Here is a 142,814-nt window from a genome sequence, read left to right on the forward strand (position 1 = left end):
AGGGGGCGGGGCCCGCGCTGCTCCCGCCGCCGCCGCTGCCTCCTGGGGCTGCTCCTCTTGCTCCTCGCCGCCGGCTCCTGAGGGAAAAGGCGAGCGGGATCTGACGGGCGCCGCCGCCGCCGCTTCCTCACTCGCAGGGCCCCGCCGCCGTAGTCGCCGCTGCCGCCGTAGCCACAGCGCTCGTCGCGCAGGCGCACAGCGCCCTCCCCGACGCCCCGGGAGCATGCGCGCGGAGGAGGGTGCTGTCTGCGCAGACGCAGGGAATGGTGGTTGGGGGGGGGGCGAACGACACTTTGGAGGCCCTTATTTATTTATTTATCCCCCCTCTTTTCAGGCGTTCGACAGCCCGTCCTTTGCGCACGCGCAGTTCCCCCCTTCTTTTCTCGCACACGCGCAGTTCTCGCTCCTTTTTTTTTTACGTATAGGCAATCGGTTCTCCATTTCTAAACACGCACTGTCCCCGCTCCCTTTCTTACGCATGCGTAGTCCTCGCTCCATAACCCCCCGTGCGCGTGTGCAACCTTATTCCGTGTTTCCTTTTTGTACGCATGTCTAGTGCTAAATACGTTTGCTTTCAACGCATGCGCAATCCGGTTCTTGTGTTGCCCTTTCTACGCGTGCGTACTCAGTCGTGGGTGGCTTTTGCACGCTGCTTTCTGCGCATGCTCAATAACCGCTTTCTTCCCTCTGTTTACAGTGTTGAACTTCACGAAATCAAATGAAGCAACATTTTTCTAACAGTTATGAAACAGATTGTACACAGCGGTTTCTAGAAAAGGCATACAGCAGTCGTTCTTTTCTACGCAGCCGCAGTTCCGCCTCTCTTTTTTCCTCCCCCCCCTCCCCGCCCTTTGCTTCGACGCAGCGGCGGTCAAGCTCAGACGACCGCTCTCGCGCATGCGCACAGCATGGACTGCCTGACTGGAGCGACCGCCGCCACTTCTAGCGCGTGCGCGCAAAGGGCCGAAAGCGGCGGGCTGAGATTGCGCGTGCGCGTTGGAAGGGGAGCTCTGCAAGTGGGCGGGGTCCTGCCTCCTTTGCCAAGCGGCAGGTACAGCGAGGCTCAGTTCTTTTGTCCGCAGCCCGGATTCGCGGTTCTTTTTGAAGCTTTGTTTAAGCCCTCTCGCGGGAGTTGCAAAAGATCCTCACTAAGAGACAATAGAAAGTTATGGCTTGATTGACCCGGGAATCCTAGTATAGCTGGTAGGCATGTAGGAGGCCTTTCCCAGTAGTGATGTATGGAAGTGAGAGCTGGACCATAAAGAAGGCTGATCACCAAAGAATGGATGCTTTTGAATTCTGGTGCTGGAGGAGACTCTTGAGAGTCCCCTGGACTGCAAGAAGATCAGACCTCTCCATTCTGAAGGAAATCAACCCTGAGTGCTCACTGGAAGGACAGATCCTGAAGCTGAGGCTCCCAGACTTTGGCCACCTCATGAGAAGAGAAGACTCCCTGGAAAAGACCCTGATGTTGGGAAAGATGGAGGGCACAAGGAGAAGGGGACGACAGAGGACGAGATGGTTGGACAGTGTTCTCGAAGCTACCAGCATGAGTTTGACCAAACTGCGAGAGGCAGTGGAAGACAGGGGTCAGAAAGAGTCGGACACAACTAAACGACTAAACAACAACATGTAGGAGGCCATCCCAGGTGGCGTGTGCGTGGTTCTCTGCCTCTCCTCATTTAATCCCCACAACAACCCTGTGAGGTTGCCTAAGAGACCCAAGGTCACCTAGTGAGTTTCATGACCAAGTAGGGATTTGAACCCAGGACCTAGTCCTCCAGCACGCGAATTCCCCCAACCCCATGCATGGGCTCCCCTGCCCCCTCTCGCCTGGCCCTGCTCCTTGGCCACCTGCCAAGCACACATGGGCGAAGGGATAGGAACATCAGGAGCTGTCTTACATGCCCTTGGTCCATCCAACTCAGTAGTGCTCGCACTGACTGGCAGCAGAACGAGGACCTTTCCTACACCTGGAGATGCCCCTGGAAATTGAACTTGAGACCTTCTGCCTGCAAAGGAGATGCTCTGCCCCAGAGCTACAGCCCTTCCTCTAAAAAGAAACTTAAGATTCTAGTCCTCATGTTTTTGAATCAAGGGCCAGTCACTGCCTCTCAGCTTAACCTACCTCACAGGGTTGTTGTGGGGACTGATTGGAGAGGGAGAGAACTCTGTACGCCAGCTTGAGCTCCTTGGAGAAGAAAGGTGGGATATAAATGCCATAGATAAATATCTTACACGGCAGTGTTCAGAACTGCAAAGGGTTGCTTCTGGATAGTCACACACACACCCTCTCACAAACACACCCCTATGATTTTACAACCTTCCTAGATTATAGAATAATCTCATAGCTGTACAATGTTCTCATAATTATACAATAGTAATAATTAGGGCTGCAGTGCACCAGTCAGTGCAGATCTGATCTTTATTTTGGCGGTTGAATAGGAGACAATCAACTGAATGGCACCTTTTATTATTGTGATTATTGTTATTCTCGTTTTTTCCTTAATTTGTTCACATAAGCAAAATGGCTTTTACACAAGCCTTTTTTACACCAGGGTAAGTAAACACGCTGGTGGCCAATGGTGTTTATTGTAATGAGGATGTTTGAAAGATGATGGGTTGTTCTTGTTTTGATTATTATGATGTATTTTGTGTTTTTATATTGTGCTTTTATGCTGCGAACTGCCGGGAGACCTGCGGGTATAGGGTGGTATACAAATTTAATTAATAATAATAATAATAATAATAATAATAATAATAATCTGTTGTGTGTTGCCTTTCAGCTAAATCTATCCTTCTCTGCGCACCTAAGTTGTGTTTTCCTTGAAGTTCCAGTGCATGTGTGCCCCATTCTTTTGAACCCAAAGCACCTTGTGTTTTCCATGTTCCTAAATGCTTAGGTTTGGTGCATTTGAGAGCCCGCTTGGGGTAGTGGCTTGGGTGTCAGACCAGGCCTGGGAAAAAGGCCAGGGTTCAAATCTGCCACTCGGCCACGAGTCTCTCACCTTGGGCCAGTCACTGCCTCTGCCAGCCTCACCTACCTCACAAGGTTGTTGTGGGGCTAGAACTGGGTGTGCCACATTGGGCTCCTTGGAGGGAAAATGTGGGGTAGCAATGCAATGCAATGAATAAATAAATAGTACAGAATTCCGCCCCTCCTCCTTTTTCCTGCATGCCTTCTCCAGAGTGACCCTAGGAGCCTATCCTCACCTTTCACACAGATGAGCTCCCATCAGCACAAAGGGCAAGAAGACTTCATTTTACTGTATTGGCTAAAAAGCCCCCCTTTCATGCCAACTGGGCAGTTCCAGGATGCTGGAGACAACAGCCCTGCTGCAGAAAGTCTTGTGGGTCGCCGAAATATAACCCCAAACCATTGCACCTCTGATCCTGTACCATTTACCTGTTTTAGCATTTCAAAACGGAAAACTGCTTTGGGGTGCCTTGGCCGAAAGGCTGTGTATTGGCACGCTAAAGAAATAAACAGCAAGGAGGATGAATAGCAGGACATGGGCTTCCCTCTTGGCGGGGGGGGGGGGGCTTCTGCAGGGGTCCAGTCCCCAGATTGCTCCTGCCAGTCAGTGTAGACAGTACTGAGCAAGATGGACCAATGGTCAGAGTCGGTAGAAAACAGCTCTCTATTTTTCTGCTTTAAGAATAATGAGGACTAAGATCTTTTTTTCCGAGGGGAAGGGGCGTAGCCTGGTGGCAGAACACCTGCTGTGCTTGCAGGGGGTCCCAGATTTCAATCCCCAACGGTGCATCCAGGTAGGACAGGGGTAATTCCCCCATCTGAAACACCCCCTCACAGAACTACAGTTTCCAGAGTGGTTTGAAAGCCAAGCCCTCTTCCCAGGGAACTCTGGGAATGGTAGTTCGGGGTGGGGGCAGGTCTCCTTACAGCTCTCAGCACCCTGAACAGACTACAGCTCCCAGAATTCTTTGGGGGAAGTGCTATCATAGTGCTTTGTGTAGACATGGCTATAGATTCCATGTGGAAGGATCCCATAGGAAAACACTTTGTTTTTATGGAAAGCACACTGCCTTGGCCCATATGCACCCACTTGGATGCTTTGATCTGCGGAACCCGTTCCTCATCTGTATACGCTCAATTTTGTGTGTGGAACTTTGGAACTCCCTGCCTATTGAAACCAGGCAGGTTCCTTCACTGCACTTTTTTCAGCACCTGCTAAAAACATCTTTCCTTAGGCAGGCCGACCCAGAGGTTTGGAAAGCGGATGGGAGTTTTCACCTGTTTTTAGTCTGTTGTTTTAACTTTCCAAAAGTCTCAAATTATTGCGTTTTATGTTTCTTAGTGATAGCTTTGTTTTCTGTAAGCCGTTTTTGTTTTGTTTTTGCCATTCAGCGGTGTATACATTTTTTATGAAATAAATAGTAAACAAACAAACAAGCTGGGAATTATAAGATGAAGATATTTTATCTGGAACCCTCCGCTTAATCTGGAACCAGGGCTGCCCCACCTCAACAACTGCAGGCAGCACCTCTTATTTTTTCAGCACTGGGGTACATTTTAGCAGGGTGTGTGTGTGAACAGCAACACCTCAGTCCTCTCGTAATCTTCATTTACCCCAATTGCAACACTTGAGATGGCCGGCTGCTGCCTGTAGGACGCAATTCAATCACAGCACACCAGATTCTTCCAAAACACCAGTTTTATTCATTAAACAATCCAAAAGGTTGGTTCTTTCCCCCCAGCCCCCCAGCCCTGTTTCCCCTCCCCACCCCCAAAAAACAGGCTGAACAACTGAGAATTTTTACTCTATTTTACACTCTACAGGTAAAAATCTTCCCGCATGGCTAGGGCGAGGGCAGCGAGACAAGACCCCTCTTCCCCAAACAGATGCCTAGTCCACCCTCCCACCCCCAAGAGCCCAGCTGGAAAGGCCCCTTCTCATAGAGAAGGGGTCCAGACATACCTGGTTGGCTAAGCAGACAAGGGGAGGCGAGGAGGGGCTCTGGGAGGGGGCCTTTCCCCCGAAACCCACCACCTAGGCTTGCCTTGGAGGGTAGTTGCTGCAGACAGAAGCCAAGGGGCTGCCCCATATCCCAGAGATCTAACGCTGGCCCAGAATCCAAGGTTGACGTAAGATCCCCCCTCCCCGCCAGTTTCCAGAAGAATTTTGAGCCAGCTTTGCAGAAAATGCATCAGGGATGTGGGGTGGAGACCGGCAGCTCCCTGCTATTGCTCCCCACACTCTCCCCAGGTAAGAGGTAGGAAGGGAAGGGCCAGCTGGCTGTGCAAACGGAAGGTGCGTTAGCCACATTCAAAGCGTTTGTGCCCAGGTCATTTCCCTTTCCTCATCCTTCCCCGTCCCTCTTTCCTTTTATGCTGCATCCATATATGTTGCACATAGACTCAAAGAGTTGTGTGGGGTCCCAAGGATCATCTAGTTCAACCCCCTGCAATGTAGGTATCACGGCTATCATTAAATTAAAAAAAATTCTAATTAAATACATAAAAGCGCCATGCCAGCAGCAGAACTCAATGAGGACTGGTGCGTTGTGCTGTGAAATAAGTGTGAGTGCGTGTGCGCAATATCCAGGCTTCCCATGCAGAAGGGGGAAATAACTGGACTCTGGGCTTACGCGGTGCTCTGTTTGGTGGGGAAACGGAATGAGCACAAACTCTCCTGCAGGAAGGAATACCGTGGCAGCCGAGGGATACTTTGTGCTGACCTGTTGGACTTGGCAAGGGGCTAGTAGCCTTCAAGAGCCCTCTCCTCCTCCATGAATTCGTCCAATCCTCTCTTAAAGCCATAAAGGTTGGTGGCCATCACTACTTCCAGTGGGAGGGAGTTCCACAGTTTAACCTGGTCCTGAATGTTCCAACGTATATAATGTGTAATGAAGCTTCTGTTCTGTTTGTTGTGATCACATGTGATGCAGGTGTAAGGAAGAGTAGGAGTCAGGGCCTGCGGGACCCTGGCAGCGCTGTGATAGAGGCTTTTGATAGATGGGTGGGGCAACCCACCTGTCAATCACCTGCACCATAGGACTGACAGGTGGGCTCCCTGCCTGTCAAAGTTCACCCATTGGGACAGGTAAAGATCTGCCCCCTTGGGCCAAAAAAAAGGGTATCTTTCTTCCGGATTTATGCGACACAGGAGAACAGTTTCCCAGCCAGAGGGCAACCATTCTTTTAAAACATCTGCACTGGTTGGCAGTTCATTTCTGGGCCCAATTCACAGTTCTCATGTTGGTCAGCCCTAAATGACTCCTGCCCCATGTAGCTGAAAGTCTGCCTCCTTAGCCGACAGACCCTCTTGAGTGCTGAGATCAGTGGAGGAGACCCTCTGGGTGGCTCCTTGGCCCTCAGAGGCTTGTGGGTGGTGGTGGTGGCTCAGGCCAAGAGGGCCTTCTCTGTGGTGGCCCCTCAGTCATGCAAGGAATTCCCTCCCCGCAGAAGTGCACCTGCAGCTGTCGGCGACTGCTGAAGACGCACCTCTTTACCCTGGCTTTTGACACCTGACGCCTCTGTCTTTAGGACCCAGTTCTCCAAATTTCTTGCGGATTCCACTTTGAAAGTCCTCATGAAAATTCACCAGCCTTTCAGCACAGCTGCCTCCCGGTAGCTACATTTGGATGTGCCGTTTTGCCTCACACAAACAGCTCAACAAAGCATCCGCCCCACTCAACTCGAAACAATGCCCATTTGCATGTTATATGCCCTGGCTGCTGGCATGCGGACTTTGCCCATGTGTGTATATATGCATTTCTTGCACCCATTACCCATCTGATGGAACCATCTTGCAAAATTCCGAGACGTTTGAATTTTCAAAGAACTGTTGTTTTCGGTTCAAAAAGCGTGGATTGTGTAGGCGCATCCAGAGTCGAATCTCAGCCCTATCTGGAATAAACTGACTTTTTTCCTTGTGCAGTCAGACACCTTTGTCACCTGCCTATGCTCTGTTCCAGCCTTCTAGGGCTGCCTCCTCCTGGGTCACAATTGGCCCACACGCCTCCCCAATGACCCATAACCCTCCCACAACCAGGCTTCTAAGGTGGGTCTGGGAAACCTTTGCTTCCCGTTCCCAGAGCGCTGCCAAACTATAACTCCCATTTGCCCCCAGCAAGCATGGCTGATGGCCAGGGATTAAGGGAGTTGTAGTTCAGCAAAATATGGGAGACTAAGGTCCCCACACTTCCTGTAGGGCCTCCTTAGAGGGCAGCGTGGGAGGCAGAGTCTATGCCCCACTTGTTCCATCTCCCCCTCTGCCCCCCAAAAGGGAAGACTCACAAGAGGGGTTGGTGGGTGTTAAACATCTCCCTCCCCTATTCATGTTACCTTCTCAATTTTATTTTATTTTTTAAAAGTCCTTGTAAAATTCCTGTGTGATGTTTTGAACCTTGAGTTGCCGGTCCTACTATTTGGGGGCTTTTCATTTTTCACTTCTGGTAATCTCAGGGCCTGGGGCCAAAAGGGTGGGCTAGCACCAGAGGCAAGAGGTTGGACCTGCTGTTCCTGCAAGGAGGGGGCAGGGAAATGCCCGTTCAATGGTGCAAACATCAGCCTGTGGAGATGGAAGTGAAGAGGAGGCAGGAGATGCATCTGGAGCCCAGGCTTAGAATTTTCGGCATCCGAACAAAGTGAGGGCTTCAATGGCCATGGAGCCACCTCCAGTAAACCAAGGATGTGATACCATCTCCAATAAACTACGGCAGTGGAGCCGCCTCCAGTAAACCGTGGCTGTGGAGCCGCCTCCAGAAAACTATGGCAGTGGAAAAAAACCACAAAAAACCATGGTAGTGGAGCCACTTCCAGTAAACCATGGCTGTGGAGCAACCTCCAGTAAACCGTGGCTGTGGAGCCCCCTCTAGTAAACCATGGTTGTGGAGCCGCTTCCAGTAAATTATGGTAGTGGAGCCGCCTCCAGAAAACTGTGGCTGTGGACCCACCTCCCGTAAACCGTGGCTGTGGACCCACCTCCTGTAAACCGTGGCTGTGGAGCCGCGTCCAGTAAACCATGGCTGTGGACCCACCTCCAGTAAACCGTGGCTGTGGACCCACCTCCAGTAAACCATGGCTGTGGACCCACCTCCCGTAAACCATGGCTGTGGAGCTGCGTCCAGTAAACCGTGGCTGTGGAGCCGCGTCCAGTAAACCATGGCTGTGGACCCACCTCCCGTAAACCATGGCTGTGGAACCACCTCCCGTAAACCATGGTTGTAGCTAAGAATGAGGCAGGGAGGTTCGAGAACGTGGTGTTGAGGAAGGGATGGCATCCAACGCAGGCGAGTTGGTGACAGGATGTTTGGGGGTGCAGCATGCTGCAGGGAGATTTTGCCCCTGTTCCAGCGCTAGGCTCTGAGGGTCGGGAAGCCTTGGAATCGGGGAAGGGGGAAGGACACAGAGAGAAAGTATGCCGGCCGCCAGCTCACACAGGACCCTGATGTTCCTCTCCCTGGGGGTCCGTCTGTAGGGCAGGGTGGGAGGTATTTACAAGTCCTTCTGGGTGTGGGTCAGCCAGCCATGGAGTCGGTCAGTCGTCGAAGGGAGGGCGGGTCGTCGTAGGGCGGCCGTGGTGGTGGTTCGGGGAGCAGGGCCCGCCCCTCCGGCTCCCCCCTCGAGAGTGGCGCCTGCCCTAGATGGAGACTTCATACTCCCGGACCTCCTGGAGAGAAAAAAGCCTGCAAAGGGTTGGGCACTTGGATTGATGGGACCAAGGCAGGTGACCCACCCACCCTGCCCCACACCCTCCCCTCGGCTGAGGCTTAAGGAAGTGGGGGGCAGAAAATCAGTCCTGCAGAATCAGGCCAACGCACTGTTCTCATAGTGGCCAACCAGGTGCCTCAATGGGAAGGCCAGCAAACGGGATTTGAGCCCCAGAGCCCTCTCCCTTCCCGGGGTTTCCAAAAACTGTCGTTTCTGCCTCCAGAGTATATCTACCCTTGTGGCTTGTAGTCCTCCCCTCCTCCTCCTCCTCTATGAATTTGCCTGGCCCTCTTCCGGAGCCACACAATTTGGTGGCCATCCCTGCCTCTTGTGGGAGGGAGTTCCGCAGGTTAACCCTGCCCCGCCTGAAGAAGGGATTCCGAATTTCTCTGCGCTCATAAAGGGGAGGGATTTGGCACTTACTCCGGTCTCGTAGGTGGGATTGTCGAAGGCCGAGTCCACCGTGATGTGATCGTAGGGGTGGGAGCCTGAGAGGGGCAGCTGCAGCGATGGCTTCCCTTGGTGTCTGGGGTGGCAGGGAAAAAGAGGCGTTAATAATAATAATAATAATAATAATAATAATAATAATAATAATAATAACAATTTATTATTTATACCCTGCCCATCTGGCTTGGCCTCCCCAGCCACTCTGGGCGGCTTCCAACAAAATATTAAAATACAGTAATGCATCAAACATTAAAAGCTGCCCTAAACAGGGCTGCCTACAGATGTCTTCTAAAAGTCTGGTAGTTGTTGTTTGACATCTGATGGGAGGGTGTTCCACAGGGCGGGTGCCACCACCGAAAAGGCCCTCTGCCTGGTTCCCTGTAACTTGGCTTCTCTGTCTGGGCAGAACGATGGAGGTGGAGACGCTCCTTCAGAACAAGAAAGGAGCCCCCCCCCCCCGTGAAGCAGTGTGTCCACACAGCCACGAGAGCTCACCTGGAGATGTACAGGTAGACAGCGCCAAGGAGGAGTCCCACAGCGGCCACTGGCAGGAAGATGGCGAAAGCCACGTTGCTGCCCTGCAGGGGGTCTGCAGCGGGGGCCACTTTGGCCACGGCTGGGGAGGGAAAGAGAGGGAGGTGGTCAGTGGGAGGGAATGGGGACCAGCCGAGACTCTGTTCCCAGAGGGGGAAAGGAACGTTGGTAGGTAGGGCCCTGATGGGACAGGTAAGGCAAAGAACCCAATGGTGGGCGGAACCAGAGCCAATAATAATAATAATAATAATAATAATAATAATAATAATAATAATAATAAATTTATTATTTATACCCCACCCATCTGACTGGGTCTCTCCAGCCACTCGGGGCGGCTTCCAACCAAATATCAAAAACAATACAGCGTCAGACATTAAAAACTTCCCTAAACAGGGCCTCCTTCAGGTGTCTTTTAAAAGTAAAATAGTTGTTTATTGCCTTGATATCTGCTGGGAGGGCGTTCCACAGGGTGGGTGCCACCACTGAGAAGGCCCTCTGCCTGGTTCCCTGTAACCTCACTTCTCGCAGCGAGGGAACCGCCAGAAGGCCCTCGATGCTGGACCTCAGTGTCTGGGCTGCATGATGGGGGTGGAGACGCTCCTTCAGGTATACAGAACCGAGGCCGTTTAGGGCTTTAAAGGTCAGCCCCAACACCTTGAATTGTGTTCGGAAACGTACTGGGAGCCAATGCAGATATCTCAGAACCGGTGTTATGTGGTCCCGGCGGCTGCCCCCAGTCACCAGTCTAGCTGCCGCATTCGGGATTGCAGTTTCCAAGTCACCTTCAAAGGTAGCCCCATGTAGAGCGCGTTGCAGTAGTCCAAGCGGGAGATAACTAGAGCATGCACCACTCTGGCGAGGCAGTCTGTGGGCAGGGAGGGTCTCATCCTGCGTATCAGATGGAGCTGGAAGACAGCTGCCCTGGACACAGAATTAACCTGCGCCTCCATGGACAGCTGTGAGTCCAAAATGACTCCCAGGCTGCACACCTGCTCCTAGTTTTGTCCCCACCCTCCTCCTGCTCCTGGCTTAGTTCTACAAGAGGCAACACTGAGACTGCAGAGGAAGATCAGGAAGCTGTCAGCCCCAGAGACTGGCAGGCAGCAAGAAGCCAGTTAGGTGGGAGATGCCTAGGGGCGGATATTGGATTGATTAATTAATTTATTTCTTTTCATTTTTCTTCTGTGTTCATACCGCAGCAGGTTAGGCTGAGACAGTGACTGGCCCAGGGTCACCCCCAGTGAACTTCATGGAAGAGTTGGGGGATTTAAAGCTTGCTGTGGGTTAAACTACAGAGCCTAGGGCTTGCCGCTCAGAAGTACGGCAGTTTGAATCCCCACGACAGGGTGAGCTCCCGTTGCTCAGTCCCTGCTCCTGCCAACCTAGCAGTTCGAAAGCACGTCAAAGTGCAAGTAGATAAATAGGTACCACTCCGTCGGGAAAGTAAACAGTGTTTCCGTGCGCTGCTCTGGTTCGCCAGGAGCAGCTTAGTCATGCTGGCCACACGACCCGGAAGCTGTACACCGGCTCCCTCAGCCAGTAAAGCGAGATGAGCGCCGCAACCCCAGAGTCGGCCACGACTGGACCTAATGGTCAGGGGTCTCTTTACCTTTACTCCCCCAGGTCCTCCTTTGACACTTCACTTTCTCTTGGTGGGTTTTGCTCAAAGGGGCCATCCTCTGTTGGCAAAGGAGCTACGTAGGACCTGGGTGTAGGGGTAGGGGCGCAGGGGGGGCAGCAAAGAGGTCTGTGGGTCGCTAAGAATACTGCCCTCTCTCTGGGGTGCAACGGTCTCCCTCCTTTCCCTTTGCAAAAAGAAGCCAACTCACCGTCCAGGTTGCGATTGGTATAAAACTCATCGTAGGAGGCTGCAGAAGGAAGGCGGAGAGAGGGAGAGGGTAAAGGGCAGAGTTAGGGTGCCATAACTGACTACTGGACTACTGCAGGGGAGGGCAGCCCCAGCGACACCCCCCCGCTCAGCTGCGCCACCCAGAGGGACTCACCCGCTTTGCAGAGTGGAGGGGAGCCGCTCCATTGGGAAGGGTGGCCGGGCACGCAGCGGAGGGTGGCGTCGCCCAGGAGCACGTAACCCTTGGCGCAGGAGAAGCGCAGGCTCGCCCCGGCCTGGTAGAGCCTTTTCTCGGGGTTCTGTGCCCCGTGGTCGGGGCTGCCTGGGTTGTGGCAGGGCTCGTAGACCTCCGCTGAAAAGTGCAAAACTCCTGTTTATTTCTTACCATTTATATCTCGCCTCCACGCCAGAAGAGCTCAAAGCAGCTCTTCCCCTTCCCTCCCCTCTCCCGGCCTTCCTGATTTTATCTTCCCAGCAACCCTGCAAGGTAGGCCAGGCTGAGAGATGAGCTTTTGTGTGGCTGAGCAGGGATTCGAACCCTGGTGAGGGGAGAGACTCCATCAGGCAAGGCCTCCTTCCCATAGCTGTCAACTTACAGATTTGAAAATAAGGGACCAGCAGCCTCAAAAATAAGGGATCAGCAGCCAAAATAAGGGATTTTCCGAACACAGGTATGTTCAACTTCTGAGCCCCTCCCAGCCAAAGGCAGAAAGCCCAGCCAGCAGCCAAACGAAGCCTCAAGCGGTGGTTCCCACAGCGCAGCAACCCGGCAAAGGAGATGCAGCAAGGAAAACCACCGTCACCTCTCCGCTGGGAAGCGCTGAGCAAAGGCGAGTCCCCAGGCAACACGGCCGATTTGATCGGCACAAGGCATGCAAGCTCCACCCCCCAGTCGTTCTCAGTCTCCTTATTGGGTGAGCAATGCAGCCAGGCAACACAGTTGGAGCCTCCCTGGCCGGCAGGGAGGGAGGGAGAGGAGCTGCTTCCTTTGAAACCCGGGAAATTTAAGGGACATCATCAATAAGGGACAGCAGCGAGACACAGCGATGGGATAAGGGACTTTCCCGCCAAATAAGGGACGGTTGACAGCTATGCTCCTTCCACCTGCCTTGTCCCACCCTGTAGTCTCTGCTTCTCAATTTGTATCGTATTATTTTATGTACTGTGGCTTGCCGTTGTTTAGAAATTATTTATTGTAACTGCTGAGTGGATTTCTGTTTAACTTTTATATATTATTATTATTATTTAATAATAATCTAATGATTGTTGAATGTTACTTTTTGATGTAGGCTGCCTGTTTTAAAGTTATGTTTTATTATCACATTTTTGTATTGCATTAGATTGTTATAAGATGCACATTTTTTTGTTTCTTCAGCTTATAAACTGCCTTGAGTATTGTAAGATAGAAAGACGGTATACAAATTAAAAATGATGATGATGGTCTCCCAGGTCCTAGTGTGACATGAAACTATTACACCACATAACTGTAGCATTGGAAGGGAGCCAAAGGGTCATCTAGTCCAACCCCCTACAATGCAGGAATTGCAGCCGAAGAACTGAACCACCACTGGCTTTTGGTGTGGGGACTTAAGAGTTTGTACTGGGCTCTAGATGTTTTGAATTGGGGGGAAAAAACGAATCTTCAAAGCTGGTTGCAAGGCGCCTATCCCCCTAGAAGCCAGATTAAAATGACAGAAATTTGCATATTATTATTTGCATAAATTAGCACGCCGGTCTATTCTCTTCCTTCCTTTCATTACGCAGGAGAGAAAGAGAAAAGGAAGGCGGAAATGGCACAGCGGAGGGAGATAACACATACCACAGGTGCAGCGTCGATGCAAAATTATTCGCAAAATTATATCCGGCGCTAGATACTCGAGGCTGCTTTGTGGGTGAGCCTGTCTTTGCAACCAGATTAAAATGCACCCAGTGATATCTTCTGCACAGCAGAGGAAAGTTTCGTTAACAACAGCTGGTCCCAAATCTTAACGAGCCCTTGGGTCGTATCCCCACCGTGTCTTTAGAGCACTGTGATGCCTCTTTAAACAACCATGGCTTCTTCCCCCAGAGCATCCTGGGAATGGTAGTTTCTTCAGGGTGCTGAGAGTTGTTAGGAGGCCCCTATTCCTCTCGCAGAACTACGATTCCCAGAGTTCCCTGCGAACAGGGATTGGTTGTTTAACCACTCGGGGAGGAGAACAGGGGAAACCAACTCTCCGCACCTTTAGTTCCCAGGATTCTTTGGGAGAAGCCAGGACTCATTTTGCCCAAGCCATTGAAATTAAGGGAGGTGGTTTGCTGCTGGCCCAGAGATGGAAGGAAGAAACAACCCAGGCCAGAGAAGAACGGCAAACCAAGTTGACGGACTGTGCCCAAATGGCAAAATTACCTGGGAAGCTCAGAAATCAAGAGGACAACAAGAACTTTAAAAAAGAATGGGGGAAAGTTTACGATCTCTTTACGAGAACGTTGTAGGCAGGCTAAAATATTAGCAGGATGTTTTAACCACACTTGTAAACTACCAGAAAGTGTGGATAATTTGGAAGGATAAAACTTGGACAGTGTTGATATGCCGCTGTAAAGATTATCATTATGACCCATAGAAGGGATGGGGAGAAGTCAGGAGATTCAGAGTAATCTTGAAATTTGGATTTTGTATTTGTTGTTGTTGTATGTTTACATTTTTTTTAAAAAAAAAATGAATAAAATTTTAGAGAGAGAGAGAAATTAATGGAGATGGCTGTTCTTGGCAGCTGTCTGTCCCGAGAGACAATGGAGTATACCTCCAGGGTCTTTTAAGAGCCTATGAACATAAGAAGATCCTATTGGATAAGGCAAAAGAGGGTCCATTTAGTCCAGCATCCTGGTCTCAAAGGGCCCAACCAGATGCCTCTTCTGGTAAACCCACAAGCAGGATTCGAACGCAAGAGCAACTCTCCCCTCCTGTGGTTTCCAGAAATGGGGATTCAGAAGCAGAGACATCCTGACTAGTAGCCATCAATAGCCCTCTCTCCCTCCACGAATTTGTCCAATCCTCACTTAAACTCATCTCATTGGTGGCTATTGCTGTCTCCTGTGGCAGGGAGTTCCACAGTTTGCACTTAGAATCATAGAATTGTAGAGTTGGAAGGGGCCGTGAAGGTCCTCTAGTCCAGCCTCCTGCAATGCAGGAATCTTTCACCCCATGTGGCGAAATTAATGGACCTTAAGTGAGTGATGCCTGTGAATTTCGGCGGCTCTAATTTTTTGCACGGTAGGGGAACCAAACTGGGGAAGCCACGGAGACCTTGCGCAGCTTACGAATGCACTTGGGAAGACGGTCGCTCCACTTCGGACCCCCAGCCTGCCGGTCGTGGCAGGTGATCTCGCCGCTGCCCGCCAGGGCGTATCCCTTGTCGCAGATGAACTGGACGGTGGAGCCCACGGGGAACTTGTTCTCGGAAACCATGCGCCGGCTGTGGTCCACATCTCCTGGGTCCCGGCAGGTGGTCACTGGAGAGGGAGAGAATGGGGCAGCGTGGTGGGTGGCGAAGGGGCAGCGTAGCTCGGTGGAGAGCTGCTGCTGGTCTGTGTCAGCACTGCTGAGCTCGAAGGACCCATCTGATATAAGAGAATTCCCAGTGCTTCTGTTTAAATCAGCCTTTGAACTGGAATCTTGGGAGCGATTTGGGAGGGAGAACCGTAGTTCAGGGCCAGAAGTTCCCAGGTTTGATTTCCGACAGCAGCATCTCAAGGTAGGACTTGGGGGGGAAAGGCTCCCTGCCCGAAACCCTCTTGGAGAGCTGTTGCTGCCGGTCCGTGCGGACACTACTGGGCTTGATGGAGCCGCAATCTGATGCTGTACGAGGCAGGAAGCAGCAGCAGCATCACAAACGCCAGCAGGGGGAGCTCTTGCCTCAGCCAATTGCAAATTCCAATTTGGATACTTAAGAAGTCTTGTGTGCTCGTCCGGAGAATAATTATGAAGAGCGATTTGAGAAATTAAAGCCGTCGTGTTGGACACTAGATGGGAAAGAGCATTCCTTCCAAGGAGAGTGGAAGAATGTAACTGGGATCCTCCTGCTCAGGTAAAGCTACCAGTGACCTGATCTTGCAGATATGTTCCCCTGTTGCCCAGACAGCAGGGTCTTTCCACTCCCTGACAGATGAGGCCAATGGGGGTACATATTTTCATTTCATTTCATTTCATCTATACCCCACTTGATTGCAGAAAAAAACCCCAAAACCTCAAAGTGCTTTACAAAACAATAAAACTATCAGTAAGAAAAATTACCAACAGCAGTTGTAGTGTTTCCAAAAGTTAGAATATCAATAGACTGAAAACACGTTAAAATTTGCATCAGTTTTCTTCAGACCTGAAAACAAGAACGTTTTTATCAGTTGCCGAAAAGAGGACAGTGAAAGTGCTTGCCTGATATCAATAGGCAGGGAGTTCCAAAGTTGTAGGCGCTGCCACCCTATAACATTGAGTTCTTGCAAATTTGGAACAGGGATTATGTGGCAGCTGGAACAGAGCCAGTTCCACCGATTGAGGCATGTCGAGTGGGTAAGGCTAGTCCCAAGTTGTTAAAGGCTTTCTGTCCTCATAGTAAGACCTTGAACTTGGCCCGGCAGCAAATCGGCAGACAGTACAGATCTCTGAGCAGAGCTGTGGTGTGCTGACAAGGCCTTCTTCCTGTCAGCAATCATGCTGCAGCATCCCACACCGACTGCAGCTTCCACATCAAGAGGAGGGAAGCCCCACATAGAGCGCATTGCGGTAATCCAGTCTTGAAGGTAATCCAGTCTTCCAGAAGTGGCTCCCTCTCCCCCTCACAAGGTAGGGTTAGGCTGAGAGAGACAGCGCCTGGGCCGACACCACCCAGCTGTGAGAATGTTCAGGGTGGCAGGAGAGGATATATTGTTTATTAATATCCTTCCTAACTTGCGCTAGCAAGTTCCTTTACTTGGCAGAGCTAACATTCCCCTTTACATAACACAGCAGATAGTTGGTTGCAGGCTCATGTGAGCCTCTCACTATTATACAATTCAGTCTGTCTCAGATTGAATTGTATGTTCCTGGTAAGTTTCCCTGAATCCATCTTAAAAAGAATAAAGATGCCCAATATTTGTTGTTGTTGTTGTTGTTGTTGTTGTTGTTGTTGAGTCGTTTAGTCGTGTCCGCCTCTTCGTGACCCCCTGGACCAGAGCACACCAGGCCCTCCTGTCTTCCACTGCCTCCCGCAGTTTGGTCAAACTCATGCTGGTAGCTTCGAGAACACTGTCCAACCATCTCGTCCTCTGTCGTCCCCTTCTCCTTGTGCCCTCCATCTTTCCCGGGTCTTTTCCAGGGAGTCTTCTCTTCTCATGAGGTGGCCAAAGTCTTGGAGCCTCAGCTTCAGGATCTGTCCTTCCAGTGAGCACTCAGGGCTGATTTCCTTCAGAATGGAGAGGTTTGATCTTCTTGCAGTCCATGGGACTCTCAAGAGTCTCCTCCAGCACCAGAATTCAAAAGCATCCATTCTTCGGCGATCAGCCTTCTTTATGGTCCAGCTCTCACTTCCATACATCACTACTGGGAAAACCATAGCTTTAACTATGCGGACCTTTGTCGGCCTCAATCTTATTTAAAGTCAATAAAGAAGTAAAGTAAAAGAAGTTTACTTACATCAGTCCACAGTTGGATCCCTGAAGGCAGACTTAATTACAAATATGTACATGTGGATCTACCCCATATGGGGAATAATCCCAGTGCCTCTGCTAGCTGAAAGCAGAGCAGAGCCTTTCTAGCTAAAAAGCTGGTCCAATGAAGAAGGAAGTGAAAAAGAGAGAGAGAGTGCTGCGTGGCTCGTTCTTTTGTTACCTGGACAGGTAAGGTCACGCCCACTTTCTATCCCATGCAAAAGGAAGGATGCTCCAGCCAGGAGGACCAGGAAGTTTCAACTGGCTGGACCAAGCATTCCCTCGCATGTCTTCTCTAGGAAAACAAGGAATGTTGTACTTGACTGCTCTCATGGGTCACATCCCACAACAGCAAGCTTTGTGGCTGAGCAGGGATTTGAACCCTGGTGTCTGGGGTCTTAGGCCAGCCCTCTAAATCCCGCAGTTGCAGGATCTGGCTGGCCACCTCCTCCGCACCCCCCTGGCTCACCTTGCTGGCAGGAGGGCAGGTCCCCGCTCCACATCAGGTCCCAGTGGCACATCAGGAGTTCGGTGCCCACCAGCTCGTAGCCAGGGTAGCAGTGGTACGTGACCACAGTGCCGTGGACCAGCTCCGGGTGCGACATGGTCTTCCAGCCGTTGGGGATCTCGGGGAGCTCAGGGCAGGTGTCGTTCCGGGGAACCTCTGCAGGGAAAGAGGCCGGGAGCAGAGGTCAGGGGAAGACCCCGGAGAGGTGGGCAGAGGGAGGGGGCGAGGCCAGGCACTCTCCAGCCCTCTCGGACCAGAGACAAGTACAAGATGTATGTATGTATTTGCAGCAATTGTTTGTGTTCCTGTTGACCGTAAAATATTTCCTTAACAAAAATGGAAATTTAGATACGATACTTACAGATTGTAAATGTATATACTTTCAACATGTTTTTTTTTATTTAGTTTTTGATCCGAGGTGCATAATTTTGGTTTTGAGATTATTTCAGGAAAAAGATCTGCTGTTTATTTCTAGGTACTTCCTGCACCGCTAATTTAATTGCATTTGATAATCTTTTAGCCAGAGGTGTCTTAGTTACAGAAGATTGTATGCTATACTCTCTGACGTTTAGAAGACATCTGATGGCAGCCCTATTTAGGGAAGTTTTTAATGACTGATGTTTTAATGTATTTTTAATCTTTTGTTGGAAGCCGCTCAGAGTGGCTGGGGAAACCCAGCCAGACGGGCGGGGTATAAATAATAATAATAATAATAATAATAATAATAATAATAATAATAATAATTTCTTATTATTATGTTGGACGGGACCCTGAGGATCATCTCTAGTCCAACCCCGTGCAATGCAGGAGTACGCAGCTGTCCCTTACGGGAATCGAACCTGCAACCTGGGCGTTATCAGCACCATCCTCTAACCAGGTGAACTACATGCACCTCAACACATTCAGATTTAATATTATTAATATTATTTTATATTTATTTATATCATTAAGAAACAAATAAATAGCAATTAAGACTATCATCTATGTATCTATCTATTAAAAACATATTAGGAAGAACTTTCTGACAGTAGTAGCTATTTGACCAGGGGTAGGTAACCTAAGGCCCGTGGGCTGGATCCGGCCCAATTGCCTTCTCAATCCAGCCCACAGACGGACCGGGAATCAGCGTGTTTTTACATGAGTAGAATGTGTGCTTTTATTTAACATGCATCTCTGGGTTATTTGTGGGGCATAGGAATTCATTCATTTTTTTTTTCCAAAAAATAGTCCGGCCCCCCACATGGTCTGAGGGATGGTGGACCACCCCACAGCTGGAAAAGGTTGCTGACCCCTGTATTTGACAGTGCGCCAAACTCCCTCGGGACGTTGTGGAGGTTTTTAAGCAGAGGTTAGATGGACATCTGCTGGGGATTTTTTAGCTGTGATTCCTGCATTACAAGGGGGTTGGGCTAGATGACCTTTGAAGGTCCCTCCCAACTCTACAAATCTATGATTCTGTGAGACCAAAGGCCTATCTCATGGGGGTGGCAAGGAGGAAGAACTTTGCCCGCCTTGCTTCGTGGTCCACCTTCTGGGGAAAGGTGGGCGGGGTGAACACATGGTAGGCGTGGCCAGGTGTAAAAGTGGGTGGAGCAACTGACGGGACTCCTCCCTTTAGAGTCACAGAATTGAGAGTTGGAGGGGTACACCGAGGGTCATCTAGTCCAACCCCCTGCAATGCAGGAACCACAGCTAAGGTCCGTTTGATCTAGCTAAATTTCCTGGGAAGGCTCTTCAACTTAGACAAGGTCTTGCAGCCTCCCTCATGACTTAAGCTTTTGTGTTTTGTAATGTGCACCTTGGTATATGCCAAGTTTTTATCCTTCTGCATGATTCTGGTGCGCATTTCATGCTTCTATGATTCTGCATTTGGCTGCCTTGTTAACAAATTTGAGTTTCTTAAATTGAGCGGCACACACAAGCCGAAGCAAATTGTATTTTCTCAATTTCTGAGGGTCATATCCGGAACAGACCAACTGGAATGAACGCACCTGGGAGACTCAGGTCCATTGATTTCTGTGGGTCTACTCTGAGTAGGACACAGTTGGATGCAATCCTGATTTCCATCTCCTGAATATGCCCCATTCCCCAAGAAGGAAACCAAGAGAGAAACACAGAGAGAAATAGAAACCTGTTTTTTCCCCCTTTCCACACCAGGGCAGTGCCTTCCAAAATTTCAGGGGCTTCTGCACGTACCTGCAAAGTGGATGATGAAGCCTTGCTGATAGCCCAAGATGCTGCTCCCTGGATCCGACTGAAACTGGATGGTGACGTCAGCCATGGAGGTGTACAGCTTGAACCGCCGGTGGGGGCCGGAATATTGGCCCAGGATCCGGGCCGTCAAGTCGTCCCCGTCATAGAAAGTCAGCGCGTCTCCTTTGCCAAGGCGTAACCTGAAACGAATTGAAACAATTGTAGGTTGGGAAGGGACCCTACAGGTCATCTAGTCCAACCCCCTACGATGCAGGAAGATGGCGGGGGCAGCAGGGAGGTGCCGATTAAGAAAAGCCTGACGGCTGCTCACTGACGGCACAATCAGAGTGCCAGATCTGCTGGAATGGGATCCAGTGGGCCTTATTTATTTATTTATTTTCATAAAAATTATATACTGCCTGATTGTGGAAAACTTCAACAATGACCAATACATTCCAAAAAATCAAAACCAACAATTAACCAAGAGGCATACCAGCAAATTTCTGGGTAGGATTGCCTAGGATTGCTTTGTGCTTGAGGTAGACTGCTTTGGATGGTGAAGGTAGAATTTAACCATCAGGCAGGGGCAAAACTAGGCTTTATTTCACCTGGGTCAAAGACCAAGTTTGGCAATCCCGACCAAAGAACTGTGGCAAGAGAAACTGATGGACTAGGCGGAATTGGCGGAATTGACACACAAACTACGTGACAAGGACTTTAAAGAAGAATGGGGACCTTTTACAAAGTACTTAAGGAAACAACAAAATGAACTGAACACCTTGGCAGGTTTTGAATAAACATACACAATTTTTTTATTGGCAACATACTGATAGATTAATTAAGGATCTTTACAATTTTATAATATGCAGAGAATAATATGTGCTGAGAAACCAGAGAGAGGAGCTGAGGGAAGTCTGGGTTGGGTTTTTCTTTTTGGGGGAGGGGGAAATTGGGGGGGGATGAGGATGATGTATTTTTGATAAACTGATATGTTGAAATTCCTAATAATTTTATATACTGGTATATATATACAAAAAGACCAAGTTTGGCAAGCAGTGAGCCTCAAGGATGCCCCCTGGAGGCTTCACCCTGAGCAAAAATCTCGGCTAGCCCCCCCCCCCCCCCCGTAGCTACAGCTCTGCATTAGGGTATGTAGCTAGGGTGAGCCGCCTCCTCCTCCTTGAATCTGTCCCATCCTCTTTTAAAGCCACCCTGTTGTGTGAGCCTATCAAAAAATTCTGGGACTCTATTTACAATGAATTAAAAAAAATCCTCAAATATACCTTTATAAAAAAACCCGAAGCCTTTCTGCTGGGGATAATTGGGGAGGAAATCAAAAAGGAAGACCAAACACTCTTTCAGTATGCGACAGTGGCTGCCAGAACTCTAATAGCGCAGAATTGGAAGACATCAAAAATCCCAACTATAAACGAATGGCAAACCAAACTATTTGACTATTTAGAACTGGCAAAAATGACACAGAAAATAAGAAATCAAAAAGACATAAAGTTTAATAAAGAATGGAATAAATTTATGACATACATGGAAAAAGAGGTAAAAAATCTAAAAATCACAGTAGGTGTGACGTAACACTTGTGACGTAAAGAGTCTTTTGAGGAAAAGAAACTGCAGATAAAAAATCATATAATATATTCTGAAACCGAGATGAAGGGAAGTCAATTAATGTTGTGTGTTATTTAGTTATTTAGTTAATGTAAGTTAGTTAGTTGGTGTTTTATGTTAGGTGATGTTTTTTCTTTTGTTCTTTTTATTATTATTATTTCTTTTATTTATGTACTCCTTATTTGTATGTATGTGTTATGTATGTTTATTTCTTCACTTGTTTTAATGTTGGATGTAGCAAAATGAATTAAAACCAATAAAAAATAAAATAAAAATAAAGCCACCCTGTTGCCTTGTGGCAGGGAGTTCCACAGCTGAACAATGCTATGTGTCAATCTGAAGCCAATTCCCGTGGCTGAAACTTGTACAACTGAACTGACAAAATATTCTTTCACGGGGCTGCAGCTGTGCAGCTTACAAAAAACCCTGCAAGCCGTTTTGAGTTCCTGCTGCAGTAGGAGAGCCTGGTGCGAATCCTGCATTTCAGGAGGCTTCGACTTTGGCTCCCCTGGGCTCCCTTCCAGCTCGACAGTTCTAGGATTCTGTGAAATAACGATCCAAACAGGGGCACAACTCACACTTGGATGTCCAGCATGATCCGCTTGTCCTCTTCTACGTGGAGACCCCAGATGCAGTCCTGGCCCTTCCCATAGGGCTCCGGCCAGTTGGGGGACAAAACCACCCCAGCGGCGTCCGTGATCTCCCCACTGCACACGGCTGCAGGAGAAGTGTGGAAAGAGATCAGTGGGGCTGTGTTGTGGATGGCAAACCATGAAGGATGTCACAACTTTGTGGCTTAGGGCCCTCATATCTACAGGACCGCCTCTCCTGGTCTGCCCTGCAAAGGACCTTAAGGTCCATGAACAACCATAGTTTAGAGGTCCCGGGCCCTAAGGAAGTCAGACTATCCTCCACCAGGGCCAGGGCCTTCTCAGTGATGGCTCTGACCTGGTGGAATGCTCTGTCCCATGAGACCAGGGCCCTTCAGGATTTAACCTCCTTCTGTTGGGCCTGTAAGACAGACTATTCCGCCTGGCCTTTAATTTGAATTCAGCCTGATCTTTTATTTCCCTTCCCTCCCCCTCCCCTTTTATGAAGATCACCCACTCTGAGACCCCACAGCTAATTCTCCCCTGGCCTCCTTGCTGGCTCAAGTAGGACCAATTCAGCCAGCTAGCCCTGGGGAATATCTAATTGATTTTTGAATTTTATTGTTATTCATGTTTTTATACTGTATTTTATGCTGCTTTTATAATTGTTTTAAAGTGTTTTAAATTTGTTGTTAGCCGCCCTGAGCCCGGTTTTTGAATCGGGAAGGGTGGGGTATAAATAAAAATTTATTATTATTATTATTAACTGCAGCCTTTGCAGGCTGGGGAACTTCCATGTGCCACTAATCAGAACAGGGATTGCAATTGGTGCTCAACAGCAAGCCCTGCTTGCAAATGAACCACTAGGATTTCCCTTTAAGCTAGGGTTGCCATATTTCAAAAAGTGAAAATTTTGCTTCTTTTTTTGTGTGTGCAAAATTTCAAAGAAGAGAGAAGTTTGTGAGCTACTTTTATGGAAATCCGCCAAAATATAGACATGAGTTGAAAAATCGCAAAGAAGAGAGAAGTTGGTGAGCTATTTTTAAGGAAAGTTGGCAAAAACAACACTGCCGACATAGGTTGCCATGGACATTTTGGCCAATTTCCACCCGGACACTTCTTCCGGCTTCAGTACCCCGGGTGTATCCAGGAAATTTGAGACGTATGGCAACCCTACTTTAAGCTCCTGGTTGTTCCTAAGCCTTTGTGGGTTTCCAGTATGCCAGAGTAGGACAGAACAACCTCCCGGAAATTTGGGGCATTCGTTGTATTTTACTGTTCTTTTGATCGATAAACCACTTAATTGCAATGGCTGCTAAGCATGTGACCTTGACCTCAACAATACAATAAAGATCAACTATCAGTTTAGAACGATAAAGATCAGAAACGACATCAATATTTGTGAACGCATTTTGTTCCGTTGCATGTTTGAAGCAAGGGTAGGAAAGCCTTCTACGCTGGGGGCCGCCTTCTCTTCTGAGCAACCTCCCCAGGGCCGTGTGTCTGTGATGGGAGGGGCCTGAGGCAAAAGGGGGTGGAGCAAGAGAGGAAATACAGTCGTACCTTGGATCCTGAACGCCTTGAACGTACTTGGACATTTTGGCTCCCAAACGCCGCAAACCTGGAAGTGATTGTTCCGGTTTGCGAACGTTCTTTGGAACCCGAACATCCGACGGGGCTTGTGATTCAGAAGCCACGCTTTGGTTTCTGAACGTTTTGGAAGTCGAACGGACATCCAGAACAGATTCCATTTGACTTCCAAGGTATGACTATATTTACTTTTGTATGGTATTTAGTTTCCATGCTATTTATCTATTTATACGACTGTATTTAGTTTCCACGCTATTTATCCTCCATCCTCTGGGTCCAACCACGACTGGCCTGTGGCCCCCAGAAGCCAACCAATGTGGCCCCCGTAAGCCGGCCAAAGCTTTCCAACACGGCACCCACCTCGGCAGGCCGGCTCTGTCTCGTTCCACTGGGGGTTGGTGGGGTCCACGCACTCGATGATGACGGAGCCTTGCTCCAGGGTGTATCCCGCCTCACAGGCAAACTCCACGGTGGTGCCCACGGCGTATGTCGCGTCGCTGGTGGTGAAGTTCCCGTACTTGACAAACGGCTCATAGCAGTGCCCGGGTTCAAAGGCTGGCAAGGGGCAGAGCGAGAGAGAGAGGGCATCAGTCAGAGAGCTGGCTTCACGTTCAAGAGTGTTTTGGGGTCTCCTAAAGCAGGGCTCAGGGACGCGGGTGGCGCTGTGGGTTAAACCACAGAGCCTAGGACTTGCCGATCAGAAGGTTGGCGGTTTGAATCCCCGCGATGGGGTGAGCTCCCGTTGCTCGGTCCCTGCTCCTGCCAACCTAGCAGTTCGAAAGCACACCAGCGCAAGTACATAAATAGGTACCGCTCTGGTGGGAAGGTAAACGGGGTTTCTGTGCACTGTACCAAGCATGCAACAGTGTGCCAAGGAACATTGTGCCCACGCTCCCTGGCCTTTTGCCTTCTTGGCTAGAAAACAGGGTTTATCCCCTGACCGTTTGTCCTCTCACAGATTTGGTTACTAGACATAACGCTTGGCTGGAGCATGACCGGGGACGCAGACGTAATCAAGTACTGGGGAAAACATTTTAGGGAAACACCTGCTGACACGTGTATTTGCTAACACTGGAAATGTGCTTAGATGGAAATACGTCCTGTTCAGGGTGGTTTCACTACTGTTTCCAATTGTTGACTTCTGCTAATAAAAGGAGCCTCTGCAGAGCTAGTTGGCAGCTTGTCTTGGAGCATGCCACATGTAATGTTTCCAAGGGGTTGCTCGAGAGCAAGCGGGCAAATATCTCCCTGCTTGGCTGTGAAGCCTTGTTTTGCTGCCAAAATAAACCTTATCTGTCCGGAGCCCCACTCTCCCGTGGCTGGCTCAATCGCTGGCAGAATCCGTGAGTGGGCGGTTCCTAAACTTTCCCCAGCAAAGCAGCTTCTTGACACCCAGTCTGTGCCTCCCCTCTCTGCGTGGATGCTTTCTGTGCAAGGAGGGCGTGGGTAGCGGAGGACCCCTCTCCTCCCCGCTTTTCCCCGGCAAGGAGTCCTGGGACCGCCTCGCCACTTCCGACTCCTGCAGCTCCTGTCCACTGGAGGCGTTTTTACTCTCCTCCGTTGAAGAGGAGCTGCTTCTCCCGATCCCTGGAGGCTCTCTATAATCCATTCGGCTTTTGCTCTCTCCCTCCTGAGCCGATGGCAGTTCCCTGACACCACAGCTCACCTGCATTCAACCTCGCGTCATCCTCGTTATTCCTACAGCAGCTAAATGGGCACCCCTGAGGTCTTCCGCAGGGACCCACAAATCCTCCGAGCCCCCCCTCCCTCTCACTGCCCCCTTGGCCACGAGGCGCTGAGAGGGGTTGCCTTTCCCCTCCCCTGAAAAGCATATAGAGGTGTCAAGAGTATTGTTGGCTCAGAAATGGAAGCCAGAAGAAATACCAACGAAAGAAGAATGGCAGACAAAATTAATGGACTACGCAGAATTGGAAAAATGACAGGAAGGATTCGAAACCTGCGGCACCAGAGATTGGAAGAAATATACGAATTATTTGAAGAGCAACTGTAATCAACAAATTACGCTAGTAGGAGTACAAGAAGTTTTGTGAGGAGAAATATATGAAATATTGCAAAGAAGAGAAAGAAGAGAGATATTAGTTCTGAGATTTAAATGTAATAGTGAAAATAAGAAATGTGAATTAAGTAAATAGATTGGAAAATTTTCAGATGTGGTTGATGGAAGTCCAAAAAATTGTATAAGATGTAAAAGTACTGTATGTTTAAATATTGTTGAAAATGATATGTTGAAAAACTAATAAATTTTTTTATTAAAAAAAGAAAGAAAAGCATATAGAGCTGAAGGAGGAAGTGGGAAAGAGCGGATCTTCCGGACACTTCCCCTTTCAGCCCTACACCCATTTCTAGGCTAAGATTAATTCTACCACGGCTGACTTTTACCCAAATCCCTCGGGAAAGCGAAGGGGTTGGGTGCCCTCTTTCTTTCTGCCTCTTGTGGGGGGGGGAAAGGGGACCGGTTGGAAATGTCAGTGCCCATGGCACTCACCCCAAAAATGCATGGCAGCCGAAAGCGCTGGTTCCCAAATTGGGTGGTAGCGCCCCCTGGAGGGCAATGCAATTCCCTTACAGGACCACTTACAAGGGGGCAGCAGGGGGGCGCTGGAGGTACAAAGGACCACCGCCTGATATCACAGGCTCCAGTTATCCGCTTTGTTGAATGAATTAAACTAAATAGCTTTAATTGGATTTGAAATAATGGTGCAATTAATTGCTACTGTTTTGAATTTACTCCTCTATTATCTTCCTTAGTGGGTCATGCAAACCACTATTCTGAATAATGCATTTTAATAGGGTGGGGGCACTGGGGGGGAATTTATGGAACCCAGGGCCCCCCTGAAAGTTTGGGAGTAGCTGTCCTAAAGGAACAAGCCCAGCGCCTTGCCCCGTGTGCCCTCTGCCCAGTGGCGTAGCGTGGGGGGTGCAGGGGGGCCCGGCCACACCGGGCGCAACATCTAGGGGTTAGGGTTAGGGGGCGCAAATCCACAGGTTAGGGGGCGCAAATTACTTGCCTTGCCCCGGGTGCTGACAACCCACGCTGCGCCACTGCCTCTGCCAACTCACCCTCGTAGCGCAGGGCCATGCCGGCGGCCACCCCACTGCTGTCGGTGGTCAGCTCGATGAAGAAGCCCCTTGCGGTGCTGACCAGACCCTCGATGGGCAGGTATTCCACTTCGTACGAGTCGTACACGGGCGGAGCCTCAATGTCGTTCCCGTTCCGGATTATTAGCCTGGGAGGGGGGAGAGGAAGTGGCTTAATACCAGCATGATTAAAAAAAGAGAAAGGTCAGAATTGCAAAGTTTAATTGGATGACCCTTGGAGCAGGGGAAAACTTTGGACTTTCATAATTCAGCGGCGCCCTGTGTTAGGCCAAAATTCAGTGTGTCCCCTCTGCCTTCCATTCTGCTCAACTGCGGCCGCAACGCTGCCCTAAATCCACTTCTTCGTGGCCTCCCTGCCCACTCTGCAATTCTATTTTTCACCTGAGGTTTTTAAACAGAGATCAGATGCCCCCCTGCCAGCGATTCTTTAGGTGTGGTTCCTGAATTCGCAGGGGGTTGGGCTAGATCAGTGGTACCCAACCTTATTTTTGGGCCATGCCCCACCTAAGCATCTCTAAAATAATAATAATATAATAATAATTTATTATTTATACCCCACCCATCTGGCTGGGCTTCCCCAGCCACTCTGGGCAGCTTCCAACAAAATATTAAATACCATAGTACATCAAACATTAAAAGCTTCCCTAAACAGGGCTGCTTTCAGATGTCTTCTAAAAGTCTGGTAGTTGTTTTTCTCTTTAACATCTGACAGGAGGGCGTTCCACAGGGCAGGTGCCACCACCAAGAAGGCCCTCTGCCTCGGTTCCCTGTAACTTGTTGCTTCTCGCATTGAGGGAACCCCCAGAAGGCCCTCAGAGCTGGACCTCAGTGTCTGAGTAGAATGATGCCCCCGCTGACGTATAATTCTTATTATTCAAAAAGTGAACTCCTATTCACGCGGAGGAAGCCTAAAAAAGCCATTCACTGTTAATAACTCATTCTTGAATCACTCCCCTTAAAAATCAAATTGCCCCCCTGTGGGGGGGGGGTGTGACCCACGTGGGGGACCTTGGGGCCTCTTCCTACCATACAATTTATGCTTCTATAACCCCACCCAGGGGCAGGAATGGGGATTCAGCGTGAGATCAGCCCGGACGTCCTGGGAACAATTGCCCCATGACTCCGTCGCCCCCAAAATTCGAGGTGTCTCTCTTGCCAACCTGTCGTCATCCTCGGCCAAGGAGACCTTCTCAAAATGGAGGTGCAGCCGCTGTCCCTGCGGAGCCTCCAGCAGCCAATGGCAGGTCAGGTTGTTGCTGTAGTTGGCAGGGTAGCCCGGCGAGACGATGCGCCCAGTTGTGGCGTTCCGGATCACCCCGCCGCAAGACGCTGCGGAGAGAAGGGACGCGTCAGTGGGGCTACAGGAAGGGCTTCTCGCTGCCCTCTCCAATAATATCAATTTATTTCTTCACTGCCATCAACATTCCTTACCCATCCTACACTGCAGGGTTGCAGGGCAGGCCCCAGGTATGTAAAAATTGCAATATTAACCTTAAAAGAAAATGTGATGAAAATGATGTGTAGATGGTACATTACGCCTGTGAAATTAGCTAAAACATACAAAGTTAGTAAGAAATGTTGGGAATGTAAAGAAAAAGAAGGAACATTTTATCACATGTGGTGGGAATATGAAAAAGTGAAAAACTTCTGGGAAATGATATATAATGAGATGAAGAAGATGTTGAAATATACATTATTAAGAAACAGAAGCATTTTTACTTGGCATTGTAGGTTGATGATATAAACAGAAAGGATTGTAAGTTATTTTTGTACGCAGTGACAGCAGCAAAAATATTATCGGCACAAAATTGGAAGCAAGAAGAATTATCGACAAAAGAAGAATGGAGGGTGAAAATGATGGACTATGCAGAATTAGATAAACTAACAGGAAGGATTCGAAACCTTAGGGACCAGAGATTCTCAGAAGACTGGAGTAAATTTATGGACTATTTGAAAAGCAATTGTGAGGAACAGATTATGCTAGTAGGTTTGCAAGAAGTTTTGTAAGGTGAATTATTTGAAATGTTGCAAAAAAGATAATGAGGAGAATTATTAGTTAAAGATAACTAAAGGTCATAGGAAATGAAGAAATGCATAATAAGTGATAAGGACGGAAAATCATCAGAGGTGTTGACGGAAGTCCAAAAATTATTGTATAAGATGAGACGTTTTGTTGTATGAATGATAATTAATATGTTAAAAACTAATAAAAGTGTGTGTGTGTGTGTGTGTGTGTGTGTGTGTGTATATATATATATATATATATATATTGCAATATTAAAATTAACCAGCGGAGGCAGCCCTGAGCTAGAGGATTCTGAGTCGCCTGCGGCGGCTGCCTCCATTTACCCAACGGTAGGGAGAGGTTGACCGGAGAAGCTTGCTGAGCTGAAATGCCCTGCCAGTTCCCAAACCCACAAACTGCTCCCCCCCTTCCTGTACCCTCTGGCTTTGCTCACCGACGCAGGTGGGCTCCCGGGCGCTCCAGAAGGGGTGGGTGGCGTTGAGGCAAGTGAGGCAGTGCTGGCCCTGCAGCTGGTAGCCGGTGGCGCAGGAGAAGCAGGCGTGGCCGCCCGGGTGCACACTGGTGACGGAGACCTCCCCGTAGGGGGGGCGCGTGGGGAACGCACAGCTGAGCAGGTAGGCTGGGAAAGGAAAAAGAGTTGGGAAGAGTTGGGCTGTGTACATTTAAAACCCATTTAACACACGCACACATTCCCCAAGGATCCTGGGAACCATACTTTGCTAAGGGAGCTAGGAAACATAGCATTGTGAGAAGTCAAACTACAGTTCCCCGGATTCTGGGGCTGTGATTTAAATGAATGGCAGCAGAGAGCAGATTAGGGTGAATTTCCTACAAATTCCCCACTGAGAGAGAATCAGATTTGACAAGGGATGGTTCTACACGCAGGGGGGGAAACACGCTATAAACTAGTCAGAAATTAGATTATAACAAACGGGGGAAACCCTATGAAAAATGGCGTTTAAATCTTTCCTGCTCTCTGGCGCCATCTGGTGTTGCATGTTTGTAGCGCATACAAATTGTTGTTCCTTGCTGAGTTCAAGGTGTGGTGTTGTTTATTTATTAACTCAACTTGCATTTGTTGTTGTTGTTGTTGTTATTATTATTATTATTATTATTATTAATAATAATAAGGTTCAGCTGAGAGTTCAGCGGCTGCCCCCCCCCACTGAGTGGGGATTCGAACCCTGGCCTCCTCCAGGTCCCCAGTTCTAACCACTATGACACACTATTCATATAAATAAAGTAAAGGTAAAGGTACCCCTGCCCTTACGGACCAGTCGTGACCGACTCTGGGGTTGCGCGCCCATCTCGCTTAAGAGGCGGGGGGCCAGCGCTGTCCGGAGACACTTCCGGGTCACGTGGCCAGCGTGACGAAGCTGCAGCTGGCGAGCCAGCACCAGCGCAGCACACGGAAACGCCGTTTACCTTCCCGCTAGAAAGCGGTACCTATTTATCTACTTGCACTTAGGGGTGCTTTCGAACTGCTAGGTGGGCAGGAGCCGGGACCGAACAACGGGAGCTCAACCCACTGCGGGGATTCGAACATTCATATAAATACTGTGTGCCTAAAATGGTTCTCACACATACCACCTCGGGAGGTGGGGGGCTCTCCTTCCTTGGAGGTTTTTAAGCAGAGGTAGGACAGCTACCTGCTAGGTATCCTTTAGTTGCAATTGCTGCATTGCAGGGGGTTGGTATGGATGACCTTTGGGGGTCCCCCCAACTCTATGATTCTATGATTAGGGTGAACAAATGCAAAATCAATACATCATGGCAATAATTCTCAAAATACTAGACCGTCTCAAAACATAATATGAAATTACGTTGTGTGTGCGGGGGAAATCCTTAAAGTGAAATTAAGAGGTAGAAGTCAGGGGAAAAGAGATCAATTGTAAAAAGACACAGTTTTTCTCTGCTAGTCGAATGAAGCAAAAGCTTAATCTGGAATTAGTCTGACACCTTTTTTATGCCCAGAGAATAAACAATATATATATATATATATATATATATATATATATATATACACACACTGGGTGGTCTCTCAACTAAGTTCTCCTCAGAACAGGTCCATTGAGATTCGCAGATCCAAACTACCAAATTCACTTCAATGGGTCTACTCTGAGTAAGGGTGGAATTGCATGTGACCCATTCCATTCACACAGCTATTTTAAAAAAGCATTTTTAGATGTTTATTTCTTTATCTACTTAAAAGTGATTTGCTGCAGATCGGCGCACAGGATTAAAGGAACAGAATTCTATTACCGGTATATTTTTTACAGATTTTTTGGGGGTAAAGGCTTTAAATATTTAACTACTTCAAGTGATTTGCTGCCACAGATTTAAATATAAATCTATGTGTATTGGGAGGGGGAGGGGGTTGTTAAAGGAACATCATATTATATTTATACATCTTTTTTTTAAGGCTTTAAATATTTATTTCTAAATTCAAAGTGATTTAATAGAGATTTAAATGCAAAGCTATGTGTAACAGCAATAAGGAAATAAACACATGAACACAGCCCTATCTGGGATCGATTTTGTCTCTGAATATGACAAATGGGTTCTATGTTGCGTGTTGGTTGTTGTTATTTCTCTTATTTATTGCAGCGATATCCCATCTTTCATGCAAGGAGCATACTCTTTTCATCTATTTTTTAAAAATCTTTACAACAACCTTGTGAGGTAGCCTTGGCAGAGAGAAGGGGACAGGCCCAAGGTTATTTGTTGTTGTTATTTAGTCATTTAGTCATGTCCGCCTCTTTGTGACCCCCTGGACCAGAGCAGGCCAGGCACTGCCTCCCGCAGTTTGGTCAGACTCATGTTTGTAGCTTCGAGAACACTGTCCAACCATCTCGTCCTCTGTCGTCCCCTTCTCCTTGTGCCCTCCATCTTTCCCAACATCAGGGTCTTTTCCAGGGAGTCTTCTCTTCTCATGAGGTGGCCAAAGTAATTGAGCCTCAGCTTCACGATCTGTCCTTCCAGCGAGCACTCAGGGCTGATTTCCTTCAGAATGGAGAGGTTTGATCTTCTTGCAGTCCATGGGACTCTCAAGAGTCTCCTCCAGCACCAGAATTCAAAAGCATCCATTCTTCGGCGACCAGCCTTCTTTATGGTCCTGCTAGTGATGTATGGAAGTGAGAGCTGGACCATAAAGAGAGCTGGACCAAGGTTATTAGAAGGTGCAAATACTCCTAACAGATTCCACTGGCCACATGTGCCGGAAGAAAGGGCACAGGCAGGGATCGATGCCAGCAGGGGCAGACTGTGGGGTCTCAAATTTCAAATTTTGCGGGATATCAAAATTTGGCTCTTGGCCACCAATCACCTTCTGTCTGACATCACAGTGACATCACACCTAGGCTCTGCACCTATTGTGGCTGAACCGGTCACGCTCCCCGAAATCCGCTTCTGGTGCCAGTTGCGAGAAAGGGTGTTGTGTGTGTGTGTTGGGGGCTTCAGCTGTTGCAACAGGGTGTGTCAACATTGGCGGGGCGCCCCGTGGGGCTGGGAGACAGGTGTATATATATATATATATATATATATATCTTTCTCTCAATGCCAGCCCCTCCCTTCCCCGGTGCTCCACGCAAATTACGTTAATTGCTGGGACCAATTATCTCCCCATTAAGCGAGTCTTTGGTGGGTGCCCGCTCTAACCTGCCAGCTTCGGCGATTAGCTCCGACAGCGATTAGCGTGCTCCCAATTAGCTAATTGCGCTGCAGCTGCGAGGGGGCTGGGAAAGGAATCCTGGTGCTGCCACGGCACCCGGGCTGGTGGCGTGGGCGGGCTGGTGGAATGGCCTGCAGATCCACAGGCAGGCGGGCATCGGGTGGGAACAGAAGGCTCCGTGAATTTCTTCGCATGCATCTGTCAACAAGGGGTGGGCGCAGCGAGAAAGATCACTCCAAGAATCCTGACAGGTATGTTTTGGGGCCGTACATAAAAACAACACCCTTTCCTGCTTCTCGTTCCCAGCATTTGCTGCTTGGGGGGGGAATAATAATAATAATAATAATAATAATAATAATAATAATAATAATAATAATAATAATAATTTATTTATACCTTGCCCATCTGGCTGGGTTTCCCCAACCACTCTGGGCGGCTTCCAATAAAACACTAAAATATAATAACCTATTAAACATTAAAAGCTTTCCTAAACAGGGCTGCCTTCAGGTGTCTTCTAAAAGTTTGGTAGTTATTTTTCTCTTTGACATCTGGTGGGAGGGCATTCCACAGGGAGGGCGCCACCACCAAGAAGGCCCTCTGCGTGGTTCCCTGTAACCTCACATCTCACAGTGAGGGAACTGCCAGAAGGCCCTCGGCGCTGGATCTCAGTGTCCGGGCTGAACGATGGGGGTGGAGACGCTCCTTCAGGTATACTGGACCAAGGCCGTTTAGGGCTTTAAAGGTCAGCACCAACACTTTGAATTGTGCTTGGAAATGTACTGGGAGCCAGTGTAGGTCTTTCAAGACCGGTGTTATGTGGTCTCGGCGGCCGCTCCCAGTCACCAGTCTAGCTGCCACATTCTGGATTAGTTGTAGTTTCCGGGTCACCTTCAAATGCAGTCCCACAAAGAGTGCATTGCAGTAGTCCAAGCGGGAGATAACCAGAGCATGCACCACTCTGGCGAGACAGTCTGCGGGCAGGGAGGATCTCAGCCTGCGTACCAGGTGGAGCTGGTAGACAGCCGCCCTGGACACGGACTTGACCTGCGCCTCCATGGACAGCTGTGAGTCCAGAATGACTCCCAGGCTGTGCACCTGGTCCTTCAGGGGCACAGTTACCCCATTCAGGACCAGGGAGTAGGTTAGTGACTGGTCTGACGTCGCTTCATGGCCGAGTCGGGACTTGAACCCTCCCTCCCAGGTCCTCGTCCAACACTTGAACCACACAAGGCCGTGGAAAGTTTCCCCCGCCTTCATTTCTGGGGAAACCTTCCGGAGAGGGCAGGGGCACATGCCAGGGGTGGGCGGGGCCAGAGGGGAAAGTGGGCGTGGCAATGCACCTATGAACAAAAAAAGTCTGGGAAGCACTGGTTTAGAATAAAGCAGCTGCATGTCCCCCCTAGTGGTAGGTGAAGGACCTGCGCTCTCACCTTCGAACCGGAAATGAAAGGTTCCTGGGTTGGCGGGAGATGGGCTCTGGAAGCGCACCACGACCTGATTGGTCGGGCCGCGGATCACCTGCCCCCGCATGAGGAAGGATTCATTGGCTAGGGCGACGGGCTCTACGCCCCCCAGCGTCTCCACGGTGACCGTCTCTCCCTCCGCAAGGCTGATGTTCTGGACCTGCAGAGAGGGAAGGAAGGAAGGAAGAGGGACTCTTGAGGATGCAAACCCAGCTGCGTTCACTGGGAGATGAGATGGGGATGGTCTACCACAGGCTAATAATAATAATAATAATAATAATAATAATAATAATAATAAAATAAATTTTATTTATATCCAGCCCTCCCCAGCCAAGACCGGGCTCAGGGCAGTTAACAACCAATAATTAAAACAAGTTGATTAAAATACAACTTAAAAACAAGATTAAAATACAACATTAAAACATTAAGATGCAGCCTCTTCATAGGAGGAGAAAGGGAAAAAGAAAGAGGGGGAGGGAATCAAATTGATTCTAAGCCAAAGGCCAGGTGGAACAACTCTGTCTTACAGGCCCTGCGGAAAGAAATCAGATCCCACAGGGCCCTGGTCTCATGAGACAGAGCATTCCACCAGGCCGGAGCCAGTGTTGAAAAGGCCCTGGCTCTGGTTGAGGCTAATCTGACTTCCTTAGGGCCTGGGACCACTAGGGTGTTGCTATTTATGGACGGGGTCCCATGGAAGGGGTCCCCTGGGTCTATCAGGAGCTTGGCTTACACTCGAGTAGGACTCTGGTAGAGACAGATGCCCGACTGGCATGTTCTCTCCCTACCGGTCGATCGTTCAGGAGCTGCAAAAGCTTCCCACTGCCCGAACATCACAGCGACCGATGCCAACGGACACCGGCACACTTAGGGATCCGCAGAGTTTGCACAACTTGCGTAACAGACCTCAGCAACTCAGCATTTTGGCTAATCTACTTTATTTACATATAAACACACATGGAGCACTGCAACATGGCTCCCTCTCTCTCTAGCATCAGACAGCAAAGAGCAAAGGACAATAGTCCCACTTCACGGAACACAGTAACACAAACATCCTGTCTCCATCACTTCCCACTCTGTGGAGTCAAAACATATACAGTCATGTGAAAGACAACAATCCCATGACTGCAATCACGGAGCAGGAATTCTAACAGGGTCGTCTAGTCCAACCCCCAGGAATTGCAGCGAGGGAAACCAGACAACCTCTGCTTGGAAACCTCCAAGGAAGGAGAGTCCACCAGGCCGTTCAGCTGTCGATCGGCTCTTTCTGCCAGAACGGGGTGGGTTCTGGTCTACAGGAGTCCCACCAGTGGTACAGTCAAACCTTGGTTTTCACATGTCTCTCAGCTGCAGAACATTTTGGAAGCCGAATGCTGAAAACCCGGAAGTGAATGCTTCCATTTTCAAACATGCCTCGGAAATCGTACGGCACATTTCTCAATTTTCCCCATTGAACTTGTTGACAGCCCTCTGATCCTCGGTTTTCAAATGTTTCGGAAGTCGAAGGGACTTCCGGAACAGATTACGTTCGGAAACCGAGGTTCCACTGTACAAAAAACAGGTGAACAGAGCCAGAACTGGGAACTTGAATATCCACTGAGCAGTAAATGCCTCTGAATGGCAGTTGCTGGGAATTGCAAGTGGGGAGAGTTTCTGTTGTGCTCCTTCTTGTGGACATGAGTTCCACAGTTTAACTACAGGCTGCCCAAATAAGTCCTTTCTATTTTTGTGTCCTGAATCCTTCCCACCCAACCTGGATATGCCATGAGAGATTGATCCTGGGACCTTCTGCATGCAAAACCCTGAGCTGCAGCCCTTCATGTGAAAAGAAAGAGCCTAGTCCTCATGAATTTTTTTTTAAAAAGAAATGTTTTAAACGGGAATATAGGAAGCTGCCTTCTACTGACTGAGACCCATGGTCCATCTAACTCGATATTCCCTACACTGACTGGCAGCAGCTCCCCAGGATTTCAGAGGGGGAATATTTCCGAGCCCCGCCTGGAGATGCTGCCAGAGTTGAACCCGGGCCTTTTACACGCAAAGCATATTGTTCCCGGTTGCTGCCACGTCCTCCGGTGGCGACGGCTGCATAACTTATCTTGATAAACGAGTCACTGTTGCCGTCTCTCATTAAAGTGGTGATTGTATATTAATTACGGTAATTAAACGGAGCTGCTCGGTGATAAACGGCCAAAGTCAGGAGCCTCCTTGCACTAATTACACCAAAGGTGCCCAAGATGGATCGGCAGAAGAGCAAGTGCGCCGAGACGGAGAAGGGGAACCAGATTGCGAGTGCTGGTGGGATGGGGATCTCCCTCTCCGTGAGGTTTAGCAGGATGCCGAGTGATTTATGGGAGGAGAGAGACAGGAACACGAGGAGAAAAGCCCCGGTGAGCACAGCCTGGATGTGGAGCAGGCGGTCGCTGCTCACCACACACAAAGGAAAGAAATGTAGAATCAGAAGGAACCTAGAAGTCTTCTAGACCACCCCAGCCGGACGCAGGATCTGTGAGGCAGACTGAGGAAAAGGGGAATTTGGAGGAGGGATTTTTTTTTTTAGGGGAAGAAGTGAGGTGATTAGAGAGCTGGATAACTACTTCTTCTTCTTCTTCTTCTTCTTCTTCTTCTTCTTCTTCTTCTTCTTCTTCTTCTCCTCTCTCCTCAATGAATCTGCACAACAACCCTGTGAGGTAGGTTAGGCTGAGAGGCAGCAATGGGCCCAAAGGTCACACCCAGGAAGCTTCATTTCTGAGTGGGAGGGTCTGAGTCCTGGTCTCCCAGGAGAAATTAACACCAAATGACAATTAATTTCAAAAAAAAAGTTTACTTTTTTTTTTTAAGTTTGCAAACTGATGGGAAGATGTGGAGAACTGAATATATCTATCTATCTATCTATCTATCTATCTATCTATCTATCTATCGGGGGCGGAGAACCCAATAAACTGAAATTGACCAATTCGCCTGTCCCTGGATATCACTGCTTTTGCTCTTAAAAAACCCCAACCCACCACATGGGTCCCTCTCTCGCCAGGCCCAGGTCCTGGGTGCGGATTTCGCTGCCTACACTGCAAGAATATAATGCCTACATTGGGGATGTTCCGTTCCCCAGAATGGCTCAAGGAGGTGTAAGGGCAGCATTTCAGGGAGTTGTTAATTTAGCTGCCAGGGAAGAAAAAGAGAAAAAAAGACGAAATCTCACAGAGTCCCAATTTCACAGAAATCTCTCCCCCCCCCTGGGAATTTCAGGAGTCTTTTTTACACCTCGCTGAAGATGCTTGCAACACCCCCCTGCCCTCCCCACCAGCTAATGCTACACTGGGGAGAGCCCCCCAGTCCGGGCTGGAGGCAGTATCACGGCCGCAGGGCCCTCCGCCGGCACGTCCGCCCGCCAAGCCTCCTTCCGCCTGGGCCTAATGAAGCCCCAGGGGACGCGGCGCGGAGGGAGAAAGCAGGTATTGTCGAAATGTCGGCCAAATGCCACGTCTATCGATTTGACATTTGCTGCTGTTGCCTTTTGGGGCTGGCACGGCTGGCTGCATCCCTGAGACAAGATGTCTGTATTTGTAACGTGGCATTAAAATGCAGCCGGGGTCCCGTGTCGTCGCCCCTCCCCTCGCTTAACCCTGCAGGCGAGAAGAGGGGCTCCTCTGTCTGCCTGCCTCCTTCGTCTTACCTGCCCCCACCCCAGAAAAGGGGCCGAGGCTCTCTTACGGATGATAAAGGACAAAAATCTGGGGCTCAAGGAACGCAGCCCTCAGGCTACAAAATGTCCCCCATCGTTGCTGGAGAATCTAAAAGTATTCAGACACACCCTCCAAATCCATCCAGAATTTTGTCCTGGGTCTTGAGGACCAGTTTCTCTTAAAGGGGTCTTTGCAGACCAAAGTTTCAGCCAGGAACGGGTGTAATTCACACGGCATCACTGAAGTTAACTTCATTCAAAGAAACAGGAGTAACAACTCATCCCAGCAAATCCCGCCCGGAGGAGGCAGTTTGGGGGGCTGAAGATCCCCGTCTTCCCACAGTTCATGAAGTCTTTTGTTCCCCCGGGTCCTTCCCATAGTCTGAGACTATGCCTACATGCCACTCTCTGTTCCTCCCTCTTCACACCTCTACTGGTCCTGGGAGACCAGCGAAAAGGGGAGCTTGTCACTGTAGGAGGGGGAGACCCCCTAGTTTCTCCAGCACCCAGCCTCCCCTCTGCCTCTTGGCTTCCCTCCCCTCCAGCCTCTGCTTCTGCCTCTGATTCTGCACTGTTTTCTCCCCTGTTCTTCCTGCTCACCAAACCCTGTTGCCTCTTCAGCTTCCAACACCTCTTCTTCCCAGTCCGCTCCCTCTTCTCCCTCTGACCACTCATCTTCCTCCCACCTTCTCTTTCCTGGCCCTGAGCCTTCTCCCCTTGGGGGTTCCCTGGCTGCATCCCACCAGGCCATGACACCTACCAGGCTGGGTTCAATGACTCACCCGGATCTCAACGCCGTAACCAGGGTACACAGAGATGGTGTAGGTGCAGTCGAGGGTCCCCCCTTCGTACGGGATGCCAGAGGGGAGGGGAGAGGCCAGCGAGCCTTTGGGGCCAGTGAGGTTCCAGCTGCAAGGACCTATGCACAAAGAGGGCAAAATATTAGACAAAGGAGAGAGCACTTCTAAGCTCTCATCTCCCCATCACAGCCAGCCTCAAAAGCCTTCTCCTGCCCTAGATGGGGGCAGAAGACCTTCAGAAGAGCCTGCTGGATCCGGCCAGTGCCAACCAGTTGCCCTCAGGCAGGACCTGAGTGTGAGAGAAACTCTCCCCTCCTGTGGTTTCTAGCAATGGGTATTCAGAAGCATCATGGCTAGTAGCCCTTCACAGACCTCTCCTCCTCCAGAAACTCGTCTCATCCTCTTTTGAAGCTATCTAGGTTGGCGACCAACCACTCCTGTGGCTGGGAGTTCCACAGTCTAACTCTTTGCTACATGAAGGACTCAATCTTCCAGCATTTGGTTTTATCGTTGGCCCATGTCGCAAGCTTTTTTCCATACGGCAGTTGCTCCATCCTCTTGATCATCTGAGAGGGGGGCAAAATGGTGCCCTCCTCCTCCAAATAAACAGGCACCTGCTTTATACTGAGTCTGTCCGCTGAGTTATCGAGCTCAGCATTGCCCACACCGACTGGCAGCAGCTCTCCAGGGTCTCAGGGAGAGAGGAGGGTCTCTTTCCCATCACCTGATCATTTTAACTGGATATGCTTCTAGGGGGTTGCATAATCTGCCTTAAGTCAGGCCACTGGCCCACTGAGATCAGTATTGTCCACACTGACCGGCAGCAGCTATCTCCAGCGTTTCAAGGCAGAGGGGTCTTACCCCAGCCCTGCGTGGAGATTTCAGTGGAGACTGAAGCTGGGACCTTCTGCACGTGAAGGGGCCGCTCTACCAATCAGTTCAGGCTCCTCCATCTAAAGGTAAAAACAAGATTCCAGTCCTCAGGCTTCTGAATTACTAAGGGCTGCACATGAGGAGAACAGGAAGCCATAAACTACCGGTAGATCAGACCATTGTTCCATCTGGTTCAGTTGTCTGAACTGACTGGCAGCAGAGGTTCCCCAGGGTGTCAGACAGGGGAACGGAGATCTTCTGCAAAATAGATGCTCTAACCACTGAGGTGCGCCCTGTGATCCCGATTTTCCAATCTCATTTCAACCAGAGTTGTGCAGGATAACTTTTCTGTAATAAGTTGTGTGTGTGTGTGTGTGTGTGTGTGTGTGTGTTTTGGGGCGTGTGTGCAGAATCCCATTTGCATTTTCCCCTCAGGCCCTGGAACCTTCCTGGCCCAGCTCCAAGCAGGACAGGCCCCTTTGAACGTCAATCTCTCGCTGCTCCTTTCATTACAGAAAGAAAACAGAAAAACCCAAGCCCTGCCTTCCGGCTATTTCCTACACTCCAATCCATAATTAATTCCATTGTTGTTCCCTAAACGGTTTCCCTGACAATTAAAACGGCATTCTTCCGGAGACCTGGGATGGCTGGGTCAAAGCCAAGCAACTTTTAGAATTTAGGGAGCTCAGCTCCCGACAGCTCAGATCTAACGCCTGGCAACTCCGTAGATCTGAGCAACCTGGCCTCTCCGACTGAGCCAAAGCATTTGCTGGGGATATTTCAGGTCAAGGATGGGGGAACATTTGCAGCCCCATCACCTCTCCCGATTGGCCACGCTGCTTCCTGGGAGTTGGGGAGGGTGTCTGACAACATCTGGACCTGGGAGACCAGAGTTCGAATCTCTGCTTGGTTATGAAGCTCAGTGGCTGGCCCCTCCCTTCCTCCCTCATTTTCTTCTGCCCCAACCTACTTCACAAGGCTGTTGTGACCCTGATTGTTAGGAGCGAGCCAGCAATAAATCACACGGAGCAAGGGAAGTTAACTCTTTATTAGAAGAAACAGGATCTGCTCAGGAGTGCCAGGCCTAATGAGCACAGCAACTCTTCTTCAAATCGGAGACGGGGTCTGCATGAAGCCAAACCCTCCTCCACCCCTTTTCATGCCTCTTCTGATTCTGGGAAACCAAAGGGGAGAGGAGTTTGTCGCAGCAGGAGGGGGAGACACTCGTGCCTCTTCACAAGCCTGACCCATCCTTGCCCCTTGGCCTTCCTCCTGCTTCAACTTCTGCCTCTGATTCTGGACTTATCTCTTAAACGGCCTTGGTCCAGTATACCTGAAGCAGCGTCTCCATCCCCATCGTTCAGCTCCAAAGGCCTTCTGGGGGTTCCCTCAAAGCGAGAAGTGAGGTTAGAGGGAACCAGGCAGAGGGCCTTCTCGGTGGTGGCGCCCGCCCTGTGGAACACCCTCCCCTCAGATGGCAAGGAAATAAACAACTACCTGACTTTTAGAAGACATCTGAAGGCAGCCCTGTTTAGGGAAGGCTTTAATGACTGATGCTTTAATGTATTTTTAATCTTTTGATGGAAGACGCCCAGAGTGGCTGGGGAAACCCAGCCAGATGGGCGGGATAGAAATAATAAATGATGATGATGGCTCAGAGCCAGGGGAGCGGTGGTGGGATGACAATGAGTGGTCAGAGGGAGAAGACTGGGAGGAGGAGATGTCGGCAGCAGGAGAGGTGACAGGGTTTGGTGAGCAGGAAGAGGCTGGGGCAGAGAGCAGTGCAGAATCAGAGGCTGGAGAGGAGGTTGGGTCAATAGGCAGAGTGGAGGCCGGCTGCTGAAGAATCCAGGGATCCTCTGTCTTCTGCTACAACCAGCTCCCTCCCTGGTCTCCGAGAACTTGCAGAGAAATGAAATGGCCAGAGCAGAGGGTGCTTGTGTGCAGACTATGTGGGGAAGACCCTGGAAAAGAGGAGTCCTTGTGGGCCTTGCGACTACTTCATTTTGGCGAGATCTCCCAGAAAGAGTTGCTGAGACCACTAGGCCTGAGCTGTGGTTTGCTTCCTTGAATAAAGAATTCACTGGCCTTGGGTGAGTTATTGATTAGTTGCTGCCTACGCCTGACTCCGGGACGCAGGTAGTGCTGTGGGTTAAACCACATAGCCTAGGACTTGCTGATCAGAAGGTCGGCGGTTCGAATCCCTGCGACGGGGTGAGCTCCCGTTGCTCGGTCCCTGCTCCTGCCAACCTAGCAGTTCGAAAGCACATCAAAGTGCAAGTAGATAAATAGGTACCACTCCGGCGGGAAGGTAAATGGCATTTCCGTGCGCTGCTCTGGTTCGCCAGAAGCGGCTTAGTCATGCAAACTACATGACCCGGAAGCTGTACACTGGCTCCCTCAGCCAGGAAAGTGAGATGAGCGCCACAACCCCAGAGTCGACCACGACTGAACCTAATCTCTAAATCAAGGACGTCCCTGAAAAATAGGGCCACTTTTAGGGTCTTCCCTTGGGGTTTCCCAGCTATTAACTCCCACCATTCCTCTGGGACCAACCAGTCCGTGACCCTTGGCGTCTTCGATTCCTCTCCTCCACTGCTTCACCCCACCTGTGTCACCCACCTGCACCCAGAATGGATGTGATGACAGTGGTGGTCTTGATGGTCGTGGTGGCCGTCTCCTCATCCTCACCGGATACCCGCCTGGGAGTAGTCACTTCCGGTCGTGCGGTGGGGGCAGCTGCCGTGCCCGGGGTGCCACTGGAAAACGCGTCGGTGGTGGCTGGGCCCGAGGCACCGAGACCGGTCTGGAAACCCAGCACAGGGGTGACCGGCGGCTGTGTGCGGCCAGAGAGCGGACCGGATTTGGCCCACGGCACCAGCCGCCCCATGGCTGTGGTCAGGAGGTCTGTGGTGAAGGCCGGCTTGGCCATCTCGGGGGTCCTCTCCACGTCCTTCCCTTCAGCCTTCCCACCTGCCAGGGTCGTGGGGGACGCCGTGGTCATGGGCGGCGTGGTGGGCGGCCCAGTGGCGGCGTGGGAGAGAGCAGGGCGGCCATCTTGGTCGGCCAGGTTGCTTGTGGGGGCCGGACCGAGGTCAGCATCCGGAAGGACAGGCCCCGGACCCACGAGGCCGGCAGCCAGGAAGGGAATCTGCCGCAGGTAATCTTTCTTGAGGAGGGGCTCGTGGAGAAAGTCATCCAGGAGAGGGTGATGGTTGAGGAGCTTCAGGGTGGGTGCCGTGGTGACAAAGTGGGCCTCGCGCTCTGGCTCATCGGGGGTGGGGGGCACCGTGGGCTCCCCTTCAGCCTCAGAGACCCCCGGCCTGTCGGGCTCCGCGGCGGAGATTCCTGGGTGCGAGAGAGAGAGAGGAAGATCGCCGATGAAGGTTACCCGCTGCAATTGGTGCAAAAGCTACAGCCATCGCTGACCTGGGAAAGCCTGGCCATTATTATTGTTATTCTTTCTGTTTATTTATATCCTGCCTTTCCCCCAAACAGGTAAGATACAAAACTATAAAGGAGAATAGTTAAAGTGTGTAATAAAATCAAAACAAAATGAAAATCAAATCAATTGAAATACAGATACAGTAGTACCTCGGGTTACAGACACTTCAGGTTACAGACTCCACTAACCCAGAAATAGTACCTCGGGTTAAGAAATTGCTTCATGATGAGAACAGAAATCACGCAGCAGCGGGAGGCCCCATTAGCTAAAGTGGTACCTCAGGTTCAGAACGGTTTCTGGTTAAGAACAGACCTCCAGAACGAATTACCGTATTTTTCGCCCTACAGGACGCACCGTCCCATAAGGCGCACCTAGTTTTTTGGGGGGAAATAAAGGGGGGGAAATTATTTTCCCCCCCCAGGCACGGGGCTGGGGTGGGGGAGGCCTGAGCTTCCCCCAACCCCAGCCCCCAAACAGGCAGCTCTCTGCAAGCCGTGGGAGCCCAGCGCTGGCTCCCGCTGCTTGCTGAGAGGTCCGCGAAGCCTGGGCGCGCTGATTTCAGCGCGCGCAGGCTTCGGCATGCTGGCAACTCTCCGCAAGCAGCGGGAGCGCTCCTGCTGCTTGCGGAGAGGTCCGCAAAGCCTGGAGAGCGAGAGGGGTCGGTGCCCACCGACCCCTCTCGCTCTCCAGGCTTCAGCGAAAGCCTACATTCGCCCCATAGGACGCACACACATTTCCCCTTCATTTTTGGAGGGGAAAAAGTGCGTCCTATAGGGCAAAAAATACGGTAAGTAGTAGAAACAGCACAGCACTATAAAAGCCCTTTCCTTAAAAAACAGCCCGTTTCCAAAGACCACTTGGAATAAAGCCAATTTCACCTGCTAGCAAGGAGGGATCCAGTCTGACTTCTCTAGGCAGGGAGTTCCAAAGTTGCCTGGGAGAAGACACCACCAAGAGGGTTCTTGGTTACTTCAAGACTGGATTACTGCAATGGGATCTGTGTGGATCTTTTCTTGCACCTGATTGGAACTCCCTGCCCAGAGGGGCCTCTTGTGCTTCTTTTATCTATAAGCAAATTCAGTGCTTTTTTTCTGGGGGGACACATACCCCTAAACACTTTTGTGAATCTAGGTTTGGCCTCTTTGACGTGCAGTATTTCAATATGATTAGTAAAATGAGAGTACCCCTAAACATTTTTTTCTTAAAAAAACCACTGAGCAAATTTATAACTTTGCCTCTTCCCCTCTAAAAAAGACAGAGGCTGCAAAAAGGCAAAAAATGGGGGGGGGGGGGACAGGACCCAATAATCATCTAATTATCTTTTTTGTGATCAGCAGAGCAGCAATTAAAAAACCGCACTGATTTTTAAAGCTGGGCCTGAACAAAAAGAACTGACAGCAGAATATTTCTTTCTGAAAAGCAGCAGGAACGATCAGCAAAAGTTTGCTGGGGAAAGTCGTACGGGTGGTTTTTATGCTGCCCCTTCAATCATCTTTCTTCCCAGGGAATATGAATAGCGAAGGAGGAGAAAGTCATTAAAAATGACAGCAGGGACCCCGATAGAGAGAGGGGCAGCTTAAACACCCCGCAGAAGAGGAATCCACAGCTGGGTGCCACTGCAGCAATTGGCTGGGGGCGAGAACCTGAGGCCCAGGACCCAGATGCAGCCCCCCAGGACTCTCTCTCTGGTCTTGGGGACCCTCCCCAGGCCACTGCCCTCGCAAGGACCCTCTTCACCACCTCTTTGCATGTGTTTTTGCCGGGATAGAGGACAGAGAGAAAGGAGGGACGTGCAAGAACCAGCTGACGGTTTGGAAAGAAAACGGTTGTTCTGACCATTTTTGGCCCTGGTTCCCCCCAACCCCGGCATGTGGCCCCCCAAAGGTCATTCAGAAGCAAATGCGGCCCTTGGATGAAAAAGCTCCCCCCAAAAGCAGTGAAAAGAAAGCCATCACTGATCACCTTTTGCAAGACAGCAGTGGCGGGGGGAACGGAAGATGCCACCTGCTAGTCTTATAAGGCAAGCCGACTCATATTCCGAAAATGACGTTGGTTTCTGAGGGAACGCAGGGGAAGAAGTCTAGATTGTACAATGATGGAGTTGTAGCGTAGGGTTCTCTAGAGTCATCTAGTCCAACAATGCAGGAATCCCAGCGAAGAGAGACAGGTGGCATTTGCACTCTGCACATGCCCCCGGGGCACACTTCTTCCAAGTCAAACTTATTATTATTATTGTTTAGGTTTGTTTTTAAAAGAAGCGGAGGGGGTGGGCGCAGAAGCCATGAGCCAAGAATGCTATCTGCACGCTGCAGGCGTCAACCGGTTTAAGGAGGCAGGTCCCCCCGTGGGGCGCTTTGCCTCGGCTCCCGCACATTATCTCCCCGCTAAGCCAGGCACGCGGCGGCATTTAGGAGCTGTTAGGCTTATTGCTAGACTGCTTTCATTAGCCCGTAATGAGCCATCAAAAATGCCTCCCTGGCGGACTGGCCTCGTTCGGATGAATGGGGCAGGCGCCCGGGGAGAGCCGCGTGGCACTGTCACTCCCGACCGGAACCCCCCCCCCCTTCTGTTGCAGATCGAGAAAGTTGGAGGGTACCCCAGGGTCATCTAGTCCAACCCCCTGGAATCTCAGCAAACGGTCCCTCCTCCAAGCTGAAACCACAACGGACCCTGCTTAGCTTCACAAATGTGCCAGCGGTTTTATGGCTGCACCATCAGCCTGTTCTGACAGTGGCTGACCGGATGTCCTTAATGGGAAACCAGCAATCAGGATCCGAGCACAAGAGCCACTCTCCCCTCCCCATGGTTTCCAGCAGCTGGCCTTTGGAAGGATTGCTGCCTCCGACTGCGGACAGGGTGGTCTAGTGGTTAGAGTGTCAGGCTAGGACCTGGGAGAGACCAGGGTTCAAATCCCTCACTCGGCCATGAACCACGTTGTGTGTAGTCATTCTCTCTTTCTTTGTCTAACCTACCTCACAGCGTGGATGTGGGGATTAAACGAGGTTCAGAACCATGCATGCTACCTCATGCTCCTTGGAGAAAGAGGTGGGATGTGAAACACAAGAGCAGTCAAGTACAACATTCCTAGAGTGAACATGTTTTCACACGGGGAGGAATGTTTGCCCAGCCAGCAGGTAAACTTCCTGTTTCCTTCTGGGCTGGGACAGACTTCCTCTGCATGTGACTAGAGGTGGGCGTGGCCTCACCTGTGCAGGTAATGACAAAAGCGCAGGGCAGGGCAGCCATCTCTCTCCCTTTGACTACATGCATTGAAGAAGCAACATCTGCTTAGCCTATGGTGCTTTCTTGGCTTCCAGCCAACAGAGGACAGAGGGATTGTCTCCTTATGAGATAGTTTCCAGGTGTATGTTACTTTTCTAAGCTAATGTGGGATCTGGGATCCGATTGTGAACAGAATGTGAGTAAACTCTTTTTATACTTTTATAGAGGACTGTGTCGTGTTTTATCTTTTATGAGGGAATAAGGGGAAAATACCAGAAGAGTTATTATAGAGGCTTTAGCAAGCCTGAGCAAATGCATCCGCTGAGTTCAAAAAGGGGAATGTTACTCTGCTAAATTGTGGAACTTGTTAACACAAGTTGGAAAGGGTATAACCAAAGAATATATCCTCTCCTGCATCCCTGAACATTCCCACAATAAATGCAACAAATCCATCCATCCAAGGATTCCATTTCCCTCTGCAGCCTCCAGTTCTTCCTGTGTCAAAGTGTGGGCTGTAAATGCCTCAAGGCCAGGGAGTTTTCTTCTTGGCAAATTATGTATTTTAAAGTTTTTGTTTTTTTTACCTGGCTGACCCCATAATGGCCCAGGGCAGGTTGTGACAATGGAATCTACCACGATAAACCAAAACAAAAAAAATATACTTATAAAACACCCCCACCCCCAAAAACCCTCCTCTGAAATGGAACAGATTCAGCCAAGGAGGTGGTTCGCACAAAACAAAACAGTTTAGCCATCAAAGGCTGGGGGGAGATAATGGTGTCTCCAGCAATGCCGAAAGCTGTACAATGAAGGTGATCAATGCCCTTCCATTATGGAGAACATGCATAGCAAAGGCGCTTTAAACATTATTATTAGGGCTGCTATTACCAACAACAATAATTACAATATAATTTTAGGGTGCAAATCTCAAGCTTTGTCTCTGTCACTCACTCACCGCAAAATGGATCTCCTAAGTCAGGCTTCCTCAGACTCGGCCCTCCAGATGTTTTTGGCCTACAACTCCCATGATCCCTAGCTAGCAGGACCAGTGGTCAGGGTTGATGGGAATTGTAGTCTCAAAACATCTGGAGGTGTCAGGGAACTGCCATCGGAACTAGCGGAGGAGGCGAGGCTCCACAGCGATGCTGGAGAGGGGCCAAGCAGGGAGAGAGGCAGGTCTCCGGTTGGGGAAGAAAATCAGCGCAACACCAGGGATAGAGGGGGCCAATGGGGGAAGCAGAGAGGAGGCTCCAGGACTCTTCGCAGGAGACCAGCGAGGAGAGCACAGGTCCTCCGCTGCCCACACCCACCCTGCGCAGAAGACTTCCACGCAGGGAAAGTAGGCGGCGACTTGGCGTCAAAGAACTTCTTTGCTGGAAGAGGTTCAAGAAACGCCCACTGACGGATTCTGCTAGCGACTGAACAGCCACGGAGTGAAGGGCTGTCCAGACAGAAACGGTTTAACCAGGCAACCTAGCCCAGAGCGGCGGTAACTTACGCACAAGCAACCCCTAAAGCCATTACAGAAGCCTGTTGAGGAAGCCTGGCCGAAGTCCTGAGTTGTCGACTGTCCGGGAAAAAAGCACCCAGCCTGCTCTTGTGCTTTTAAGAGTACCAGGACGGGCCTGAAGAATAATGGAATCACAGAACTGTAGAACTGGAAGGGACCTCTAAGGGGCATCTAGTCCAACCCCCTGCAAAGAATCCCTGACGGGTGGCCACCCAACCTCCCATGAAGTAGAGGACATCATCTTCCAAGGGACTCCTTTCCCTTGTCAAAAAGCTCAGAAAGTTCCTCCTGATGTTGTGCCAGCATCTCCTTCCTTGTACAGTGGTACCTTGGTTCTCAAACTTCATCCGTTTCGGAAGTCCGTTCCAAAACCAAAGCATTCAAAAACCAAGGCATGCTTTCCCATCAAAAGTAATGCAAAACGGATTAATCCGTTCCAGACTTTTAAAAGCAACCCCTCAAACAGCAATTTTTAACGTGAATTTTACTATCTAACGAGACCATCGATCCATAAAACAAAAGCAATAAACAGTGTACTGCAGTCACACAATCAATCCACCAGTAGCTGAACTGGGTTCCACACAGTCACAAAAACAAAACGAAAAAGAGCCGCAAAAACAAAAGCGCAAAATAAATAGCAAAAGCAGATAGGCCTCAGCGTAACACTCAAAACCGAAGTGTGGCACTCAAATCGGAAGCAGGGAACTCAAAACGGAGCACGTTCAGCTTCTGGAAAAGGTTTGCAAACCAGAACTGAGCAGTGTACAGAAATGCACATTCTACAGTTAAGGGTTCATATAAATTCCCATATTAGTGAAAGCAACACTCAAAATGGCATCAAATTTGGGGAAATGTAAATATGAGGGGAAACATGCTTTGCAGATGCAGGTAGATCAGGCAAAACTGGCTACAAAAATGTGTCTTATTGGGAGAAATCTGTGCCTAAATGCTGACGAATTTTCACGAGGACATTAAAAAAACAACAACGTATCACAAACAGATGCAGAGAGCCGAAAACAAGCACCCAAAATGGGCAGGTTCGCCTATCTCTACTCAGAGTAGACCGGTTGAAATTCATGGGCGTGGTGGACTTCGCTCCATCCATTTGAATGGGCATGGCTCTGAGCAGAACGTAGTTGCCTCCCGCCCAGCGTTCCTACCTGACAACCCCGTTTCCAAGAGACACCCACACGGCCCCCACAAGATGGAGCCTCGTAAACCGCAGCCAGCTCTGAAGAGGCTTAATTGCCTCTTCAAAGGGGCAGCCGCAGTCGTAATTAATCCGCCTCGCGTTAAGTTTCGCTTTACATTCTAATTGGCAGTGCAATGCCATCTGGATCGGTGCGTGGACCCCTCACACCTGGGGAGGGAGACGACTCTAGTCTTATTATTATTATTATTATTAAGGGCCCCCCAGAGGCCATGGAGCCGGGTCTGCGGGCTGGCAGCAGGCCTGGCAAGAGTCCCGGTCTCCTTTGTGTCCAGCTATCCTTTGAAGTTCATCTCATTCAGGGGTGTGGCCCTTTGGGTGTCTCTGCCTGGCCCTCGGCACTCTCTCCAAGCCCTACCTCCTGCCTAGCCACACCCCTCTCTTCAGGCCACGCCCCCACCACTCCTGCTTTGACGCCTCCTGACGTGTTGCTTGCCCGGCTGGCACCAGAGACAAACGGGTCCACTGGGTATAAAGCAGCTTCCTACGTTCCAATATTAAACAGTGGAACAGCCTGCCACAAGATGGCAGGGAGGCAGTTCAGTCACATCTGGGGCGTGGGGGCTTCAGTTCCCCCCAATCACAGCCAAACCTTTACAGACCCTGAAACTCACCAGCCAAGCGACTTGCTTTCCTTCCTCGGAGGTTTATAAACCGAGGTCAGGTGGTCTCCTGCCAGCTGCGACTCCTCCATCGCAGGGGGTTGGGATGGATGACCTTTGGGGTTCCCCTTCTGGTTCCACAATTCTACGATTTCCCTCCTCCCTCCAGTCAGTGGAAGCTCCCCTGTTGCTACATTTACGGGCGCCAGATTGCAGCTAAAGGAGCGACAGCAGGGTGGTTTAAAGCCGAAAAATTAAAAGGTGGGTGGAAACGGGCAACTTCGATTAGTGCCAGCCGCGCTGTGGCACTGCCGTCACCCATATTGGTGCCAGCCTTTGCCACGTGACACCCGGTTGGGAGGGGGGGCCCTCCGCCACCGCTTAAAGAGGTTAACTTGCCCCCAGCATGGAGGGAATTATGTTTTAATAGAATCCATTTATTACACCATAAAAGTTAATGAGTTTATATGGAGAGGCACCAGGATCCCTTTTAAGGTTTTAATAGGGGATTAGCACGGCGTCCCAGACTCCAATGCCGCCTCGTTCGGCTCATTAACCGTACACTCCCCCCCACCCCCATTTGATTTGTCAGCTCCAAAATACTCGTTTCTTTCCTCTCCGGGCGCAGCACCCCACCAGCACCTCTGCCCACCTGCCGGGGAAACCGAGGCACACGGCACAGGGTCAAAAAGGCTGCCCTCCAGATGTGGTTGGACTCCCAATGGCCAGGGATGGCGATGGAGCTCAGGAACATCTGGAGAGACGCAGCCCTGCCTCATCCCTGGTCGAAAGCCTTTCTGGGGAAAGCTCCAGCTTCTAGGTGAAAACCCCATCCCTCCCTGGATAGAATCCTGGAATCATAGAGTTGGAAGGGACCCCCAAAGGTCATCCATCCCAACCCCCTGAAATGCGGGAATCAAACCTAAGGTACACGAGAGCATATGTGTCAAATTCTGCACACCCCTCCCAATAAGAGACCTTCTCCATTTAGTTGCCGTGGTGGATTATGTCAGCCTGATTTCCTAACTATCCAGTCTGTGATGCGGAGGCTGAGGCACTCTGCACATGCTCAGAAAGCACGCGCTTTGCAAATTGGTCTGCTCCAGGGAGGAGCAGGGAAGCTTTTCCAGACCAAGGGCCACATTTCCTCCTGGTGGAGGCAAAAGTAAACTTCACCGTTCTGCAGGTGACTAGTTTATCTGGCCCCAATCCACCCTTCACTGAGGCAAGCAATGAGGCAGAATTTAAGGCACACTCCCAGTCAGGCAAGAACACTCAAGCAGGGTGCAAATTAGGGTCAAGTTAAGGGGGTGTGGCCTGAGACAGGGGGTGTGGCCTGGGGAAAGAGTCCCGAGGGCCAGACGGAGAGACCTCGAGAGCCACATTTGGCACGTGGGTCTAAGGCTCTCCACCCTCTGGAATTCAAAAGCCTTCCTGGTTCAGACTCAGCTCTGGTTGTGGGCTTTAGGGACCCACAGACCTGCTCCCCTGCCCCAGTTTTGCAAAAGGCTGATAGGAAGTGTGGGCATTGCTAAGCCGCCTGCTTCAGGGTTGCCAACCTTTCAAACCAGCCCATGTGTCCATACCTGAAGGAGCGTCTCCACCCCCATCATTCTGCCCAGAAACTGAGGTCCAGCTCCAAGGGCCTTCTGGCGGTTCCCTCACTGCGAGAAGCCAAGTTACAGGGAACCAGGCAGAGGGCCTTCTCGGTGGTGGCACCTGCCCTGTGGAACGCCCTCCCACCAGATGTCAAAGAGATAAACAACTACCTGACATTCAGAAGACATCTTAAGGCAGCCCTGTTTAGGGAAGCTTTTAATGTGTGACATTTTAATGTTTTTTTAATCTTTGTTGGAAGCTGCCCAGAGTGGCTGGGGAAACCCAGCCATGTGGGTGGGGTACAAATAATAAATTGTTGTTGTTGTTGTTGTTGTTGTTGTTGTTGTTGTTATATGCTTAAACTAGAACTCGTGGGCTTCCAATGAAGCCCGGGACAGATAACTGAAAGTTCTCCATGCTGTGCTGAGTTAGACCGTGGAACTCCCTGCCACTGGGGCAGCGATGGGCACCAACTGGGATTGCTTTAAAAAAGGACTGGACCAGTTCATAGAGGAGGAGAGAGCTTTTAAGGCCTGCTAGCTACTGTGGCTCTGCTCTGCAAAAACAGATGGAGACAGGAATGCTTCTGAATGCCAGTGTCTGGAAAGCCACAGGACTGGAGGGGGCTCCTGTGCACGGATCCTGATTCCAGATTTCCCCTTGGGGATGTGGTTGGCCCCTGTGAGAACAGGACGCCGGACTAGATGGCCTGATCCAGCAGCATGTTCTTATGCCTTCACGGCAGCTCTAATTTGCAGACCCGGATTTGCAGCTCAATTTCCGCAGGCTGAATCCAGGGCGCCCAAGGGCTTTCTGTTCCGCTTTAATCTCACATGCTGGATCCGGTCCTTCCCTGCAAGCTCCCCCGCTCTGCAAACTCCCCGGCCCAACCCTGCCTTCTCTCCCCCCTCCCACCCTCCCCCCACCCTCTTTCTCGGATATAACTCTTTTCCTGCTGCTCTCCTGATGGCGCCGATAATGAGATGGAACTACCGAATGGGTACTTGCGTGCCGGCAAAACGGGTAAATAAATTGAAATACTAATAACGGCCCCATCAGGAGAGCGCAGCGCCGTGACCCAGATGAGTGCGGCAGAGGCGGCTGCGGAGGCTTCAAGGCCGCAGCGGGAATAAACACACACACACATAGATGCCAAACTTATGGCTTGCGAGAGAGGCAATGCAGAAGGAGGGACAAAACCAGGCTCCCTAGATCAAAGAAATATAAGAGAGGGAGAAATAGGGGTTCGTTTGCCCCAGTCTCCTGCTTCCAACAGAGGACAGCCAGAACTCCTCCCTGTCTTCCCATTTGAGGTCACAAATTTTAGATACACTGCCTCTGAACATGGAGGCTTCGCTTATTTAGCCTCTGAGGGTGAGGGAAGGGCTCAGATCCACCAGCTGCTCAGCCTGTAGGGGGTGCTTCATTGGGTTACTATGATTAGGCCTTGCAAGACATAAGAGTTCTCTGCCTCCGCTCCGTTTGCCAGGAGAAGGACCCATAAGTTGCCACTGTATTCACTGTATTTCCCAACTGGCTTAATGCTGCCAGCTCTGACTGGCAGCTGCGCTCCAGGCTTTCAGGAAGAGAGTGGGAAGAGAGGGAGGACCTTTTAATTGCAGGTGCCAGGAACTGAACCTGGGACCCTCTGCAATGTAAAGCATTTGCTGTATCACGGAACCAGAGCTCAAACATAAAGTTAAGATTCTAGTCCTCATGGTCCTGAATTAAAGGCTGGCTTAAACAGGATCAAAGAATCATAGAATGATAGAGTGGGAAGGGACTATGCGGGTCAAGCCCCTGCAAAAGGAACATAGGAATCTGCCTTATACTGAGTCAGACCATTGGGGTCCATCTAGCTCAGTACTGCCTGCACTGACTGGCAGCGGCTGTCCAGGCAGGGAGTCTTTCCCAGCCCTGCCTGGGAGATGCCAGTAGGGACTGAACCCAGGATCTTCTGCATTCGGAACAGGGGCTTCACCAATGGTCTGTGGCCCTTCCCTCCTGTGGTTTCCAGAAACTGGTACTCAGAAACATCGCTGCCTCCAACTGTGGCTGGTAGCCATTGATAGCCCTCTCTTTCCCCACGAATTTGTCTGATCCTGAAGAGCGCAGGATGGCTCTGCGTTGGGCTCTGCAAATTCCCCCATCGAGGTTCCATTAAGAAAGCAAACACGAGCTTCAGCAATCCGGAATAATCATCCAAGTGCATTGTCTGTGGCTGGGTGGTGTGTGTGTGTGTGTGTGTGTGTGTGTGTGTGTGTGTAAGCCTGGCGAAATGTGTGTGTCTGTGTGTGTGAGGAGAGAGAAGGGAGCCCTTCCGTGCAAAAAGAATTGATTTTGGCCAGAGGGATGAAGAAAGGAATGAATTAAAGAAACAGGCGCGAGGAATCGATAGTGCAATGTGAACAAGAGGGAGAGGGCGGCGGCGGGCCGGGGAGGGGGTGGTGGGGGTTATTATCCCACAGCCCTCGCGCCAAATTGGAACCAAAAAATGCAAAATCCACACACTAAATTGCTGGTGACTTATCACGAGGAGTTATGAAAACAAGTAGATGCGAAAACAGAGGCAGCTGCGCTTAAGATGTGCGAAATGTCGCTCTTTGGTCTAGATCCAAAGCTTTTGGCACCAGCACTCTCAGGGACTGGTTGGTGGTGGCTCCTCCTCCTCTGACGGTTCTTTATAATAATAATACAGTCATACCTCGGGTTGAATGTGCTTCAGGGTTGAGCGCTTTCGGGTTGCGTGTTACTTCCGGGTTTCGCCACTTGCACATGTGCAGACACTCAAAATGACGTCATGCGCATGCGCGGAAGTGGCAAAACGCGACATGCGCACACGCTGTGGCGTCTTACTTTCTATTCAGGATGCGAACAGGGCTCCGAAATGGATCCCGTTCGCATCCCAAGGTACCACTGTAATAATAATTTATTATTTGTACCCTGCCCATCTGGCTGGGTTTCCCTAGCCACTCTGGGCAGCTTCCAACAAAGACCAAAAATACACTAAAGTGTCACACATTAAAAACTTCCCTGAACAGGGCTGCCTTCAGATGTCTTCTGAATGTCAGGTAGTTGTTTATATCTTTGACATCTGATGGGAGGGTGTTCCACAGGGCGGGCGCCACCACCGAGAAGGTATCCACTTTATCAGGTATCTGCACAGAGGGCCCCTCTGTGCCAGATTTGGGGGTGCCCTGGCTGCCCCTTGGGGTCTCCAACCTGCAGGATGTGTGTTTCGTGCTCTGTGGGCCAGGTAAGGACTTGGTTTGGCAGCCCCTGCCGCCGGTTCTCTGTGCCCTTGTAGTTTTTTGCAGAGGCGTCCCACAGCACTGAAGCAACCGTCGCGTCTGCAGGGCAGCGCGGAGGGAGCCAGCACCGCAGGGAGGTTAAATGAAAAGAGACATCCTCTCCGACAGGGTCATTAGTCATGTCAGGCGGCCCGGCTCAGCCCTAGCAAAACAGTATTAGGTTTTAAATTGTGACACTAACAAACACCACCTCAGGAGATGCCTTTGCTCAACATCTGTGCTCCAGGAGGGCTGGAATCTGCTGCCGGGAGGAGACCGCTGTGTCTCTGCATGAGTGGCTGCTCCTTTAACCATGAGCAGAGGACCCTAGCTGGGTCAAAGTCTTTGTCCGTACAGCCTAGTTGTGTCTGCTCTGCGTGGTAGCAGCTCTCTGGGGTCGCCGGCAGGGAAGGGTCTTCCCCCCATTGGAAAAGGGTCTTGTCATCTGAGTGCAAGCACCTGGGCCTTTTAAACTGGAGAGGCTGTCAGAAATTGAACCCAGGACCTTGTGGGGGTGAAGTTCTAACACACTGCTTTGGCCCTTTGCCCTAATAAATAAAGATTTATAAGGCCCGGGGGCCGGATCTGGCCCAATCGCCTTCTAAATCCGGCCCACAGACGGTCCAGGAATCATTGTGTTTTTACATGAGTAGAATGTGTCCTTTTATTTAAGATGCATCTCTGGGTTATTTGTGGGGCATAGGAATTCGTCACCCCCACCCCCAATATAGTCCAGCCCCCCACAAGGTCTGAGGGACAGTGGACCGGCCCCCTGCTGAAAAAGTTTGCTGACCCCTGGTTTAGTCCTCATGGTTCTGGGAAAAAGAGATTGATTTCAATACAAACATTGGAAGTTGCCTTATATAATGAGTCAAACCACCGGTCCATCTAGCTCAATATTGCCTACACTGACTGGCAACAGCTCTCCAGGGGCTCAGGGAGGAGACATTTCCAGACCACAATAGAGATGCGAGGGATTGAACCTGGCGGCTTCTGCATGCAAGGCAGATAGATGCTCTGCCACTGAGCTACAGCCCTTCCGCTAAAACTAAGCTAAGATTCCAGTCCTCATGGTTCTGAATACAGAGTCAGACCACTGGCCCATCCAGCTCAGTATTGTCTACATTGGCACTGAGCTTTTTTTACATAAGGGGTTAAGAAGAGGCTGCTGGGTCAGGCCCATGGCCCATCTAGTCCAGCATCCTGGTCTCACAGAATCATGAGGACTAGGAACTTGTTTCTTAGAAAACAAAAGCGAGGTTCTCTGGAAGCTGAATTCTGTAGCTAGTGCCAAAGATAAGAGCCTAAAAAGAGGCTGCTGGATCAGGCCAAAGGGGGCCTATCGAGTTCAGCATCCTCTTCTCACAGCAACTGACCAGATGTCTATTTTGGGAAATCCACAAGCTTAAATTTGGATTGTTGATTTTGAATCGCTGATTTTGAATTGTGAATTGCTGTAACCCGCCTTGGGACTTGCCGGTGAAGAGCAGACACGAATAGCAGTAATAACCAATAACAAAAAATAACAGGTAGCAAACAATACCTGTGAGATGCCCGTGAGTTGCTGCCAGTCAGTGTAGACAATATTGGGGAGCTAAGTTTCCATTTTTTAAGACAGCATCTTAAAAAGTAGAGACATCACCTTGCCAACAAAGGCCTGTATAGTTAAAGCTCTGGTTTTCCCAGTAGTGATGTATGGAAGTGAGAGCTGGACCATAAAGAAGGCTGATCACCGAAGAATGGATGCTTTTGAATTATGGTGCTGGAGGAGACTCTTGAGAGTCCCATGGACTGCAAGAAGATCAAACCGATCCATTCTGAAGGAAATCAGCCCTGAGTGCTCACTGGAAGGACAGATCGTGAAGCTGAGGCTCCAATACTTTGGCCGCCTCATGAGAAGAGAAGACTCCCTGGAAAAGACCCTGATGTTGGGAAAGATGGAGGGCACCAGGAGAAGGGGACGACAGAGGACGAGATGGTTGGACAGTGTTCTCGAAGCTACCAGCATGAGTTTGACCAAACTGCAGGAGGCAGTGGAAGACAGGAGTGCCTGGTGTGCTCTGGTCCAGGGGGTCATGAAGAGGCGGACACGACTAAACGACTCAACAACAACAAGTTTCCATTGCTCAAGTACATCCCCAAGACTACCCTCCCTAGATGGGTGGGCGTTTGCTGGGTCAGGATCCCAGCTGTGCCCCCTCCCCAAATTAAGACACCCCCCAGCCCAGCCCAGCTCCCTCTCTCTCCTTCCTCACTGTCACTCTATAAGCCCCTCACTTATGGAGAAGGAGTTACAGCCCAGCGCCTCCATGTTGGCATTTACGTGGCGCCTTTACACCCTGGAATTACGGCGGCTGTTGGCAGCTCCTGGTACCCAAATGGGGGTGGGGGGAGGGAACTCGTATTTTTTTTTTATGACTTCGCGCTCTGCTCAGCCAACGCAGGAGATTAAATGTCACTTCAGCAGCCAAACAGCGCTGGTGCGGGTGAGGAACCGCGAGCCGTACCAAGCGGGGATGTGGGCGAGCGTGCCGAATCCATGCGCCAAAGGTCCTGGGCAGGGACGGAAAGCTGCAGAGAGGGTGCCTGAGCAGCTGAGATTGTCCCCCACCCCACCTCCAGCCCCATCAGTGTGGGCAGCAGTTAACTCTTGGCGTCCGTCAGGAAGGTCAGGCAAAAAATAAAAAATACATCACAGTTACAGAATTGCGCTTGGTGCCAATTGGCAGCAGTAGGGCAGAAGGCAGGGAGCCCAACACTAGGGGGCGCCAGAGCCAATGACAAGCAGAGCCAACACAGTCGACCTTGGCTTGCTTGCTTGTTTTATATCCCACATAAGAAGAGCCTGCTGAATCGAGCCAGTGCTACATTTAGTCCAGGATCTGCCGGGCTTTTGGCTAATTAAGCAATCTATGGCCTTTTAAGGGATGCGGGTGGCGCTGTGGGTTAAACCACAGAGCCCAGAAGGTCGGCGGTTCGAATCCCCGCGACAGGGTGAGCTCCCATTGCTCAGTCCCTGCTCCTGCTAACCTAGCAGTTCGAAAGCACGTCAAAGTGCAAGTAGATAAACAGGTACCGCTCAGGCGGGAAGGTAAACGGCGTTTCCGTGCACTGCTCTGGTTCGCCAGAAGCGGCTTAGTCATGCTGGCCACATGACCCGGAAGCTGTACGCCAGCTCCCTCAGCCAGTAAAGCTAGATGAGCGCCGCAACCCCAGAGTTGGTCATGACTGGACCTAATGGTCAGGGGTCTCTTTACCTTCACCTATGGCCTTTTAAACTGGGAGGGGGCTGGTGTTGTTTTGGTTCACTACTACGCTATGTATTTTGTGTGTTTTTATATTGCGAACCGTCCTGTGATCCTCGGATGAAGTCTAGCATGCAAATTTAATTAATCAGAGTCACCCCCATCATCCTGTTCTCACAGTGGCCGACTCTGCTGGTGAACCAGCAAGCAGGATTTTAGCCATCAAGAACCCCTCTCCCTTCCTGCAACTCGGATTCTGAAGAATCATTTCATCTGCTTCAGAAGAATCACTGTGGAGCGTAGCCCTCACGGCTAGTAGCCATCACAAGCCCTCTCCTCTTCCATGAATTTGCCCAATCCTCTTTTAAAGCCATCCAGGTTGGCGCCCATCGCTGGCTCCTGTGGCAGGGAGTTCCACAGTTTCCCCCTTACATCTGTCCTGAATCTTACCCCTGTAAAATTAGCTAAAATGTATAAAATAAGTAATAAATGTTGGAAACGTAAAGATAAGGAAGGAACTTTATATCACATGTGGTGGGAATGTAAAAAAGTGAAAAGCTTCTGAGAAATGATATATAATGAGAGGAAAAAGATGTTGAAATATACATTTATTAAGAAACCAGAAGCATTTCTACTTGGCATTGTAGGAGATGATATTAACTGACAGGATTGTAAATTGTTTTTATATGCAACGACAGCAGCAAGAATATTATTGGCACAAAAATGGAAACAAGAAGAATTACCGACGAAAGAAGAATGGAGGATGAAGCTGATGGACTTTGCAGAATTAGATAAATTAACAGGAAGGATTCGAAACCTGCGGGATCAGAGATTCTTAGAGGACTGGAGTAAATAGATGAACTATTTGAAAAGTAATTGTGATGAACAGATTACGCTAGAAGTTTTGTAAGGTGGATTATTTGAAATATTACAAGAAAGACTATGAAAGAATTATTAGTTAAGGACAATTAAATGCAATATAGAAATTAAGAAATGCAGAAAAAGTGATAAAGAACGGAAAATCATCAGAGGTGTTGACGGAAGTCTAAAACATTGTGTAAGATGAGAAGATATGTTGTATGACTGTTGGAAGTGATATGTTAAAAAATCAATAAAAATGTATAAATATATCTATCTATCTATCCTGAATCGTTCAAGGTTCAGCAGTCTAGTTTTGTCTCCTTGCTCTGGGATGCCAAGGTGAGCCAGAAAGCCTCTCTGACATGTGGGCACCTTTGCCTGACAACCTCCCCCCCATATTCACCCATTTTTTTTTTTTTTTTAAATAATATTTATTAAAATTTTTCAAAAATACAAAAAATATCACTTTACGGGACTCCCCCCTTCCCCCACCCCTACCATATTCCCCTTTCATATTGTTGGCCAAACAAGTTCCCCATTCAAATTGAAACTTAATTTGTTTTACAGTAAAAAAAAGAAAAGAAAAAAAAAACAAAAAAAACCAGTGTTCTTTCCCCAAGACCCACCCCATGTCATTCCACAATTTCCATTTTTTAATAAAAGAAGCACCCCAGATAATAGAAACAGAAAAGGTAGAGAATAAAAAAATATAATGAATAATAGACCAATTCAGCAAAAAATAACCAAGTTGGCAAGCCTTTGGAGTTTTAGTTCTCCCCCCCCTGTCCCCGGTTTAATTTCCCCCTGACCATCAACCCCTGGTGTCTGCCTGGAATTCTTAAGACCATAAATCACAACTTTTCCCCAGCTCCTTGCTGGCTTTTTCTTTTTTTAAAATTAAAAATAAATTTTTTTGAAAATCAAAATTATTATTATTATCATTATTTTTCAAAACTTTAACTTCAGTCTTTAATAAAACTGTAATAAAACTCCCTCCATTGTTCTTTCCAGGTTGTAGTCTGATTTCCCTTTGTTCCGCTGCTAAAACGTTGTAGTTCGAAAGTTTGGTAAGTCTGCAGGGATGGTTGTTATTCAGGGGCAAAACCTTACGTTCAGTCCCTTCCTTTCTTCAATAGAAAAATCTATTGTCTCCTTTAAAAAAACAAAAAAGAAAACGCCCTGAAGACGAGATGTTATTTCCGTTTTGCAGCTTTCCCAGAAGATAACCAGTCCTGTAAAGTTCCATTGGTGTTTTTCCACTTTCCCAATCCTTGTAATGTCCCGAAACTCCTCAAGGGGGATTGTTGTATCTTTGTTTCCTCTAATCCAAAAGTCAATTTGTTATCCATATTCGCCATTTTGTATCCAAATTTTAACAAGTTGTAGCAAATTGTATCAAATTTAACCAGCCAAGTTCTCATAATAAAATCCACTCCGCTTTTCGACTTTGACAGCTATTTTGACAGCTGTCAAGATCTCCGACTCCTTTCACCAGGCTCTCTCTTCAGTCACCCCGGTTCCCAGGGGGGGGGGTTGCGTTTCCCTTCTCCAGTTCCTCCTCCAGCACAGTTCTTGTAGTTCCCCATCGTGAAATTTTGGATTTTTATCAGCAATGCAGGCCTTTTTGGGTCTTGGTTTCCCCGTCCTTGTTTTGGAAAGTTTACAATAGGGAGGGGACTGACTTCCTTTTTGGATCCCCCCCGCTCGTATCCAATTCGAAAAAAAAAATTTTTTTTTTCCTCCTTTTGAACCCGATTTCCAAATTTACTCACGGGTTGTTGTTGAAAAGTCCGAATTTTCAATGGAAGAAGTCAGCGCTCTCCGCCGAATGGCATGCGGCTTCGCTCAGCAGGGGAAGCAGAGAACTCAAGGCACCACGCTTCTCCCCGGCACCCGATCCGTAGCCTTTAAAAAGGCTCCTTCACGAGTCGGGAGGGCGCTAACGGTGCAAGCCGAGTCTCCATGTCCACGGCCTCCGTGGCCGTGGTTTCTAAGGGTCCCCGCATCGCCGGTGCGGTAGAACCCAGCCCCTGCCGAGCAGACTCCCTCCGGAGCTCGGAGGGAGTCCGCCATTCGGCGATGGCGCCAACCCGGAAGTCCTCCATATTCACCCATTTTTGCCTCGATTAATCCCAGCCTTGGCACTTTCATTTGGGGGGGGGATTAAAAAAACAAACACACACCCACATCTCCCGTTCCAGTGCAGGGGCATGTCAGGAGCCCGATTCCGTGCCAACTTTGTTGAGGGGGCCTTTGTAAGTGCCACCCCTGGTGCCGGCAACCTTCCTTGTGCCTTACTCACCACTGCCCAAACTAAGAGGCAATATGGGGGAGGCAATATGGGAGGGCAATATGGGGGGGAGGGGGGCGCTGAGGGAGGGAGAGAGCTTAATGGATTCTCAGCACCTGCCAACTCTATCAGTCTGCAGCCTGGTTCTCCCTGGATAGGCAGGCGGAGAAGGGGATCGTTTGCATAAAGTTTAATTAGGGATTAGCGGGGGAGGGGTGGCTTTTATGCTCTTTGACTTTCTTTCTTTTTTTAAGATTAACACCTTGCCTTGGCATTAGGAGAGAGGATGGGGGGGAGCTGCAAGAGCTGGATGTGGAGTGCACCCCCCAACAAAAAATAATATTGCTATAGGGGGAGCAGAGGCCCAGCCAGCAAGGAGACGGGTCTCCAATGGATCCTTTCAATGCCCCTGGTCCAGGAAGGTGTCTGCAGGGCTTAAGGATGCCAGAAGAGTGGTGCAGTATCTGAATCAGGCCCCATCTAATCCAGCATCATGTTTTCACTGTGGCCAAATGCCCCGAAGCACCTAGGAATGGAGACAGACTGCCTCTGGGCCAGTAAAAGGTAAAGGGACCCCTGACCATTAGGTCCAGTCGTGACCGACTCTGGGGTTGCAGCGCTCATCTCGCTTTACTGGCTGAGGGAGCCGGCGTACAGCTTCCGGGTCATGTGGCCAGCATGACTAAGCCACTTCTGGCGAACCAGAGCAGCGCACGGAAACGCTGTTTACCTTCCCGCCGGAGCAGTACCTATTTATCTACTTGCACTTTGACGTGCTTTCGAACTGCTAGGTTGGCAGGAGCAGGGATCGAGCAACAGGAGCTCACCCCGTCGTGGGGATTTGAACCGCCGACCTTCTGATCGGCAAGTCTTAGGCTCTGTGGTTTAACCCACAGTGCCACCCGCGTCCCTCTGGGCCAGGAGGTTCCATCAAAAAATAAGAAGAGCCTGGCAGCTAGATCTAGCCCAGCCTCCTGTTCTCACAGTGGCCAACCAGATGCCCCAGAGACAAGCCCAAAAGCAGGACCTGAGCTCAGCAGCAGCAGCAGCAGCAGCTCTAACCACTGGTGAGTACTGCCTCTGACAATGGAGGCAGAACACAGCTGTTGTGGCTGGGAGCCATGGATTGCTTTATGTGTTTAACCCTCTTTCAAAGCCATCCCAGTTGGTGGCCATCCATGCCTCTTGTGGCAGGGAGTTCCACAGTTTGCACTGTGTGAAGAAGGCCTTTCTTTCCCCTGCCCTGAAATCTTCCAGCATTCAGTTTCATGGGATGATTCCCCTGTCTTCCAATATTGTAAGATATTTTGAATGGTATATGGAGAAGTTAGACAGGGAGAAGTTTTAAAAAAATTGAGTTGTTAAAAGGCTCCTATTCCCTCACCCCCCCCCAAAAAAAACCTCAGTTCTCAGAGTGCTTATTATCTCTGATTAGGAAACCCTTTAAATTGTAGCTCTGTGAAGGGGGTGTGGAAGGGTCTCCTAATGACTTTCAGCACCCTTTAGCAACTAGAGTTCCCAGCCCAGTGGAGGCTGGTGGCCTTGGGAGAATGGGGCACTGCCCTACCAACCTCAGTCTGTCCTCAGCCAGCCCCACACTTAACAGCCTCTTTGCTGCCTGCCGGTTGCTAGGGCTGTCAGCTTCTTCCTCAATTTCAGTATCACGCCTTGTCGAAGTCAGCATGATAGGGGGATAGGGCTTGTATGGAAAGCTTCCTTCCAGGTGGAGTGTCCCGTGGAGGCTGGTTGTCTAGGGCGAATGGGGCACTGCCCTCCCAATCTCACTCCTCCCTCAGCCTGCCCCACACCTAACTGCATCCTTGCTGCCTGCCGGTCTCTGGGGCTGCCAGCTTCGTCCTCAATCTCAGTGTTGTCCCTTGTTGAACTCAGCAGGGAGAAGGAGGAGGAGGATGGGGACAAAACCGGCTCTGCTTGTCATTGCTTCTGGCGTCACCTGCTGTTGGGCTCCCTGCCTTCTGCCAATTGCAGCTGGCACCAGCCACCACTGGATCTGTCCCAATGTCACATTGTCCGCCTCGCAGGGGTGCCAACTTGGAAAAAATATTGGGGGAGGCCCAGGTAAGCCCCGCAGAATCGATCAGAAGACGCAACACATGCTCACCATTTGAATGGTAATGCCCATCAACTTTGGGGGTGACAGCCCCCTCAAATATTTTAAGGGGGGCCCCCAGGAAGTTGGCTCCTATGCCGCCTTGCAAATGGCAACACGAGCTTTGTTGCTCCAATTACAAAGTGCCAGGGTTAGAGTAGTGTTTAGAGTGTCAGATGCGGGAGGGACTCGAGTTCAAATCCCCCACTCAACCACGAAGCTCCCTGAGTGTGATCTCTGGGTGGGGGTTGTTGGCCAAAACGGGAGAAGCGACGAGTGCGACTCTTGCCTACCCGCAGTGGGATGGCTCTCAGCCACTTGAAGTTCAGGTTCTCCAACTCACAGCCCCCCAGGAGGGTGCGGAACAGGGCAGGCGAGGGGGTGTGGCTGGAGGAGAGGGGGCGTGGCCTGGGGAGAGTCCCGAGGGCCAGGTGGAGAGGTCTGAAGGGCCGCTGCCATCTCCTGGGCCTGCTTCCTGCCTCAGCTGAAAGGGAACGCTCCCTTTGTCATTCACATCACAGAAGGAAGCGGGTTTATGAGTTAAGCCTGCGATTCCAAGGCAGGCGAAGCTGACAGCGCTCTGCCCCCGTTCCCTCAATCAACCAGGGTTTTTCAACCATGAATTTGAACACGCCGGCTTGTTAGCATCGGCAGAGTCAAAAGATGTACCTAGATAAAACAATCTTTCAAGGGAACGGGCAGATCAAACAGAGATGGTTTTATCATAGGGGTGGGGGAACCTGCAATTCGCTTCCCCAAATGATGCTGGACTGATGGGAGGTTGGGGGTCCAGCATGGCTTGGAGGGCTACAGACCCCCCCCCCCAGTCTCCTGCAGTATGATGAGCCTCCATGTTCAGAAACAGTCTGTCTGCAGTTGCAAGGGGGTCGCCTCTCGCCTTTACCAGCTCGCAAGTAAGGCTGGCCCTATTATGTAGGGTGAGGTAGCCGCCTCAGGTGGCAGGTGCTGAGGAGCAGGGATTCACTGAATTTTTCAAAAATGGATATTCTATGGTTAAGTTAGGGACGCAGGTGGCGCTGTGGGTTAAACCACAGAGCCTAGGACTTGCCGATCAGAAGGTCAGCGGTTCAAATCCCCGCGACGGGGTGAGCTCCCGTCGCTCGGTCCCTGCTCCTGCCAACCTAGCAGTTCAAAAGCACGTCAAAGTGCAAGTAGATAAATAGGTACTGCTCCGGCGGGAAGGTAAACCGCATTTCCGTGCGCTGCTCTGGTTCGCCAGAAGTGGCTTAGTCATGCTGGCCACATGACCCGGAAGCTGTACGCCGGCTCCCTTGGCCGATAAAGCGAAATGAGCGCCGCAACCCCAGAGTCAGCCACGACTGGACCTAACGGTCAGGGGTCCCTTTACCTTTTTATGGTTAAGTTGTCCATAGAAATGTGTGTATTTGTGTGTGTGGAGGGGACGACTTTTTTTTTTTAAAGGAATGAATACATTTGCAAGCTGAATTTAAGATTGGGGGGAAACGGGAAATCACAATTGACAGGTTTGGCCATTTTTACATGCTGCCTGCAGTTATCTTTAAAAAAAGAAGGAAAAGAAAGAAAGAGAGAGAGAGAGAGAGAGAGAGAGAGAGAGAGAGGCACCTACGCTGAGGTTTCAGCAATGTGCAAACGTGCTCAAGTCCAGCTGGCTGACCATCTGCCTCTTTCCTGACAAACCAATGGGCTAAGAATTTTTAAATCTCTGGGCAGCTGCTACTAAAAATATACCCAGGGGCATGGAAGGCTTCTTGGCCCTGGGGGGGCTGTGACCGGCCTGCTGCTCCTGTTGGACTACAAATCCCATCAGGAGCTCCCCCCCAACCCTGCTCTCCTTTGCCTGCCCTGCAGCGGCTCTCTGGGGTTTCAGGGACTGAGAGAGAGGGATAATGTCTTCCCCATCACCTGCCTTGTGCTTTCAATTGGGTATCACTGAATTGTAGAGTTGGAAGGGAACTCCAAGGGCCATCTAGTCCAGCCCAGGAATCCTGCCCACAGCCATCCCAGGGTGGGCTGAAACCACCAACCTTCTGGTTCGCAGCTAAATGCCAGAGAGCGGACCTGGGAGCTTCTGCTGCAGGCAAAGCTGACTCTCTGCCACTGAGCTAGGAAACGTCCCGATGGGGGGAAAAAGTAAGGAGCTAGTCCTCATGATCCTGGATAAAAGGTTTGCAAAAGAAACTGCCTTCGAGGGTGACTCTCAGGGTTTTGGACTGGAGTTTTTCCTCCCCCCCCCCCAACCTTGGAAATTGTATTCAGTTATAGGGTATTGGAGTTTTTAGGGGCTAACCAGGCTGGGATAGTTGGGATAGCAGGCTTGTTGGTTTCTGAATGTCTGATGTAGATTTTTTTCAATTTCGTTGTTCTGTATGGGACAATGACAATAAAGATTATCGTTATCTTTAAATGCTGTTCAGGATTGAACCTAGGACCTTCTGCACGCAAAGCAGGTGTTCTGCCACTGGCCCTGATGACCAGATACCATGCGTAAAAGCAACAAGCAAAATCTATTCCCCAAAACCCAAAGGCATTGTTGAATTTTTTCTTTTTCTTTTTTAAAAGGCTGCGAATTCTGAACATAGAATCATAGAATTGTTGAGTTGGAAGGGAGCTGAAGTGTCAATAACTGAGCCACAGCAGACAAGGCCACGCAATTTCTGCTCCCCCACCTGGCTCTGACCACAGTGTCAGCGGGGCCTTCTCCATTTTCCCCCATCTCTTGCTTATGTGAGCATTTCTCTTTTTGTGCAACAGCAAAACTCCCAGTTTAACAAGACAAATGCTGACGGGCTCAATGGCTGCTCTTATGCCCAGGCTTAAACTCTGCTCTGCTCAGCCTGCCAAATCCAATATCTGCCACCCAATTTGCATAATACATTCCACCATTATTAGCGTTCCGCATAATCTGTTTTGGCTTTGTTAATTAGCACCCCCCCTACCTGACAGGAGCAGGGAATCAAATCCAGCTACCTGCCAGAGATCTTTCACAGAGCATTAAGGGCTAGAAATTTGATTATTATTGAGATCCTTAGGACAACTAACTCCAGCGTGCAGTTCCACAGTTCTGGGTAAAGGACAGATTCTGTGCCGCTTTAGAATTATAGCACCTGACTGTCATTGTCACTGAGGTTACATCCCTCATCAACCTTGCTTGACACCCTCCTTGAATGAGGGTTTTTGCCTTGGCAAAAAATCCTAGAATTGTAGAGTTTGAAGGGACCTTGAGGGTCATCTAGTCCAACCCCCTTCAATGTAGGAATCTTGCCCTCAGTGGGCTCGAACCACCAACCTTCTGGTTAACACACTGACCCGCCGCACCTTCAATAGCCCTCTCCTCCTACATGAATTTGCCTGGTCCTCTTTTAAAGCCATCCAAGTTGGTGCCTCTAGTGGGATTGAGTTCCACAGTCTAACAATGCGCTGTAAAATTTGCACCCGCTCCTTCGCCCCTTTTTACCCTTGGCATGCGGCCCTTGGGAGGCTCCCTGGACGGTCGTGCGGCCCCCAGTCTGGAAAAGGACAGAGGAAGGGCTGACCTGCACAGCACCCTCCAACCTGGCGGAGCAGGAACCGAAACAGTCTCCCTCTCCTCTTCACTTCTCGGCCTTCCCCGTCTCACCCCCCCTCCGGCGCGGCTCTCTCCCAGATTAATATTCATGCGGCGCCTCTCCGGGATGCGTTTGACCTTGTATGTTGCGTGACTCTCCTTGAATTGAACAGTCGCTTACCCACTGACACTTGTCACCAGCCGTCTCCCTGCGCTCCCCAGAGCATCAGAGAGGAGAGGCATAAATGACACATGACGGATGGCAGATCAAACGCCGTGTTTTGAAATTACAGTCGTGTTGCCGTAATGGAGGTGCCTGCTGGCAGAGGGTGGGGAGATGGGGGCCCAGAGAGGGGCGGTGGGACTTTTTGTCCGTGGTGGCGGCAGGGAAAGGCGCACCCAGGGAGCGCCGAAAGAGCATCCTGCGTCCTGTGCCACAAAAAGAAAGGCAATGTCAAGGCGGCAGAGGCTCTCAGGTGGGAGGTGGCGCCTGAACTACAACTCCCATCGTGACCCCTGACTGCAAGCCACATTGGGAGTTGTAGTTCAGGCATCAAACACCTGGAGATGTTCTCCAAGCCTGCTCTAAGAGGCATCCTTGCCCTCTCAGAAGCAAATGATGCTTCCTAAATAGTGGCATCCTTCCATTGCCCCTCCAACTCTCTAATTCTGTGATTCTTTCCCTTGCATGAGGCACAGAATATGCTTCTTAGGATGCAGGTGGTGCTGTGGCCTAAACCACTGAGCCTCTTGGGCTTGCCGATCAGAAGGTTGGCGGTTTGAATCCCCGCGATGGAGTGAGCTTCCGTTGCTCTGTCCCAGCTCCCGCCAACCTAGCAGTTCGAAAGCACACCAGTGCAAGTAGATAAATAGGTATCGCTCCGGCGGGAAGGTAAACGGCGTTTCCATGCGCTCTGGTTTCCGTCACAGTGTTTAGCAGTTTAGTCCTGCTGACCACATGACCCAGAAAGCTGTCTGCGGACAAACGCCGGCTCCCTAGGCCTGAAAGCGAGATGAGCACCGCAACCACACAGTCGCCTTTGACTGGACTTAACTGTCCAGGGGTCCTTTACCTTTTTGCCTTTCTTAGAGCAGGGCTAGGGAACAGCTGGGACGCTCCAGATGTTTCAGGATTTCAGCACCCATAACCCCTACAGTTGTTCCTCCACCACTTTCCGTAGCAACCCTATCATACGTGAGCTATTGGACCCAGCTCATCATATTCCTCTGGATAGCTCCATGTTGCCTAATAGACACGGTTGGACAAGCAATTCCCCCCAATACAATGCCAGAATCTGGTTAAGAACATAAGGACAAGGCTGCTGGATCAGGCCAAAGGGTTCAGCCTCGAGTCTAGGATCCTCTTCTCACAGTGGCTGACCACTGAACTACAAGAGCACTCAAAAATAATTCCAAAAATTGACCCCAGGAGGCAGATAACTTGTGCACCTGTCCACAATGGGCCTCTGGTTGCCAGAAATTGGGGGAGCCTCGATTGAGGGGGTGGGACAGAGATGCATGGACAGGAAGCATCAAGATAGCGTTTGACTGAATGTGCTCATGCGCAGATGAACAGATGCACTGCAATGCATTTATAGCCCATTTATGTTCTCTGACGAGCTCAAAGTGATGTACAGGATACTCTCCCTCCTCATTCAATCCGTGTTGAGCTAATACATTCCTGCACTGCAGGGGGGTTGGACTAGATGGCCCTTGTGGTCCCTTCCAACTCCCCAATTCTATGAATCCCCACAACAACCCTGTGAGGTAGGTTAGGCTGAGAGAGAGGCAGTGACTGGCCCAAGGTCACAGCCAGGGAGCTTCCTGGATGAGTGGGGATTCGAACCCGCATCTCCCAGGCCCTAGTCTAGGACTCTAACCACTACACCACACTGCCTTTCAAAGTTTACTTGGGGGGAAATATCGGATCTGTACACAACCCACTCCGGTGTGCGCACAGCTGCTGTATTTGAGGGTCCCTTTGCACCGGGTCTCCAAACCCAACGTCCCCCCTGCTCCCCCCTGGTTAGCCCTCACCCATCCACCCCCAAGGCGACCTGTCAGGGAGGCAGCGGCTTCCCGTTCCCTCCAGCTGTCCATAATTCCAGCCAGGTGGCCGTGCTGTCGCCTGCACATTAATTAAATGTTGTTGTTTTTTACAACCCATTGAACCTTGTTTATGGCCTTGGTGGGAATTCTACACATTAGCACGGTTAACAACCGGCAAACGGATCCAGCCCTGCCTTCGCCCAGCCGTGATGGGGCCGTGGAGGACATTGGAGGTGGTGGTGGCGGAGGAAAGCCTGCTCTTCGCTTGCTCTGTCCTTCTACCTTCACCCTCTTCTCATGACATTAACACACACACCCTCCAGGAAATTTAGTAGCAGGAGGAAAGGTTCTCCCTGTGAGGGGCAGCAAACATTTGTTCTCTGCTCAGTTTCAGGTCTGTTGATGGGCCGATACTGAAAACTGCACAGGAGCAGAAGGGGAGAGGAGAAGCTGGCCAGAGAGTTGGCTCTGAGCTCCTGTTCTCAGAGTGGCCCACCAGATGCTTATAATGGAAAACCCGCAAGCAGGATTCGAACACAGGACCCCTCACCCCTTCTGTGGTTTCCAGCGACTGCTATTCAAAAACCTCTAAACCCCCTCCATGAATTTCTCCGGTCCTCTTTTAGCACTGCCAGATCCTCCAGGGACAGTCCCGGATTTACAGAAGCTGTCCCGGTTTCTGATTTGATCCTGCTTTTCCTTAAAGGTAAAGGGACCCTGACTGTTAGGTCCAGTCGTGGCCGACTCTGGGGTTGCGACGCTCATCTCGCTTTACTGGCCGAGGGAGCCAGCATACAGCTTCCGGGTCATGTAGCCAACATGACTAAGCCGCTTCTGGCGAACCAGAGCAGCACACAGAAACGCTGTTTACCTTCCCGCCAGAGCGGCACCTATTTATCTACTTGCACTTTGACGTGCTTTCGAACTGCTAGGTTGGCAGGAGCAGGGACTGAGTAGCGGGAGCTCACCCCGTCGTGGGGATTTGAACTGCTGACCTTCTGATCGGCAAGTCCTAGGCTCTGTGGTTTAACCCACAGCACTACCTGCGTCCCGGAGTCAGGCGTAGGCAGCAACTAATCAATAACTCACCCAAGGCCAGTGAATTCTTTATTCAAGGAAGCAAACCACAGCTCAGGCCTAGTGGTCTCAGCAACTCTTTCTGGGAGATCTCGCCAAAACGTCCCGACCCACATTTCCTTAGGATGCCCCTATTTTCATCGGAGAAATGTCGGAGGGTATGCAGCACCAGAGGTTTAGAATAAAATTTTCCAGAAGGGAATCAATCGCCTGGCTTTTGAACCGCAGACTGATTGGGGAGAGTAAAATCAGGAAATATAAATTGCCTGGCTGGGTCTGACCGAAGGAACAGCAACATACATAAAACAGAAACACACCCCCACCCCCAGATGATGTCTTATTGCTGCATCCCAGTTGACTTTTTCAAGACACAGAGGACCCTGAAAGCAAAACAGCAAGAAATCCGATCGTGTTGGGGTTAATCTTGCTCTCTCTCAGTCTCCTTGTTCCCCGAAGTGCATTTTTGCACCCATTATTCAGCCAGAATAACGCTACTATTATTATCATCCTCAAGGGATGCTTACACAAATCCAAATGACACAAATAAAATACGAAAAAGCTGGAAACATATATATATAGATAATTACTACAAAAGTAATTAGACTCTAATCACATGAAAACAATATTAAAAGACAAATCTGTTGAAACTTCACTCAGTCACAGTCACGGTTACAGTTATGGCTTTGTCTTTGATTTGTACACTCGGCTGACTCTCTGCAGTCGTATTCTCAAAAATTAATAAAAACATATATTTTTAAAAGCCACAGATAATAAAAAAACCAGCACAGCACTATTAAAAGTCCTTTCCCTTTTGTAAAAAAACCCCAAATATCAAAGGAAGGCGGAGTTTCAGATCCCGCATCATTCCGAAAAGTGCAAATTTGGGAGATTTGTCTTTAAATGCTAACGGAATTGCATTTATATCTCTCTCCAACTCCCTTCCTGACAATCCAGCATTGTGGTGGCACAGGGCTCTCAATTTTGCAAAGCTACACCGTGGCACTTTGCCAGTCGCTGGCCAGAGCCGTTGTATACGATGTGCGCTATGCAAATAATAATAATTAAAAATAAAAAACCAGTAAGAGCCAGACTGCAGCATGAGACGTGAAAGTCTCCAGGCCTGTGCATAAATCATGCAAATACGCTCGCATTTTCCTTAATTGATTCTGTTTCTGTTAATCACCAGGAGGAGTTACGATGGCCAAAGCTGCCTGATGAAAACTGCGCCGAGCCAAGCGGGTTGGGGGTGGGCTGTGGCCCTCCAGGCGCTGCTGAACTAGAACTCCCAGGCACCCTGGTTGATGGTGAGAGAGGAGGGGAGCTGTAGCACAGCAATTTCTTGAGGGCCAGCACTTTAGAGGTTTCAGCAAGCAATGCTGAACAACTTGCGACTCTCCCTGCCTCCATGAGGACTAGGAACTTGAAATCCAGCACAGGTGAGGGAATTCAACCTTAAGATGCCGAGTTCCACACCCCAGGCCAAAATCCTGTACTGTTGTGGTCCCAGAAACCCCTGCAACCCAAATCCAGCCTAGGAAAAGGGAAATCTTGCCTATATTATGCAAATTGAATTAATGTGCATTAATTCATTCGTGCCTAATTTGTTCTGGGTTATGCACAGTCAGGGAGGGACGCGGGTGGCGCTGTGTGTTAAACTACAGAGCCTAGGACTTGCCGATCAGAAGGTCGGCAGTTCAAATCTCACTATGGGGTGAGCTCCCGTTGCTCGGTCCCTGCTCCTGCCAACCTAGCACTTTGAAAGCACGTCAAAGTGCAAGTAGATAAATAGGTACCGCTCCGGCGGGAAGGTAAACAGCGTTTCCGTGCGCTGCTCTGGTTCGCCAGAAGTGGCTTAGTCATGCTGGCCACATGACCCGGAAGCTGTATGCCGGCTCCCTCGGCCAGTAAAGCGAGATGAGCGCCGCAACCCCAGAGTCGGCCACGACTGGACCTAATGGTCAGGGGTCCCTTTACCTTTTATACACTGTCAGGGAATGGGCAGGGATGAAATAGCTGGTTGGGACACCTTTTTGGTTCTGTTGCAACTGGTGTTGCTCCCTTGCTTTCATTGCATCACTCAGCGGTCATGAGGACTAGAAGATTTAGTTGCTGTCATCAACAGGAGAAAATCCCATGGTTGTGATATACAGGCATAGAAATCCTACGGTTCAGAGATGGCATAATAATAATAATAATAATAATAATAATAATAATAATAATAATAATTTATTTATACCCTGCCCATCTGGCTGAGTTTCCCCAGCCACTCTGGGCGGCTCCCAAACGAATATGAAAAACAATACAGCATTAAATATTTAAAAATTCCCTAAAAAGGGCTGCCTTCAGATGTCTTTTAAAAATAGGATAGCTGCTTATTTCCTTGACATCTGATGGGAGGGCATTCCACAGGGTGGGTGCCACCACCGAGGAGGCCCTGTGCCTGGTTCCCTGTAACCTCATTTCTCGCAGGGATGGAACTGCCAGAAGGCCCTCAGTGCTGGACCTTAGTGTCTGGGCTGAATGATGGGGGTGCAGATGCTCCTTCAGGGATACTGGACCGAGGCCATTTAGGGCTTTCAAGGTCAGCACCAACACTGTGAATTGTGCTCAAAAATGTACTGGGAGCCAATGTAGATCTTTCAGGACCGGTGTTATATGGTCCTGGCTGCTCCCAGTCACCAGTCTAGCTGCCACATTCTGGATTAGTTGTAGTTTCTAGGTTACCTCAAAGGTAGCCCCACATAGAGCGCATTGCAGTAGTCCAAGCAGGAGATAACCAGAGCATGCACCACCCTGGGGAGACAGTCCGCAGGCAGGTAGGGTCTCATCCTGCATACCAGGTGGAGCTGGTAGACAGCCGCCCTGGACACAGATTTGACCTGCGCCTCCATGGACAGCTGTGAGTCCCGAATGACTCCTAGGCTGCACACCTGGTCCTTCAGGGGCACAGTTGCCCAATTCAGGACCAGGGAGTCCCCCACACGCGGCATAGGAAACTGCCTCACGCAGAATCCGACCATTGGTTCCCCCTAGCTCAGCGCTGGCAGCGACTCTCCAAGGATTCAGACGGGTTTCTCCCCAACCCTCTCTCAAGATGCCAGTCAGCTGACCTGCTTTCCATATGCAGATCATGTGCTACAGCCCCTCCCTGCAAAGCCTCTCTTTGCATCCCTGAGGACTAGAAACTTGCCCTCTCCTTTTTGCTTCCAGAACAGAAAGCTGAATTCTGCACTCACAGCTCGGGATGAGGGATAAATTTAATTCTGTTTGCATTTGTACAAGAAACCACACATTCACACTTCTCATACCAAAGCACAAACTGAAATGCAGCGATCCTTTGAAATTTTGCGCAGCTCTGAATTTTGCAATGCAGATCTTCAACCGGTCTATTAAAAAAATGCATCACGTTAGCAGAGGCCGGTTTGTAAAAATATCAATATCAGTTAAAAACTGCATGCAAAATGCAAAAATATCGGCACAGATTTGCATGCTGATAAATGTTCCTGAGGATTTAATGGTTCGGGTATCGGATAAAGCCCTGGGAGAGACCAGGGTGTGAATCCTCACTTGGCATTGAAGCTCTTACTGGGTGAGAGCTTGGGGGCCAGTCACTGCCTTTCTCAGCCTAACCTACCTCACAAGGTTGTTGTGGGGATTAAAATGGGGAGGGGCAGAGCCACGTATGCCGCCTCAAGCTCCTTCCAAGACAAATGCACGTACAGGTGTTACGTCTTGTATGCCGTCATCCATACAGCGCTAAAACAATCCTGTAGCGTAGCTGAAATTCCTCCATAGCAGGGGTCAGTCTGGATGACCTTTGGGGAGCCTATGATTCTGCGATCTATGATTCCGAGCTGACAGAAACCAGAGGGAACGGATCCCTCCATCCCTGACTCGGGGCCCCATCCTGCCCTTTGCCCTCCTGCAAAACTGTGGCCTTATTTAAGACGTGGGGAGCGGGGCGGCCTTCCCCCAGGTGCCAAGGGCAGAGCCTCGGCTCAGCAAATCCGATGCGCTTGCTGCAACCTTGACGCCTGCCCCCTCCCCTCCCCTCCCCCGCCACCCGCGAAATCCCAATTCAACGGCCCTCCCTGCGGAGCTAATGCATTTGTACAGCAATTTCCATGAGCGGCGCAGATGAGAGATTGCGTGTTGGCAGGTTCTCCTCCTGGCTCCTGCTTCCCCGCCTCCTCGCTCCTTCCATAGTCTGGCGTGGGTGGAGGGGCAGCATGGAAAGGGGGGTCTCCCCTCTCGGGCCCCAGCACCTGAGCAGAATTGGCACCGCGGGGCCTCGTTTGAGAGGAGGTGAGGAGGGAGGAAGCAGAGCACCACTAGGGGAAATTGTAAGTGGCAGAATGGCAAAAGAGACAGGCCCGGCTGATGCCACATCAGGGGCCCAGTGGCGGTTAGAGCAAATTTTGCAAGCTTCCGGCAAGCTAAGCTGTTCGTTCATCTAGCCCAGCATCGCCCGCTCTGACCGGCAGCGGCTGCCCAGGGTCTTCAACAACAGGTGTCTCCCAGCCCTGATGGGTAGCGTAGTCTCATCACTCCCAAAAAGAAGAAAAAAAGAGGACACAGATTTGCACATAAGAACATCAGAAGAGCCTGCTGGATCGGGTGGGATATAAATAATAAATTATTGTTATTGTTATTGTTATTCCCCTCAACATTTCTCTGATGAAAATAGGGACATCCTATTCAACAGCAGCAACAGCAACCTTTTTTATTTTTTATACCCCACCCATCTGACTGGGTTTCCACTCTGGGCAGCTTCCAACATATATAAAAACACCATAAATCATTCAAAAACTTCCCTATACATTGCTGCCTTTAGATGTCTTCTAAAAGTTGTATACAGTCATACCTCAGGTTGAAGGAGCTTTGGGAAAAGTATTTTTGGGTTGCGTGCTGTGGCAACCCGGAAGTATCGGAGCGCGTTACTTCTGGGTTTCGCCGCTCGCGCATGCGCAGACGGTCAAAATGACGTCACGCGAATCGTGACCGATGCATGCGCAGACGCGGGTTGCATTCACTTCTGGATGCGAACGGGGCTCCAGAACAGATCCCGTTCGCATCCAGAGGTATCACTGTAGTTATATATCTCCTTGGCTCAGGGATTGCATAACTCTGTACCCTCCAACATTTCTCCGATGGACATCCTAAGGAAAAGTGGGATCAAATGTTCAGGGATCAAATCAGAAACTGGGACGGTTGGAGAGTCTGGCCTGCCAGTGGCACAGAGGCCAACTATTGAAAGCAACCCTCCATGAGGACTAGAATGTGGACCCAGTGCAAATCGCCATTTCCTTTAATGGGGCTGTGGAGGAAGCAGTCTTCGTAAATTGTACACTGCAGGCCAGACTGGTATTCTCTCTCTCTCTCTCTCTCTCTCTCTCTCTCTCTCTCTCTCTTCTGCCCTTCCTGACCCGTATTTGCAAATCTCTCCCCCCCTCCTGCCCCCCAGGAGAGGAGACTTTCCTTCTCCAGGCCCTTTCTCCCTGAGCTGGGGCCTAGCCAGCGCCCCTCCCAGGAGAGCAGCTAATAGCTGGGTCTCAGGCGGCCTGCGCAGCAGAAATATCAACGGCGCGATCTCCCGGACGGATATAAATCCAGCTACTTGCACGATTCAGCCCTAAGCCAGGGATCACTTCTTAATTGTCCAAATGCCACCTAAGGACGCCGGCTTCAAATCTCTCTCGTCCGCAGCATCTCAGAGCGCGAGGAAGCTGAAATGCTCTCAACGGGGAGAGAGAGAGATGGTCTCAGATAATGAAATGGTTTGGGGGGATTTATGGTGAGTTGTGGGGAGATGCAAAGACAAGAGGGAAGAGGAGAAAGGCAGCCCTCCGTTGCGCACAAAAAAAGCTGCCTTGTGGTGAGTCAGGCTCCAGCGAGAAGTGAGGTTACAGGGAACCAGGCAGAGGGCCTTCTCGGTGGTGGCGCCCGCCCTGTGGAACACCCTCCCATCAGATGTCAGGGAGATAAGGAACTATCTGACTTTTGGAAGAGAAGACATCTGAAGGCAGCCCTGTATTGGGAAGTTTTTAATGTGTGACATTTTATTATCTTTTTATATGTGCTGGAAGTCGCCCAGAGTGGCTGGGGAAACCCAATCACATGGGCGCATATAAAAATGCATGCATGAATAAATAAATGTATGTATGTGTTTTTATTGTAGCACTGGTATCTTGTTGCATTTTATTTATCCACCTCCCAAGTATGATGCCTAGGGCATTTAATTCATGAGAATTTTTAGTTTGTGAAATGTATTTTATCATTAAAAATACATTCAGTGGAATGCCCTCCCATCAGATGTCAAAGAAATAAACAACTATCTGACTTTTAGAAGACATTTGAAGGCAGCCCTGTTTAGGGAAGTTTTTAATGGCTGATGTTTCATCGTGTTTTTAATATTCTGTTAGGAGCTGCCCAGATTGGCTGGGGAAACCCAGCCAGATGGGCAGAGTCTAAATAATAATAATAATAATAATAATAATAATAATAATATGTTGTTGTTGGTGTTGCTGCTGCTAAATAATAATAATAATAATAATAATAATAATAATAATTTACTATAGGATCACAGGGCAGTTTGCAGTATAAAAACACAAAAATACATGACATTGTTGGCTGGGGTTTCTCCAGCCAATCTGGGGGGCTCCCAACAGAATATTAAAAACATGATGAAACATCAGTCATTAAAAACTTCCCTAAACCGGGCTGCCTTCAGATGTCTTCTAAAAGTCAGATAGTTGTTTATTTCTTTGACATCTGATGGGAGGTCATTCCACAGAATGCATTTTTAATAATAAAATACATTTTTATTACATCTTCTTCATGGGAAGTTTCTCAACAGAAGCTGGACGGCCCTCTAGGAGGGATTCTTGAGCTGCGAGTCCTGCGTTGTGGGGGGTTGGACTAGATGACCCTTGGCTCCCCTCCCAACCCTACGATTCTCTGATTCATTGGAGGGAACCCCCCCAAGCCACCTTGAAAGCGATGCCTCTCCTTGGCCAGCTTGGCTCTCTTAAAAAACACACCACAAAACCCTTTGTGTGCAGACGCCAGAGAGAGGGAGCGAGGAAGAAAGCCAGCGAGAAAGAGATAAGGGAAAAATAATTACAGCTCGCTCCTGAAACTACAGGATCCTTTTGAAGCAAAATTACTCAGGAGTCTAAATTCCCCAGCCGGCTTGAAAGGGTCTTGTTCAAACAGCACAAGAGAGAGGGAGGCAGCCCCCCAAAAATCAGCCGCTGTGCCAAGCAGACAATCAGAAAGCGGGGCTGGAATGACAAAGGTGAATCCTGGCTCGGCGTAGGCCTTCGCAATAGCTCAGGCAACAAACCCTCAAGCACCTCCTTCTGGAAGGCCTGCATGCCCTTTCTGACATGGAAAACTCATTGCTAAACTGGGGAACTCACTGCTGCAGGAGGCAGTGATGTTCACCAACTTGGTTTCAAAAGAGCATTGGAGGAGAGGGCTATTGATGGTTGCTATGGCAGCAATGCAGGGAGAGATTTTACTTTCTTGGGCTCCAGGATCACTGCAGATGGTGACAGCAGTCACGAAATTAAAAGACGCCTGCTTCTTGGGAGAAAAGCAATGACAAACCTAGACAGCATCTTAAAAAGCAGAGACATCACCTTGCCAACAAAGGTCCGTATAGTTAAAGCTATGGTTTTCCCAGTAGTGATGTATGGAAGTGAGAGCTGGACCATAAAGAAGGCTGATTGCCGAAGAATTGATGCTTTTGAATTCTGGTGCTGGAGGAGACTCTTGAGAATCCCATGGACTGCAAGAAGATCAAACCTCTCCATTCTGAAGGAAATCAGCCCTGAGTGCTCACTGGAAGGACAGATCCTGAAGCTGAGGCTCCAAGACTTTGGCCACCTCATGAGAAGAGAAGACTCCCTGGAAAAGACCCTGATGTTGGGAAAGATGGAGGGCACCAGGAGAAGGGGACGACAGAGGACAAGATGGTGGGACAGTGTTCTCGAAGCTACCAGCATGAGTTTGACCAAACTGCAGGAGGCAGTGGAAGACAGGAGTGCCTGGTGTGCTCTGGTCCAGGGGGTCACGAAGAATCGGACACGACTAAACAACTAAACAACAACAACAACCAAATGTAACAATTCACTGATAAATGTATCTATGTACTGGCTCACTGGGAAAACTTCAGAAATTCATATAGACATGTGAGCTCAGCTGCTCAGCAGCCCCTCTGCCTGAGTGATAATTCCTGGCATCCTGATATCTGAGTGCCAGACAGGTAGCCATTCCAGAAATAACAAATCCAGATGGAGACAAAAGGGTGTGATTAACTTGGCTGGGAAACAGGGAGATGTGAATATCTTTTTTGTTACACTTGATGGGTGTTTGGTGGAGGGCAAGGGGAACCATGGGGCAGGGTCCAGGATGCTCAGATTGCTGCCAACAGACCTCCCCTTTCATGATGTAACCGTGATGTATGAGTGATGTAGTTTGGGGGTGTAACTTGGGGATTAGCAGCTAATAAAAGTTTGGGTTCTCTTTTGTTTGGGGCTTCCATCTGGTGGCAGGTGGGAGTCCTGTCGCGACAATCTTCAATAAAGACCAAGCCTACTGGCTGCTGTTTTGCTCTGGTATTCCTGGCTGCTGTCCTTGTTTTTTTTTTGTCCAAGAGAGCCCTCAGATTTCTCTGTTAACACTCTTCATGACGGTTCCTGCGAAAATGTTTCATTCTTATGGCTGTTTGTATTATTGGGTGCTGCTTTTATCGTTGCCCGCTTTGAAAACACTCCCTGGAAAGAACGCCTGGGCTTATGCCAAATCAACAGCCAAAGGAGCAAATAAATGCATAACAAAAGCAGCCATCTGACCCTGCCTGCCTGCCGGCCTATCATCATCATCATCATCATCATCATCAGCCTCTCTTGTCCAGGCTAGATTCTCGCTCTTTTAGGGACCAGGTAGGCTTGCAAGTGTATTAACTGCATTTATAACCCTATCTGTTTCTGCAAGGAGCTCAAGTTGCCATGGTTCTCCCCTTCCTCATTCAATCCTGTGAGGTGGGGGAGGCTGAGAGAGGCAGGGACTTGGCCCCCAAGGGCACACCCGGGGGGGGGGGAATTGAAGTCTGGTCTCCCCTAGGTCTTAGTCTGACACCAACCACTAAGCTGGGTCACAGAAGTGGGGTTTTTCAAGGGTTAAAACAGAGAGAGATAGGGACCCCCAGATTCCATGACTGCCCCTGCACCTTTCACCTCTTGAACTGATCTCTCTGTCTGGCCTTTTTATGAAGATTACCTGCTCTGGGATCCCACAGCTAATTCTCCCCTGGTCTCCTCGCTGGCCCAAATAGGACTAATTTAGCCAGCTAGCCCTGGTGATCATCTAATGTTTATTAGATGGATTTTCCCCTTAAATTGATTTTTGAATTCTGAATGTATTGTTATTCACGTTTTATACGGTATTTTATGCTGTTTTTTGTTGCATCAATTAAGTGTTTTAAATTTGTTGTTAGCTGCCCTGAGCCTGGTTTTCTGAACCAGGGAGGGCGGGGAATAAATAAAATTATTATTATTATTATTATTATTATTATTATTATTATTTGATGTCAGACTGATATTCTCAGGCTGCACCCTGCTGCCATATTCCCCCTCCCTCCCCTTCCCTCTTGAGAACAAAGGAGCTACCAGAACTGCCTCCTTCTTCTCTAGATAGTTAGAGGAGCACTAGAAACTTTTCTGTCAAAGTTCAACCCCATGGCATCCCCAGCTAGGGCTCAGCAGACCCCCTGCCTGAAAGCCTGAAGAGCTGCTGCCAGCCAGTGTTGACACTACTCGGGCAGATGGACCAGTGGCTTGACTCTGTATGAGGCAGCTTCCTATGCTGGGGGGAAGATCAGTATTTGAAATGAAGAGAAAGGAGAAAGGAGGAGCAGAGGTGAAAACGTCCTTGTTTAAAACTAGCCGTTTATTCAGAATCATGAGGACTAGACTCTTGATTTGTTTTTAACATCAGAGCCCAGCTCCCTCTGACCTTTGCAAACATGGCACAAAATCATTCCCCTCTCCCTACTCTGCAAAACTACTGCGCCGTGCCTGGCTTTCTCCTCTATACTATACAACACTTCCTTCCCACATACAATCTGCTTTTTTTTTGCAAGCGGAGGCAGAGAAGAGGCGATGGGCTTCTTTTTCCACGAGGCCAAAGAACGAGAGAGTTTTCTCCCTACCCCATTCCCTCCCCCTTGCTCCACTTGGCTAGAGAATGCAATGCCTGTGAGGTTAGCTGGGGAGTGGGATGGAGGGGGGGGGGAGGCGCAATGGCTTTTGCTCCTGGCATCAGAGGCTGAGTTCTGTCAGCTCTCCAGCAACAAAAGTCCCTGTGCGGTTATGTGTGCTTGAGATAAGCAGGCCATTCAGGGCGGGGGGGGGGGAGCTGGGAGGGGGGAGAAAGGAGAAAAAGCAATACAGTTTTGACCTTGTAAGCTAAAAGCGGGAACACGTGGTGGGCTGGAGAGAAGGCGAGCGCACACAAAGCTTCTGAGCGACTTCCGCCTTACCCACAACGGATGCGTTGCCATCCTCACTGAAAAGGAGCTGGAATCAAAATTCTGCGTTCTGAATTCCGCGCCGGCAAAAAACGGATTCTGCAGTGTTTTGCAGATCAAACCCAAATTTCTTACCTCTTCACTCGTTTTGTGATGGACAAGGATCCGAGGCCAACGCCGCCTGCTGCCTGGCCTCATCAGCCCCCAGCAGAGGAGACTCACCGAAGACACACAGAGTTCCACAGTGGTGCGGAGCCACCGTGGAGAAGGCCCTGCTGTCAAAGCCATGGACAGACGACAATACTGATCTACCTTCTGGCTGCAGGCCCCAGGGCTGCACCCCAGCATAGGGAAACCTTCCAGGGGCCGCATGCCGGAGAGGGGTGTGGCCAAATTCTGAAGTGGGCGGGGCAACAGAGGCAACTCTCACTTTTGTACAGGAGGCTACCTGCTGGCCATGCAAAAACAGACAAACACTTGTCGTGGTCCAGCAGGTGCAATCTGTGGGGCAGCCCCCCAAGTGAGAAGACCCCAGAGGCTAAAAGATAGTAGGATAAGGAAAGAAGAGTTTGTGCAGAAACAGGCCTCCTGTAGAAAGGCAAAAAAATAAAAATACATCTTTTGCCTTCTCTACTAAGAACATAAGGAGAGCCTGCAGGATCAGGCCAATGGCTTATCTACTCCAGCCTCCTGTTCTCACAGTGGCCGAACAGATGCCCGTTATGGGAAACCCGCAAGCAGGATTCGAACACAAGAGTAACTCTCCTCTCTTGTTTGCCTCCTTGGTGAGCATGTTGGAAGGTTCAGGGCACAGAAAAGAAAGTCCTTCTGCACCCAGCTCACAGTTAAACTATGGAACTCCCTCCAGCAGGAGGCAGTAACGCCCATCAGCCTGAAAGCCTGTAAAGTATCTATAGGATTGTCACACAGAAGATGGAGGGCAACTAGATACCTATAGGAAAACCACAAGCAGGACCCCAGCAACTGGTATTCAGAAAGATTCCTGACTACAGCCACCTTGACTAGTACCCATCAATAGCCCTCTCCTCCTCCATGTAGGGACCCAGGTGGCGCTGTGGGTTAAACCACAGAGCCTAGGACTTGCCGATCAGAAGGTCGGCGGTTCGAATCCCCACGACGGGGTGAGCTCCCGTTGCTCAGTCCCTGCTCCTGCCACCCTAGCTGTTTGAAAGCACGTCAAAGTGCAAGTAGATAAATAGGTACCGCTCTGGCAGGAAGGTAAACAGCGTTTCTGTGCACTGCTCTGGTTTGCCAGAAGCGGCTTAGTCATGCTGGCCACATGACCTGGAAGCTGTACGCCGGCTCCCTCAGCCTATAAAGCGAGATGAGCGCCGCAACCCCAGAGTCGGCCATGACTGGACCTAACGGTCAGGGGTCCTTTTACCTTTACCCTCCATGTATTTGCCCAATCCTCTTTTAAAGCCACCTGAGTTGGCAGCCATCGCTGCAGCAGGGAGTTCCACAGTTTAACTCTGCGCAGCGTGAGCAAGTCCTTTTATCTCTACTGAAACTTCCAGTGCTGCAATAAACAAAAGAATGATTCCCCCCCCCCCCCCAGTTAATGTGTTAAGTTTTCCTCCTCTGCAGGTCAACTCTCTTTCCATGTTGGTGTTTGGGTTTTTTTTTTTTTATTTCCAGTCTGCCAGACATGGGGTATGTGGAGAAGCAGCCCCCTCCCTGCCCCCCCCGAGGGAAAAGCCCCCCCCATCTCCATGCCAGCCACCTCTCCCATCGCACGCCGACTTGGCAAGCCTCCACCCTGGCAGCTGGGCCGTCTGTCAGCTGCACAGACGGGCAAGGCATGCCAGCTGCCAGGATCTGCCACATTCTCTCGGTGCAAGTAACAATTCTGTGTTTCAGAAATAAAAAGGAAGGGATTTCTCAACGGCATCCTGTGGCTGGGGGGGGGGCCCACACACAACAAATTTAAAAACCCAAAGCACGAATGTGAAGAACCCAATTTAACACGCTGAGTCCAGAGAAGGAGGCTGCTCCGTTTGGGCAAAATCCCTGCAGACTACCTATTTATTTATTGCACTTTTATCCCACCTTCCCCCAAGGAGTTCAAGTTCTTCTCCTCCCCATTTGATCCCCACAACAACCCTGCGAGGCAGGCTAGGGTGAGAGTGAGTGATTGGCCCCCAAGGTTGCACCCAGTGAACTTCATGGCTGAACAGGGTTTTGAACCCTGGTCCCCCAGGTTCTAGACCATCACTCTAACTACTATGCCACACAGGCCCTCACTGCACTGGTGCTCCAATACTGGATAAGTACAAGCGCACCCACTTTTTTAGTGCCAACCTCGGTCTGCCCTCAGCCAGCCCCCAGCCAGCTGCCTTCTTGCTGCCTGCCGGTCTCTGGGGCTGCCAGCTTCCTCCTCCTCAGCCTCAGTGTTGCCGCTTGGAGAACTCAGCAGGGAGGAGGAGGAGGATGGGGACAAAGCGAGAGTAAGTTGGCTGTGGCGCCACCTGCTGTTGGGCTCCCTGCCTTCTGCCCTACCCGTCCCAAAGGGCACCAGTTGCCACTGCAGAAGTGTCATCGAAACAGGAATCTTGAACTCGGAGCCTCGCTGGTCGATACTCTCCCACCTTCCTGCTGTTTCCGCTTAAGAACATAGGAAGAGCTTTGCTGGATCAGGCCAGTGGCCCATCTAGTTCAGCATCCTGCTCTCACAGGGGCCAATCAGAAGTCATGTGGCAATGGGTAAAAAAGGTAAAGGGACCCCTGACCATTAGGTCCAGTCACGGACGACTATGGGATTGCGGCGCTCATCTCGCTTTACTGGCCGAGGGAGCCGGCGTACAGCTTCCAGGTCATGTGGCCAGCATGACTAAGCCACTTCTGGCGAACCAGAGCAGCACACGGAAACGCTGTTTACCTTCACGCCAGAGCGGTACCTATTTATCTACTTGCACTTGGACGTGCTTTCGAACTGCTAAGTTGGCAGGAGCAGGGACAGAGCAACGGGAGCTCACCCCGTCATGGGGATTCGAACCACAGACCTTCTGATCAGCAAGTCCTGGGCTCTGTGGTTTAACCCACAGCGCCACCCTGGAGGGAAATGTTCTATTCCAGCTGGTGCTTTACTAAGGCCAAGGTCCCAGTCACAGGAGGTATTAGCCTCTCACCAACTCAGGCGTTGTGGAGCAGGGGGTTGGACTAGATGACACTGTGGGAACCCCTTCCAGCCCTACAATTCCAACTGGCAGACTCAAGAGGAAGCCTTTATGCACTTTGGTGTCCTGCAACACACCCTGACCACTTCCAGGGCTTGCTTGTAATAAAATAATAATAAATTTTTATTTATATCCCGCCCTCCCCAACCGAAGCTGGGCTCAGAGCAGCTAACAACAATAAAAGTAACACAGCATTCTAAAATCAATTCATTCTAAAATCAATTCAGAATCAAATTAATGGCAACCATTGGGCTAGAGTTCTGTGAGGATTACCAAAGGAGACGGTCAGGCTGTGCTCTGGCCAAAGGCCTGGCGGAACAGCTCTGTCTTGCAGGCCCTGCGGAAAGATGTCAAGTCCCACAGGGCCCTGGTCTCTTGTGACAGAGCGTTCCACCAGATCGGGGCCACAGCCGAAAAAGCCCAGGCTCTAGTTGAGGCCAGCCTAACCTCCCTGTGGCCTGGGACCTCCAAGATGTTTTTGTTTGAAGACCGTAAGGTGCTCCGTGGGACATACCAGGAGAGGCGGTCCCGTAGGTACGAGGGTCCTAGGCCGTATAGGGCTTTAAAGGTTAAAACCAGCACCTTAAACCTGATCCTGTACTCCACTGGGAGCCAGTGCAGCTTGCATGTAGCCTGATAGTTTTGGGTTTGTGGGTGCATACTAGGACGTCGCTCTTCAACCTTTGGGTGTTTTGGGGGAGTGTGGGGTGGTTCCTTCTCACAGCTCCAGGGACCCTCCAGCCAATCCCCTCAAGGGGGTCCTCAGTACTGATTTTAGGGGAGCCTGCCTCCCACTAAAAGTCCTCACACCGTGGGGTATCAGTCTGATTCATCCTTGGAGCTGGCACCAGGTCAGGGTTAGGGATGAGAGGCTGGTGGTGGGAGAAGGTGGAGGTTCAGGAGGAAAAGCCAAGGCTGGCAGTGGCTGCCTCTGCAACCTGAAGCAGCCGTCCCTCTCTGTCTAAAGGCAGGTCTGGGGAGACTAGTTGCAGCGGGCCCCCTACCTCCATTTAAAAACAGCAACAAATCTTCTAAAATGCGATGCGTCTGTTAAATAAAATGGGGCAAATTGTTCCAAATCATTAAGACCGAAAAAAGCTCTGGATTATTAACTCGACGGCTCCTCTGATGGAAAAGTAATGAAAGAGGCATTTATCATTTTGCAAACACACGCGGGTAAAATTGTTGGCGTGCTACGACCCCCACTGCCGACACATTTAGACGAGTAAAAGGCCTAGTAATGTAATATATTTTGCCGGGTGCCTTTCGACTAGAGGGTCTTTCCGGTGGTGGCAACTTGGAAAGGTTCGTGAAATGAGCTCTGAAGGAGCTTCTGTTGCCAAATTCAAGCAGCATCATTAAGAGAAACTGCCCTCTCCCTTGAACCCATTTCCAACTGCCCTGAATGGGCGAGAAATCCAGCAGAGATTGAATCAGGTTTTTTTTCCTTTTTGCAATCTGGTTTTACTAAGCAGAAGGCTAATTTGCTGGAAGAAATTAATATAATTACTCGGGGGCAAAGGAATCTGGGGTGTGGCAGGTGGAGTCCTGGGCTGGGATCTGATCTGGGAGATCCAGGTTTGAATCCTCCGCTCTGCCAGGAAGCTCACTGAGTAACCTTGGGCTCAGTCACTGCCTGGCCTACCTCACAGGGTTGTTGTGAGCAGTAAACTGGGGAGGGGGGAACCATGGATGCCCCTTGAGCTCTTGGGAGGAATAATTGCATATAAACAACAATGGCAGTACTAGTAATAATAGTCTGCACCCAATGTTAGCCATACGCAGAGTAAACTCATTGAAATGAATGGCCATCACTAACCTAGGTCCACTAATCTCAGTGGATTTACTCTATTTAAATCTTAGTTAGATCTAACCCAACGATAAAAGAAATTAGAGAATTTAGAGGTGGGATCACTTGCCTTCTGCAATATTTCCAATCCCAAATCTGCACCTATGCGCATAAAAGAACACATGCAAATGTGTCTCTGGAGCATAGCTGTCAACTTTTCCCTTTTCTTGCGAGGAATCCTATTCGGAATAAGGGTATTTCCTTTAAAAAAAGGGAAACGTTGACAGCTATGCTCTGGAGGCCCGTGCTCCCAAATTCCTTCTGCTCAGGGCCATGATCCGGGGTGAGGATGGAATGCATATAGATTAACCCCCCTCCACCCCATAATAATAATATTGGAGACATATTCTGCCAAAGCGACACCGTCCGTCGCGCAATTCCCCTCTCCTCCGACGCTGCTTGCTTGCAAGGAAACCTTCATTAGGAAGCCCGTCGCCTAACGCACATTTCCTCGAGGGGAACAAGCCCCCCCCCCAATGCCATTGTTGTGTCCTCTCTCCCGCTCGACGCCTCGCCCATCTTTCACCCCCTCCTTAAGCTTCTCCGCAAGACAGGCGCGTCGCAACATGTCCAGCAATTTGCCATCCTGATTATTTTCGGGTATAAACACGTCGGCGGCGGGAGGCGCGCGCCTCTCTCCCCCGCTTGCTCCTGTTTGCAAAGAACAATCGATGCGCGTTCCATGTCGCCTCTCCGTCCGCGGAGCGCCCAGTCAATAACCCAAAGCTGCTTCTCTATTAATGGTACGGAGAGGCATGGTTATTTAATAAACATTGCACAATTTAAAGCTTCTTTTAAATATATATACAGATAAGGCTTTGAACCAGCCTGTCCTTTAGCATTTTCCTGACCTAAGTCTTGGATACAGCACATATTATTATTTTTTTGCGGGGGGTGGGGAAGGTTAATTTCCCCCCAAACAGGCAAACATAAAGTTTATTTGTTTGTTGCAGATTTGTAATGCGATCGCGCCTTGCGCGAGGTTTATAGTCCAGGGAGAGCGCGTATAGGCAAAAAAGTGTATATTCAACCACTCCCGTTCTTACCTTCCAAGCAAGGCCTTTGAGCTCTCAGACTTACTCCCTGGGCTCTGGGCTGCTCTGTGAGATTTCGCGGAGCCATCCGAGATCTTGCGAGAGCACCCCAGAGGCCGGAAAGCAAGGTGAGGAGCTTAAAAGCCCCTTTTTCCACGCCAGGAAAACCAGGCGCAAAAGGGAGCTTTTAAGCGCTCTGCCTTATGTGCAATTGATTTGTGCCGTTTCGATCTACTGTATCACACCTTTTTCTCCAAGGAGTTCAAGGTGGCACGTACATGGTTCCAGTCCTCATTTAATCCGCACAACGACCTTGTGAGGTGGGTAAGGTTGAGGGGCAGTGACTTGGCCCCCAAGGCCACGCAGGGAGCATCATGAGATATTGCCAGATCCAGCCCTCGCAGGAATCTGCATAGGACTCCAAAGTTCCCTTGCCCATGGAAATCCGACCAAGACAGGCAGCGGTGGTGCAGTGGTTAGAGCGCTGGACTAGGACCTGGGAGACCAGGGTTCAAATCCCCAACCGGCCAGGAAGCTTTCACAAGGGGACCTTGGGGCCAGCCGGTCACAGTCTTTATCAGCCTAGCCTACTTCATAGGGTTGTTGTGAGGGAAGCGGGGGGGGGGGGAGGGAGAATCCTGCCCAGCACTTCAGAATCTCTGGAGGAAAGGTGGGGAAAGAATATCATGAACAAGTAAGTAAATTGCTAGTCCTACGAGGCCACATAATGATGTGTTTGGGGCCATAAGTATTTTTGCAGAGTAAAATAAATGGATGTAATATTTATGAATTTTATACAGGGTTTTTAAAAAATGTTTTATGGATGCAGCTCACTCAGGGACCCCTTGTTTGATGAAGAGCAGAATGAGAATGAAATGAAGCAAAAAAATAAACAGAGGGGGGGAAAAGGGATTTCTGGGGTGGGGCATGCGATGCAAATTTGCCGATGCAAATAGACTGACAGATTGCCTTTTCTCCAACTGGAAGTCAAGTCCTTCCCCCTCCTCAATTGCAGCAACCCTGCAAGGTAGGCTGAGAGAAGACTGACCCAAGGTCACCCAGTGAACTTCACGGCCAAGTGTGGGTTTGAACCCTAGTCTCTCCCAGGGTCTAACCACTAGGCCACTCTGCCTCTCAGGTAGGCATGGGAGAGACTCCTGGCTGAAATCCTGGAGAGCAGCTTCCAGACAATAATGACCTGACTCAGGATGAGGCAGCTTTCTGTGTTCCTATTTCAAACATTTATTTAGAACCATGAGGACTAGAATCTTACTTTATTTTTCAGGGAATGGAGCTTAGGCTGAGAGGCAGTTTGACTGGCCCAAGATCCACCCAGTGGTGGAGTGGGGATGTGAACCCTGGTCTCCCAGATATACTCTAGCCACTACACCACACTGCCTGCAGGAAGATGTCAGCAGTGACTCTCGGTTCTCCCATGCTTTGCCGCACACCCAGTGACCAGGAAGATCTGCCCGACGCCTGTTGTAGAATTATCAGAAAGGTTCTGGCCCGGAGCAGCAAATCTGGCAGGGAAGCAACGGGCAACCTCCTCTGCCAACAAGCGCCATGGGCTCCTGGGAGCTCTTTTTGCTTATTCAGTAATTGTATTCTCCCCAACCCCCCTGGAAAGCCAGGAGGGTAGTGGAGTACGGCTTAGGAATAATTCGCCTTCTCGCGCGCACAAGGGTGAGAGATCATTTGCAGCCAGGCTGAGCCGCAGCTGCTGATCAAAACTCCTCATTTCCTCAAGGAGCCTCTTCCCCACCTTCCCCACCTGGAAAAGCCCAGCGCAAAGTCAGACGAGGAACCGGACGACGGCAGGCGGAGAGGGCAAAGCGCGGCTTCGATCGCCCGAGCAACAGCCGGCCTTGAATTTTCAAGCACCTTGTTCCATTTTTTCTCCATCCTCCCTTTGGGTCAGAGTGCCGTTCTCGGAGCTGATTAATATTTTAACCCTCCGGCACATCTTGTTACCGGATTTGAATTATAGATGCTATGGCAGCCGCCAAGATTCGGAGCATGGGAAGCTGCTCTGTTATGGCCTTTCAGCGCATTCAGGAAGATTCAGTGCGGGCGCTCATCACATAACAAGCAAAAGATGTTTTCTGCAACGGCAATAGGCCACGGGCATGGCAGGGGACCTGGGCGCCAGCAGGTCCTCAGCAACAAGGCAGTCTTGCTCTGTGGCCCTGAGCCACGCAAGGGCATGTGTCTGCGTGGCACAGTAACTATTCTATCATTTGTTGGTGCATGATTTGCATGGGGGAATATTGATGCAGAAAACACAGCACACATAAATGCACCGTGTGCTTTTGTCGTCTCCACCTAGCTGTGTTGAACAGAGACTGAGTGTGCCTTGGCAGCCCCTTGCTCTCGAGTGCATGGTCTAAGAACATGTCACTTTGAACGGGGAACTGGGCATGAAAAACCCCTCAAACCAGATTCTGAATTATCTGCAAACATTGAGTGACATCAGAGGCAGGTCAAAGGTCTGTGCAGCCTGGTGCCCTGTTCCCAACAGAAGTCAGCCATTTTTATTTACAGCCTACCCTTCAAATAGGGACGCGGGTGGCGCTGTGGGTTAAACCACAGAGCCTAGGGCTTGCCGATCAGAAGGTCGGCGGTTCGAATCCCCGCGACAGGGTGAGCTCCCATTGCTTGGTCAGTGCTCCTGCCCACCTAGCAGTTCGAAAGCATGCCAGTGTAAGTAGATAAATAGGTACCGCTCCAGCGGGAAGGTAAACGGTGTTTCTGTGCACTGCTCTGGTTCGCCAGAAGCGGCTGAGTCATGCTGGCCACATGACCCGGAAGCTGTATGCCGGCTCCCTCGGCCAGTAAAGCGAGATGAGTGCCGCAACCCCAGAGTCGGCCACGACTGGACCTAACGTTCAGGGGTCCCTTTACCTTTACCCTTCAAATAAGGCTTACCAGGGCGGCTTACGTAACTTTGTCTAAAGTAGCATTATCATCTCCCACCCACTCCCTTTGTAAAGGTTTTCCATTGAGGAAGCGGCACATAATGGTTTGTTAAAATAGAGACAAATGTAACAGAACAGAACGAAACAACCTAAAATCAGATATTAAAAACCAGGAAGTCTCCCCCTGGTGCTCAGAAAGGTAGATTGCACTTGACTCAGGAGGTTCCATTTAGCTGTGATAGGCCTGAAATTAAGGAGGAGGGGCAGGGATTTATAGCAGGCCTGGCCAATCCACTGAAGGGAGCCTGTTGTGACAAAATCACAGGGACTGGTGTCCTGCACGCACTCCTTATTCCCTTTTTTGCCTGAAGAGGGCACTGAAGCAGACCATGCAATAGCCAAGACTAGGGCCTGAGCTGAACCCCAGAGTCCCTCCCTGAGTCATCAATGAGTATTGGACCTTTCACTTTGTGCATGCTCAAATGTACCTCCTCACTCTTTCATGAGCCCAAAGACAAGACAGGACAGATCCTGAAGCTGAGACTCCAAGACTTTGGCCACCTCATGAGAAGAGAAGACTCCCTGGAAAAGATGCTGGGAAAGGTGGAGGGCACAAGGAGAAGGGGACGACAGAGGACGAGATGGTGGGACAGTGTTCTCAAAGCTACCAGCATGAGTTTGACCAAACTGCGGGAGGCAGTGGAAGACAGGAGGGCCTGGCGTGCTCTGGTCCAGGGGGTCACGAAGAGGCAGACACGACTAAACGACTAAACAACAGCAACTTGGAGAATTGACGCACAAGAACTGCATCCCTCTCTCTGCCTTTGCCTCGTTTTTACGACCCCTTCTATTCCCCCTCCGTTCCGCAAACGGAGGACCGCCAGGGAGCCCTGCCATGTAGGTTTATTCCTCCTGCTGCTTATTTCCAGAGCTGAACCCATTACTGCGCTGTTTATGGGCAGCGTTTCAAAAGGCAATCTTTCAATCGGGCGTGTTTAAAGAATTGATTGGAGGCCAAATTACCCTCTCCCGGAGTGTGCGGAGAAACAGCACATTATCTCCAGTGTTTAAGGGCCTCTCCCTCTCCCTCCCTCTCTCCAGCTGCTGGAGGGGCAGCCCCTATTCTCCTTGGGGCTCCCAGTTTCCTTAAGGGGTGTCATTCGGTGGGTCCAGGGTCCAGCCTCTTTAACAGATGAGCGCCACAGGATTTGAGGCTTGGAGTGCTCCCAGCTGAGCATTCAGAAGGCCAGCAGTTTGAACTAGAGCAGTGTGGTCCAGTGGTTAGAGCAGGAGCACCCAGCACACCACCCTCCTGATGTCACTGATTTTATTGTACAGTGGTACCTCGGGTTGAGTACTTAATTCGTTCTGGAGGTCTGTTCTTAACCTGAAACTGTTCTTAACCTGAAGCACCACTTTAGCTAATGGGGCCTCCTGCTGCTGCTGCACCGCCAGAGCACAATTTCTGTTCTCATCCTGAAGCAAATTTCTTAACCCGAGGTACTATTTCTGGGTTAGTGGAGTCTGTAACCTGAAGTGTATGTAACCCGAGGTACCACTGTACTTAAAGCCCACCTTCCCGAACACATAGAGTGGACTGTCCGCAGTCCTGACTCCACATATAGAGTGAGCTATCCATGGTGCTGATAATCTGCGGCTCCTCCTGAGCTTCTGTTGTGTCTGGGTTAGAGCATCGAAGGAGGACCTGGGAGAGGCCAGGGTTCAAATCCCCACACTCAGCCATGAGGCCAGTTTCTGCTTCTCAGCGTAGCCTACCTCACAGGGTTGTGGTGGAGATTAAATGAGGAGAGGGGAGAACCGTGCATGACGCCTTAGGCTCCTTGGAGAAATAGGTAAAGGTAAAGGGACCCCTGACCATTAGGTCCAGCTGTGACCGACTCTGGGGTTGCGGCGCTCATCTCGCTTTATTGGCTGAGGGCCGAGGGCCATGTTACCAGCATGACTAAGCCGCTTCTGGAGAACCAGAGCAGCGCATTGAAACGCCGTTTACCTTCCCGCCAGAGCTGTACCTATTTATCTACTTGCACTTTTGTGCTTTTGAACTGCTAGGTTGGCAGGAGCTGGGACCAAGCAATGGGAGCTCACCTTGTAGCAGGGATTTGAACCTACGACCTTCTGATCAGCAAGCCCTAGGCTCTGTGGTTTAACCTACAGCGCCACCCGCGTCCCTTGGAGAAATAGCTGGACTATAAATGCAATAGACAGATAGATAAATAAATAATATAGACAGATGGATATGTAACAGACAGACAGACAGATAGCCTGGCTTGAAAAACAGTGAGGAGGTGGAAGGGTGACAGGGAGCTGGGTGGGGTCATTCTCTGGCCACACTAACCCTTCCTCTCCCAGGATCCTCAAGGCATGATTGCCTATCAACAGCCAATAAATTTCCTACAGATTGAAGGCTGTCGAAGTCCCTTGGGAGACTTCATTTCCCCCCTTCCTTTCTCTTTCTCTCATTTCAGGGAATTAAATGCACTTAACACCAGCTCTTTAAAATAAAACAGCTTAGCATTTTCCACATCCTTGCTAATGGCTGGAGACGGAGGCGGCAGCAGCGGCGGTTGAGAGGGGGCGGAGGAGAGAGGAGGGGACCCAGCGTTACTCCTGCTGCAGCAGCCTCCTTGGAGGACTCCGCCTGACAACTCATTTGCATCTGTGCAAAATCCCCAAACTGTCCCATGGGTAAGCCGGATGCAGAACGTTCATCTTCCCAGAGCGGGTGGTCATAAATGGGTATAAAGAAGCATTGCCTTGGTGACTGCTGCTGGTGGTGGTTTGAGATGGTGCTGAGTCCTGCCTTCCTGTCTTCAGCTACCTGCTATTCTCAGTGCACCCCAAAGCCTTCTTTCAGGCCCAGAGCATCTGCCTGGCATGCAGAAGGCCCCATATCCAACCCTCCCATCTCTGGGCGCTGGTTGGTATAGACAGTTCTGAGATAGGTGGACACCTGGCCTGATTTGGTATAGAAGGCCCCAGGTCCAACCTTCACACCTCCAGGTCGGGCTGCCTGAAATCCCAGAGAGAGCTGCTGCCAGTCAGTGCAGGCAACACTGAGCCATATGAACCAGCGGTTTGATTCAATATAAGGCAACTTCCTCTGTCCGTGACCTGCTACCTCATTCCTTTAAGCAGGAGCTGCCAAGGATCGAATGTGGGTCCTTTTGCATGCCAAGCAGGGGCTCAGATGGCCAGCTGTCGTGTCTGCCCACATTACACCCCTCGTGCTCAGGATCATCCTCTCAGGCCACCAGGGGTTTACCTCCACCACCCCCCCAATCTTGGGTTGGCAGTCCCTTTTTAACAGGAGCTTTTCAGGAACTGGCAAGCGGGGGCGTTCTGCATGCCATGCAGGTCCTCTCTGCCCCTGAGTGACAGGGCAGGCTTCTCCCGTCCTCATCAAATGACACAAAGGGGGGACACGCAGCCTAGAGCCTGAAGGCATGTTTTGTCTTAGCCTTTCAGGGTGTGTTCCTCCACAGCGTCTAGTCTTTGAAGCGTGGCGCCACCTTCCTTTCCGAGAGAAGTGCCAGCTTTTAACCGGAGGGCAGAGCTGGAACTCAAAGCCGACCCTGGCATAGGAGGTCCCGGGGTCAACTGCAGCTTCTGATCACCCAGGCCCTCCAGGCCAGCAACTCGGAGGTGTGTGTGATGCGTTTCACTGCACCAGGAGAACCCTGGTGGGGGAAAAAAAACCCTTGCAGTCTCTGACACACAGGTGAGGCCAGGTAGCTTAGTAGCCACAAAGACCTCCTGCCCCATCACAGTTTCCTTATACGATGCTTCTAAATTTCCTTACAGATACTGTATTTTTTGCTCTATAAGACTCACCTTTTCCCTCCTAAAAAGTAAGGGGAAATGTGTGTGCGTCTTATGGAGCGAATGCAGGCTGCGCAGCTATCCCAGAAGCCAGAACAGCAAGAGGGATCGCTGATTTCACTACGTAGCAATCCCTCTTGCAGATTCAGAATATTTTTTTCTTGTTTTCCTCCTCCAAAAACTAGATGCATCTTGTGGTCTGGTGCGTCTTATAGAGCAAAAAATATGGTATTTTCTCTTTCAGCAGGCGGAACATAGATAAGAAGAGTGTCCTGGATCAGTCCCAGTGGCCATCTAGTCCAGGATTCTGTCTTCACAGGAGCCAACCAGATGTCTGTAGGAAACTTGGAAACAGGATCCGAGCACAAAGGCCCTCTCCCCTTCTGGGGTCTCCAGCAACTGCCACTCAGAGGCATCACATCGCCTCCATCAATTTCTCCCGTCCTTTTTGGACCCTCTTCTCTCCCTGCCTTTACCCACAAGCCCGTTTTATCTCCCACGCGGAATCTTTCTCTGGCCTCACATTCATCAAAGCCCTCCCCTCCCCACTCCCCAGAAAGCCTTGGCTACCTTTAATCCATCGCCGGCGCCCGAGAATGACACATGCCGCGTTTAATTAACTTTATTGATATTCAGAAATTAAGAGAATGACTAAAGGTAATTGCTCATTAAAAATCATTAAACTGACGCAGCAGGCATCAAGCAGCCTACCTCCCTGCTTTTTCCAATTAAGGCAACCTCCACTCTCCTGCCCCTCCGCGCTTTTCACCCCAAAGCCCTATGGGCAGCAGGAAGTGGGGCTGTCCTGCCTCTACCCCACGCCGGGCGGCTGCTGACACGTCCCTCGGGCAGGAGAGGCATCCGGCTGGATGAAGGCAGCGACGCTGGGGGAACGAAACAGCACGGCAGGTCTGCGCTGGCGCCTGGAAGGACACAGATTGCTTCATGTCACTGCATTCCACAGCTCCGAGGCTGGCAGGTGAATGCGTGCCCTTCTCTCTCTCGTTTTATTTAATGTGCATTTTAGAAGCATGTGGAAATATCCTGTGTCACCAACCACTTTGTGGAAAGTGTGTGTGTGTGTGTGTGTGTGTTTGGGGCTAGATTTCATGCATGCATTTTTTTAAAGTTCTCTTCCTGCTTCATCCACATTCACCCCCAGAAAGGCCAAATTCTGCATGCTGAATAAATTCTGCAACTCAAACGGCACGAGGTGCCAATGCATCAGGGCTGTGGAATTTATTCCGCTTGCAGAATTCTGCAACTCAACCGCATTTTAATGTTTTAATGTTGTATTTTAATCTTGTTTTTAAGTTATATTTCAATCAACTTGTTTTTATTATTGGTTTTTAGCTGCCTTGAGCCCACTCTTGGCTGGCGAGGGTGGGGTATAAATAAAATTTATTTTTATTTTTATTATTTGCATCTCATGTCATCAGAGCCACGGTCAAGCGGCCAGGAATGGGGTGCTCTCCATGAACATTGAAAGGTAAAAGATCCATTGCTCCACCCACTTTTGCCTCTGGTCCCACCCACCACAGACATGGAGGTTTCCCAGAAAGGAAGGGCCCAAAAGCTTTCCTGTATGAGACAGAAGCCATGAAGGATTGCTCTGCCTATAAAGGCGGCTAAGAAGGAAGACGGTGAAGGAAATCTGGGGAAACCTCACACAGGCCTAGGAGCTTGAGTCAGTTGTGGCAGGAAGGGGGGGAAGAGGAGGCAGAGGCTGGTGGACCAGGGGGTGAAAAGGAAAGGAAGAAGGAAGAAGAACATGGGAAGAGGGAGGTAAGGGGGCGATTGGGAGCCTGTTAGGGGACAGGGAGCAAGAAAGTCCTGCTGACTGGAAGGTATGGAGAGGCTGCCAAGGACGGGAGCAGGAGCAGGAGAGACAGAGGCCGCTGACAGCAGCCTGTGCCCAATACGACCCAAATTGAAATGGAACAGACTCTGCCCCAGCGCATCCCTCGCAAATTAATCTCCAGATTAAGCTAATGCGGCGTTTGCTGTTCCGCCTTATCTGGTCCCAGCCAGAGAGCCGGGGAACTGAACCCTCCTGCTTCGCGCACACACGTTGCTGCATTCCAATTTTCCCTTAAAGCAGCCGCAAAAGTTGCAGATGCATGCGATTCCTTAGGGCTGCGGTTGGAGTGCGGGGGGGGGGGGGGACCCACGTCCCTGCTATGGAATTGGCACTCGCCAATCAACACCCCCACCACGGCCTTGCCTGGATACACAAACCTGCACCTTTCGGCTATTTATTTTTTTTATTCCGTTGAAAACACCTGGGGACTTTTGGAGGAGGGTCTGTAAAAGAGGATTGGACAAATTTACAGAGGAGGAGGAGGAGAAGAGGAGGGCTATTGATGGCTACTAGCCATCAGGAAACCCCAGGAGGGGAGAGGGATCTTGTGTTCAAGTCCTGCTTGCAGCTTTCCCACAATGGGCATCTGGTTGGCCACTGTGAGAACACGATGCTGGACCAGATGGGTCATTGGCCTCTTCTTATTTTCTGGTGTGGGAACGGCTTCCTTGATGACACATTTAAATTGCAAGCTGCCCCCCCCCCCATAACATAAGCAGATCCTGATTCAAAGCAATTGTCCTATCTAGTTTATTACGGCAATGCAACAAAAGAAGTCTCTCCCGCCACAGACTCTACAGCAGCCTTTCTCAACCTTGGGTCCCCAGATGTTCTTGAACTACAACTCCCATCACCCCTAGCTAGTAAGGCCAGAGCTCAGGGATGATGGGAGTTGTAGTCCAACAACATCTGGGGACCCAAGGTTGAGAAACACTGCTCTACAGCATGGGTAGGCAAACTAAGGCCCGGGGGCCGAATCCGGCCCAATCGCCTTCTAAATCTGGCCCGCGGATGGTCCGGGAATCAGCGTGTTTTTACATGAGTAGAATGTGTGCTTCTACAGTGGTACCTCGGGTTAAGAACTTAATTCGTTCTGGAGGTCCATTCTTAACCTGAAACTTTTCTTAACCTGAAGCACCACTTTAGCTAATGCGGCCTACAGCTGCTGCCACACAGCCAGAGCACGATTTCTGTTCTCATCCTGAAGCAAAGTTCTTAACCTGAGGTACTATCTCTGGGTTAGCAGAGTCTGTAACCTAAAGTATATATAACCTGAGGTACCACTGTATTTAAAATGCATCTCTGGGTTATTTGTGGGGCATAGGAATTTGTTCATTCCCTCCCCAAATATATAGTCTGGGCCCCCACAATGTCTGAGGGACAGTGGACCAGCCCCCCTGCTGAAAAAGTTTGCTGACCCCTGCTCTGGAGCCACAGCAGGCGCTACAACCTTCCAACAGCTTGGCCTTGCCCCCAAAGACGCATTCCTCCGTTGTCTCCCAAGACAGACGGATGCCAGCCTGTATGTTTCACTTCTACCCAAAGGCATTCTGCATATGCTCAGAGATGCCGTGAGCTACCAGTTCACACGGGACAGAGCTGGCCTGCTCAGCCCTTCCACGCCCTCAGCCCTGATGGCATGAACATGGCATTGTGAGACAGTTTGCCAGCTTCCAAGGCACTTAGGAACCCAGGAAGCAGCCTTATTCCAAGTCCATCTAGCTCAGTATTGTTTACACTGACTGGCAGCAGCTCCCAGCCCTTCTTGGAGATGCCACTGGTAGGAATTGAGCTGGGAGCCTTCTGCTCCACCACTGAGCTACAACTCTCTTTGCTAAACACGTCCCTTCCATTCGCTTGGTGAAAACTCCGCCTTCTGCAAGCCTTTGAGAGCAGCAGTTGTCGTTTAGTTGTGTCCACCTCTTCGTGACCCCCTGGACCAGAGCACGCCAGGCCCTCCTGTCTTCCACTGCCTCCCGCAGTTTGGTCAAACTCATGCTGGTAGCTTCGAGAACACTGTCCAACCATCTCGTCCTCTGCCGTCCCCTTCTCCTTGTGCCTTGTGGAGATGCCCTTGAGAACTGAACTCAGGGCTTCTGTATACAAAGCGGGAGCTCTACCAAAGTGCTGTGGCCCTTCCCTCACAAATAAAGTGAGGCTCCAGTCCTCATGGTTCTGAACTCAAGGCTGATTGGAACAGGAACACAGAATGCTACCTTTCACCCTTGGTTCGTGCTGTGGGTTTTCTTCAGTTATGCAATAATATGTATGCATTTGTTGTTGTTGTTTAGTTGTTTCTGACTCTTCGCGACCCCCTGGACCAGAGCACGCCAGGCCCTCCTGTCTTCCACTGCCTCCCGCAGTTTGGTCAAACTCATGCTGGTAGCTTTGAGAACACTGTCCAACCATCTCGTCCTTTGTCGTCCTCCTTCTCCTTGTGCCCTCCATCTTTCCCAGCATCAGGGTCTTTTCCAGGGAGTCTTCTCTTCTCATGAGGTGGCCAAAGTATTGGAGCCTCAGCTTCAGGATCCGTCCTTCCAGTGAGCACTCAGGGCTGATTTCCTTAAGAATGGAGAGGTTGGATCTTCTTGCAGACCATGGGACTCTCAAGAGTCTCCTCCAGCACCAGAATTCAAAAGCATCCATTCTTTGGCGATCAGCCTTCTTTATGGTCCAGCTCTCACTTCCATACATCACTACTGGGAAAACCATAGCTTTAACTATAAGGACCTTTGTCGGCAAGGTGATGTCTCTGCTTTTTAAGATGCTGTCTAGGTTTGTCACTGCTTTTCTCCCAAGAAGCACGCGTCTTTTAATTTTGTGGCTGCTGTCACCATCTGCAGTGATCATGGAGCCCAAGAAAGTAAAATCTCTCACTGCCTTCATTTCTTCCCCTTCTATTTGCCAGGAGGTGATGGGACCAGTGGCCATGATCTTCGTTTTTTTGATGTTGAGCTTCAGACCATATTTTGCGCACTCCTCTTTCACCCTCATTAAAAGGTTCTTTAATTCCTCCTCACTTTCTGCCATCAAGGTTGTGTCATCTGCGTATCTGAGGTTGAGAGCAGCAGTTACCCCATGAGAACTTTGTTATGTAGGGGGGGGTCCCTCTTGCCCCCTTAAAGCCCCGGGAGCCCCCTCGCAAGCCGTTCCCTGAGACCCGCCAGCACTAGCTGCGAGGAGGAGCCACAGTCAAGACAGAGATCCCGTTACATAAAGAAGCCATATGTTGTCCGCGCTAATCCCAGGGTTGTGATCAACGCTAAAGACGTCAACATATCCCTCCTGAGACCGATGGCAACGCAACACCTGTGCTATCCCCTCTCCAGGGGTGGGTGAATCTGTAGGATGTGGGGACCCCCTCTGTTGCCATGTCGGGGGCCAGCAACCCAGTGTGGCTTCTGAGGCAGGTCAGGTAAGCATTTAAAAGGAAAGTTGACCCATTTGTAGCCAGTTTGCTCTCTGAAAAAGCATTGCACAGAATTTGGTCACGTCCAAACCACCCCTCTCATAGAACCATAGAATTGTGGGGTTGGAAGGGACCCCAAGGGTCATCTAGTCCAACCCCTGCAATGGAGGAATCACAGCCAAAGCATCCCTGCGCTTCAGCCCAGCAATGCTCCTATAAACAGTCACGGCTTCCCCCAAAGGATTCTGGGAGCTGTGCCTTAAGGGTGCTGAACATTGTTAGAAGATGCCGCATTGCGTTACAGTTCCCAGAGCTGGAATTTCCCCTGTTTTTTATTTTTTGTTTCATAAAATTTATGCATTGCTTGATTGTTAAAAAAACTGAAAACAAACATACCCTTAAAGTAGTTTACAAAAAGAAAATCAATTTGCAAGAATACTTGAAAATGCTGAAACTAAAACTCACCTCAGCTTTCTAAGCCCCTGGACAGCCTTGCCCAAACATGAATGTTTTTAGCAGGTGGCAAAAAGAGTGCAGGGAAGGGGCCCTGCTTGAGGTCAACAGGCAATAATCATGGTTTCTCCCACAGGATTCTTGGAGCCGTGCTGTGTAAAGGGTGCCAAGAGTCTTTTGGAGACGCCGTGCAGCACTGCAGTTCCCAGAGTGGTTTCTGAACCAATCTCCCATCACAGGGAACTCTGGGGATTGTAGCTCTGGCACTGGAGTGTGTCTCTGTGTCTCTGTGTGTGTCCGTACGACTCTCATCACCTTTAACAAACTACACTTCCCAGAATTCTTTGGGGGAAGCCATGACTGTTCGAAGTAGGTGCTTTAAATGGATGGTGAGAATGTGGCCTTTAAGAGAGGGGGAAAGAGATGGGGAAGGATAGGCCAGGGTCCACAAATGCCACGCCCTGAATGAACGAAGCCATTTTAGCCTCACAGCAGACCACTAGGCCACCTTGCCTAGCGTTACTTAGACTTAAGGTAGAAGCTTTCTGTGCAGAAGGTCCCGGGTTCAGTCCCCCAAGAGCATCTTCAGGAAGGGCTGGGAAAGACTCCTGACCTGAAACCCTGGACAGCTGCTACCAGTCAGTGCAGACAACACTGAGCTAAAGGGACCAAGGGTATGACTTAGTACACCTGGTCTTCAGGGTCTCAAACAGGAAGTCTTGTGGGATGTGAAACGCAAGAGCAGTCAAGTACAACATCCCTAGAGTGGACATAAAAGGGGATGTCTGGACCAGCCAGTCAGAACGTCCTGTTTCTCATGTCTGGAACAGACTTCCTCTGCATGTGATTAGAGGTGGGCGTGGCCTCATCCGTGCAGGTAGCAAAAGCATAGGACTGGCTGCCAGCTCTCTCTCTCTCTGACTACTTTTGTCAAAGAAGCAACATCTGCTTAGCGAAAGATGCTCTCTTGCCAAGAGAGGACAAAGGGACTGTCTCCTTATGAGATAGTTTCCAGGTGTATGTTACTTTTCTAAGCCAGGTCTGCCTTCTGGGATCCAATTGTGAACAGAATGTGAGTGAGTAAACTCTTTTTATACTTTTATAGAAGACTGTCGTGTCTTATCTTTTTATGAGGGACTAAAGGGGAATTACATTTAAAACATATTATAGAGGCTTTAGCGAGCCTGAGCAAACACTTCCGCTGTGTCAGTTTAAAAAGGGGAATGTTACTCTGCTAAATTGTGGAACTTGTTAAGTTGGAAAGGCTATAATCAAACAATATAGCCTCCCTGCATCCCTGAACATTCCCACAAGTCTTCCCCCAGCCCTACCTGGAGATGCCCTTGAGAATTGAACTCAGGGCTTCTGTATACAAAGCGGGGGGTCTACCAAAGTGCTGTGGCCCTTCCCTCACAAAGTGAGGCTCCAGTCCTCATGGTTCTGAACTCAAGGCTGATTTGAACAGGAACACAGAATACTGCCTTTCATTCTTGGTTCGTGCCGGGGGTTTTCTTCAGTTATGCAATAATATGTATGCATTTGTTGTTGTTGTTTAGTTGTGTCTGACTCTTTGTGACCCCCTGGACCAGAGCACGCCAGGCACTCCTGTCTTCCACTGCTTCCCGCAGTTTGGTCAGACTCATGCTGGTAGCTTCAATAACACTGTCCAGCCATCTCATCCTCTGTCGTCCCCTTCTCCTTGTGCCCTCCATCTTTCCCAGCATCAGGGTCTTTTCCAGGGAGTCTTCTCTTCTCATGAGGTGGCCAAAGTCTTGGAGCCTCAGCTTCAGGATCTGTCCTTCCAGTGAGCACTCAGGGCTGATTTCCTTCAGAATGGAGAGGTTTGATCTTCTTGCAGTCCATGGGACTCTCAAGAGTCTCCTCCAGCACCAGAATTCAAAAGCATCCATTCTTTGGCGATCAGCCTTCTTTATGGTCCAGCTCTCACTTCCATACATCACTACTGGGAAAACCATGGCTTTAACTATACAATATGTATGCAAACTTCAGAATATTTATTTGCCACATCCATCTAGCTCAGCACTATCCCTAACAAGAAAGTAAGATTCCAGTCCTCAGCAGACAACGGAGACACCCTCACCCAGTTTTCAGATATCTCCAGCCCAACGTGGAGATGCCAGTGGGGCCTTCTGCATGCAAGGCAGGTGCCCCCCCCTTGCACCATGGAGCTCCTTCACAGGGAGGGGGGTCAGCAGTGAGAAAGAGCGGGGTGGATTTCGGAAGCTCACCGCAGCGAGAAGTGGAACAGAAAAGCTTTCTACGCAAGTGGGGAGAGGTGGGCAGCGGGAGCTGGAGTACCTGCCAATGTACTGGAGGAAATGAGCCTCTGCTCGCCCCCCGCCCCCCCAGGATTCCAGCCTGCCTGACCTCTATTAACCAGGGTTAGCTTTGTTTCAGTTGCCTGCCTCCGTGGGGAAGCTGCAGCACTGATGTCCTTGACTGCCCTCGCCAAGCAGAGCGAGGAAGGGAGGGAGGGAGGGATGTCCCTGGCCACATATGTGCAGAGACAAAAAGGCTTTAGCGATGGACAGAGGGGCAACGGGAACAAGAGGCCAAAGAACGGCAGCCGCCGGTTCCAGATAAGGCGGGAGAGGGGGAATTGCATCCAGGTCTCCTTCTGATATCAGAAATCCCCCAGTTTGCTCTTCCTCAAACAATGCATGAAATGAAACTCAGGTTATCCTCTGTGATTCGCACGGCTCCAGAGCTGAGCTGCGTTCATTATCCTGAAAGCAAAGCAAGGCTTCCAGGCCTCCTGTTCCATGGCTCCAAGTCAAAAATGGTAGAAAAATGTGTCTCTTAAGGATAACTGTACCTATGAATGCATCTGTCTATCATCTATCTATTTCTATCTATCTATTATCTATCATCTATCTATCTATATCTATCTATCTCTATCTATCATCTATCTATCATCTATCTATCTATATCTATCATCTATCTATATCTATCTATCATCTATCTATCTATCATCTATCTATCATCTATCTATATCTATCTATCATCTATCTATATCTATCTATCATCAATTTATCATCTATCTATCATCTATCTATCTATCATCTATCATCTATCTATATCTATCTATCATCAATTTATCATCTATCATCTATCTATCATCTATCTATCTATCATCTATCTATCATCTCTCTATCTATCATCTATCTATTATCATTACAGTGTAACACACTGTTAAACTGTGGAACTCCCTCCCACAGGAGGCAGGGATGACCACCAATCTAGATGGCATTAAAGGACGATTGGACAAATTCATGGAAGAGGAGAGGGTGATCGTTGGCTGCTAGCCAGGATAGCTCTGCTCTGCCTCCACAGCTGAAGGCAGCCATGCTTCTGAATACCAGTTGCTGGAAGAAGGCACAGGAAGGGAGAGTCCTCTTGTGCCCAAATCCTGCTCAAATCATAGAATTGTAGAGTTGTAAGAGACCTTGAGGGTCATCTGGTCCAGCCCCTGCAATGCAGGAATCTCATCTAAAGTATGAATTGTGGGGATGTTCAGGGATGCAGGAGAGGATATATTGTTTGGTTATAGCCTTTCCAACTTGTGTTAACAAGTTCACAATTTAGCAGAGTAACATTCCCCTTTTTAAACTCAGCGGATGCGTTTGCTCAGGCTCGCTAAAGCCTCTATAATAACTGTGCTGGTATTTTCCCCTTATTCCCTCATAAAAGATAAGACACGACACAGTCTTCTATAAAAGTATAAAAAAGGTTTACTCACACATCATTCTGTTCACAATAGGATCCCAGAAGGCAGACTTAGCTTAGAAAAGTGACATACACCTGGAAACTATCTCATAAGGAGACAGTCCCTTTGTCCTCTCTTGGCTGGAGCCAAGAGAGCATCTTTGGCTAAGCAGATGTTGCTTCTTCGATGCATGTAGTCAAAGAGGGAGAGATGGCTTTCCTGCCCTGTGCTTTTGTCGTTACCTGCACAGGTGAGGCCACGCCCACTTCTAGTCACATGCAGAGGAAGTCTGTCGCAGCCCAGAAGGAAACAGGAAGTTTACCTGCTGGCTGGACAAACATTCCTCCCCATGTGTAAACATGCTCACTCTAGGAATGTTGTACTTGACTGCTCTTGTGTTCTACATCCCACATGCATGACAGACGGCCATCCAACCTCTGCTTAAAAACCTCCAAGGAAGGTGATTCTACCACCTTCCAAGGAAGTCTGTTCTCCTGTTGAACACCTCTTACTCTCAGAAAGTTCTTCCTAATGTTTAACAAGAAACTCCTTTCTGGCTGGCTGCTGTGAGAACAGGATGTTGGATTGATGGGCCACTGACCCGAAGCAGCAGATTACATATATTTGTGAAAATAACACACAGCAAGCAATTATGGCAGGGGAAATAGCTTGCAAAGGTGTGTCCACGAAATTAGCACAAAAATACTGATGAATTTTCACGAGGACTCTGGGCAGGGAGAGAGATGGGTTTGCAAACGGATGCAGAAATGCAGGGAATTTGTGTGAAGACTGAAAAAAAATAGGGAGCAGAAAGGAACCAAGAATCATCCGATATTAGTTAGAGAAGAGGGATTGTTCCCATAGTTTCAGCTTTTCTCCCCACCGAGTGGACAAGCTAAAATCTCGGCTTCTGCAACGTCTTTGCAAGAGGCACCCAAGCAAATCACTATTGGCATCCTGCCGGCTTTTTAGGAAGCACCTGTTTACCCAGGCATTCCCTTGATCTCCCGACCCAAGCCTCCTGTTTTAATTGCCGCGCTGTCTGATTGCCTGCTTCAATTACGCTCGTTTATTTCAGTGTTTTAGAAGGGATCGTTTCGTTGTTGGGTTTTTCGCGATTCACCTTTTGATATTTCTGTACCTGCTTTGCACACCTTGCAAGCTGCTTGGGCAAGTATGTTGGCGTTAAGCAGTAAATAAATTCCATAATCACCTTCCGAACCTTCACGGGAGGCGGCCCACCAGAAGCTCCAAAGGAAAACCAGTAACACTCCCCTCCTGCAGTTTCCAAGCAACTGGGATTCAGAAACATTGTGGGGGCACAGCATAGCCAACCTGGCTAACATAGGTGCCAACTCCCATTAAGGCGTTGGGCACCCGCAAATTTCAGTGCCAGGGCCATGCATGCTGCGTGGCACCCATGGCCCCAGGCACTCCTGCTGGCTAATAGGCAATGATGATGATGATGATGATAATAATAATAATAATAATAATAATATTAATAATGCCCCCCAGACCCATACCTGCCCCTCCCCTCCTCTCAGAATCTCCTGCCTCCCTTGGTTTAATGGCAGAGCTGGTCCTCTAGCAACCTCTGGAAAGCTCATAATGAGATAATCCATTTTCTCCTCCCTTTTTTGGGGGGGAGACCACACCCCTCCCCCACTCCAAGGAGCTGCCCGTCAGAGAGCCACGTCACTCCTGCGCTCTCAAGGAGAAAGATGTAACACGCTCCCCAGATCCCCTTAGCGAGATTAATTACGACGTGCCTGGCCCCAGCTAAAAATACAGATATCTCTGGAAAGCTGTAATTTTCCTGCACTCAGAGCAGAAAGAGAAACGCAGGCCTGCTGGCGCATCGCATTCCCTCGCCGCCTCTTCCACCGCCTCCACACAGAGAAAAACCTGCTTGCTGGGTTGCCAGGGCCGATTCCCCTCAGGCGCCAAAGGGGCCTCCTCACACCAGCATCTGGTCTCCTCAGGTGATCTTCCGATCTGTCCCAGGTGAACACAGCGGCACACTGTGATGCGCCCCAATTCTGATGCTTGGGGTGGCGATCCGAACTCCTTGGCTGAAGCCCCCTTCTCAGCCTGCACATTACTTACTAAGTTGCCCCTAAGTTGCTCACTGAACAACAGACCCACAGCCCTCTCCTGGGGGGGGGGGGGGAAAGATGTATCTCTTTCTTGCTCTCAAAGACATATTTATGCACCCACACAGCAAACTTTGCTCTGGCAGCTACAAAAATGTGAGCTAGTCTGCAAAAAGTTTGAGGCGGCAGGTGGAATTTTATTTTATTTTATTGTATGTTTAGCTGTAGAGCAGGCAGCCCCCAACCTTCGGCCCTCCAGATGTTTTGGACTACAATTCCCATGATCCCTGACCACTGGTCCTGTTAGCTAGGGATCATGGGAGTTGTAGGCCAAAACATCTGGAGGGCCACAGGTTGGGGGTGCCTGGTGTAGAGGAACCAAAGGCATGGCTTGCCATTGTGGAAACACAAGATCCCGTGGACCTCCGATGAAGTTGAAGGGTGGAAGATTCAAGACTGATAGAAGGACACACACACCTTCATGCAGCGCATAGTTAGACTATAGAACTCTCTGCTACAGGAGGCAGTGATGGCCACCAAGCTACATGGCTTTAGAAGAGGGTTAGACAAATTCATGGTGGCTATTTATGGCTATTTGCCAGGATGGCTTTGCTCTGCCAGCAACTCTCTGGTCAAGAATTCTGTTCTCACAGTGGCCAACCAGAAAGCAGGATTTGAGTACAAGAGGAATCTCCCCTCCTATGGTTTCCAGCAGCTGGTATTCAGAAGCCTTCGTTACATATCTTTAGGCACGAGGTGAAAACATTTCAAGCTTTATGAGGAATGGTTGAAAGAGTTGGGGATGTTAACCTGGAAAACAGGAGACTACTGAGAGGATATATTTTGAAGCCTACATTGGCTCCCAGGACGTTTCCAAGCACAATTCCAAGTGTTAGTGCTGACTTTTAAAGCCCTAAACGGCCTCGGCCCAGTAGACCTGAAGGAGCATCTCCACCACCATCATTCAGCCCGGACACTGAGGTCCAGCTTCGAGGGCCTTCTGGCGGTTCCCTCCCTGTGAGAAGTGAGGTTACAGGGAACCAGGCAGAGGGCCTTCTTGGTGGTGGCGCCCTTTGGAACGCCCTACCACCAGTTGTCAAGGAAATAAACAACTATCTGACTTTTAGAAGACATCTGAAGGTAGCCCTGTTCAGGGAAGTTTATTATGTCTAATATTTTACAATTTTTTATGTGCTGAAAGCTGCCCAGAGTGACTGGGGAAACCCAGCCAGATGGGCAGGGTATAAATAATAAGATTGTTATTGTTATTATATGGTGGCCATCTTCAGATATCTCAAGGGCTGTCACATGGCCAATGACCTCAAGTTAAAAGGAAGCAGATTCCCACTCAACATCAGGAAGAACTTTCTGGCGACAAGAGTTGTTCAACAATGGAAGAGACTGTTGATCCGTCATGTTGCTTCAGCTGAGATTCCTGCATTGCAGGGGGTTGGACTAGATGACCCTGTGGGGTCCCTTCCCACTCTGCAGTTCTATGATTCAACCAGGCATTTGGCCGAATACCATTCCATGGCTTTTTAAATGTGTTTGTGGGAGGGGGGGCCACCGGCTTGTTTTTGTTTTATTATGTATTTTGTATTTTCATTTCGTATTTTTCTGTTGCAAAGCACCCTGGGATCTTCAGATGAAGTGTGGTATACAAATAATAATAATAATAATAATAATAATAATAATATTAATAGCTGCCTTCCACCATAGAGGCAGAACATAGGCATCCTGGCTAGTTGCCACAGATCGCCTTCTGCTCCGTGAAATGATTTGACTGCCTGCTGCAGCAACTGCTGGGACCGGGTGATTCCTAATGGCAGTTCGCTTGCTTCTTTCATTTCCAATATTGGATTTTAATGTGCTACAATTTGCATTCCACGGGATTTCACACTGTAGGACAATAAAAGACAATGGAAGGAATCAAAGAAGCAATAATATATATATATATTTTAACAAAATCAATGTGGATGTTTAACGCAGACCTCCCGAATGAAGCTCACAGGGCTATGGTGGTCCATGGGTCACACTTTGAGAGCCCCCATCCAAAGGTGATATACGGTCTCTGTCATTGGGGTGCGGCCTTCAATCTGGGGGTGCTCTGACTCTCGAGGAGACGGCCTTCAAAGCCCCACTGCAGCTCCTCTGGCTGTATTCCTTCAGCTCTGAAAGAGGTTGCCCCACGGGGGCTTCCAAAGCCGCCAGGGTGTTTTAAAAGGGCCGCAACAGCTTTTTCTATCCGCTTTTATGAAACCCTGCTCGCTGTTTAATAGAACGTTTAGCTTCACAAGGGATCTGCTTGTACTTATTGCAGAAGGTTTAACAGCTCTCTCAAAGCACGTCCAGCAAGGTTTGCCTCTCCAGGTGGGGAGGGCAGAAGGGAAGGCAGAGCAACGGGAGCCATGGACTTGTAAGGCTGCAAGGGACCCCCAGGGGTCATCCAGCCCAACCCGCTGCTGCAACGCAGGAATCGTGTCTCAAGAATCCCTGGCAGGTGGCCCCTATTTCCCTCCCAGAGCTACAATTCCTGGAGCCGTTCTCAACCATCATTCTCTGGGAACTCTGGGAAGGGGAGAGGGGGCGCCAAACAACTTTCAGCAGTTCCCAGAATTCTTTGGGGGGAAGCTGCAGCTGCTAATAATAATAATAATAATAATAATAATAATAATAATAATATTTTATTTATTTATTTATACCCCGCCCTCCCCGGCCAGAGTCGGGCTCAGGGCGGCTAACACCAATAAAATCACAGTAAAAACATAATAGGGGGGGGGGGGGAAACAATTTAAAATACAGGTTAAAATGCAATGTAAAAAGCAGCCTCGTTTTAAAAGTAGCCGATAGATCAAGACTATAAGGGGAGGGCAACATAAGGGTCAGACTGAGTCCAAACCAAAGGCCTGGCGGTCATCAAAGTGTCATCAAAGTGACTTTTAAGTGCTTGTTGTGAATGCTGCCCCTAGCAGGACTCAGCAGGGAGGAGGAAGAGGAGGAGGGGGGAAATATTAGGCGTTAGCTCCGCCTTTCATTGGCTGTGGCTCTGCCCTGTCTTTCTGCCCCCCACCTCAAAAGCAGCCCCCTGCCAGCAATATTTCTCTCCCTCCATTCCAAGGCACCCAAGAAGAGTTCAAGATGTGCGACACCAGTTTGGCTTTTTTTAAAAAACACACACACACCCTGCGATTTCGACACTTAGCGGTTCGTGTTCCTTTTGCCTCCTGGCCCCAGGAGATGCCGGATGGCGCGCAGTTGTCCTCTGGCTCCATCCCAGGAGCCGGGAGTTTGCTAAAAGGTTAGCCCACCGTCCTCGCTCCCCCGAGGATGCGCTTCTGGTGCCCTGAGGCGTCCGCTGAGAGCCAGCTGCTCCTCTCTCTCTCTCTCTCTCTCTCTCTCTCTCTCTCTCTCTCACACACACACACACACACACGCGCGCGCACACACAGAGAGAGAGAGAGAGAGAGAGAGAGAGAGAGAGAGAGAGAGAGAGAGAGAGACGAACAGAGCGCACCAAGCCCAGGAACTCCGAGGGAAAGAAAGCGCCAGCTGTCCGCCACGTGTGGCTTCCAAGACGCCCCCCTCTCCTCCCCATTACAGTGGTACCTCGGGTTACAGACGCTTCAGGTTACAGACTCCGCTAACCCAGAAATAGTACCTCGGGTTAAGAACTTTGCTTCAGGATGAGAACAGAAATCGTGCTCTGGCGGCGCGGCAGAGGCCCTATTAGCTAAAGTGGTGCTTCAGTTTAAGAACAGTTTCAAGTTAAGAACGGACCTCCGGAACGAATTAAGTACCTAACCCGAGGTACCACTGTATATGCAAAGCGGCTAAGACAGTACCAGCTAATTGCCCCAAAATGAACGCGGAGGCGGGTGAGGACTGAGTCAGGGGTTCGGGGCGGCCGGCACAACTCGCGCCAGGCTCGTCGTTAGTTTAGGAAGGTGCGAAGACGCCTTAGACCGAGTCAGACCGTCGGCTCCAGTCTTAGCCAGTGCCGGATTAAACCCTGCGGAGGCCCCTAGGCAATCGGAATCATATCGCGCCGCCCTCGCAAATTATCTCCTAATACGTTTGTTATTTTAGCAACCCACAATTTTAATAACCCACAATTTCCAAAATCAAACCAAAATTATTTTGATCTTTTGTGGAGCCCATAGGCAGTAATGCATTTAGCCCAGTGTTGTTGGCAATGACTGGCAGCAGCAGCCGCTCTCATGGGTTGCAGGCATTCCCAAAGGAGGTGCAAATGGGGATTCAACCTGGGACCCCCCCCCCCCCGCATGAAAAGTAAGGACTCTACGCCTTCCCTAAGGTGCTTCCTTTCAATATAAAGTAAGACACTGGTCCTCATGATTCTGAATTAAGTGCTGATTCAGAAGGGCATGTGGGAAGATGCTTGATACTGAGTCAGGCCATTGGTCCAGCTACTCCAGTAAACATCGTGCCCTCCAGATGTTTGGGCTTCTTCACTGCCATTGGCTACATTGGCTAGGGCTGATGGGAGTTGGAGTCCAACAATATCAGCAGGCAACATAGGACTGTTCCTAGTCCCTGCCTGGATATTTGGTTCAATTTATCATTTTATTTTATGTAGGTCATTTTATTATTTTAAAAAATGCACCCAGAGTAAACCCTTTGAAAATAATGTGCCTGTTAGTCATGTTCATTATTTTCAAAGGGTCTCCTCTGAGCAGGGCTGGCACTGAACAGAAGAAGAGCCCAGATGGGTCAGGCCAGCATCCTGTTCTTACAGTTGGCCAACCAGCTGCCCCAAAGGGAAGCCCACAAAAGCCTGGGCACTAAAGCAAATCTCCCAACCTGTGGCTTCCAGGAACTGGGATTCAGATGTATGGCTGCCCATGGAGAGCCATTGTGGCTAACAGCCTTATCCTTCACGAATTTGTCTGGTAGCCATCTCTGCCTCCTGTGGCAGAGAGTTCCATAGTTTAACAATGTGCTCCTATTCCATGGTTGAATTAGCCACAACTTAACTATAGCTGCAACCCTAAGTCTCAAAGTGGTTTAGAATACTACATATCATACCAGGACTTAGCTGAGATTCCTGCATTGCAGTGGGGGTTGACTAGATGGTCTCTGGGGTACCCTCCAATTCTATGATTCTATGGACCTGGGCGCACCTTCTGCATGCATATCAGATGTATGGACGATTCCCAGAATTTGATGAACATCGACTGCTGCATCTTGCCTACAGCGGTTTTCCTAATTATGATTTAGATGAAGTAGTACCTGCATTTCAGGCCGATGTGGGCTTCCTGCCAATCATTTTCATTGGATCACCTCAGTTTCTGGCATTTCTGAGTGAGTGAGAGAACAGTCGTTCATTCTCTCCCCAGTATCTTGCTTATGGATCAATCCTTGGGAGGGGGAGGAAAAAAATTCCATCCCAGCAAATATTTATGCGTGTTCCTCCTTAAAATTCATGCCCAAGGCATTTCCCTGGAGGGACTGCGTTTTGTTGGAACACGTCCAACACTGGGTATCTATCTATTGGGAGCAAAGATCTCCATGACGGTTCCCAAGAGACATCCCGCGGCAAGGTTCTCAGGGCGTCCGGTTCTTAAGACCGGCCCTATCATTAGGCAGAGTGAGAAAGCTGCCCCAGAGGCATCACTCCCGATAAATTACTCTGCGCCAGCACTTAACAACTGCTATGCTAGTCTGTTGTTATGGAGGAAACTGTTTCGTCAAGTAAGTTTCAATGGCCAGTCGTGGAACTGGACGCTGTATGCATGTGAACTCATGTGTTTGTGTCTCTGTGTGTGTACACCATTTTCTTCCTGGCCTCTGGTGGAAAAATGCCTTGAGCTGGCCCTGCAAGCGGTGTCAGGAATTGCTGGGCCCTGTGTGTGCTGCTGCCCCTTGTGGGGATCTGCTGAACTGCAGGCGGCAAACTATGGACTGGCTCGACCCACCCATGGTGACAATTGACTGCTTCTGGACAGGATGGAATACTGGAGGGCTTCCTGCTCCGGCTTGGCTGTGATCAGGTGACAAGGTCTTCCTGCAGCCTGGTGGCTCTGACTTAATCTTTGGCCCTGGCTGTTGGCAGGCAACTGTTTAAGAATTAGTGCCTGAGTTTAATTTTTTCCTCTTCCCTCCCTGTACCTTCTCCCTTGTGTATCGTGTTCTTTCAGACAGAGAGCCTGTGGGCAGAGGCTGCCTTGTTTTAACTGACTGTGTGTATGCCACTCTGGGAACCTTTTTGGCTGAAGAGTGGGCTACAGATACTCCAGAGAAACAAACAAACCAGAGGTCTCAGTCATGCTAAGGCGTTCTCAGCTATCTCCCCCTACACAGATTCACAGAAGCCTCTGCAGGTGATTTCTGTAATATATCTATTTATTTGCTGTGTTTTTATATATCTTTTCTGCCAAGGTGCTTTACAATTTTAAAAATACATATGTAAAATTAGTCCCAGCAGGAAAAAGAGACAGTAGAAAAGGAGACATTCCAAAATTGAGCAAACCCTGATGGCTCTGTCTGCATCTCTCCCTGTCTTAATTAAGCTTCCCTCCTCATGGAAACAGAGAAATCTGTTGCTGGTGCAGCCAGTGAGACCATTAGAATAGAGCCTGGCTGCTGGATCAGACCAAAGGGGGCCCATCTAGCATCCTGTTACCACAGTGGCCAACAAAATATCCAGTTTGGGAAGCCTGCAAGCAGGACTTGAGCACAACATGAACTCTCCAGCTGTTCCCCACCATCTGGTATTTTGGGGTAGGCTGCCCCTGGGTATGGAGGTTCTGCTACCCCAGCAGACCTCCATAAGAAGAGCCCTGGTGGATCAGACTGAAGTCCTCTCTAGCCCAACGTCCTGTTCCCACAGTGGCCAGCCAGATTCCCATGATGCAAAGCCAGCAAGCATGACCTGAGCACAACAGCATCATACTCTCCACTTGTTATTTTCAGAAGCTGGAACCCAAAGGCAGGTTGCCTTTGAATTCTTTAACAGCAGGGACCATCAAAAATGGGATGGCCAGGTAGATGATGGTATACTTACCTTAGGAATTGTCTGCGGACATGCCTAACCTAACAAACACTATCCCAGGGGGCACCCTTTGGTGCTGGGGCACTATTAAGGTTTTCCCTTGGCACTCATGAACCCTCATAGTAACATGAGAAGGGCCTGCTGGATCAGGCCAAGGCTCCATTACTGCCTTCTGACAGTTGGGGGTGTGTGTCTGTCCCTTTGTGCCTCTCTCAGAGCCGCTGGATTCTGAGCGCACACCTGATTTAATTGTAGATCAAAAAAAAGGAAGTAAGCAAAATTAGCCCCAGCCAGCACAGGCCTCTGCACACCCCACAAAACCAAGCCCTTCTCCTTCTGCTCTTGCAAAAGACAAGGGGGAGGGGGGTCATGCCCACCAGCGGGCAAAGCCCCCAAGCAAAGCTCACATGAGGATTAACACCTTCCCCAGAGTCCCCCTTCCTCTGCGGAAAAGGATAGCTCACCGATCTCTGGCTAAATCAGGCATGTGGTGTGACCAGCTCCAGGAAGGGAAGTTAATATCGGAGTGATTCGCTAGGATCAAACCGGGGATTTGTTACAAATCTGAAAGTCTGATTTCTCCCAACCGGCAATCCGTCTGTCCATCCTCAATTAATAGCCAAGAAGGGAGATCAAGGCCTGAAGCAGCAGTTAAGCCGAGAGGCTTTCCCAATTTGGCACGGGCTCAGGAACTCAGCCTCGCTGCCAGGATGCTGCCTGCCTCTTCAAACCGGGCCAACAAAGAGGGGGAGGGGTGTATGTTCAGTGGCACCTGTGGGTGACTGAGGACCAGGGACCTTAAGGCCAAGACCTTGTCATGGCTTTGCTGTCATTACAAAAGATGAGGGGGCAAGCAAGGGGGAGGAGAGAAAGATTCAGAAAGCAGCCAGGCAGCTCTCAGGGAACCAGGCCTGTGAAGCAGCTAAGGGCTCATCGAATCATAGAATTATATAGTGGGAAGGGACCCCCAAAGTCAACCCCCTTCGAAGCAGAAATCGTAGCTAAAGAATCCCTGACAGCCTCTGTTTAAAAAAACCCCAATGAAAAGAGGTACCAGTTCCTCTCCTCTCTTTCTGGGGAAGAAGGCAAAAAGGTCAAAGGCATTTTTCTTTTTAAGTGATCACATGATGATATCTCAGTCACAGGAGAGAGAGAGAGCCCAGTTGTCAAGAGCATAAACTGATCGTGAAATAAACTGGCCATCTTCAACCTGGTGCCCTCCAGATGTTCTGGACTGCCACTCCTTTGGCCAAGAAAAGCTCAACAACTTTTGTGTCTGGATTTTCACTTTTTGAAATATGGCAACCCTACCATAGCTAAGGGGACACGGGTGGCGCTGTGGGTTAAACCACAGAGCCTAGGACTTGATGACCAGAAGGTTGGCGGTTCAGATCCCCGCGACGGGGAGAGCTCCCGTTGCTCGGTCCCTGCTCCTGCCAACCTAGCAGTTCAAAAGCACATCAAAGTGCAAGTAGATAAATAGGTACCGCTCCGACAGGAAGGTAAAGGGCGTTTCCGTGCGCTGCTCTGGTTCGCCAGAAGCGGCTTAGTCATGCTGGTCACATGACCTGGAAGCTGTATGCCGGCTCCTTCACACAAATAGAATGACTTGTTTGGCCCTGTCTCCTAAGGCGAGGTCCCTTTTTCTATCTGAGAGTCCTCCCGCTGCAACACACACACATGCTCACCTTGCTCCACCTTCCTAAACTCCAATGTCCATCTGGACTTTGATTTCTTTGGAAGACGCTGGTGAGGAACCACTTGAGATCGCTCTGCCTGCACTGGTCTCTCTTCAAGACCCTTGACCCACCCCTGTCCCCAGTCACACAGTTCAGGGGCCCCCAAACCAGGCTTCTCCCTCATTGCCATTGCATCCTTGGTGTGGCGGGGAACCTATACGACTTCATTGTCTGCGATTACAAAACCAGGATTACATCCTTAATGCAGAGCACCTAGGTGCAACGTTGTGTATTTTTCAGAAACTACGCAGGTTCTCAAAGCTCACACAGCCTTAGAAGTCAAGTTTCACCTTGGACTGGCCAACAGGATTCCTAAGACAACACCCCCAAACCCTGTATTAAAATCCGGGGGGGGGGGGAACCATGCAGCTGTGTGTTTACCAAAAGGATATCGTTTGGGAAGGGTGGCGAGTGCGGATCATCCGCTCCCTGACTACACAGGAGAGCATCTGTCTATACAGACCTGGTTACCATGACATACAGTTATATATATGTGTGTGTGTGTGTGTGTGTAATATGGAATAACGATTACAGCGAATGTCCTTACAATAGGCCACTTTCCCTTGATTTCAATCTCGGTTGCACCCAGAAGCAGGGCCTTTCATGTGTGGTGCAGAGCTTTTTCACCCCCTGCCTTAAAATGGCATATCAGCATCCTTTTGAAAAATTGCACTTCAAAATGCACAAGAGCAAATATAAATCAGGGACAAGGGGAGTTGTTAACTTATTGTTACAATCAAGGTATTGTGCCTCTTTTCTCGGTTGTGACACAGGGAGACAGATGGGAGGCGGGGTGTGCATTAACGATTCGTCCATTATTTGGAATAAATCCAAGGGAACAATTTAAAACAAAAAATTCAAAAGGCTTCACATTTATTCATGGAGCAATCCTAATCACAGGGCGGTGTGTGTGTTCGTGCATACATGTGTGTGAGAGAGAGATAGAGCCATCAACCCAACTTTGGAAATACTTTAACAAAGGATATAAGTCCAATTTGACTTTTTGTTGTTGACGGTGACAACACCCACCTCCTCGCAACCCAGTTTTAAAAGTCCTGGAATAGATTCAGGACTTTTCAGCTGAGGTTAGATGGCCATCTGTCATGGAAAAATTAGTTGAGATTCCTGCATTGCAGGGGGTTGGACTAGATGACCCTCGGGGTCCCTTCCGGCTCCACGATTCAATGATTCTATGAAGGGGACACCTTGTCCTCAGTACCTGAAACAGCACAATCCTCTATAAGCCCCGCTGAGAGGGGAGAGGCAGGAAACTGGATCACAGCCTTGGCAGTTCAGAATCTCTTGGAGGGGAAGAAGAGGTGTCGAAAGGGACTGTGTCCCTGTAAATGGCGCACTGCCCCACTTTCGCAAGACCCCTTCCAAATCCCCCTAGTAAGTCTGAGAACACAGACCTTCCTTTTAAACATTTATTTTTAAAAGAAATGGGGATCAGGCATTCTCCCCAAGCTGTTTCTGCTATTTTCATGCATAAAATATTTTTGATATCTGTGCATGTTTTTCACTGCTTTAAAGATAAGTAAATAAAAAAAATTGTCCGGAGTTTATCGGCGGCACCTAGGTCCCTGTCAAATAGCAAACACTCGAAAGTTGCTTTGTAGAGCCTTGAATAAAAGGCAGTCTAATTACGCAAACAGAGAATCCACCCGATAACTATGTTCTCTAAGTAAAAACACACTCAGAAATTAAGAATCATAAATAATATCCCTTGGGACAGGGATGCCCCCCCCCCATCAGTGGACTGTTGCTCTAACCATTCACTGCTTCAGAATCCCTTAAGGCAACCCCCCTTTCCTTACAGATGAGCTAAATTAACCCCAGGGGAGCAAGTGGGCGCTTAGCCCTGCTTGATCTGGGATTAAAAACAGGATCAGACCTTGGCCGGTCCAGGGGAGACTGTGCAGACAGGAGTACGATTAAAGGACAGAGGTCAGGTTGACCCACTTTAAGAAGCCTGGCGGGTCCCTGGGGGTATCTCAAGAGAGGGGCTGGCAGATTCTAGAAGGCTTCCTTTTTGGGGAACCTTCTCTCCTCCTCTCCTAAAAAAAAAGTATTGGCGAGAGGAACTTGGAGAAGTTTCATACGAGGAGCGTCTCTGGATGATTATTATTATTTTAAATCCAATCCAGGAGAATCAAAACGGCCGTATGGGTTGAGGTTGCGGGGGCCGCTGGCTGGGAAAGGGGGCTGAGTTGCCCGAGGCGCCTGGCGAGACCCTCATTTGCAACACAGAGCAGCCTCCTGTAACCTAATTATATCAGCCGCTGGGCTCTTTTCCTTCTCGCCTGCGCGTACAGATTTGGGGTGTGTGTCAATTCTTCTCCGAGGGGATCGAACACGATTGTACGCTGTTTCCCCCTTGTTTTCCTCGCTCCGTCAAATAATAACATTCTCTCCCCCCTTTAAAACAACAACAAGATTAGCACGCACGGTGGGGTAATTACAAAGGGAACCCCCGAAGCTATTGGCTCGCAACCTGCTAAGAAAAATAAAACGGGCGGGGGGACGACAAGAGAAGAGGAGGCGAGATAAACAGGGGGTATTAAGAACGCAATTTATAGCGAAGCGGGTTTGGGGGAGTGAGGCTTGGATGCTAGGCAAAGCACTTTGTTATTTCCCCACACTCAGTCCCCCCGCCCCCAAATCTCACATCCCTAATAATGGAAGAGATGGAGGCGGCTTGCCTACCACCCCCCACCCCGAAGCGATCGCCTACCTTGCGCCCGGACCCCGAGGAGGGCTGCTAAGAGGAGACAGGTCGCTGGAGCCGGAGACCCCTTCATCGCCCGTCCAGGGGGGCTTCACGAGCGGAGAGGCGGAGAGGCTTCCACCGCGCCCCCAAGCAAGCGCTTTGGGGTTCTTCCCTCCAGGGCTGGCCGGCCGGCCGGGCTGCTGTCCCCCTTCGGCGATCTGCTCGGTCGAGGCTGGGACTTCTTCTCCTCTTCTTCCTCCTCCTCCTCCTCTAGACATCCGAGCTCCGCGACCAGCCCCCGAAGCTGCCGGCTCCGCGCGATGTACAGCCGGCGAGCGAGCGAGTGAGCAAGCGAGCGCCGCTTTCAGCACGGCGGACAGCGCCCAGCAGCGCCGGCGCCGGGGATCGCCGCCCGCCGGGTGCTGAAGGACAGCTCCTTACCGTAACGCTCCGAGTACGGCGACGCCGCAAATCCTGGAGAGCGAATCGCCTTGACTAACATCGGCCTAGCCTCGGGGGAGGGGAGCCCACCGCTTTCAGTGGGGGTGGGGGGCCAGGAAGAAAGAAACGCAACCTCCTCCCTCTCTCTTTCTCCCGTCCTTCTTGCCTGGAGGGTGGGATTCTAGCGAGCAAAGCAGACTCCCAAGTTCTGGAAGGAGAGAGCGTTCAATCACTTCCTATCTTCCACGAATCTTTTTTTTGTAGGTTGAGATCCCCTCTGGAGAGTTTCTATTCCCCGCCTACCTTCCCCCCTCCAAAAAAAATCCCCGCACAGGTGGAAAATGGGCTATCAAAGTAGGAGTGGGGGTTCTAAGCTCAGAAAGAGTGTGTTGAGGTAGGAAAAGGGGGTTCTTAGTCAAGGAAGGACTTCAACAGAGTGTGCCCTTTTCTGATGTCTGCTCCCACGAACCCCTTTTCCTCTTTCTCTCTCTCTCTCCACCCACCTCCCCTCCCTATCAACCCATCATCACCCCTCAAAAATGCTGATCTAAATACTCCCATCTACTTGCTCGGCGTTTTCAAATTCACGGGATAATGAAGATGGCTTTTGAGCATACAAAGGACAATAAATTATTACTTTGCGCTCAATAAATGCCAAGGCTGCAGGCAGCTGCATCAGCAGCAAACTGTGCTCACAGGAGAAGTGGGGAGGGGGTGTGGGGAGGGGGGAGAAGGAGAGGGAGCGAGAGAAAGAACTTAATTATCATTATATTATATAGTTAAAAGCCAATGGCATTTTGAGCCAAGCTCTGCAGAACAACCAGAGGCGGTTGTGGAGGGAAAGATCACCCCCTGCAAAAAACAAAAAAAACAAAAACAAAACCCCAGCCCACTCCTGCCAGTCAGCTCAAACCCTGGCCACCCAGGGGATTGATATAGTGCCCCCACCAATTGGCCCATGAATTTATGTCCTCTGGGCTTAGAGTAACTTGATCGGTCTGGACTCAGATGAGATGGATGGTTAAATCCCCACTGTGCTAAATCTCTGTTTGGACCAGGCCTGGCACAGAAACTCTCCTGCTGCTGTCGACAAAAGCCATCATAAGAATGCAGGGAGAGCCCTGCTGGATCAGGCCAATGGCCCACCTAGTCCAGGATCCTGTTCTCACAGTGGCCAACCAGATGCCCAATGTGGGAAACCCATAAGGGGGACCTGAGCACATCTCTCACCTTGCGGTTTCCAACAATTGGTACCGGCAAGCATTGCTGCCTCCAGCAGTGGAGGGGAGAACGTAGTCATAATGACTCATAACCAATGGCAGCCCTCTCCTCCAGGATTTTGTGCAATCCTCTTTTGAAGCTTTCTGGGTTAGTGGCCATCACTGTCTCCTGTGGGACAGAGCTCCATGGTTTAACTAAGTGCTGCATCAAGAAGAACTTGCTTTTATCTCTTCTAAATCTTCCAACATCCAGATTCACTGGATGTCCACCAGTTCTACTGCTGTGGGACAAGGAGGAAAACTTTCCTCTCTCCACTTTCTCTATGCCACACATCATTTCTGTCACGGTGCCTGTTGCTCACTTTTTCTCTAAAGTCCCAAATGCTGCAACCTTTCTTCACAGGGGAGTCGCTCCATCCCCTTGGTCATTTTGGCTGCCCTTTTCTGAACCTTTCCCAGGCCTTCAATATCCTTTTTGAGGCAAGGTGACCAGGACTGTCCACAATACATTGGAGGGAACATACATTGGAGGGAGGGAACATTGTGTCCCCCACACTGGGGGAGCCAGTGTAGTGTAGTGGTTAAGAGCGGTGGACTCGTAATCTGGTGAACCGGGTTCACTTCCCCACTCCTCCACATGCAGCTGCTGGGTGACCTTGGGCCAGTCACACTTCTCTGAAGTCTCTCAGCCCCACTCACCTCACAGAGTGTTTGTTGTGGGAAGGAAGGGAAAGGAGAATGTTAGCCGCTTTGAGACTCCTTCGGGTACTGAAAAAGCAGGATATCAAATCCAAACTCTTCTCTTCTTCTAGATAAGATGTGGTGCAGAACCCGAGGCCTGTGGGCCAGTTGAGGTTCTCCAGGCCTCTGAATCCAGTCCTTAGGAGACCCTCCCACTGACCACACCTTCCACTCTGGTCACACCCCTTACCAGACCTGCTCTGCCCACTCCTCAAGTGCTGTGGCCTGGCTGGAATGCGTCCTTGAACTGCAACCCCACTAGCCCAGATGAGAAATGATCAGATATATTGAATGGCTTTTGAAGAGGATTAGGCTCAGCTCTGCCTCTGTGGTTGGAGGCAGCATGCTTCTCCTCTGGCTAAAAGGCTCCTCAGGCAAAGTGCGGGGCTAAATTATTATTATTATTATTTATCGAATTTCTATAGGGCCCTGTACCCAGAGGTCTCAAGGGATGCGGGTGGCACCGTGAGTTAAATCACAGAGCCTAGGACTTGCCGATCAGAAGGTCGGCGGTTCGAATCCCCGCGACGGGGTGAGCTCCCGTTGCTCGGTCCCTGCTTCTGCCAACCTAGCAGTTCGAAAGCACACCAGTGCAAGTAGATAAATAGGTACCGCTCCGGCGGGAAGGTAAACAGCGTTTCTGTGCGCTGCTCTGGTTCGCCAGAAGCGGCTTAGTCATGCTGGCCACATGACCCGGAAGCTGTACACTGGCTCCCTCGGCCAATAAAGCGAGATGAGCGCTGCAACCCCAGAGTCAGCCATGACTGGACCTAATGGTCAGGGGTCCCTTTACCTTTAGCTTTACCCAGAGGTCTCAGGGCAGTTTACAGAATAAAATCAAAATATAAAACCACAGAATACATACTCAAAATAAAAGCAACAACCCAATAACCCCCCCAAACCCCACATTTTAAAAGGGCATAGGATGTCAATCAAATCAACCAAAGGCCTGGTTAAAAAGGAACATTTTTACCTTGCACCTAAAGATGTATAATAAAGGCGCCAGGCAAACTTCCCTGGAGGGAACATTCCACAGATGGGGAGCCACTGCAGAGAAGGTCCCGTTCTCATGTTGCCACCCTCTGGGCCTCTCGAGGAGGCACACAAGGAAGTGTGATTAATTTTACACGAATTTATATGCAAATATACTCAAAGTCCCATTGTCTCTCAGCCTCACACAAATTTGCTAATTCCTAAAATAACCCTTGTCTCTGTGTTGGCTTTCATAGATGTAACAAAAGAGAAGAGAGGGAGAAATTACCCTGGATAAATACAAAAAAAGGGGTTCAGAACATAAAGAATTTAGTTTACAAGCTTATAAATTGTAGTTAAGTACTTTATCTGCTTATGGCACCCACAGGTGCTGGAAAGCACAGAAGGGGAGGGAGGGTGCTCAGGTCCGGCTTACGAGAGTCCCATGAGAACAGGATTCTGACTTACATGGGTCATTGGCCTGATCCCGCAGGCTCTTCCTATATTGGACTATGACCTGAGAGAGCAGGGTCTGAATCCCCACTGAGCCACAAACTCCACTGGGTGACCTTGGGCCAGTTGCTGCCTCTCAGCCTATCCTACCTCACAGGGTCGTTGTGAGGACAGAATGTGCAGGAGAACCACGTAAACCACCCTCAAGCTCCTTGAAGAAGGAGGTGGTATATAAATGTAGCAACAAAAAAAAAAGGTATTCTTACGTCTGTGTGCGCACATAGAATCCTCTAACTTTTACAGAGTTGAAATTCAGCCCATTGCACAAAGTGAGGAGTCCCAACCTTTGCCCCTCCCACTTTTCCTCTGCCCCTCCCACTTTTCCTCTGCCCCTCCCACTTTTCCTCTGCCCTGCCCACTTTTTTGCACACAGCCCCTGGAAAGCTGCCCTTTAGGAATTGTGACTACTGGGCTGGGAAAAGGTTCTTTGCCCTCTGCTACCTAAAGATGACTATAAAGAAGGCTGATCGCCGAAGAATGGATGCTTTTGAATTCTGGTGCTGGAGGAGACTCTTGAGAGTCCCATGGACTACAAGAAGATCAAACGTATCCATTCTTAAGGAAATCAGCCCTGAGTGCTCACTGGAAGGACAGATCCTGAAGCTGAGGCTCCAATAGTTGGCCACCTCATGAGAAGAGAAGACTCCCTGGAAAAGACCCTGATTTTGGGAAAGATGGAGGGCACAAGGAGAAGGGGACGACAGAGGACAAGATGGTGGGACAGTGTTCTCGAAGCTACCAGCATGAGCATGACCAAACTGTGGGAGGCAGTGGAAGACCGGAGTGCCTGGCGTGCTCTGGTCCAGGGGGTCACGAAGAGGCGAACACTACTAAACGACTCAACAACAACAACCTAAAGATGTCCTGGGTTAACCCAGACCCAAACTACAAGAAAGAAGATTCCACCTAAACATTAGGAAGAACTTCCTGACAGTAAGAGCTGTTCGACAGTGGAATTTGCTGCCAAGGAGTGTGGTGGAGTCTCCTTCTTTGGAGGTCTTTAAGCAGAGGCCTGACAACCATATGTCAGGAGTGCTCTGATGGTGTTTCCTGCTTGGCAGGGGGTTGGACTCGATGGCCCTTGTGGTCTCTTCCAACTCTATGATTCTATGATTCTATGATTCTACCCATAGAATTCTCCTGCCCTAAAATTCTGCTTGCCCCACTTCCTGAACCTCAGGCATCTTTCCCGTTGCTTTCCAGAGCAAGAGAATCTTTATTGACTATATCTTGAATCCTGCCGTATTTCTTGGCCTGACATCCTTCTGGGGCAGATATCATGCGCAATTAAATCCAAGCGGCGATCCTTTTTATTTAATACACTTAATGGATTGCAACATATCTCAGCTTCCAGAAGTCTGCTCCTGTGCCCTGACTGGTTTTTTTAACCTTTTTTTATTTAAAAAAAATTGCTTTAAATTGAATTTTAACCTCCTACCGAGGCTGAGAGATTTGATGTAAGCATGGAGACTTTTCTCCGAGCAGGCAGATGGCATTTGGAAAGATCTCACAGAGAAATTGCTGCAAGCTGATTTCTGGACATTTATTTTGATGTTGGGGATGTGTGTGTGCGTGTGTGTTTGTGTGTGTCGGGTGGTGGTGTTAGGGAGAGGGGGAATTTAGCTGTTTATTTTAAAATATGCATTAATCAAAATCCAAATGGGTTTCCTTCCAACCCCCCCCCCCCTTGTTGTTGGGAATGAGGAAGAGAAATTGACATGGGGAGTTACTGCCTCTGAAATGTTAATTTTGGCTGCGTGGATGCAGTAAGGCCGCTTGTCCAAATCTGCCCAAAGAGGTTTGAATTTACAGAACCAGCCGAGCCAGAGGGATAGAGGGACGGTCAGCAAATTCATAGTTGCTGATGTTGGGGATTTTAGTCTGGACACCACCAGAGACTGAAGCTGGCAATGAATATACACACGCGCGCGCGCGCGCGCGCGCACACACACACACACACACACAGAGTGCTGGAAGGAAATTGGTGGCAAGGAATACGGAATCGGCTGGAGAGTGTTAAGTCAAAGCCAAGCTAGGGCATGGGCAGCGAGAGTGGTCCATCCCTTGCCAAGCCCACAGTGTGAATACTCTCAAATCCCTAAACTCAGTGGCTACTGGGGAGGATTTAGCAGAAATCTGGAACAAAGCAGGCAGAAGACCCCATTCTGATGCCTAGCCAAAAAAAACACACAGAGAGATCAGAAGCTCAGGATACAGTCTCCACCTAGTTCAGTGCACTGACTGGCAGCTGCTGTCCAAGATTCCAGGCACCGTTTTGCCCCAGACCCACTTGCAGTTGTCTTTGGGGGTTGAGTCTGGGGACCTTCTGCACGCAAAGCAGGTGCTCTATCCCTGAGCTCTTGCCCTAAAACGGAAGGATCTGGTTTAAATAGGAGCATAGGGAGATGCCTGAAAGCAAGTCAGGTTCATTGGTCCACAGAAAGTGGTGGGCACTGGTTGGCAGTGGCTCTCCAAATGGTGCTGTGTCCCAGCCCCACCTGGAGATGCTGTCAGGGACTGAACCTGGGTCCTTCAGTGTGCGAGGCAGATTGCTCTACCAGAACACAGCCACCATTCCTTCACACTGGTTCCTGGTATTTGTCGGAAGCTGAGCCAACGCGAGGTTTCATGCTGCCTGTTATTTGCACATTGCTTACTTCCTTCTGTGTGCCAACTGAGGGCTCTGTGGCTGCAGTGCACACAGCCCAGGATACTATTATTATTATTATTATTATTATTATTATTATTATTATTATTATTGTGTTTATATACTGGCCTATACTGGGAGGTCTCAGGGTGGTTCACAGAAAAGATCAACATAAAAACCACAATATATATAATCAAAATAAAAACAACAACCCAATAACACCCCCCAAAAAAGAGCCACATTTTAAAAGGGCATAGGATAGCTTTGAACATGCTAAGTTGCCTTATAGTAAGTCAGACTCCTGCTCTTCCTAGCCATTCTTGTTTTTTAAGAGAATAAGAAGAGCCTGTTGGATCAGGCCCATGGCCCATCCAGTCCAGCACTCTGTTCTCACAGTGGCCGACCAGAGGCCCTACCGTGAAACCCGCAAGCAGGATCCAAACACCAGAGCCCTCTCCCCTCCTGTGGTTTCCAGCGACTGGCATTCAGAAGCATAGCTGCCCCCAACCATGAAGGCAGAGCAGAGCCACTGTGGATAGCAGCCACTGACAGCCGTCTCCTCCATGAAACACTCCAGTCCTCTTCTCAAGCCATGTGTTGGTTGCCATCACTGTCTCCTACTGGAGCAAGTTGCATACTTTAAACTATTCACCCTGTGATGAAAGACTGTCTTTTCTCTGCCCTGAATCTTCCAACATTCAGATTCATGGGATGTCCACGAGTTGCAGTGTTGTAAAAGCTTATTCTTTAGCATTAGTAAAGGTAAAGGTACAGGGACCCCTGACCATTAGTTCCAGTAGCAGACAACTCTGGGGTTGCGGCGCTCATCTCGCTTTACTGGCTGAGGGAGCCGGTGTACAGCTTCTGGGTCATGTGGCCAGCATGACTAAGCCATTCTGGCGAACCAGAGCAGTGCATGGAAATGCCATTTACCTTCCTGCCGAAGTGGTAGCTATTTATCTACTTGCACTGGTGTGCTTTCAAACTGCTAGGTTGGCAGGAGCAGGGACCGAGCAACGGGAGCTCACCCCGTCACGGGGAATCGAACCGCCAACCTTCTGATCAGCAAGTCCTAGGCTCTGTGGTTTAACCCACAGCGCCACCCGCGTCCCTTTAGCATTAGTAGCAGGGGTATTAATAGTAGTGGTAGTAGTAGTATTAATAGCAGTTGGTTGCTCTATGAATATTAGTGGAGTATTAGTAGCATTGTTAGTAGTGTTTTGAGTATTAGCAGAGTATTAGTGGTGCTAGAATTCACAGTATTGTTAGCAATACTATGTGTTCAGTAGTCTGAGTATTGGTAGTATTGGATATCGCTCCTCCCCTCCTTGGCCAAGCCCCCCTGCCTCTCTCCCTATCAAAGCAGCCCAGGCTCCCGCCAGGCTGAAAACCAAGCCGATCTGGTCACAGCAGTTGCCGGCCGCAAAGGTAGCCCAAGCAGCAACATCCTAAATTGTTCAGAGGGGCTCTTCTGTGAGCGAAACAGCCCCCTCGCAGGCCTGGCCTGAGGCAGAAACAATTAGGCCAACCTCTCCAAAAGAGCTCCAGGCTGGGGTGGGACTGGGCTCTTTGATAATCCGGTCCCAACTGGGGGTGCCGAGCCAGACGAGGGTGGTGGAGGATCACAGCTCACGCTCGTCTACAAAGCGCTGTCAGGATGCTCCAACCAAAGAGGCTTGCTGTAAAACACAGCTGTTGTTCTCTTTTAATTCTTTTTTTTAAACTATGAAGGTATTACCTGCCTTGGCTGCCCATCTCTCCTCTCTTGCTCAGAGCTGGGTAGAAATTCTCTCTCTTTTTCTTTGCTTTCTCTCTCTCTCATTTTGCTGTTCTGTTTTTAGTTAGATTAGTTTGTTTATTATTTTGCATGTTGAAAAGTTTAAGTCAAAAACATGTTTGATAGATAGATAGTTAGATGATGATGATGATGATGATGATAGATAGATAGATAGATAGATAGATAGATAGATAGATAGATGATAGATAGAAGAGAGAGGCAAAGCTCCTACTAGGACTAAGATGGAGTTCCCATGCTGAAAAGCAGGATACCTTTGAGCAACAAATGGCAGGCATACTCAATCAGGAATGGCTGCTGCATTCACGCCCTGCTTGTGAGCAGGAGGCTGGACTAAATGGGCCCCCCTGTGGCCTGATCCAGCAGGGCTCTCTCTCATCTATCTATCTACCATCTATCTATCTACATTTCTCACTCACATGGCATGAACCGTTACTATTATTAATATTATTCTCTAACAATGCCAGAGCATACAGGCCCAAATATAAGCTAGTGCAAATGCCAAACTTAACCAAAACATAACAGACCCGATCACTTTTTTAAAATGAAAAAGTCAATTAAAAGGGAACCAGGCTCTTGCAGATGGTTGTGACACATGGCCTTCTGCAAGGGTGCTCAGCGCTGGCTGGTGTCAATCACTTTACAATGAAAGAGCCACTGGAGAGCAGTAACGATTGCTGGACGCACCAAAATCGACAAGATCGATTTGGGAACTTTGGGCTTGATGGATCGGTTGGGCTCCAGCTCAGCGCTGGGGAACTGGTGGTGGCGGCAGCAACGGCAGCCCTCTGCATACAGCTGGGCTCCAACTTCCTGCAAACCCCAGCAGCAAGCAGGACTAGTGGTTAGGGATTACAGGGGTGTCAGAGACCAGCAATGTCTGGAGGGCCACAGATCCCCCACAGAATACCGCAGGAGGGGAGTTTGCTCATGCTCAAATCCTGCTTGCAGGTTTCTCATTAAGGACATCTGGTTTGCCACTGGGAGACCAGGGCGCTGGCCTCACCCAGCAAGCTCTTCTCAGGTCTGTGCCAGTTCTTGGTACAACCCTATGCACAGTCTACTCAGAAGTAAGCCCTGCTGAGTTCGCTGATTTCATAGGGACCACAGCCAACATTCCTTTATCGCTATTTCAGCAGTTGTTGCTCTGTTGCAATAGGCAACTTAACGATACACACAGGCTTATTTTCCTTCATTGCCAAAGGGGACTCTGGGCACTGAGCACCCATTCACTGCAGCAGGATAGGGCCACACCTAGGGCCAAGCTGGTTGAGAAATCTGAAGCTACAGAGAGTCTTTATCTGAGCAGTGTAAGTGTATATTAGCAGGACGATGCTTAACAACTGCTCTTCTGACTTTAATAGAATCAAAATATGTCCCAAACTGCTTCTTTATCTGCAAGAGGGAAGATGCCCCTCTTCCCTCATAGAGGGGATGCTCAGAATATCGGAGCAGCCCTGCTGGATCAGGCCCAAAGCCCATCTGGTCCAGCCAACTGTGGCCAGACATATACCTCCAGGAAGCCTGCAAGAAATAGCCCACTTCTGCTGCTGCTCCCTACCTTGACACTCAGCCTATGGGCAGTTCAGCCTTGGGTCAGTCATGCTCTCTCAGCCCAAGCCCAGCCTACCTTGCAGGGCTGTTGGGAGGATAAAATGGGGAAGCGGAAGAACCACACCTGCAACCTTGTGCTTCTTCGTAGGGCCTTCTCGGTGGCCACTCCCAAACTTTGAAACTCCCTCCCCAAAGAAGTTAGACTGGCTTCCTCCTTCCTGTCCTTCCACCAGCAAGTGAAGGCTGTTTAATCTGACAGGCCTTTGGCTTTTCTTTAAGAAAAGGGCTTGTAATAGTGCTGTTTTTATTATCTGTATTCTAGTAGATTTGTTTTTATGTTGTTTTAATTCTGCTGCAGTTCAATTGTTTTTAAAACGATAATCTTTTATGTGTTTTTAGCTTTTCGCAATTTATGCGCCCTGTTTTAATTTGTGCAAGTCTGCAAAGAAGGTGGGATACAAATAAGTAAACAAACAAATGAACAAATAAACAATAGGTATGGAGAGCCAGGGGCTGCCACTTTCTACAGCAGGCAAAGCTGCAAACCTTGTTCCAAGCAAGACTCCCTCGAACGCTCGCACAATGGCAAGTCTCCTTCTGCTGCTAAATTTGGCGCCTTTAATCCTCGGCTGTTCCATAAATGTTTAATGCAATAAAGCAACGTAAAGTTGGAGAGGTGGCGGGGGTGGTCGGGGGTGGGGTGAGGTGGGGGGAGCTGCAAGGAGAGAGGGGGGAGAGAGAAACGGAGCCGTTTTGTAGGCAAAATGGAACCTTCTAATATCATGATATTCAAATGGGCTTTAATCGCATCGGCTGCTTCAGAAGCCTGTATTCAGACTCCTAATGAACAGGCGAGGGAGACAAAGGGAAAGCCCAGAAGGGGAAGAAAAGAACCAGGGAAGAGAGAGGGGGATGTGTGTGAGAGAGAGAGCCTCTCTGCAAACAGATTTTGGATCTTTTTAAAAAATAAACAATGCATTGGCAAGATCAGGCTGACAACTCCCTACATGAAAACCAAAGGAAAACCAAGAGTGATCCAAGGGGAGCGGAAGAGGAAAAGAGAATATATATATATATATATATATATATATATATATATATATATGCCTGCATGCAACACAAAAGGCCCCGAGCAAAGTTGCATCCAAGCCCAGGCAGAAATCAGCAGGCTTGCATCATCTCTGGTGCACACACAAGTGTGTGCTTTGCACTGTGGCATGCTGTGGTGCATCGGTGCGAGGATCTGAAGTGGATGACAGGCTGACAAGAGGATTTAATTGGAAAGCTCATCGCTTCTCCCAGGGTGCATTGCTAACAGCTGCTTAAATCCAGGCCGGTACAGCTTTCCCCAGAGTGTCTAGATCCTCGTTCCCACCCCCACCCCCCGCCCGCTGCCCCTCTCCTGCTCTCACACACGTACACCACACAGATACTTTTTAATCCGTCGCAAGCATTAGGAAGCATGTCGTGGAACTGGGGAGACGCAGGGAAATGGCAGCCAGAATGAACAGGGTTTGAGATATTTGGGTTTAGAAGAATGGGGTGGGGGGGGAGACATGATGGAGGGGGGGACAAGCCATGCACATTGTCTCTCTCTTGCATCCTGTTACAAAGCGGACTGTTGGAAGAATCCTGACAGACGAAAGAAAGCCCTTCTTCACGCAGCGCAGTTAACCTGTGGAACTGCCTCCCACAGGAGGCAGGGATGGTGTGATAAGAATTTTAAAGTCTTAGATATGCTGTTCTGGGTTCCTCCTCCTTTCCTGCCTGTGAGGGGAGCACCCTGTTGCAACACATCAATAAAGATCAGGCTTACTAGCTGCTTTGCTTCTCAATACAGTGGTACCTCGGTTAAGAATTTAATTCGTTCCGGAGGTCTGTTCTTAACCTGAAACTGTTCTTAACCTGAAGCACCACTTTAGCTAATGGGGCCTCCCGCTGCTGCCTCGCGATTTCTGTTCTCATCCTGAAGCAAAGTTCTTAACCCAAGGTAATATTTCTGAGTTAGTGGAGTCTGTAACCTGAAGCGTCTGTAACCCAAGGTACCACTGTATTCTCTGGTTGGCCTCTGTTATTTTCTCCTACCAATAGGGAACCTATGTAAGGACTCTATATGGGCTCTTGGATACCCCATAAGGGAAAAAGGGTCACCAACTTGGAAGATTTTAAGAGAGGAATTGGGCTAGTTATCTCTCGCTTGGACTACTGCAATGCGCTCTATGTGGGGCTACCTTTGAAGGTGACCTGGAAACTACTAATCCAGAATGTGGCAGCTAGACTGGTGACTGGGAGCGGCTGCCAAGACCACACAACACTGGTCTTGAAAGAGCTACATTGGCTCCCAGTATGTTTCCAAGCATTCAAAGTGTTGGTGCTGACCTTTAAAGCCCTAAACGGCCTCCCTCAGTTCAGTATACCTGAAGGAGCATCTCCACCTCCATCGTTCTGCCCGGACGCTGAGGTCCAGTGCCGAGGGCCTTCTGGCGGTTCCCTCGCTGTGAGAAGCCAAGTTACAGGGAACCAGGCAGATGTCAAAGAGAAAGACAACTATCAAACTTTTAGAAGACATCTGAAGGCAGCCCTATTTAGGGAAGCTTTTAATGTTTAATAGGTTATTGTATTTTAGTGTTTTGTTGGAAGCCGCCCAGAGTGGCTGGGGAAACCCAGCCAGATGGGCGGAGTATAAATAACAAATTATTATTATTATTATTATTATTATTATTATTATTATTATTCCCCGATGGCTGTGGTCTGCCTCCATTGCAGAAGGTTGGCGTGCCTCTCAGTACAAGCTGCTAGGAATCCCAGGCAGGGGGAGTTGCTGGCTGGTGCCCTCAGGTCCCGTTTGAGGGCTGCACCTGGGGACACCTGGCTGGCTGCGGTGAGAGCTGGATTTGATGGGCCCTCTTTGGCATGGACCAACAGCCAGGCTCTTCTTCAGCTCTTAGATACTGGAGTAAAAAAATACAACCCTCAGGTTTTGCCCCTGTCAAATGCATCTCCTTGCTTTTTGAAATAATTACTCTGATTTAATGTAACAAAACAAAAAAAAAGTCTTAAGGGTGAAGTGATGCGCTGGGGGGTCTGTCACGAATCCTTGTCTGAAATCCTGGAGAGCTTCAGTGGAGACAATACTGAGCTAGATGGACCAGTGTTCTGACACAGCTTCTTCTGTTCCTATTGCAACCAGCCCTTTATTCAGAACCAGGAGGACTGGATTCTAGTTTTATTTTCAGTGCAAGGGCTGTAGCTCAAGGTAGAGCCCCCGCTTTGCCCGCAGAAGGTCCCAGGTTCAATCCCCAGCAGGCAGCACTGCGAATGCTTCCTATTTGAAAATCTGGAGGAGCTGCTGCCAGCCAGTGTAAGCAACACCGACCTCGATGGCCTGTTGTCTTCACTCAGTTATCTCTGCCATTTTCTCATTAGTTCATCGCTCTCCTGGATTCATCACACCATGTTTATTTTGCTGTCAGCTGAAGACTGTGTAGGGTATAAATTTTTGCAAAACAAATAAAAGCCTCTCCAAAATCCTTCGGCATCTCGCGTGAAGGGAAGGGAGATCAGTCCCACCCACTCAGCTAACAGTTTAGGAGGTTTCACAAAAATTCACACCCCAAACCTTCGATTTTGGATGTGGATCAGGCGGCCCACACCACCCCTTCGGGAACCTCTTTGGTGTGTCTGTGTGTGCTTGTGCGAGCAAAACCTCCCAAGCCAACCCTAAATGTGTCGCTGTTCAAAATGCCCAGCTGGCAAGTGGGAGGGTTCTCCAGCTTATCGCTAGGCAACCTGCCCTTGAACATTCATGTCAATATCAACACATCAGTCACCCTGGTAAATATGGGAGGAGGCAGAGACAGCGAAAGCAGACCTTGGCAAGGATCTTCTCCTGATGGTGATGCTGGGGGGGGGGGGAAGCACACACCCCCTCCAGTGCCAAATGGAGATGGAGGGAAAGGAGGAGGTCTCTAAGCTGGTCAGGGAGGTTCTGCTTCCCCACTGAAGGAAACAGGGCTTGTGTGTGCCCAGCAAGGCTGAAGAGCCAGCTAAACAGATTTGGCAGTGGGGGAGAGAGAGGTGGGTGTGGGGGTGTTGTAAGGAGTGAGGAGGGTGGGGAGTGAAAATGCATCTAGCAGAGAGGAAGGGGTGGAATGATAATCCATGCATGGGTGGCAATGAGCTAAAAAAGGACTGCAACGGAGGAAAGGTTCTCGAAGGAAAGGGGGGGATAAGAGCAGAGATAAGATTCGCAGAGTTGAAAGGGGACGCAGGTAGCGCTGTGGGTTAAACCACAGAGCCTAGGACTTGCCGATCAGAAGGTCAGTGGTTCGAATCCCCATGACGGGGTGAGCTCCTGTTGCTCGGTCCCAACTCCTGCCAACCTAGCAGTTCGAAAGCACCTCAAAGTGCAAGTAGATAAATAGGTACCGCTCCGGTGGGAAGGTAAACGGCGTTTCCGTGCACTGCTCTGGTTCGCCAGAAGCGGCTTAGTCCTGCTGGCCACATGACCCGGAAGCTGTACGCCGGCTCCCTCAGCCAGTAAAGCGAGATGAGCGCCGCAACCCCAGATTCGGCCACGCCTGGACCTAATGGTCAGAGTTCCCTTTACCTTTAGGGTTAAAAGGGAGCCAAGCAGAGGCAGGAGCAGCCTCGGTATATGGAGGTTTCAAAGACGAGGGTCAGATCTGCACCCCTCATTTAAATCACAGTAATGGCTTTCTCTGGGGATTCCCAGGACCTGTAGTTTAAGGGTGCTGGGAACAGTAGTTTAAAGGAGACCCCCATCCATTTGGATCACTTCAAAAGAAGATTAGACAAATTTGTGGAGGAAGATAGGGCTGGCAATGGCTGCTAGATATGATGGCTCTGCTCTGCCTGCACAGCAACACTTCTGAATCCCAGTTGCTGGAAACCTCAGGAAGGAAAAGGGATCCTGCTTGTGGGTTTCACTGGTCGGCCACTGTGAGAGCAGGAGGCTGGACTAGACTGGCCATTGGCCTGGTCCACCCAGCTCTTCTAATGTTCTTAGGTGATAAAGATTTTTGCATTAAAGGCTGTCAGGAGATATTGTGGGGGTGGAAAGTGGTTAACACATCCAAATATGCAAACTGAGTGATAAACCGGGATCCTAATCAATGCCTCGCTGTCACCCTGCAGAGGAACGGAGAGGGGGGTGAAGTTGAAAGCAGGAGGATATAGATTTAAGTGTCAGGATGCATTTCCTGGGCATAACAAGAGGCAGGTGGTGGAAGGAGCCACGGAAGAAAGCGATGACCTCCCTCTTTGTTTTGGGAGCCACGGAGGACGGTGGAGGAGAACCTCAAGACTCAGTCATTGTAATGCGCTCTGTGCGGTGCTATCCTCTTGGGGCCTGGTCTGGGGTAAAATGCTGCGGCTAGGCGGCTTGGTGAACCAGATCCCATATCACCAGGCCTCACGGATGCTGTGGGACTCCTCAACCAGCATAGCCAATGAACAGGAATGGTGGGAGCTCAGAAACTTCCAGAGGGCACCATGTTGCTTACCTGTGGTTTAGCATTCAGCCACCAGGGCTCCTTGGCTGGCAAGGCCCAGCGGGGAATGATACATTTGCAGATGTTGGGTTGGAAGAAAATGTCAGGGCTTGGGTAAGGACATATGAAGAACCTGCTGGGTCGGGCCAAAGGAGAGCCATCTAGTCCAGCTTCCTGTTCTCACAGTGGCCGACCAGATGCTCCAATGGGAAACCTGCAAGCGGGATTCGCACACAAGAGCAACTTTCCCCTCCTTCGGTTTACAGCAACTGGGATGCTTCTAACTGTGGAGGTAGAGCAGAGACATCTTGGCTAGGAGCCATTGATAGTTTGCTCCTGCCCCAAGGATTTGTCCAATCCTCTTTTAAAGCCTGTGGGAGGGAGTTCCATAGTTTAACTCCTTAAAGAGAGGCCTGGCTTGCAGCCTTGGATGGTGCTAGTGGCACCAAGGCTTCACTGCACCATGGTTATATGAAGATTTGGGGTTGGTTCTTGCAGCCCAGCTCCAAGGGAATCCCAAGTCCATTATCAGTCAGAGAAGAATGGGTGGAGGCAGGAATCCATAGGAGAATGCAAGGAAGATCTTTCTTTTCTGTCTTAACAGAGATTCCCCCCACCCTGCAAGGAGGTGAGGACCCAGCACAAAAGTGTGCAACAACTTTTAAAGAAATTGCCCAACCCCTTAGCCAGAGACCACCCAAAAGCACCATACAAGCATCACAGAAAGAGATGGTCTGCAGAAGAATTTTGACCCCTCCCCTGCCTGCCAAGATACCTGACAATCCTTGCTGATTGCCTTTTCCTGGCTAGTCTTTTGAAATGGTAAACACCTAAGTTCTTGAATCCATTGTCCCAGACCTCCTCAATTCATGTGAGAATTTCATCTCTTTACAGAGTTTGAAGGATTTTGCAAGTGAAAAGAACTACTGGGAAAGGTTTTTCCAAGATACTTCCTTCTACCACAGAGAAAATATTTGGGGTCCTTAAGAGAGTCAAGTTGGTCTGTGAACTCAAAGTCTCTATTTTTTCAGGGAATATTTCCCAATTTTTGAAGGGTGAAGGAAGAACTTTCTGACAGTAAGAGCTGTTCGACTGTGGAACGGACTCCCTTGGGAGGTTGTGGAGAGTAGGCTTTCTGGGAGATGATCTATAATGAAATGAAAAAGGTACTTAAATATACCTTCCTGAAGAAACCAGAGGCCTTTCTCCTGGGCATGGTCGGCCAATTGGTGCCAAAGAAGGACAGAACTTTCTTTATGTATGCAACAACAGCAGCAAGAATACTCATTGCAAAGTATTGGAAGACACAAGATCTACCCACCCGGGAAGAATGGCAGATGAAAGTGATGGACTACATGGAACTGGCGGAAATGACTGGCAGAATCCGAGACCAGGGAGAAGAGTTGGTGGAAGAAGATTGGAAGAAATTTAAAGACTATCTACAGAAACACTGTAAAATTAAGGAATGCTAGAGGGATGCGGGAATGAAGTTATGTGGTTTTAGCAATAATGTTATAAAGGAGTATGTAAAAATGGATTGATAGCAGTTGAAAATGTAAGGCCATAATATATTAAGATAAAATATTAAGATAAAAGTAAAAAGGGTAAGGATTTGCTGAAACAACTACTGAACTAGAATACAAAAAAGGGAGGTATGAGGTGGTCAAGGAAATAAGCAAATGAAAGATAAGAAATGGAAAGATTGATTTGTTTTTTAATTGTTCTTTTTTTATTGTTCTGTATTTTGTATGTTTTTTGTTTTTTCCCCCATTTTTTCTTTTCTTTTTTTCTATTTTGTAATATCTTTGAAACTTTAATAAAGATTATTTTTAAAAAAGGGAGGTTGTGGAGAGCTTGGATGGCCACCTGCCATGGATGCTTTACTTGAGATTCCTGCATCGCCTGGGGTTCGACTGGATGACCCTTGGGGACCCTTGATTCCACGATTCTGTGGAGCGTGTCTCCCACCACGCCTGTGCCTCAACATCTGTGCAACATCATCTCTCTGCTACCATTCCGAAAAGGCAGTTGAGAAGGTTCTGGAAAGAAGCAGCCATCAAGTTGTCAAGAGCACCCAGTTCTTGAGTGGGGGGTGGGGGAAGAGGCTGTGAAATGCAGCCCCACCCCCCGTGCACCCAGATGAAGAACTTCTCCAGCAAAGCGCCTTGCCTCTGATCATCAGAGCTGTCCCCGGAGCCTCAAAGGCGCCCGATTTGGCACCGATGCTCAATTGGATGAGAGGAGGCCTGTTGCGGCGCCTGCCCTTTCCCCAGACATTTGCTTTGAGATTGTCAGCGCGGCTTCTGTTATCCTCCCACCCCCCACCCCCCCGTCTTCCGCCGTCGCCTTCTCTTCCCCCCACCCGCTTTCTACACAGACCATTTTCTCTGGCTCAGATGAGAAGGATATTGTCAGAGAGTCTCCGCGTGCTGACCTCAATCCCAGCTTCATCCGCAAAAGCTATTTGCCGTAATTCTCATTACCGGGCCGGCGCAGAGACGGCGGAGAAATCGCGACCTCACCAAAAAAAGGAAAAAGGACCCCAACTGACACCCTCCCTCCCCCAGCCTTTTCAAGACCAGACTAGAGACCCTGTGGGTTTAATTCACTCCTACCCCGTCTCAACCTCTCATCCAAGCCCTTAAAAATAATATCCTGAAAGTCAGCTCCCTTGCCTCGAACTGTGGGAGGAAACTAAGGCGTGGAAATGGGATTACCGGAAAAATTGAAGACTTGGCGTTTTGTTGCGGGATGGAATTTGGCGTCGCTTTCTCTCGCCGCCCCCGGATGAAACAACAATAGCGTTTAACACTAGAACTAGTGGACATCGAATGAAACTGAATGTTGGAAGATTCAGGGCAGAGAAATGAAAGCACGTCTCCATGCAGAGTTAAACTGCGGAACTCCCTGCCACAAGAGGCAATGAAAACCACCAACTTGGATGGCTTTAAAAGAGGATGGGACAATTTCATGGAGGAACAAAGGGCTATTGATGGCCACAGGGGCTGTGCTCTGCAGCTGGAGGCCAAAGACATATCTCTAGCCAGGCAAAACTACTCAAGGAGGGTGCAAAGCAGGGGTCTGTGAGGGCTGTGGCCCATGGAGAGTTTTGAGGGCCACACAGACTGGTCTTGAGGGCCATATTTGCCAGCTGGGTTGAGATTCCCCACCCCTGCTCTTTGTGGGATGTGAAACACAAGAGCAGTCAAGTACAACATTCCTAGAGTGAACATGTTTACACATGGGGAGGAATGTTTGTCCAGCCAGCAGGTAAACTTCCTGTTTCCTTCTGGGCTGGGACAGACGTCCTCTGCACGTGACTAGAGGTGGGCGTGGCCTCACCTGTGCAGGTAACAACAAAAGCACAGGGCAGGGCAGCCATCTCTCCCTCTTTGACTACATGTATCGAAGAAGCAACATCTGCTTGGCCAAAGATGCTCTCTTGGCTCCAGCCAAGAGAGGACAAAGGGACTGTCTTCTTATGAGATAGTTTCCAGGTATATGTCACTTTTCTAAGCTAAGTCTGCCTTCTGGGATCCGATTGTGAACAGAATGTGAGTAAACTCTTTTTATACTTTTATAGAAGACTGTGTCGTGTCTTATCTTTTATGAGGGAATAAGGGGAAAATAGCAGAACAGTTATTATAGAGACTTTAGCGAGCCTGAGCAAACGCATCCTCTGCAAGTTTAAAAAGGGGAATGTTACTCTGCTAAAATTGTGAACTTCTTAACACAAGTTGGAAAGGCTTTTATCAGACAATATATCCTCTCCTGCATCCCTGAGCATTCCCACACTCTTTGCCTTGGCAGACTGCTACTTGCGACGTGCTTTCTTCCCATATCACGCCCACCTAGCAGGGAGAGCGATGCTGTGGCGCTCAGGCTGTGCTTTCGGACTTCCTATTGGGGCATCCACCTGACCACAGGGAGAACATGATGCGGGACCAGGTGGGCTGTTGGCTTCATCCATCAGCCGGACTCTTCCAATGTCCTCCTTCACCTTCCTCATTACGCTCTTGCTTTATTGATCCCTCTGTTAATGGCTTCAGGAAGTTTGCAGAGGAAGATTCACAGCTTTTATAGGGTGTGTGTTTTTAAAAAGTGGGTGGCCCAATATGAACCTGACCCCCATCCCCCAGCCGCTCTTGGCTCCATCTGCTTTGACACCTGGGTGCGCATCCATCCTGCCTCCTCTCCCAAATGCTGAGGACCACAGCTGCTTCTCCAGCCTGTGGAAGAACCTGGTGTTTTTGAGGACAGAGGCATCGCCGCCACCCTGCGGAACCAGCTGTGCCTCTTGTCCCAGGCTGGGTCTGGCTCAGGGATAAGCCTGGGATGGGCGTCGAGAGAGCTGGCAGTGGAGTCATGCTCACTTGCGCTCAAGCATCAGGATTCCATGTTCGACAGGCGGCGAGAAGAGGGGGAATGACGTCGGGATTTGCTGGAGGCGCCGGGCCGCAGCTGCGCTCTCGCCGTGTCCCTTCCGGCTGTTCGGGGAGTTGAGTTAATGAGCCCCAGCAGGGGCTCCGCTCCACGTCGAGAGCAAAGCAAATCAGGCCACAGGTAAAAAAAAAAGCAACACGGTCCTACAAACCCGGCCCAAGTCACACGCCCACCACCGTTCATTCCTGAGTGACCTGCCGCAGTCCTCTGCCTGAGGACACCAGGTGGATCAGGACAAAAGCTCAGCTCATGGGGCTGCAGAAAGGGATCTTCGAGGTCATCCAGCCCAACCCTGTTGTCAGTGGGCCAGAGCTCAGTGGCAGAGCAGCTAATTGGCATGCAGAAGGTCCCTGGGTTCGATACCTGTTGGCATCTCCAGGCAGAGTGGGAAAGACCCCAGTCTGAGACCCTGGAGAGCCACTGCTGCCAGTCAAGTGTGGACAGTGCTGAGCTAGATGGACGAATGATCCGGTCAAGGCAACTTCCCCTGCTCGTTTGCAGAGTCAAAGGACAGCTGCCGCCTTAACCCTTTGTGAAGCCGAGGAGGAGGATGGGAAGACTTCTCCTGTGCTTGCTCTCTCATACCCTTCAAACGGCCTCAAAGGTCCAGTAGACCTGAAGGAGTGTCTTCACCCCCATCGTTCTGCCCAGACACTGAGGTCCAGCTCCAAGGGCCTTCTGGAGGTTCCCTTCATGCGAGAAGCCAAGTTACAGGGAACCAGGCAGAGGGCCTTCTTGGTAGTGGCGCCCGCCCTGTGGAACTCCCTCCCACCAGATGTCAAAGAGAAAAACAGCTACCAGACTTTTAGAAGACAGCAGAAGGCAGCCCTGTTTAGGGAAGCTTTTAATGTTTAATAGACTATTGTATTTTAATATTCTGTTGGAAGCCGCCCAGAGTGGCTGGGGAAACCCAGCCAGATGGGCAGGGTTTAAATAATAAATTATTATTATTATTATTATTATTATTAGTGTCCCAATTTTCCAGGGACAGCCCTGGAATTTACAAAGCCATCCCAGCTTGTGATTTGATCCCAGAATGTCTCTATTTCCTCCGCCAGCGCTTGTCCCAAGCAGTAGCAGTGGCAGCAAGGGAGCTCCCTGTTGCCTCTCCATGGCCACTGCTGCCGGCCTCCTGCCTTGGGCAGCTCATAGCAGCTGCTGGGGAGCAGGAGAGGCTGCCACTGCCTGGCTCTGAGGGGCCGGCAGAGGGCAAGACCACCCTGGGCAGGAAGAAAGAGGAAACGGAGCAGAATGCAAAGAGCCTCTCTCTTTTCTTTTAATGCCTTGTGCGTCTGTGCCTAATCACACCCCTTCCTAAAATGTATTTATTGGTTTATGTCTTTCTTTTCGTAAATCTACCTGTGTACTGTGCCCCATTGCTGTCGTGGTGGCGGCACTCGCTCTTCTGATAGGAAATGGTCTGCAGGTGGGGGGACCATAATGGGGGGGGGAATAAAGGATGGGGATGCAGGTGGCACTGTGGGTTAAACCACAGAGCCTAGGACTTGCCGATCAGAAGGTTGGCGGCAGTGGCGTAGCGTGGGTTGTCAGCACCCGGGGCAAGGCAAGTAATTTGTGCCCCCTAACCCATGGATTTGCGCCCCCTAACCCGTGGATTTGCGCACCCTAACCCTAACCCCCAGATGTTGCGCCCGGTGCGGCCGGCCCCCCCTGCACCCCCCACGCTACGCCACTGGTTGGCGGTTTGAATCCCTGCGACGGGGTGAGCTTCCATTGCTCGGTCCCTGCTCCTGCCAACCTAGCAGTTCGAAAGCACGTCAAAGTGCAAGTAGATAAATAGGTACCGCTCCAGCGGGAAGGTAAACAGCGTTTCCGTGCGCTGCTCTGGTTCGCCAGAAGCAGCTTAGTCCTGCTGGCCACATGACCCGGAAGCTGTACGCCGGCTCCCTTTGTCAGTAAAGCGAGATGAGCGCCGCAACCCCAGAGTTGGCCACGACTGGACCTAATGGTCAGGGGTCCCTTTACCTTTACCTTAAGGGAAAGTGGGGCATTCTGGGATCAAATCAGAAACCGGGGCGGCTTCTGTAAATCTGGGGCTGTCCCTGGGAAATAGGGACATTTGGAGGGTCTGTCACAGTGCCAAGTCTATGGGACCACTTCCCCCAAATGCCATGTCCTTTTAGCAACGCCACCAGAATCAACTAGTTCTTGCCTCATTCGGTGCCAGGGAGCCTCCCCACCCCAAGTTGAAAGTGCGCGTTGTTGGCCCAGCCTAATGGATGCACCACTTCCGCTCGCCCCGGGAGCCTGGAGAAATCTGCCTCCAACTTTTGCGCTTGCTGTGTGCTTCTAGCGACGTGCTTTCCTCTGGAAAGAGGCGCACTTGCCAGGCAACAGAGCATTGTCCTCCCGAACTGGCAGCTCCCACTTTTGCTGGATAATGGCCCTCAGGCCTGGGGGCCCTGCTGGCACCGGCAGCTATTTGGCAAAATTGCCGCCTTGCTGCGCCAGGGGCCTTTTAGAGGGGTTTGTTTCTTCCCCTCCGTCTCAGATCGACCTGCGAGGAAAGTAAATCCCCAGTGGAAAGTCTCCTTCGCGTCCTTTGCTCAGGAGGAGAAATAAATAACAGGCCTGGAAGGGGGGGGGAGAGAGATTTAAAAGGGAGGGGGAGAGAGAGAGAGAGAGTCTGATGCCTGGCAGTTTGGGGATGGGGAAGAATTCCCTCCCTGCCTCCGGCAGAGCACCGAAGCGGCTTTGAGGACCCGTCTGCCTTGCCGGTCCAGCGGCTAATGCAAAAGAGAAAAATAGCCCCACACAAAAGAGGATGGTGGTGTTGTCTCTCGCGGCGATAATAAGCGCCTGCCCAAAAGACTCCCTGACAGGCCTTTTTAGACGCTCGCCCCCCTCCTAGGTAATTATAAGATGGAGTCGCAGACCGTGTACTTTGCAAAACTGCCTCCCCTGCCAACGACGTCGTCATGGCTCATCCCAACAGCTCCTCGCCTCTCCCCCGGCAGCCTGACGCTTTTCTCCTCAGATAAATGAACCTAGGAAGCCGCCTTATCCCAGCTCAGGTGCTTTGGGCATCCAGCCCAGTATTGGCGACTCTAGCCAGCAGCAGCTCTCCGCAGACTCCCAGGCAGAGAAGGGTCTTCCTCATCATCTGCTACCAAACCAAAGGAAGATTCTAGTCCTCATGAGACTAAAAAAAGAGGGATGTTTTAAATAGGAACCTAGGAAACTGCCTTATACAGAACCAGTGTTGTCTACACTGACTGGCAGCAGCAGCTCACCAGGTTTTCAGTGCGGACTGGAATTGAACCTTCTGTGTGCAAAGCAGTGAATCTATCACTCTGCTATGGTGCTTTCTTTCTTTTTAAAAAGTAAGATTATGGTCCTCATGGTTACACATGAAGGGATGGTTAAAAAGGAAGCTGCATTATCCCAGTATTAGCAACACTGGTTGGCAGCAGCTCTCCGGAGTCTCCCAGGCAGAGAAAGGTCCTTCTGCTCTTGAAAATGTTTTAGGAATTCAGCCATCCTTCTGAACTTATTGCCATCCCTAGGTCTCCTGTGTGTGTGTGTGTGTGATTTTAATTGGGGTTTCTATCTGGGTGCCTAATTATTGGTGCACTCCCCCACCCCAGAAAACACCCACCCCTTTCCCCCTGCTGTCACAATCAGTGTTGGTTCACTCCTTTGACCCTCCTCACTGTGGGAATTTCCAGCCCCACCAGCGCTAGGGTTCCCGGGGTTCCTGGTGCACCGATGTTACACGTCCCATTCAGAGGCTTTCGCCCACAGCCAAGACAACCTCCTGGGAAGCTTCCGAGGGGTTAACAGGGGGAGGCCGGGGCCCTGCCAGCAAGACTCTTCCCTTCTGATCCGGTGGGCAGGATAATTGAGATCCACATTAGCCGTACCTGCCAATTTTGGGGCTCTCTCGCTCGCTCTTCGTTGCGCAGCCAGTTCCCAAATACGTCTCTATTCTGGCAACCCGGCCTTGGCCATCTTGGAGCGAGACCTCCTGTCATCTCCAATCAACTCTCCCATCCACCTGAAGGATGAACTTCCAAAGCAACTTATTAGACGGAAAAACATCATCAACAACAACAACCAGACCCAGCACCAAAAAAACAAGGCCCTAATTGATTCGTCTGCTACCGCCAGACCTTGAAGGTTTCACCGCTGCTGCTGTAGCGCCTACAACTAAGCAAATTCTTTTTAAGGCTACAGCTTTATTGCGTTCAGACACGCTGCCCGGGGCTGGTTCAGGGCTGTGGGTGGAACTCAGCTTTCAGTTTAACAGCTTAAGATGAGCCTGCAGGATCAGGCCAGTGACCCATCTTGTCCAGAATCCTGTTCCCACAGTGGCAGGGCATATGCCTATGGGAAAGCCGTAAGCAGGATTTGGGCGCAAGAGCGTTTGTTCCCTTCGGTGACTTCCAACAACCGGTATTCAGAAGTACTGCCCTCTCCAGCCGTGGAGGCAGAGTTATTGTGGATAGGAGCTATCGATAGCCCTTCAAGCATTTGTCCGATCCTCTTTTAAGGATGGTAGTCATCACTGCCTCCTGCAGCAGGGAGTTCCATAGTTTCTTTCTTTTAAATTTTTTTAATTCATTTTTCTTTTTCATTCATCACATACATCTCAAATTCTTAACGTTTACTATATATTCCTCCCTCCCTCCCTCCCACTTTTCACCCACTTTGCTATCTCCTAACAGAAAAAGTTATTAATAACATAACATCAAGCCTAAAAGGATAAAAGTAAATACACCATAAAGGGACGCAGGTGGCGCTGTGGGTTAAACCACAGAGCCTAGGACAGAAGGTCGGCGGTTCGAATCCCCGTGACAGGGTGAGCTCCCGTTGCTCGGTCCCTGCTCCTGCCCACCTAGCAGTTCGAAAGCACAAAGTGCAAGTAGATAAATAGGTACCACTCCAGCGGGAAGGTAAATGGTGTTTCCGTGTGCTGCTCTGGTTCGCCAGAAGCGGCTTAGTCATGCTGGCCACATGACCCGGAAGCTGTCTGCGGACAAACGCCAGCTCCCTCGGCCAATAAAGCGAGATGAGCGCCGCAACCCCAGAGTCGGTCATGACTGGACCTAAAGGTCAGGGGTCCCTTTACCTTTACCTTTAAATACACCATAATATTTCACTATCTTCTAAACATTTCCTAATACTAATGATGTGAATGTTTATTTAAATCCCGCCATTGAGTCTATTGACTTTCTTTGTTTCTGCAAATATAATATAAATGGTTCCCATTCTTTTTTCAAAGTCACTGTTGTCTTTTTCTCTTAGTCTTTCTGTCATTTTTGCCAGCTCTGCTTAGTTCATCAACTTCTCTCGCCATTGCTCTTTAGTTGGTATTTCTCCAGTCTTCCAGTTTTGTGCAATCAACATTCTTGCTGCTGTAGTGGCATACATAAATAAAGTCCTCATTTCTTTTGATATGTCTTGGCCTAAAATACCTAGCAAAAAGGCTTCTGGTTTTTTTTACAAAAGTTATTTTCAACATTTTCTTCAGTTCATTGTATATCATTTCCCAGTAGGCTTTTACCTTTTTACGGGAGTTCCATAGTTTCACTATGCAGTGTGTAGAGAAGTCTCTTCTTTTATCTATCCTGATACCTCCAATATTCAGCTTCATTGAATGTCCGTGAGTTCCAGTTTTAGGAGAGAGGAAGAAAACCTTTCCTCAAGCCACTTTCTCTGAGCCGGGCACGATTTTATAAATATCTATCATGTTGCCTCTTAACTCACATTTTCTTGAAACTAAAAAGCCCCAAATGCTGCAATCTTTGAGCTGCTCCACACCCTGCCCTCTTTTAAAAGAGCAGTGCAGCAGGCAGAAATTCACCGTGGGAATGGGGAAGGTGGCACCTGTTGGATGCCTGCCTGCTCAGTGGCAGAGGATCTGCTCTCCTTGCAGAAATTCCCAGTTTAAATCCCATGCCTCTCCAGACACAGCTGGGGAAAGATCCCTTGTCGGAAACAACAGAGTAGCTGCCAGCCTGTGCAGACAATACCAAGCCCAGCAATCCAACTAGGTGTAAAGCCTGATCCCCAGTTCACAATATGTGTGAGAAGTATCAAAACACTTTTCAGTCTGGAAAAGAAATTCTACTCAGTTCACATTGAAAGGCAAACCGAGCAAATTCACAGTTTCTGGAAAAATACATGATCTCAAACACAGCCATCCTTCATTGCTTGGGGATGAAATAGATGACCCCTGGGCCCCTTCGAACTCCACAATTCTGTGAATCTATGATTCAAAATTTGCATGTCTCTGAATTTTGCAGTGCAGCTCTCTGCTCAATTCACATGTACAAAAATGCATATCGTATACTGGGAGCAAACTATGTGTGGGAATATTTGAGAAAATAGCATGCAAGAATGCATTCTATTTGGTAAAACTGCTTTTCAAAAATATGTGAATAATCAGGAGAAATTTGTACTAAAAGGAGGATGAATTTTCATGAGGGCTGCCGTGGAAATGTGGCAAGAACTGGATTGAAGACTGGAAAAAAGAGGAAGCAGACCGTCAACTCTGCATTGAAACTTAACGGCAGGGAAACTGTTGACTTCAGCTACCCCAGTGGTGGCTGGGAGCCATTGGGCCTGATGGGACAGAAGAAAGAACCCTGCAAGGTAAGTTAGGCAGAAAGAGGCCCAAGATCAGCCAGTGAGCTTCATGGCCAGGTGAAGATTTAAACCCTGCTCTCTCCCAAATTCTAATCTGACACTCTAACCACCACACCGCACTGGCTCTTTGCAATGTAAGCAACAAAGCTCATGTCACTTGCAAAGCAGGTGAACCTGGTATTGGGACAAATCCAGTGGTGACAGGAGCCTACTGGGACTGATGGGGCAGGAGGCAGGGAGCCCAGCACTAGATGGCGCCAGAGGCAATGAGAGGTGGAGCCAGCTCATTCCACTTTAGTCCCCATTCTCCTCTTCCCTGCTGAGATCTATAAGGCTCTATAAGGCTTTAAGGAGGCAGAGGAAGCTGAGAGCTGCACAGACTGGCAGGCAGCAAGAAGGCTGTTAGGTGGGAGCCAGCTAAGGGCGGACTGCGGCTGGTGGAACAGTGCTTCCATTCATGTTTCCCTTCCATCACAGATGCAGCCATCTCCATTCTTGAAGCAGCACACCGGCGCAGGAGCCAAGCTCCTTTGTTTACCCCGGTTCATTATTAGAATTAATATTGAGCCTCATGACCTGAGAAAGTCAATGGGCCTTTGGTGAATTAAAGGTCTCATGCAGGGA

The 142,814-nt window shown here is 49.7% G+C and overlaps 1 protein-coding gene across 8 annotated transcripts; it reads right to left on the reverse strand.

Annotated features, from left to right (window-relative positions):
* Nucleotides 1-5,464: 5,464 nt before the first annotated feature.
* SEZ6 (seizure related 6 homolog) lies at nucleotides 5,465-116,268 on the reverse strand. 8 transcript variants are annotated; one of them, XR_014541907.1, is made up of 18 exons: nucleotides 115,764-116,267; nucleotides 41,929-42,654; nucleotides 38,416-38,552; nucleotides 33,919-34,111; nucleotides 29,252-29,437; nucleotides 27,953-28,121; nucleotides 26,754-26,920; nucleotides 24,033-24,227; nucleotides 22,071-22,209; nucleotides 19,873-20,069; nucleotides 17,638-17,832; nucleotides 14,808-14,999; nucleotides 11,662-11,859; nucleotides 11,488-11,526; nucleotides 9,620-9,740; nucleotides 9,101-9,203; nucleotides 8,173-8,652; nucleotides 5,465-7,723 (listed from the first exon to the last, which is right to left on the reverse strand). XR_014541907.1 is itself a non-coding variant. In XM_083587552.1 (17 exons), the coding sequence occupies exons 1-17, from the start codon at nucleotides 115,828-115,830 to the stop codon at nucleotides 8,607-8,609; spliced, it is 3,054 nt and encodes a 1,017-aa protein (XP_083443678.1). In that variant the 5' UTR covers nucleotides 115,831-116,268; the 3' UTR covers nucleotides 5,876-8,606. The 8 variants fall into 8 exon arrangements, 2 of the variants coding, with proteins under 2 accessions (XP_083443678.1, XP_083443677.1); XR_014541908.1 differs by having other exon boundaries at nucleotides 5,876-7,836; XR_014541909.1 differs by having other exon boundaries at nucleotides 5,876-7,892; nucleotides 8,145-8,652.
* Nucleotides 116,269-142,814: the final 26,546 nt, after the last annotated feature.

Source organism: Podarcis filfolensis (assembly GCF_964270895.1).
Source record: "Podarcis filfolensis genome assembly, chromosome: 15".
Classification (NCBI taxonomy): domain Eukaryota; kingdom Metazoa; phylum Chordata; class Lepidosauria; order Squamata; family Lacertidae; genus Podarcis; species Podarcis filfolensis.

Excerpts from the sequence above, each read along its gene's own strand:
- SEZ6 (XM_083587551.1), bottom strand. The coding sequence starts at position 115,830 with ATGAAGGGGTCTCCGGCTCCAGCGACCTGTCTCCTCTTAGCAGCCCTC. Across the intron at positions 34,112-38,415 it reads GTTACGGCGTTGAGATCCGG|GTCCAGAACATCAGCCTTGC; the intron begins GTGAGTCATTGA and ends CCCTCTCTGCAG. Across the intron at positions 22,210-24,032 it reads GACAGAGCCGGCCTGCCGAG|CCGTGTGCAGTGGGGAGATC; the intron begins GTGGGTGCCGTG and ends CTTCTCCTGCAG.